The sequence below is a fragment of the Dunckerocampus dactyliophorus genome, chromosome 15 (assembly GCF_027744805.1).
Source record: "Dunckerocampus dactyliophorus isolate RoL2022-P2 chromosome 15, RoL_Ddac_1.1, whole genome shotgun sequence".
NCBI classification, from domain to species: Eukaryota; Metazoa; Chordata; class Actinopteri; order Syngnathiformes; family Syngnathidae; genus Dunckerocampus; species Dunckerocampus dactyliophorus.
Window position 1 is genome coordinate 18,053,857 of NC_072833.1, and position 144,179 is coordinate 18,198,035.

At 42.8% G+C, this 144,179-nt stretch overlaps 1 protein-coding gene across 7 annotated transcripts; it reads left to right on the forward strand.

The window, feature by feature from the left end:
• The first annotated feature begins 5,087 nt into the window (after positions 1-5,087).
• Positions 5,088-105,962, forward strand: pcdh7b (protocadherin 7b). Of its 7 annotated transcripts, none has more exons than XM_054799773.1 (4): positions 5,229-8,987; positions 57,202-57,421; positions 101,336-101,354; positions 102,282-102,428. In XM_054799773.1, exons 1-3 carry the CDS (start codon positions 5,919-5,921, stop codon positions 101,350-101,352), a joined length of 3,306 nt encoding a protein of 1,101 aa, XP_054655748.1. In that variant the 5' UTR covers positions 5,229-5,918; the 3' UTR covers positions 101,353-101,354; positions 102,282-102,428. The 7 variants fall into 7 exon arrangements, with proteins under 7 accessions (XP_054655747.1, XP_054655746.1, XP_054655750.1 ...); XM_054799774.1 differs by having other exon boundaries at positions 57,202-57,397; XM_054799772.1 differs by lacking the exon at positions 57,202-57,421 and having other exon boundaries at positions 5,088-8,987; positions 102,282-105,962.
• Positions 105,963-144,179: the final 38,217 nt, after the last annotated feature.

The window sequence follows — 144,179 nt, forward strand, 5'->3', positions numbered from 1 at the left end:
TTGCACCCTAAACCTAATAACCTAACAATAATAAACCTCACAACTGCAATCAAGCGTTGCAATATGTCTCTTAGAGCCTTGTGGAGGAATTTTGGCCCACTCATCAAAATTGTTATGCAAACAGAACTTATTTTAAATTGATAAAAGCGAACCATTTGGGTTATATTTCAAATAAATTAGACTGTGCTTTTTAAATAGAAAAATAATAACAAAATAAACAGTTGTATTTTAAAAATTGTTACATTGTAACATTGTGGCGAAATGTAATGGACAGTTACAGTTCAGCAGCTCTCTGCTGTGTGTGAAGTCCAACCATCTGTTGTAAGTGAAATAGCGGACACATGTGATAGCTCCTTGATGATATCACTTTTAGCTTTTTCATAAAGTGCTGTTATAACTTTCTGGCTAAAGTGAGGATGGTATTTCGTAGCTAGGTTCAAGAACTTGAATCATATACAGTCATGGAAAAAATGATGAGACCATCCTTGTTTTTTCAGTTTATTGATCCATTTTAATGCCTGGTACAACTAAAGGTACATTTGTTTGGACAAATATAATGATGATAACAAATATAGCTCATAAGAGTTGAATTTAAGAGCTGATATCTAGCAACTTCCATGGTTTTCTTGATAATAACCAAAATCACTTAAGTTCTTACATGAATAGCTATAGCATTGTACTACTGCTCAAAACATGTAACGCCGTACCTTTAGTTGTATCAGGCATTAAAATGAACAAGACTGTACATAAAGCCAGCGCTCTCAACAACTGAATATGGACGTAATCTCGTGGCTATAAAAACTCCAATACCATGTGTTACTGCTTTGGCCCGGGTTTACAGGGTTCACAAGAAGTTAGGGTTATTTCAGATACATTTCAGGATGAGCCCAAAATGTACTACTGTGAAGATTTTACAGGAGAACTTAATCTGAACTTCTCTAATTTTGAATGCACACGTCTGACATGTTTAATACTTAATGCTCACAACTTGCTGTTCTCTAAGACAACAGTTGTGCATTTCCCTAACTTTTTGTGAGTAGCGCATATGCTGAACTTATCCGTGTTTGCACTAAGCTGGTTTTCTTTCTTGTAGATGTAACATTCATGTAACATTCATGATGCCGCTTTAAGTGCGCTAACATGTTAGACGTGTTTCCTGCAGCATCCCCGATATCTGTCGAACAATGTCGACACACAACTTTGGATTTATCCACTTGCCTTTGTCCAGCCAAAATTTTAACAGGGAAGCCAAAGTGTTCCTAAACAGGAGATCGTATTGAGATTGGAGGGTCTTCCAGCTCAGGCTTCTCGTTTGCATTTGCCATGATGCTATTTGTCACGCCTGTGAGCTACTAGCGTTCCTCCCCCTAAGTTAGTAGTGTCCGACACTCAGATGCGTCTGTGTGGAAAAACTGAACTTTAGTTCCGCGTGAAGCGCTTAGATCACTCTAGTAATAAATTTAAATGTAATGAGAAAAATGCATAAAATATAACCGAAACGGTACGCAAGTGGACCGAACCGAACATGCAGAATCGAAACGGTTCAATACATCCAAGTGAACCGTTACACCCCTAATAGAAGATGGATGGATGGATGGATGGATGGAGGGTTTTCCAGCATGAAGCGCCTTTTTAAGGTCATGCCACAGCATCTCAATAGGATTCAGGTCAGGACTTAGACTCGGCCACTCCAAAGTCTTCATTTTGTTTTTCTTCAGCCATTCAGAGGTGGACTTGCTGGTGTGTTTTGGATCATTGTCCTGCTGCAGAACGTTTGTTTCAGCTTGAGGTCACAAACAGATGGCCGGACATTCTCCTTCAGGAATTTTTGGTAGACAGCAGATTGCATGGTTCCATTTATCACAACAAGTCTTCCAGGTCCTGAAGCAGCAAAACAGCCCCAGACATCATACTACCACCGCCATATTTTACTGCTTGTATGATGTTCTTTTTCTGAAATGCAGCGTTACTTTTACGCCAGATGTCATGGGACACACACCTTCCAAAAAGTTCAACTTTTGTCTCCTCAGACCACAGAGTATTTTGCCAAAGGTCTTGGGGATCATCAAGATGTTTTCTGGCAAAATTGAGACAATGACTTGTCTCATTTGTTTTCTGGCAAAATTGAGACAATGACTTGTCTCAATTGTTTTCTGGTAAAATTGAGACAATGACTTGTCTCAATTGTTTTCTGGCAAAATTGAGACAATGACTTGTCTCAATTGTTGTCTCAATTGTTTGGCAAAATACTCTGTGGTCTTGGAACTCTGCCATGCAAGCTGTTTTTGCCCAGTGTCTTTCTTATGGTGGAGTAATGAACACTGACCTTAACTGAGGCAAGTGAGGCCTGCAGTTCTTTTGATGTTGCTGTGGGTTTTTTTGTGACCTCATGGATGAGTTGTCCCTGCGCTTTTGGGGTAATTTTGGTTGGCCGGCCACTCCTGTGTAGGTTCACCACTGTTCCATGTTTTCGCCATTTGGGGATAATGGCTCTCACTGTGGTTAACTGGAGTCCCAAAGTTTTTAGAAATGACTTTATAACCTTTTCGACAGGGATAGATCTCAATTAATGAATCACTTTTTCACACACGGCCATTTAGGTTTGGATTTTTTTTCAATTATGTCAGGACAGGATTCCAGTTACAAACTGTGTAGCTCTGTTCAATTCCATGCCCAAGCAGTGCTAAATTACAATGATGCTCAATAATAATAATAGACAATAATGATTGTTTGATTTTCAGTGGATAGTAAATGTATACTGCTATGCAATGTAAATGTATACTGCTATACAATCTGCACACTGACTACTCTAAAGTAAATCCAAGTTTACTTTCTATTATGAGAAGATACAATAAAATGCTTACTCACCTATGAGACATTGTACGGCATATGTTTTATATAATTTTGTAAAAATGCTAAAAAAAACATAAGACAGAGCTTTGTCTTACTAGTTATTAGTTTCAACATTTGACCCTTTTCTTGTTACATTGTGCTTTTTTGTTCTTTTTCCCCATTTTTGTTTAATTTCATTTCTACAGTGTGCCGCCGGCCAATAAAAAAGCAAGCCGTGAGCCGCAAATGGACCCCATGGCCACATTATGGATGCTGCTGCTGTGCTGTATGCATCAGTCGAGAATCAGTGCGCACACACACACACACACACACACACATGGACATGAACTACCCTAAATACCATAAGTACCATTAATAAATGACCGGCTGACTATATTAAAACCTGTAATGTACCTTTTTGGTTGAGAGAAAGGTACACCCAGTTACTCAGGAGTCTAGTAATTATTCCTATAGGACATATTAGTGTAGGAAGGGCGCCTACACACTTAGAAAAACTACTTAATTGTACCTTAAGGAGTTGCACGCTTTTCAGAATCTACCCATATACCCTTTATAAAAAGTATAAAGAGTGATATTAGAGTCAAGTAATTAGATGACAGACTGCTAATGCGCTATTTATAGCATTACATTTCACGTTCCCATGGATGATGTACACAAGCTTTGGCGATTCAATGGCACCATTTAACAGCTTTTTGATGCCTCACAGTCTTGCAGTCATGTAAATAGTGGTACTGTAACTCATTGCTCGTGTCATTCAACAGCAGTCAACATAAAAGCAATGATAGCATTGCATGTGAATGCCATCCCTCAAAAGCAAATTACAGCTAACCAGTCAGAAAAAAGAAACTTTTTTTAGGCAAACATAAAGGGAGGATGTCTCATGCTTCATTTATACTTGTTTTAATTTGGTGCTTTCAGTCATTGTGGGGGAGAATGAGTCACACGCTTTAAAAACACAACATTATGCTTATGAGAACTTTGCATACGCGCGCACACACACACACTGGGGGGCTTTCCACATGCATCATTTTGGGCCACTCAGCCACTGGAGGGGAAAGCTTGATAATGATTTTCTTGGGTGATAGGGAGTCTTGATCATCACAATTCTAGTTGTAAACACCGTCTCAGAATCGCCTACATGCTCTGTTCCACTCTCTATCTGCTTATTCAAAGGCCATGGGACATGAGCAATCGCTGTTATTTCTTGTTTGATCCAGCCTCTGGTCTTTGCATCGCTTGGTAAGACTGTCTGGAAGGAAACATGGGCTGAATCTTTGGAGGCTTTTTTTTAAGGATTGATTAGACTGATTGATTTCCTACAGGAGCCGACTCATGCCGGTGCGACTGTGTTTCATTTATTTTTGTGCCATGCTATCGCTCATAAATCACAGTCTTTCTATTTCTGAACATAACACAATCACATTGATCATGGTTAGGCGAGATGCTTCACCAGAGTGCACCTGCACAGTGTAAAAAGTCTGCCTTTTCAAAGATAGTTAACTGGAAGTAAGTGTATTATTATAGCATGCAGTGGCGTATCATTATCTACTGTACATTGCTTCCAACCAAAAATAAACAGTAAGAGTAGGTCTAGTAGTTTTAAGATGACAGGTGGTCTTGTATATTTCCAAGACAGAGAGTAACAAAAACAAGTTGATAGTGACAGATTTAACACCTCAAGTAACGCTATTCTTCATGCAAGACAAAGTGTGGCTGTAATTGGTCGATAGAGGGCGCTAGTAAGCAAGAATACAAAGCACCGCTGGAATCCAGACAGCGTGGTGCAGAAGCTGAGACAGTCCCCCTTCTCTTATCCCCCCGCCCCCCATCTCTCTGCACCTCTGTCCCCTCTTCCCTCATTCTCATTAGCATCATGCACTGTTTCATTTCTTTGCAGATGCGACAATTCTCACTTGCTGATGTAAGAGCTGTTTCACGTGCAGTACACTGACACAGGTGGAGCATTATGCGTGCAATTTGTTTTCATGGGATCGCATCCATCACATCAGGTGCATGCAGACGAGTCGAAGCGCGGTCACAAGCGCGACCACACGCATAGTAGTAACCACAGGGAGACCGCAGCGATGCGCGTACTCTCAGCACGTCCCGTCGGCACCGTCCTGCAGGGTAGGGATTTTCATGCCGTCTGTTCATCGTAAAGACACATTTGCACTGCATCGTTAGTGAATATGACAATAGGCCACCTGTATGAGATTGAGAGGAGTCCCATCATAGCCGTCCTACACAAGGTCGGATAGCCCCCGGACCAAGACGCCTGACCCAAGTACACATTTACCGGGGAGGGGATGTTGATGGAGGAGCCAGGGAGAGAAACAGAGAGTGAGCGAGAGAGAGAGAGAGCGAGAGAGAGAGTAGAATATCATTTGTGCGTCCCTCTGTCTGTGCTGCAGAGAGAGGCTGCCAACACACGCCTGCAGGTGAGGGGACAGGTTGCTGCATCCACTGAAGGATCCAACCAACCCTTTCTAAAAACTCCCCCCACATAAAGGATTTACTATTTTTAATGTTTGCTGCTTTTATTTTTTCGCACAAAGATCGTTTAGTGGAGCTGCGTTGCACCAGGAAAGAGAACTAATGTGCGCGTTGCTCTCCAAAGTGATTTGCAGGACGAGAGCAGAAGAGACTCTCTTTCTTCCACATTGGAGTGTGTAACTTGCGTGGGCACATCACGGCAAAGAGGATATACTGGCAAAAACGGGGAAAGGAGGGCTTCTGCGGAGAGAGAAAACGTGAGTGACAAGAGACGATGTGGACTTCTTGTACTTTCTGCTGGCGCTTTTTACGCGCATGAAAATTATATTGTGGTGCACTTTGAGAGATTTTTTTTTTTTACAAGCAACACTGAGGCGTCATTTAAATTCATAAGAGGAGAGAGAGAGTGGGGGGGACTTGCTGCCATCCACTGCAGCAAGAGCGATGTAGAAGTCTCACACTTGACGCTCCTCTCCTCCTGAAAGCAGCATTTTATTCCAGCATTTTTTAAATTTATTGTTATTATTTTCAAATTATTGTTAGATTTTTGTGGACACTTTCAGAAGGGAACAATGAGGACTACTGGTGCAGTGGACTATTTGTACTATTGCATGCTCATTCTACAGTTCGTGCATCAGCCCGCTGCCAAGCAAGTGCTCCGGTACCGTTTAGCAGAGGAGGGACCCCCGGACGTGAGGGTGGGCAACGTGGCCGCAGACCTGGGCATCGTTGCCGGGTCCGGCGAGGTGACTTTCACGCTTGAGTCAGGCTCTGATTTTTTCAAAATAGACAACATCACAGGTGAGCTCACCACCAACGAGAGACGGATAGATCGTGAAAAACTACAACAGTGCCAAATGATATTTGATGAGAACGAGTGCTTTATAGATTTTGAGGTATCAGTGATCGGCCCAGCCCAGAGCTGGGTTGATCTCTTTGAGGGAAAAGTCATCATTCTAGATATAAATGATAACACTCCGTCTTTCCCTTCACCTGTCCTGACTCTATCTGTGGAGGAAAACAGACCCATTGGAACCCTTTATTTGCTGCCCACAGCCACAGACAGAGATTTTGGCAGGAATGGAATAGAGAGGTATGAGCTCATTCAGGACAACGGGGAGAACTCAAGGCGCTCCTCCGGGGATTCATACTCTGGGAAGAGGAGGTTTGAGGAGGGCGCAAGCAGGAGTAGTGTCTTTGAGCTGCAAGTTGCAGACACCACTGATGGAGAGAAGCAGCCACAGCTCATCATCAAGGGGGCGCTTGATCGGGAACAGAGAGACTCCTATGAGCTCACATTACGCGTGAGGGACGGAGGCGATCCTCCACGGTCCTCGCAGGCCATCCTGCGGGTGATGATCACTGATGTGAATGACAACAGTCCCCGGTTTGAGAAGAGCGTGTATGAGGCAGACCTACTGGAGAACAGTTCCCCTGGCACCCCCATCCTGCAGCTCAAGGCAGCCGACGCAGACGTGGGGGTAAATGGTCAAATAGAGTATGTGTTCGGGGCAGCCACAGAGTCTGTGAGGAGGCTGCTGCGGTTGGACGAGAGCACGGGGTGGCTAAGTGTATTGCACCGCATAGACAGGGAAGAAGTGAGCCAACTGAGGTTCACAGTAATGGCACGTGACCGAGGCCAACCTCCAAAAATGGACAAGGCCACAGTGGTGCTCAACATCAAGGATGAGAACGACAACGTCCCCGCAATTGAGATACGTAAAATTGGACGTATTTTTCTGAAAGATGGAGTTGCAAACGTGGCTGAGGATGTAGTGGTGGACACGCCCATCGCCCTGGTTCAGGTGTCAGATCGCGACCAGGGCGAGAACGGCATTGTGACCTGCACAGTGGTGGGCGACGTTCCCTTCCAGCTCAAGCCAGCGAGCGAGATGGAGGGCGAGCAGAACAAAAAGAAATATTTCCTTCATACATCAGCACCGTTGGACTATGAGGCCATGCAGGAATACAACGTGGTCATCGTGGCTGTGGACTCAGGAAGCCCTAGTCTGGCCAGTAATAACTCTCTGATGGTCAAAGTGGGGGACACAAATGACAACGCTCCCATCTTTAACCTCAATGTAGTAGAGGTGTCATTCCCAGAGAACAATGCTCCTGGTGAGAGGGTGACAACAGTGGCAGCCATTGATGCAGACAGTGCGAAGAACGCTGAAATATCCTATTCCCTCGACTCCTCTGTAAATGGGATTTTCTCTATTGATGCAGACAGTGGAGACATCCGAGTAAACACCATCCTGGATCGAGAGCAAACTGAGCGCTACGAATTTAAAGTGATAGCCAAAGATAAGGGCATAAACACCTTACAGGGTTCCGCAACAGTGGTCGTCCTTGTGGCAGACAAAAATGACAACGAGCCAAAGTTCATGCAAGATGTGTTTACCTTCTATGTCAAAGAGAACCTCGAGCCAAACAGCCCAGTAGGCATGGTTACAGTCATTGATGTAGATAAAGGCCAAAATGCACAAATGAGTCTTTTTATTGAGGAGGAGGAAGACATCTTTTCCATTGAAAATGACACTGGGACTATTTTCTCAACATTGTCCTTTGACAGGGAGCAGAAAACCACATACACCTTCCGTGTGAAAGCAGTAGATGGAGGTGACCCGCCCAGGTCAGCTACTGCCACCGTGTCACTGTTTGTTATGGATGATAATGACAATGCACCGACTGTCACCTTCCCAATAAACAGCTCCTACACTCTTCTCCCGCCCTCCAGCAACATCAGAACAGTAGTGAGGACGGTTATAGCCACCGACACAGACACTGGCATCAACGCGGACCTCAACTACAGCATTATTGGTGGGAACCCCTTCAAGCTGTTTGAGATTGATGGGGGCACTGGTGTCATTTCACTGGTGGGGAAGCTGGAGCAGAAGCACTATGGACTGCACCGGCTAGTGGTCCAGGTGAATGACAGTGGGCAGCCTTCCCAGAGCACTACAACGCTTGTTCATGTCTATGTTAATGAGACTCTTTCCAATTCCACTGTGGTCGAGGCGCAGGTGGCAAAGAGCCTGAGCACGTCTCTCAATACAAACATCGCCGGTGACCCCAATTACGACCTCAGCAAACAGCGTCTGAGCATTGTCATTGGAGTCGTTTCAGGAATCATGACAGTCATCCTCATTATCCTGGTGGTTGTCATGGCCCGCTACTGTCGGCCCAAGAACAAGAATGGCTATGAGGCCGGCAAGAAGGACCACGAAGATTTCTTCACGCCGCAGCAGCACGACAAGTCCAAGAAGCCCAAGAAAGACAAGAAGAAGCAGAAGTCCAAGCAGCCGCTCTACAGCAGCATCGTTACAGTGGAGGCCTCTAAGCCCAATGGTCAGCGCTACGATGGCGTCAACGAGAAGCTGTCAGACAGCCCCGGCATGGGCCGCTACCGCTCGGTCAATGGAGGGCCTGGCAGCCCTGATCTGGCTCGACACTACAAGTCCAGCTCACCGCTCCCCACCGTGCAGCTTCACCCGCAGTCCCCAACGGCTGGCAAAAAGCACCAGGCGGTTCAGGACCTGCCCCCAGCCAATACATTTGTTGGCACCGGAGATAACATTTCGCTGGGATCGGACCACTGCTCCGACTACAGCAGTCAGACCATCAACAAGTACAACAAACAGGTAAGAAAAAGTGTCTCCATGTTCTTTTTATTTTCCCACCACCACTCTTAAATGTATTCTGTTTCCTTCTCTTAGTGTTTTGTCTAGCCTAATGCGTTCTGACAGGGCTAGTCTCAGTAGTCGTGTTGCCTTTATGGTGCTAATGTGTGTCAAGTTAGCAGTATTGATCTGTTTTGGTTTGGAGTGCCATTCACATGTAATATTGAAAGGGAGTGTAATGGTTTAGATTAGTTCATTGAGGAGGTTTTTTTACCACTCGCCCCAACACCAAACTTTTTTTAGCCACTGCTAATGTGTGTCAGAGTGTTGTAGACAGTTCGCATAAGGCTTTGGTTTGCGGTTAATTTATCCCAGAGGCGGAGGATGGTGGGGGCCATGCCCTCCACTCGGAAAAGGCTGCCTTTTCGTCTTGGGAGAAGGGAGAAAACAAAAGGGGAGACAGGTAGATGAACAGTCATGCTTTGTTAGGATTGTACCATCTTAAGTGGGAACATGTGGCCACCGGGTCATGCTAGCATTCCTTTCCACTCCATGGTCTGTTTCAATTCACGGACCTGGCACTGAGATTAGATTTTTCATATTTTCTTTGACGTCACCTCCCATATCGTGTCTTACTTTCTGCCATTCGCTTATCTTTCTTTCTTCTCTCTGCCCTCCAGCAAGTCTTAGCTCCCTTCTGTATTGGCGAGGCAGAAGAACATAGAGGCTTGAAGAGCGATGGTGCAGCATCCTTAAAAGAATGCTTCGTTCATGTTTGATTGAACTGAGAAGAATTACAAACACAGCTGTAATTTTTTTGCTGTTATGTGACATACCTTCTCTCCCCACCATGCACCATGCACCTACCCGGCTCATCCACCCTTTTCATTATGCTTTCTCTAAAAACATAAAAAAACATATACAGTTATATATAAATATAAAACTATAAGAATATATATATATATATACTGTATATATACAGTATATATATGCATGTAACCAGCTTTCCCTCGCTCCTGCCGCTGCCTCTCATCCCAATACTTCAGTGTCTCACACGCGGCTTCTAATATGGTCTATTTGCCGTGCTACTCCCCAGAGGATGAGGAGCGCTGTTGCTTTTGGATGTCTCCTGCATAATTAAAAGGGTACTCCATTCGCCACATGTATTGTGTGTCACTGTGCTCACCACTTATATAGTTATTTATTTAACCTGCGCATTAACGCTGTTGTATGTTTTATGCACACACCAATACTGAGCTTCATCAGCCCTGGCCATATTGTGCATGCAGTGTTTACCTGCCTGTTATCTTGATACAGTCATGATTTTAAAGTTGAAAGAGAGCGTTTAGTCACTCTTGACGTCACGTTATCACGATTAGAATAGAGAGTTGCAGGTGTGCTGTTAATTGTGGCTGAAGTTGGTCCTTGTATGGGTTCAGGTTCTCTGTGGGAAGAGCGAGAGACGAGCACAAGAAAGACGGCCCTGTTAGCGCCACAGAGAAAGACCACTACTGTTCCCACAAGGGCACCACATCAGGGGGGGAGATGTGGAATAATACTGACCATTCAGTGTAACCTCTGAGGTATTGGGTTGCCTTTTTTCTGCCTCCTCGTCCTCCTAATATTACAGTAATCACTAAGGCAACCTGTCTTAGCAGGTAACCAGGCAACTGAAGGACTTTATTGCGCTTTCATTTTTGAAGAGCTGACATTTAAACAGTCATTAAGATGAGCCAGCTGTGAGGGGAGAAAAAACATTCAGGACATTTCCCCACCACGCCAGCCGATGAAATAACACATTTTCTTTTACATACCTGCACGCTGACTAGTGTGTGTATTCCACAGAACACTTAACTTTATTATTCTTGGCAGTAGTAGTTTCCATTCTTCCCCGTGCCAGAAAATAATTCAGCGCGGCCTTAATGTGGCGAGGATTTAAATCACTTAGCCATCAAATTAGCAAAGGCCATCAGCTTTTGTTTTATCATTGCTCTTCAAAGAGCCTCGTGCCCATGTGGATCACTTTTAATCAGCGGTGATCCTCAGCAGCTTGTATTCTCTGCTCACATAGCCAAGCCCCTGAGGGAGAGCAAAGCCTCGGTCCAGGCGATTATAACTGTATTTTTGCCTCGGGGTCCAGCAGCAGAGCTGGACATTGCCTTTTAACCCAGTGTTCACCTTCCCGAATCTTGCCTTCATGCCTGTAATGTAAGGCCGAGCCGGGCTGGACCGTGTTTCATTTGCATGGGTGGACACCTCATCCTGCATGCAAATGAGGCTCACCTGAATGGTGTTTGTAGCCATGTAAACATAGACACAGGCTTTCAGAAAACCAATATGGAAATGTGGTATTTTGCCTGCGGTGTCATTTGTCGAAACAGCCAACAGGAAACACACTACAACAATGCACATTTCAGAAATGTAAATTGTCAACGCTAACGACATCTTGTCTCAAAGTCATTGCCAAGAGCGGAACAAAGAAAACACTGAATTTCCACAGTTCTAACATCAAAACAACGAGTTTCCAATATCCGGCAATTTTTCTTCAATTTCCCTGCGACCCTCAGATGATTTTATCTACAAGACTGCCAGTCACTGGTCGAGTCCAATAAGGTAATTACTAGTAAACAAGCTTTAGAGCCCCCCCCCTCCATGCAATTGAAGACAGAAGTCACCTATCATTGGCCAGAAACCAACCAACAAAATGTCAGCTTCCTAGAGTCGAAAAAAGAGGTGTGTTAGAAAAGAGGAGACAATAATCTGTTTTTCGACGGGCACATTATTATCACTGTTTATCCTCGACGGTGCAGCGTACCACCAGCTGAGGCGAAGTTGATAGAACTACTTTTGGATCTATTATAGATAAATTCAATCAATGCTTTCCCGGGCTTTTGTTTATGTGCTGAGAGGAAAATGGAAGCGGTAACAGAGCCCAGTGGTGCTCATGAAAGTGCAGCAGGCAGTGATTTTGACAATAATTTGGTTTGGTGATTGAAATAGATTTACTCGGAGGCAATTACTAAGCTGAGGCTGAGACTCACCTGATACAACGGCAGCAATGTTAAGGGATTTCTATAGATGCTCCTATCAGTTTGTGGTAAATGTTGCTTGCATAATGGGTTAATATCACCCATTGTCCCCCATATTAATAAGTCCTTTTTTAACTGATGGAAAACAAAGCTTCATCTTTCCTTACAGCCCTCTTCTCTGCCTATGATAAATGTGCGCAAGTTCCTCTTATAAGAAAAACACTTGTGATTTAAGGAGGCGAAGAAGCTGCGACTCTCGACATCTGTCACGATAAGAAAGATGCTGAGAGACACAGAGAGGAGGGTGGAGACAGATAGGAAATTCAAGCCCTGCGCCACCTTGATTGCCCCGCACGCTGCTGATTGCGAGTGTCGGTGTCGAGGATGCCACCTTTCCGCCGACACTTCTTTCAATTTGCTGTCATCAAATACGGAATTTCATTTCATACTCGGCAGTGATCACGTTAGACGGAGCTTGGCAAGATGAAGCAGATTCATATCTGCAGCTTTCCTGTGCCACTCTCAGCTATTGTGAGGCGGCCATATTGCAGACTTGTTTATCCTCAGCAATTGTTAGCGGGAGTTTGTACAGCAAATTGACTTTTACAAGGCTCCCAGGGTCTATGATGTGCTACGCTAGCCCCGCTGTTTCCTCTCACCCATCCTCTTGTATCGACTGCAGGAGCTCAGACCAGCTAGATAGGAACATCACTTAAGCTCCGCTGCGGTCCAACTCAGGGGAATAGTTGTCTGTCGACGCGCCGCATCGCAACACAGATCCTACGTGAGGCTTGTTTGTGTGACTAATGGGCTAAAACAGTGGTGCTCTGTTTACTGCCACACTGTACCTCATCAAAATTGCAAAAATGTCTGGCAGAGTCAAGCCCATTGTAGTGTGGCTATTCTGTTGTGTGGGACAAAAGGCCTCAGGCGTTGTGTTCTCTTGATGCTGATTCAAACAGGTTGGATTTTGTTTTTTTTGCCGAGTGTATTTATTTGTTCCGGATTCTCTGAGGATTCTGTTTACTTATATTTGTGTTTCTGCCTCTCTGTCTTTATTCCCCACTGTGGAGAAATCCATGTGATGAATCAAATGAATCACCCTCTGTCAGCTGTGCTTACATGGGTCCAGGATGTCAAGGCAACAGTCAGAAGGGTCCCTGGCCCCTTGTCAGCAGGCTGCGATTTAAAGCCTTTCCAGCACCAGCCGTCTTGTCAAAGTCGGCCTTCGTGGAAATGAAAAACAGAGACGTGAAAGGTGGACATGTTGATCCATAATTTACCCTAAGTGCCACCCTTTGCTCTGGCAGCCAACTGAAGAGCTTGTCATCGCTAAGTGAACTTGTTTATGAAGAGGAGTGGACAGGTGAAGAAGACACTTTTATTTACTCTGCAAACAGTTTGATAAAATATGGACTACTTTCTAATGAATATATCAGGGTATTTAAAAAACTTGTGTCTAATGAAATTACATGCTAATCAAACTTTCGGTCAGTCATGGGCAAACTACGGCCTGCGGGCCACATACGGTCCGTTAAACTTTTTAATCCGGCCCACCGGATGTTTTCAAACTATGTTTTTTAAAACCTGTAACATCAAAGCTGTAGCCAGCTAATAGGATTTGATTTATTTTGATTTGATTTGATTTATTTATTTATTTGAACTTTTTTTTTTCTCACATTCCTTCCCATCAGTATGCCTCTCATACCACAATTCCAAATGTCCAAAAGGAGCAGGACGAAGCAGAGCTTATTCAATCCTACCCCTCTCTTTGTTTCACATCCAAGTGCTGATGCATTTGTTCATTTCCCATTCAACATGGTGCCTTTACTAGTTCTGAGTAACATGAGAACTTGGTAAAGCAATATAACGATGTGTTACAATGAAGGTGAGGTTTGTAAACCTGCCTGGACAAACCGCTGCAAGTCTCACAAGGTGCAGGTGTCATATGGCTTAGCATAATATCTCTCTGTGGTTTATGACTCTTCTTCCTTATATCTTCTAAACATCAACTGCTTGTAGTGTCTTTTGAATTGGGTGATTTTAGTGCATTGTTTGAATTCTTCACTCAATCTGTTCCATACTTTGATTCCACGTACAGATATGCTGAAGGTTTTTAGCTTAGTGCGGGTGTTTCAAGTCCAAATTTTTTTCCGAAGATCATATTTCCTCTCTCGATGAGATGAATGGTATAACGTTTCTGGGTAGCTCGTTATTTTTTGCTTTATGCAGAATTTTAGCAGTTTGAAAGTTTACCAGAGCAACAAATTTTAGTAGTTGTGATTTTAGGAATAGGATATGGATGACCCTAATTGATCTTTTTAGTAGTACAGTTTGTGAGTCTGCTCTTGTAATTTCCCCATATCTTCGCACAAAAAGTTAGATATGGTAATACTAGAGAACAATACAGAGTATTGAGTGATTTTTGGTCCAGAACTAATTTTGCCTTATTGAGTATAGAAATGTTTCTTGCCACTTTATGTTGTATATTTTTAATGTGGGATTTCCAACTCATTTTGCCATCTATTATAACATCGAGAAACTTTGTTTCATTCACTTTGTCCATGTCCACACCGTCTATTTGTATTTGCACACAAGTATCGTTCCTGCTATTACCAAATAGCATTATTTTAGTTTTACGTAGGTTCTATTTTTATCATATCATGTTTTTAGTGCAGTCATTTCATCTGTGATAATTTTTATTAGCCTTTGTGTGCTATCTTCAGAACAGAATGCCGTTGTGTTGTCTGCAAATATTACTAGCTTTAGGTCTTTTGTGACATTACAGATGTCATTTATGTATAAGTTAAACAGTTTTGGCCCCAGTATTGACCCTTGGGGTACGCCACATGAAATATTTAAGCATGCAGATGTATATTCTCCTAGCTTCACATCCTGTATTGCTTTCTGTTTGCTAGGTAGCTTTTTAACCAGTTCAAGACTACTCCTCTGATCCCATACCTCTCTAGTTTGTTAATTAGGATATTGTGATTAATTGTATTAAATGCTTTAGTTAAATCCATAAATATTGCAGCTGCACACTCTCTACGGTCTATAGCGTTGGTAATTTCCTCAGTTATTTCGATTTTTGATTATTTCGATATTTACTCTTAATATTCTTTCTTACATATTCTTAAAATATTTGTTGATTTGTTTTTGTACTTCTTATACTTATTTTCTGCTTCTTTAGTTTTTTGTATAATAAATCTCTCTATATAATGTGTTTTTCTTTTTACAAGCATTTTGCAATCCCTTTGTCACCCAAGGTTGATTTCTCCTCATTTTCTTGTTAGACAATTCCATCAATGGGCAGTGTTTATCGTAAAGCTCCATATACATATTCAGAAAGTGTTTGTATGCTTTATCCACATCATTTTCACAACAGACGCACTCCCAGCTTTGTTCCTTCAGATCTTTCTTAAAAGCGTTAATTCTTTCTTCTGTTCGTAGTCTTTGAAATTTGTCTTTTGGTTTTCCACCTTTCTCTTGCTGTCGTTCTCATCGTAAATGATAAACACTGGAAGATGGTCACTGATGTCATTAACTAGCAGACCACCAGTCGTGTTGTTATCAAAATCATTAGTAAATATATTATCAATTAGCGTGGCATAGTGTTCTTTCATTCTATTGTCAAGTCTTGAACTATTGAAATTATTTCAATGCATTTTGAATCGAGAGATTCCGTATTTTCTTGTGATATAAGGGTCATTGCGGTAATCATAGGGACTATGTCACAGCACCTCCAGGAAGACGATGTGTGATAGAAAGCAGAGTGGGTGGGTTTTGTGTACAGAGCAGCTTGAGTCCGTGTGACGGACAAGGTCAGAGAAGCAAGCGTTCTGTGACACAGTTTAGCAGAAAAGTGATATTTTATTTTATGGGTGTTTTTCTACCACTCGTTTCGCTGTGTTTTTACTTGATATTAAAACATGTGAAACAGCGGAACAAGCACATACAGCAGATTGTATACACTTGTACAGCTAAAACAAAAGGATTTTCTTAGTCAAATCTGATTCGATAGATTTTGTCCATAGGCAACTCAATAATGTTGTAATCATGTCATTTTTTAGAGCACAGCTAAATGCAAATAAACAGATCTCATTTGACACTTTTTCCACCTCAAGGAAAAAGGCTAAAACACCCAGATAAATAAATAAACATGGTAGGTGAGCAATAACAGCACCTTTATTTATTTAGTGACACAGAAAACAAGATGAACAAAACTGAAACACGGTCGCTGTCGGCAAGCGGGCATATCACACATCAGAAAACTCCACAGAAAATAGGAGCAACATGGCTTGAAAAACAACAGCTTGCCAAAACTCTCAGTTGGCAACCTCATTTTTTGGATTAAAATCCACAGTCACAATATAAAATGAAGCTGGCCTAACAGCCTCACCCGTTTGAAATGATACACCATGTCGGTTTTTGTCATGCACTTTACTTTCTTTGGGTCATCGTTAACCTTTTCAAAATACTTCCACACTTTGGATGATTTTTTAGCAGCCATTATGAGCCGTAAGTCCGCCGTCACCTCAGTTCCTTAATTGTGGGTGATTATATTAATGCATGGTAAGAAGAGGTCTTTTGTTTAAAGTTAAACACACATGGCGTGGAGTCAGAATGGATGGTACAGTCTTGATCACATGACATTTTCATACAATTCCACTGCGAGATTGACAGTCGAATCAGACTCCTCCGAATCGAATTGGTTTATTTAAAAAAAAAATCTTTAAAAAAGTTGAATTCACACTTTGAGTGTAGATGTATTTTCTGGGATTTCCGAGCAAACTTAAATGCAGCAAATTGTACTTTTGCATTTAGAGTTACAAAGTGAGTGATAGGAATATCCACTTCTTGTTTTTCGTTCTATTTCTGTTTATTTAGACCACATGTATACGCATGATACAGACATCGTTGTGACGTTCCGTGTCCGCGAATGCATCTCGCGGTCGTTTAGTGACAATGAGGAAGTGTCGTTCCGATGATGAAGGGACGTTTGTGAGTTGGAGATTCATGTATGGTATTGGAATTGCACTGCTGTTGATGTGTGCAGGTCAGAATAAAGTTACGTAATTAACGTGTAATGTAATTAATGAAATACATTTGTGACAGCTGTAAACATGCAATTATATACATATCTATATATATGTGTGTATATGTATATGTATGTATGTGTATATATGTAACCTGCCCTGTTTCGCACCTGCCCGCACCGGGGCTCGAACACATGACCTTTGTAATGGGAGGCGAGGGCGCTGACCACACGACTAAAAGCCCAGACTGTCGGCCGTGTGTTTAGCGCAGCTCTTGAGGCAGAGGGAGTGGGGTTTACCAACGTACACTCGCGCAGTCTCACAGGCTGGCATTCGTTACATATACAGTATATATTTACAGTCATGGAAAAAATTACAATATATATAATATTAAAATTGATCAATAAACTGAACAAACAAGGGTGGTCTAATATATATCATTAACGATATTAATGAGATATATATATATATATATATATATATATATATATATATATATATATATATATATATATATATATATATATATATATATATATATATATATATATATATATATATATATATATATATATATATATATAGTTTGTCCCACCCCTGCTTTAGGTGGTCTATCCATTCTGGGAGGGCAACATTTCTGGTGAAAGTGACTTTGAAGAGGGAATAAAAGGTATCCCCCTCCACAATATACTGTACCAAGGTTGCTGGAGCATCCTGTATATAAGAAAAAAAGGTTTCAACGTTCACCCTGAGTTCAGGTTCACATTGATTTACCTACGGCTATAACAGACATGCACCTGTTCCTGTGTAATACGTCTCCTTGTGACTTTGACCTGCCTCCTTTGCTATGCAAAATATAAAAAATATTAACACGTACGGGATCTGTCTCGGATAAATAATGCATCCTAAAGCTTTTAGTAACCCTCTGCAGCCATATTGTAAATATTAACTAAGCAGCAGAGCATAATGGCTATGACTTGATGCAGGAAGGCGAGGAACAGGACAGTCTGACTACTTCTATTAGCCCTCTTTTGGTTGTGGCCCCCAAATGAGATTATGTGCGTATGAAACAGGAGGTACCACACTCAGCAACCATCCATCAAATCTGCACGAATAATCGTCGCTTGTGTGTGTTAGAGTGTGATACAGTGTGTGTGGGTTGTACAGTATCACAGTGTATCCTGTGCAGAGCCGCCACGGCAAAGCCTCTCCATCATCCTGCACACCAGGCGACATGCCTGAGAGGGTTTCAATATCCTGCATGAGAATGTGAATGTGTGTGTGTGTGTGTGTTTGTGTGTGTTTACCCTGGAAATGCGGTTCATCATATTAGTATGTGTGTCTGGTCATTACATATAGTCTGCACACGTGCACACAGGCAGAGGGAGCATGAAGGCATGAGCAATATCTCAATTGAAAGGAAGAAAAAATCACTATACACAGTCAGGGAGGAAGGAGGCCATGACGTCACCCTTGAACTCCCTGATCCACCTGATCTATTTATTAGGCAGTGCTGCCATGATTGTAAACGTAAAGCCTCAACTCTGGAGACGCAACGTTAATTAGCAAAGCAAGCACTTGAGAGAGTATGAGGCTATTCCTGAAGAATTGAGGTCTCAAGGCTGCCTTGCAAGGTGATACAATCAAGTGTCATTAGCCATTTATTTTTATTTTTGAATGCCAATCTCTCTTCAGTTTTGTACTGCACACTCCTGCACTGTGTTTACAAATTGCCCGACAAGCATGCTGGCTAGCCCAGTGGCAGCTCACTCCGCCGACCGAGCATGCCTTGCAATCACATTGTAAAGTGTTGTTCAGAATTGCGTGTTTGTCAATCAAGTTAGTTACTGTTCGTTACTCCACGTGACAATAGTAGTTGGTTATGTGTTATACGTACTTGTTACATGTTGTTGCACTATTTACTTGTATTGTGAGTTAAGTTGGCCTCCCTGTCTGTTGTATTGTGCTGAGTCGCATTTGAAACAATCGGAATTTTACTGTTCACACTGACATGAAGATATCAGATAAAAAAAATGATTGAATTGACCTGCAGTGTGAACGTAGCCTCAGACTGAGCAATCTTGTTGTTACTTATGTTACTAAGCCGCTTCTCCTCATTAGGGTCGTGGGGGAATGCTGGAGCCTGTGCCAGCTGGCTTCGGGCGACAAGCGGGGTACACCCTGGACTTGTCACCAGCCAATCGCAGTAAACCTAACTTGAAACTTGTTTTAAGTTGTTATTATGTTATTAGATACAGTATTACTTAGGGGTGTCACAAGATCTGTGTGACAAGATTTCTGGTTTGGAAAAAAAAATGCCTCGAGGGCACTTTGTCTGGGACAATAATAAATGAATGAAAATTAACTTGATAATTTAATTAACACTGCCATGTGAATGCGCTTCCAAACAGGCAGGAAGAGGTTTCACTCTGTGCATTGCTAGATAATACCGTATAATATACTTGTAGATAATAGATAATATAGATAATAAGAGATATTATCTAAGCTTGTTTTATTAACTCAAGTTGACAATTAGGTGACTGTGTGCAGAATTCTGGTGCCAGAATCTCAGTCAGTGGTTTGTACAGATAAATGAATGAATGAATATTTTCAGGTTGTCAGTAGTAGTTTGGTGGGATGAAAATATTTCTGTTCCCCGGGGGTGAGTTACTGAAAGTGATTGAGAATCACTGCTGTAATATCAAAAACAGTTTCAAAGATATTTTCGTACATGTAAGACAATATCAACTAACATCTCTTTAAAAAATATTGTGGGTGCAAAGCAAAGCGTCAAACTTGATGTAAGTTGCCAAAAGAGCCCTTTTGCGGCCTGAAATGGAGCTATGCTGTGCTCTACAAACTGTAGGCAACAGGGTCAGACTGATGCTGTGTATTATCAGTAGCTTGTCTGTTGGAAACTGCACTATGAAGCAGAGCTTCTCTAATTCCGGTTCTTGACAGACAAATTTTCTGATGGATTGAATAACTCCAGACATTTAATTTAGCTGCAGGCGCTGGATTTGCAGCATCTTGCCCACTAGTTTGGGATTTAGCTTTGATATCACCTTTTACTCTTTGCACCATCTCAGGAGAGGGAGTTCTGTTTTTTTTTTTTTCCATCTCCCCAGCAACAAAGTCCTTAGCAACAAGCAGTAAATCAACCTGGCCACCGGGAAAGAGCACACCAGCCCTTTTGGATTGAGAATGAGTGGGTAAACCCTGGCACTGGAACAATACCACTTTGCTGTGTTTGCTGCAATCATAGACGGAGAGAAAGGAGTTGTCGGTGGGCTGCTGTAATCAAGGCTGAAATACTGGTCTTTGACACGCTTCATTTGCCCGCAGTTGGTTCCATGCAACACTTGGGACACGATTGTAAATTAGAGAGTGGATTCAGTGGTGAGAAATGCCTTGAGGGAGGTTAGAAGGGAAGGGAATGTTGTTATATTTGTTGTTGTTTCGTTGAAGTTGATGAGATCTGGGATTGAGAGAAAGGAAATGACATCAATCAAATTGACATGTCCGGGGGCAGTAAAATGATTAGAATAATAGTAAACCAAGCTTCTTAAGCACATTTTGCTACCACTAGATTTCCCTTTACATCCGATTCATCATGTTTAATCTGCCTCGAAGACTCCCCTAAAACTTAAGCGAATAAAGAAGCCTATCAGAGCTATGATGTGATGATGGCAAGGTGGGCTGGTGGCGGCTGCGACAAGCAGCTAAGCGTCTACTCGGGTGACATTTAAGTGTGTGTCGTGGAGATCCCCAGCCGGACGCGCTTCAGACGACTCGCTGTTTAACCGCCATTGGAATTCTAAGGGCGCTGCGGCAAATGTTTGAACAGCGGCGATTACTTTGCCCTGTGAAGCCAATTGCGGGTGATTGTTTGATGTCAACGCAAATGTGCTTAGCACGCAACAACCTCCCACCCCTCCCCTTTGCTTCCTGTGTGCGTTTCTATAAGCTTTTTGTCAGGGTGTGTGCATGTGTGTGCCTACTCTTTTGAATCTCTTTGAATACGCTATTCTTTACCCAGGCAGCCTCCTCTCGCAGAGAATTGGGGACATGACACGACAATCAGAGACCTTGTAATTTATGTTTAAAGCGCCAGCATTCTCCGTGCCAGCATGGTTTTGTTTGAACAAGCGGGGATTCTGGCGAAGGTCCTCAGTCGCTGTTTAAAGCGTATGCCTGTGTTTGCCCAGAAATCCTTGGTGGGCAATCCATTGTTACTATGGCAATATACCTCTACCTCGCCCCCACTCACTGTAACTTCTCTCATAGCCATATGCCTCCATTTTGAAAAAAAAAAACAGCAAAAAAACTAGGCAATTACTGCTCTTCCATCAATGCCAAAAGCTTCGCTCAGAGACAGCAGCCCCCTCAAAAATGTCACCATACTCTAACAAGTTGGCCTTCCGTTGGCTGAGGCGCAGGAACGCCGTGTTCCACTAAAATCTTGTGATAAAGCCACCTGGGAAGCAGGGAACATTTGAAAGATGAAGGTCCCTGAACACTAAATTGGCAGCAGTTGCTTCACCACAATGGGCTGATCGCTTCCTGGTGTCAAAGCTCCATTGGGAGCCGTAATTTACTGCCCTCGCCTCTCTGAGTTCTTGCATCCTGAGATCAAATTAGACAATGAGCGAACATCAGCGACTGCACAACACGTTAACACTCCCACTCAAGGCCTCGGAATCCAGTCTGGCTTAGCTACGAGTCCCAAGTATCCTCCTCCGTTGGGAAAGAAAATATGTGAGCTTTGTCACCATATTGGAGGCAGAAGAATGAGCTTGATATGACCAAACAGAAGGCTTTCACAAGATTTATTGAGAAGGCTAAATAAAGATGAGTTAATTCAGGCAGAGTAAAGGAGTTGATGTCAAGGATGGAAAACAAAGACATGTGAATGAGTACAGGAAGAGCAGCGGTTGAAGGAATAGAATACTATCAATGCATCAAACGGCCTCAACTGCTGTTAAGTGACAACACCAAGTGCCTGAAGGGCTGCAGCATGTTAACTTTTCCATCTGTATTTTTACGCACTCCAATGCATGTCTCCATCTTAAGCCTAGGGCACAACTGGACGCACAATTTTTTGGCCATGAAATTTTTTGCGTTCCCCATATCACTGCGTTTTTTTTGTTTGTGGAGAACACAGTTGTGGAGAACGCAGTTGTGGTGATCAAGAAGGAGTAAGATCTTGACACGCATGGAAGACGTACGAAATATTTGAACGCACGCTGTCCGCACTAATGATGTATGTGGGGTGCGCGTGTGGCACACCACACCCATAGGAGTGGTACGAAAAGATTGACATTTTGTCCAAACCTGACACCAGTAAAACGTATGAAAGACACACGTTGGGCGTATGGATGACTCCCAACGTACAAAGTACAAAGTGTCTTGCAACCAGAAGAGAACTTAAGAGCCCATAGAGTTTGTTTGACATGCCGAAGAACCTCTGCGGCCTGTCTGCAGCTCGAAAATCAGCATGTGGTGCGTTTCTTGCGTTTTTTTTGTAGACCGTATGACCGGTTGTGATCTAGGCTGTAGGCAATGAGCTTGGACAAATATTTTCAGGTGACAAAATGTAAATAAAATCAGAACTTCGGCTGACCATGCATTATTAAAGTACTGTATATGCTTCAAAGTGACACTTTAGGTCTGAAACTGCCTGTAGGGAATCACTCTCGCTGCAGTCCTTTGTCGTAGCTTAAAAGGAACCCGCCGACAGGAACAGGGAAAGGAAATAAGGTGTCGCTGCATGTGGGAGACGTGGCGTCTAGCTGGATTGTACGAGCTCTCCTACAGTGGCCAGCTCTCTTCTGTTGTCTCAGTGTGGGCGCGCCGGTGTCTGAGGCGTTTTATTACCCACCCAGAAGGTGCGGTGAGGTTGAGACTGTGAGCGGCAGAGGAAAATGTGATTACCAGGCGGCGGGGACACTTCAAATTGAATCTGATGAACTGTCAAGGCTCCTCGTCCTCTGCTTTTGTAAGCCATTGCCACTTATTCACACAAGTCAAATTTTCAACGCTGCAATGAAAATAATACTGTCCCTCTCTGTATGTCTGTTATATAAGGCTGGAAGTGATGCATTGTGGTGGCAGAGGGGTGGGGGGGTGGACGACACGGTGTTTACCTTGCATCAGCACAATGACAACAACAATAGCGACAGCAGCTGGAGGAGGGCCTTTGTGAGGCACACGACGATACACGGAAGGGGAGTGACAAGTTTGAAAAATTGGCAAACAGTGTTTGCTGGAAGGCTTCCTTGGGGCTCGCGTACCTTTGGAATCATGTGTGAACGCGGGGGCGTGTGAATGAAAAATAGCTGTGTGATTCTGCCATATCGCCTCTGTAAAGATATGTGTCCCGGCACCAGCCCACCCTCCTCCCTCTCTCAGCTTGCTCACAACCTCATCATATCACCCCCTCCTCTCCATCCCTCTCTTTCCTGCAGCTTAGTGGACCAAAGTTATTTAAAGCTTAGGGATCGTAAAACCCACCGTAGGTGTGTTTGCTTTTGTTACTTTCCCAAAATGGTGCATTGTCTGACGCATCACAAAGCAGTCAGCGCCGGAGCAGCTGCTGGCCGAGTGACGTGCGTTTAAATGCAGTTCAGCTGAGGTAGAGCCCTCATCAGCAGGTTTTAAGTGGCAAAGCTGCCAATTAGACAAGAAGGAAGTAGACATTCCGAGGATGCCATCCCTCCAAAGAAAACTATCAAGGACACACCCTGTAGGGGTATTAACTTAAGGGCTACAATGCAGACTTAAACAAACACTTCGGCAGCTCCTTTGCAGTAAACTGACACTTTAGCAAACGCCCTCTACTATATTTTCCCATTTTTCGCCACATAAGCTCATTAAAGGCAATACATGCCAGGTGGGTCTTGTTTTTGCATGCACAGATGAGAAAGGAAATTATGTTTTCATTGTGTTTTTACAGTTGGGATTACACTCTGTGGAGGGGTGGAGTTTAGACCAAGAAAGAGCCCATTGCAGTTTGACAATGGTCTGGATAAAGGCTTACAACCAGGGATTCTGTTTTGTTTTGGTTTATATTTACAGTACATTCCACTTATTTTTCTCATCAATGACACATTAATCCTAATTAGAAAGTGCAAGAATAGGACCGAAATGGCAATCTATAAAGGTGGAGAAACGGGTCCAAATTGGGAACATTTGGCCTCAGTGAAGATCTTCCTTTTGTAATTGTTGTTTATTGCTGTTATATTGTGTGATCTCTACCACACATCAGACGTCACAAACTGCTCTGCCCTTCCCAATTAAACTCTATGCACCACAAAGCTCTTAAAACAGGCTCTTGACTAATTATTAGTCACAGGCGCCACAAAGCCATGTTTGAACTCTCGCACACTGTTGACAGGACGCCAAGACCAGACAGGAGAACAACGCAACTCGAGTCTTTCCCCTCGAGCATCCCCTCAGTGGGTCCACGTCTTTGGCCTTGTTGATTCTGCGTATTGGTCCATCACACTGCTAAAGCTCTAATTAACGCGTCTAAATGGTGCCAAAACATTCTTCTGCAATACAAAGTGTGGAGAGATAAATGGAAGGAGTAAAAATAGAGCAACATGCTCTCGTCGGTGGTAAAACTACTGTTTCCTGAATGTTAGACACACGCATCACAGTATTTTTTAAGACTTATTTTTACGTCATGTCATGAAAAGGCCTGTTCACGTTGTCACATGCGGTGGTGCTCTGAGGCCCGACTGTAAAGTCAATGTAGCCAATCCCAAGCCTGAAGAAAGTTGTTTCCAGAAAAGACGACTTTGGAAAATTGTGGCAAAGCTTGAATCGCAAACGTCACACCCGACATAATCTTCTAACACCTCCTAAACTCCCATAGAAAAATACTCAAGTAAAATTTGATGCTAATTTAATTTGACAGTCGGCTCAGAGAAACTGTCGACTTCTTGCACATACTCACACACAAATTGTCTCTCTCACACACACACATGGAATTATCCCATGCAGCAGCCTGATTCAATTAGTCCGAGGTGAGTAACGGAGAGATGAGGGTCACACTTGCCATTCCAGCCCAAATGGAGATGTTTCCTGGGAGACCTGGCTTGTCGCTAAATTAGTGCAGCTCCTGGGTCATTGTCTCATCATGGCCTAGAATGGCCTTTTTTGGACATTTTACAAGTCTCCCAGATGTGCCGTCTTGTTTGAAATTGGGACCCCCTGCAAACTAGCAGCCACAGTGGATGCGCATGCATCACTGTTGCCAACTGCTCAGTAAGAAAAGTGACTATTGGCTGTCCTAGAAGGCGCTAGATGATATCATTGGCTAATTTGCATATTATTTGCATGTGATGTAACCGATGTTGTAGGAAAAAACATATCCTTGTAGAAGAGACAAAACGGTCAGCAAAAACACCTTAATTACATCTAGAACTACAAATAAACTTGATTCTTGGTTTATTAATTTAAAATTGGCCATCACTTCATCAAAATGAAATAAATCTAGTATTTTATCTCGGCCAGCGCCTCTCTAAGTCTAGACAGCGTAATAATTACGTCCGGACTCACCTGTAAAACATTGCGAGATCGACCCCGGCGGCATCGTGCCTTGCGCATGCATGATTCATGGATGCTAAGAGCTCCACACGAGACCCGCTGCTGCTCAATGAGAACACAAACTGCAGATCAATACGTACTTTGACTTTTAAGTCCCCAAATACCACAAACCTGTCGAACAACACCAGAAAAGGTAGTTAGATTTGTCGATAGTCGCTTTTGAGAAAATATGTCGCCAAGAGGGTTTGGAAAGTCACCAGATTTAGCGACAATGTCACCAAGTTGGCAACACTGGTGTGCATATCAATGAGGCTTCAATTTAGTAAAGCACAGCACAGCAGATTCAAGGAAAGGACACCCTCACTTCACGTGAAAATGAAAATGTGCTCCTCCTCCTATTGAAGTTTCAGAATGAGCCTTCATAACCAGAAGGTATCAGGTATGGATTACCAGTAAAGGCAGTTACTGACAACGCTCGCTGCTCCCATTAAGCCATAATGGATGTAGAGAATCAATGTTGGATAAACAGAAGGCCTTCGTGTTTGAATGTTATTCAAACATGCGCCAGGTCCCATCTCTAATGGAAGTGTTTATACAGAGCACCTGGCTCTCCAGTACGGCCTCGCTCTACCCTGTCTAGACAGCCGTTCCCGGCATCTCTATCTTTTTGTCTCACATATACACTCCTGATCAAAATCTTAAAACCAGTTGAAAAAGTGCAACGATTTACATTTTCCACTGTTGGATCTTAAGGAGGTTCTAAGTAGAGGTTAAAAATGCAAAAAGAAGAAATGGGTGTAATCCCAAAAAAATTTGAATTTGCAATTTATTGCAAATAAGCATTAAAGTGAAATATGCTGTTCAAAAGTTGAAGACCACAAAAAAGACAAAATCTTGTTAAAAAATTGGGTTCATTGTCATTTTCTGTCAGGTATTCACACTGTCATGATCTGTTGATGGCAAAGACAAAAAAGCCTTTACTCGGTCTGCATAAGCTAGGCCTCTCGCAGGAAACCATTGCTGCTGAGGTTCGACACAGTAAGACAGTCATTTTAAACTTCTTAAAAGATCCTGAGGATTATGGAACAAAAAAGTCAAGTGGTAGTACCCAAAAGAATGTCACCGGCCCTGAGCTGGAGGATCTGACTGGCTGTCCGTCAAGATACGCGTCAATCCTCGGCTGAAGTAAAGATTGTTACTGGTGCCGAGTGCAGTCCAATAACCATCAGATGGCATCTGCGAGAGAAGGGTTTTAAGAACCAAAAAGATCTTCAAAGGCCTCGTCTCCTTCAGTGCCACAAAACTGCCTTTTTGGAATGTTTCATGAGAGCACTAAACATGGGACATTGAAAGGTGGAAAAAAGTTTTATTCTCTGATGAGAAAAAAATGTGACCTTGACGGTCCTGATGGCTTCCAACGTTAAAGGCATGACAAGGAGATCTCACCTGAGATGTTTTCTACCCGGCACAGTGGAGGGGGCGTGACCATGATGTGGGCTACTTTTTCCTTCAATGGAACAGTGGAGCTTCAGGTTGTGCAGGGGCGTCAAGCTGGCTATGTGGCTCTGTGGAGATGTTGCAGGGGACATCATGTCTGGTAATGACTGGCTTTTTAAACAGGACAACCCTGCAGTTCACAATGCCCGCCTGGACTTCTTCCATCACTCTATTTGACCATCCTGTGTGCTACGCTGATCTATATCCAATTGAGGACATTTGGGGATGGATAGCAAGGGAAGTTACCAAAAATGGACATCAGTTCATGACAATGGATGCCCTCCGTGAACCATCTTCACCACCTGGAGCAACATTCCCACTAGCCTCCTGGAAACACTTACATCAAGCACGGCCAAACCGATTTTTGAGGTGACTACTGAGTCCTTTTTTGAAAATGTTATTTCTATTTTAGGTGTTTCGGGTTTTTTTGAGCTGTGGTCTTAAACTTTTGATCAGTTGATAAACAGCCTATTTCAGTTTAATGGTTGTTTAGTTGTTTTTTGGTCTCACTCACATTTCTTCTTTTTGCATTTTGAAGCTCTGCTTAGAATGTTTTTAACCCTTTAGGCACTAGAGTGTTCAGTTTTGACATTACTATTTCAAAAGGTTGTAGCTGGACAATGGTTAGTGATAAAGGCATACTGTAAATGAGAAAATCATCAGTATGACCCAAAGCTTGTGATAGGATCATCTAATCATCACATTTGCATTTTATGATGTCACCAGGCTCCGAATTGATCAGATCCCTGTCTCCAGGACACCCACTCATCAACAGGCTCATCAAAATGTCTGATCCACTCATGATACTCTTCCTCATCTCTCAAGCAAACCCATCCATCATCATCATCATTTACAGCAAGATCTTGAACACCACTGCTGCCTCAACTGCTGTTATTACATAGATATAAAGTATCTATCTACCAATCTCTCTATTACGCCTGTGAATATTCTCATTTATCCAGGTCATTGTATTCTCAGGTCATATCTACGTATCTATTAGCAGTGTATTTTTTGCAGAGGAGTCTATTTCTAGGCTGTTTACGTGTTGTTTTTACATTCCCGCTACCCCCCTCACCATTAGTGGTGTTTTGACAAACCACCACGTCCCCTCAAGTATGCTGTGTGTGGACTGTCATGGTCTAGAACCTTATAAACTTTGCCTAGAAACAGGCCCACAAATGTTGAAGTTACAGACGTCTGCCATCTCCTGGTGTAAAATATTAACTACATGAGGCACCATATTTGCAGAAATGGCTAGTTAAATTCAGCAACGTTGCTTGTTGCAATTTTGCAACTTTGGCGCTTAAAGGGCTATGATTCAACAGTGCAAAATGTAAATTCTTCCCATTTTTCAACTGGTCTTAAAAGTTGAATCGGAAATTTGGTTGCACTGCTCCCAACGGGAGCCTCCTGAATGCTGATTCTCATAAACCAACATGATGTGCCTGCAGGATGTAATCATCAGCAATCATTTTATCAGCCTTTGAATCCACACAAACACTGTTTCTGTAGTAATGTTTACGAGAGAATAGACAATAACGTGCAGCAGAAGCACCTCTGTGAGTGCCATCTGCCTGAGCTAGCGCAATTTAAACTTGTGTTTTATATGCCAGGAAAGTGGGCTTGAACTCAGAAGGCATGCATTGTGACACACCAACATAGTTTCCATTACTGGCGCGAGAAAAAGTGCGATGCTACTTGTTAATAAAGTCACAAAATGTGTCACGCATCGCAGCACAAGACCTGTGAGCACTTTTTGAAGACGCCCAGGTCTGTTAAAGATGAAAAAAGTGGTGCTTAAAAATCAACGACGCCCGCAGGAAAAGCATCTCATCCTTCCCACGCTCACGTCTACTTTTACTACCAGCCAGTGGTGCACTCAGGTATAAGTTATGCGATTTCGTTCTGGTTTGGACGCGTTTGAGGAGGAGGTGTCTTCCCTGAGGGTGCCAGTGAAGGCGGGGACTCAAGACGTGCTAGAAAAGACAAAAAAACACGTTTTTCTTGCTTTTTGATTCCTTTCAGTAGTCGCTAATTACAGTCTGACAAGGCTCTGTGTTAAAAAGAAGTACAAAAGGAAAGAAAATGTGTTAGTAATTACATCTTTTGTGATAAGCTGGAACCAGCACACTCTGTCTTCCCCCAGGAGACGATAGTTGTTGTGCATGCGAGTTATTTCACTCGATAGAATGTGATCCAACAGCTTTTTGGATGGAATGAATCCCGTGCAAGTAATGTGCTGCTACACACGATTCAGCAAGGAGGCCGTGCTGAATATCAAACAGTAGTCAACTGCATGTGAGGTTTCATGTGCTCCTGACAGGGTGATGTCTCAACAAGTCCAAGCCAGGTGCCAAAATTGCAGCGCAACACTTACAAATAATTACGCAGTAATTGTAGCGGGAGCTTCCTTACTGACCTTAAAAGCGAGAGGAAGTGTTTCCTCTGAGGCTGAAGGCAGATTAGCTTTATAACCGCTGTGGTGCAATTTGGATTATTGACGTAATGATCGACTGCATTCTGCGGCGAGACGGACGACAGGCGGGACATGTTTGGTGTCTGGTTTTACTTTGCGATGACAAGTAGTCTGTCTGAGAGGGCGTGTCCGTCTTCTGTCAGCGGCCACTGTTTGTTGTCACACTGCCAGTGTTGTAGCAACTGCTGTTATGCAAAGCGTGAGCTCATACGTGTCCTCTTTTTGCACATTCAACCTCACTGTGCGCGTCCCTTTGGTGCATCTTGCAGGTGGCACGTGAGTGTGCCATTCATGAGCGCAACAAGGTCAAAGCACTTGGCAAAGTGACGCCACTTCAGAGCCGAGGAATCTCTAGGAGCAGAAATCAGCAGGAAGTTGAATGGCGACGAAACGGAATGCATAAGGAGGCTGCTCATATCACAGCACTTCATCTCCAAATGTTTAGCCCATTAAGTGAAGGATGCTTTGGATGAAAAAGTAAGAAGACCACGCACATTTCAGCAAGTAATTTATTATTTCTATAGAAATTAAATTTGGATATAACTTAGAGTAGTCAGTGTACAGCATATATATAGCCTATATCACTATCTACTGAAAGTGAGTCAATACGCAGCCATCCTTGTCTAAATAGCAGCTATACAAGTGAATAGCAAGATAATTGTGTCTACACTGCGGTCAAGCATGGTGGTGTTGCGTCATGGTTTGGGCTGCACGAGTGCTGCCAACACTAATAGACAACTAACAATAAACAAGTAATTTTCAGTGGAAAGTAGATATATAGGCCTACTGCAAACACAAGCTGTACGCTGACTACTCTGAAGTATATCTAAGTTTACTTTCTATAGCTTTGTCCACAGAGGCGCAATGTGAAGGGTATACTCACTTTTGTGTGTTAAACAAGGGAAATGAACAAATGAAATTATGCACCAAAAGTGTGGCCTTAGACTACTGCAATGTATCCCCCTCGACATCCTCTGGCGTACACAAGCATGATTAACAGTGTTGTTCTGGACTAAATGTAATTATGCCACTGCAGCTTTGTTTTCAATCTGATACAGAAGAAGATGCTTTGCTGCTCACATCTGCAAGGTGTGTGATGCTGCAAGGGGACGTTAGCTCGTGCACTCACCAATATATCAGTTTATGTCTGCGGCTCAGACGAGCACCGTCTGTTGCTCCTGTTTATTTCTTTTTTTTTCTGAACCTGTGGATCATTAAAATGTCTCTGGCAAATCTCATGTAAGCTATTAGTTAGCCCCCACCGACATCTTTCTGGCAGGGTAATGTTGCTTCACCTCAGAAAAGTCCAAATAAGGTTTTGCTTAGACATCTACTTTTTTAGCTTGCTTCCTCTCTTTAACTAAAAAAAAAATAGCAGGAGCTGTTAAAGCTGTGCCAAACAAAGAGCCGTAAGTGGGAGAAATACATTTGCTTTATAATTTAAGCATACATTTCTCTCTTTGTCATGCTTCTTTTTGTAGTGCTTTCATTAGTCTGGTATAACGAGAAAACGCGTGTCCAAACCAGAGCGAGGTTGGATCATCTGATATCACACTGCAGGGTTTGCAGGCAGCAAAAATGAAAGAAAAGTTGTTTCAAAAATGAAATAAAAAAAAAATCTGGATGAACAGAAATATCTAGTAATTGCTGAGCGCTTATCTGTGGTTGGAAATGTCAATGTATTCATGGGAGTTTGTACTTTATTCATTTAAGTTCATGAACATTCTATTGAGCATTTTTTTAACTGGGATTGAATATGTGATGGTTGTTTTTTGAAGTTTCAATAATTACAAAGAAGTAATCGTTATGTCTCAAGGTTGGCGTGCATTCACACGAGAGACTCTCAGGAAAGCTCACAAGGACACCGAAAAGCACAGCATCCGACTTGGACACTTTAAACAGCATTACAGTGTCAGTGCCACATTCTACTCCACTAATTCCTGTCCTAAAAACCTGCTCATGTAGCCATTACAAGCGCCGGAAAACACATAAATTGGAGCCCATTGGCCAAATCACATTTTCAACTTCATTACTGGAGGTACACGGATACATTAAGTTACGCTCGCATGCAAAAAATGTCTGCATCAGCATTTTCATCCACAGAGGGTCCTTTTAATGAGGGGGATTTTATACTACGATGCATTATTCAATTAAACGGAAGAGTAAAAGTAGAGTCTGCATCTGGTGGCTGCAGAAACACAGCGATGGAAATACATTAACGAAGAGGACAAGGGAGTGGGCTGGACACATAGGGTGAGGATGAGGAAGGCTATTGTGATGAACAATACAACCAAATGACGCTACTTGCACAAGCACGTGTACATTCAGCCGCAGCCAGCTTAATAATGATTTGCCGCCTACACTCACAGAGGCAGCAGCAGCAGCATCAACCTGCATATGAAAGCAGAATTGAAAGCAGAATGATAATATAAGATTTCTGCTGGACTGGCACAGCACGCATTAGAGCTGATGACAGTTGTTGAATTGCAAATGTCCTTGACAGCATGTTCCTGCTTCAGTGGATTATTAGAGCGGCTACTTAGCTTTTCTCACAATGAAAAAAGGCTGGACTCAAAAAGCAAAGACTACTTTTTCATCAGTTTAAAAAAAAACAACAAATGCAGTGGCATTTTACTGTATAAAATTAGTAAGGCGGATAACTAATGTTTTTTCCTTAACATTTCTCTATTAATGGAATTAAATTGTGATTAACTCTGACAAAAATCAGAGCAGATTAATCACAAAGAGCAATGTTCCATCCATCCATCCATTTTCTATGCCGCTTCTCCTCATTAGGGTCACGGGGGTATGCTGGAGCCTATCCCAGCTGACTTCGGGCGACAGGCGGGGTACACAGGCGGGGTGGCCAGCCAATCGCAGGGCACATATAGACAAACAACCATTCACACTCACATTCCCACTACTCTTTACTTGCGTATCTTGCTTGCTGCTGTAACAAGTGAATTTCCCCGCTGTGGGATAAATAAAGTACAAATACAAAATACAAATTCATACCTATGGACAATTTAGAGTCGCCAATTAACCTAACATGCATGTTTTTGGATGTGGGAGGAAACCCACGCACGCACAGGGAGAACATGCAAACTCCACACAGAAATGCCCAAGGGAGACTCGAACCCAGGTCTTCCCGATGTCCGGACTGTTACTTTGTTGGCCAACATGCTAACCACTAGACCACCATGCGGCCCTATCAAATCCAAATCAGGAGAAACAATTTGGAAATAGCTACGCATAATAATCATTACTCTGTACTAAATATAACATTTGTATTAAAATACAGCACCAACTGGGTATGCATCAAACATCTGCTACATGAGAGAATGAGCTTGGTCTCTCAGCACAGCCAGATGTTTTTTCAGTGCGTTTTCATGCAAACACATGTAGGCACCCAAATCACTCCAAGAACACCAAACTGACCCGGTTTGCTGGCAAAGAGCAGTTGCCAGTTGGTGTTTGTTCATCATAATATTCAATGCAATTTGCTGTCCAAACAGTAACCTGGAATGAAAAAGGCAAGAGATGGGTCCACAGTCTTGCTTTGCTCTGTGCCCAAAGCTGCAAAGCAAAGCATACAAATAGGCGTTTTGTATGTGGGAGAGAGAAAGGCAGGCAAGCAGGCTGCGATTGCACACAAAGTCCTTCAAATCCTCGGAGGCGCTGGGGGCCATCATGTGCCAAGTGGCAAATTGATCATGACATCGCAGCGTGGAAAAAGGAGAAACCGGAGCGTACGAGCATGTCAAAGGCACAAAGGAGGAAGCGGTGGATGCAGGGCCAGAGAGACACACACATATGCAAAGATGCAGCTGTACCCTACATACAGTACCTTCAAGTCAGACCTTCCTTTGACAGTCAAAGCACTTTTTGCCCACCTTGCGTCCTTCTGCGGTTCACTTTGGGTTCGTAGCCTGAGCTGTGCACTCTTAATCACACTTTGAAATCCTCCATTTCCCTGAATCGCTATTTTCTAGGTTAAACACACCCTTCTTTAGAAGTGTGTCACAAGTATTATGCCTCCAAACCTTGAAATATTAAAGTCTGGGTGAATCCTCTTTTTGCCTTTTATTGCATTTTTTGGACGTACTGGATAGTGACCATCTGGATAAAGCCTGCAGGATTTAGTCATATATCCAAATGGCAAAAGAAAGTAAATCTGCCACTGAAGTATTAGGTGGGAGGTCAGACGAGCGGCTGGCTTAAGCCAAACAATCTGGCGTTGCGAAGACACACTCGCCGAATGTGGCTTTCAACCTGCCGGCGTTCGCCACTAAAATATTCATCGTAAAATGTTTTATATGACAGGCTGTTTTGTTTTGCTTGAGTGAGAGCTAAAGCCTGGGCAAGATGACAGTGTGTTTTATGTCAACAGTTTTTTTGCGTGTGCGTGTACATTTTAATAGTTAATCACAGAGCCTACTGCTGAGAGAGGGGACAGAGTTGACATAGAATGAAAACAAATGGAACGAAATGAGCTCCACAGTAATTACCTGGGTTATACTGCTTGCAGTGAGTGACCATTGAAGGGATGCCCCCCTCCGTTCCCTTATAGCCACAGCCTCTCTTGAACCCGTGACCCCGGTGCACACCTGCATGGTGCACCTCACGTAAGACGGAAAAGAAAGCGGTGCTATTCTCAAAGATGTTTGAGGAGGTCTGTGGTTCTTCTTCAATCTGGCGACCTTGAAAATGATAAATTGACAGCTCAGATTTGGACTCCGGAATCATGGTGGCTTTAATCCCAAGCAGTGGGCAGCTGGAGGCGATTGTTTATGGTGTGGCAGTTAGCACTTTATAGGAGGCAACAGTCAGTTTGATTCCGCTTTTGGAGATCATTGCTGTTTTAGAGCAGTGTTGGCAGCCAGACGCCTGGGGCAGAAGATGATGCCCGACTCCTTCTTGTCTTGTCTTCTCCTCTCTCTGTTTTCTTGACCAATTAGCAATTCCCTTTTGAGCTACAATGACATCAGCTTTTGACAGCTGAGCGACATTGCACCCCCCTGTTTCTTTCGCCTCCCCCATTTTTGATGGTCTTTAATCTGGCCTCAAAGACAGGTGGGCTGTTTGAGCTGAGCTTTGAATGAAAGCCTGTGGAATTGCAGTTGTGTCTTTGACCTCAGGTTCTCTTTCCTCAAGAGCGGGCCTCGTTACTGGCAGCAGGATGTCACCGTGGTGCCAGGCAGATGAAACGCTGTGTGAAGCTTGTGCGCATGGAGCATCCCGAATCCTATTAGAACACCTGATAATGTCGAAAAAAGGGATGAAAGGAAAGAGACACTCAATGTGGACACATTTTCAGCTAACATTAAGCTCACATTTCCAACTTCCTTTTGTAAACGGAAGTTTTGCCCTCAGCTGTTTGCACTCCCAATAACCATTTACAGCCTAAAGGTCGCCGTCTGTCTGCAGAGGGAACACTGAAGCTAATCCATTCTCTAAGGATAGCTCTTTTTTAGACAACACTTTTGTCACGATGGTGGCGACATCCCGAGTTTGGAGATCTAATACTTGTAGCCTGCTGTGTTGCTGAAAATGAGATTTTCCAATGTGGCTCGGAAAAGAAGCCACTCTTTGAAAACAGCATAATATTCTACCCCAGTTGTTTCTTAGAAGACTTTCTCCCCCTGATTCTCATTTTTTATTTGCTTCCTCACATTTCCATTTGTTCAATCTTTATTCTGTCTTCGAGATGCATCTCCCGGAGCTGGTCAAGGGCAAAAGAAAACGATCTTGTTTGCTCATTTTCTGGAGATTTGTTGGCAACACACAGAAACATTGCAGTAGAGATGAGAGGTCCCCTGCCAAAATGTGTACATTTCTTTAGCTCTTTTGAATGAAGTCAGCCTACGCAACCCCCCCACCACCACCACACCCCCCCCACCGCCCCCAACCCCCCCAGACACACTGTGTTTTAGAAACATGCTCTTGTGTCAACACATTTCTCCATAATGGCGCAAAGATTCCACCTCTGGCATTTGACTCGCAACAAAACCAACGATGCCGTTTGAATGTCAACGAGAAGAAAGACGGAGCAGGCCTTCGACACACTGCCTCCAGTCAGTCGCGGCAGGTGGAAGCAGGTTCAAAGATGCGTATTTGCACCAAGACGCGCCGGCACAGAACGCCTCTGATTATTGTAGTCGCATTTATGCATGCCACCGCACACAAGTGACGTGACGAGGCAACTGTTGATGAACGCGCTTTTCTTCCATATCTTGAAGAGGCACGTATGCGCTAGTCTTTACAGGGTTGCAAAGAGGACTGAAAAAAGAAAGAGCAGCAGACTGGAGAAGTGTGGGTTGATATAAAGAACGCAAAAGGACGGGGAAAGGAAGAAAGAATAACGAGGACACATTTTGTGGCTGCTTGTTGCAGGGGCCTGTTAAATTTAGATGTAGTTTGTCGGCGTGTACTCTGATTATACGGGAGACTATAATCATGTCGTCTGCTCTATAGTCATTTAGCAATTGGCACAATAATACCACCTATAGAACTGGAGAGGGACAGTATTGACCGTACCTCTTAAATCCTGGGCTTAAAGGTGCTGTCTATCAAGGGTATTGCAATGGGGGTGCTAGCGTTTGAAAGTAGGCTACTATATCCCGCCTTCTTCCCTCCATGTAACACTCACACACAGTAAAAGGCGACGTGAGCTTTTCCGAGACTGCGTGTATGTGCATGTGTGTGCATTCTACAGCCATGTGCCTGTGCAGGGGCCGTGAGTGATCGAGTGACAGCCGTGCACACCGGGACGAACAACAAATCTCATTCTGTTTATCTCGCAATTGTGAAGAATATAGACACTTTTTTGTACAAACTGTTGTCTGAAACCACTGTTGGTAACATATTCTAGCCGGTGGTGGTGTTCTTATGTTTTTGGGGTGAAAAAAGTGTAATTGAACCAAGGCATTTAGTGGAAAAAGACCAAAGTGAATACATTTTTTGTCTTCATCTACAAAGCCTTCACTTTGTATCAAAGTAAACTTTGGGGGATTTTGATGGTTATATCGATACTACTGAGTAAGTGTGACTATTCATTTATTTCTGCCCATTTAAGTGCCTGTAGTTTGCATTGCCTCCGGTTTTTCTTAAATTGGTTTTGTTGACATTTTCTGGTTACGTGGATGTATAGTAGGAATATCCCGACTCGATATTGATGTCAGCTATTGGGCCGATATCAGCAAAACAAAACAAAACAAAACAATATTGATTAATATTAAATTGGCCAGCATCTCAACTCTCCGATATTGGCACTCCAATACAAGCAGTCCATTCCAGACCCCGCCCCAGCTTGCCTATCCAGTCGGATAGAGCCCATGTGATCACAACAACATTGTTTGCTAGCGTGCTAACAAAGTCGGAAGGAACAGAGGTAATGTCAGCTGTTTCGCAGTAAAAAGACGTGAAGCTGAGTGTAAAACTTGTCATGGGCAAGTTTCCCGTGGTGTCACAGAACTGGGAAGTTTAATACGACCAACCTCATCACTACGAAGTGGCATCACACGGGATAACTCGCACGGGATTGGCAAAAAGTTCTGAGCATTAGCCCCTTTCTGGTGAGTAATGTCGGGTTTAAACGTTTCATTGAGCACCTCTAAACCCGCTATAGTATGGCTAGCCACCACTACATTGTGGATAGAACTTGACACCGCATACATAAAGAAGTAAATGGGTTTATCTCAACTCACTGTTGCTGTCAAGCCTTTTCTATCATTCCACACTACAAAAGAAATAATAAAAGTACGTAGGATTCCTTTTGATGACAGATCAATATCTGTATCGGCTGATATTCAAGGGTGCAGCATCTGTATTGGATCAGAAGTGAAAAAGTTGTATCAGGACACCCCTAATGTAAAGCATATGTACAACTGCTACAAGCGTTGCGTAGCAGTTACCATAGCAACACAGGTGAAACCTAGCTTCCCCCATACCGGGGTCTGGCGGTTTAAAATAGTTAAATTTGACATTCGTGTTTAACCTTGGAAGTGTTCTGCGCTCTAATAAGTACTACACCTTTTTATTTGTCGGCGGCATTATGCAAAAATGTCTAATGACTAATGTTCCTGACATAAAATTTATGTGGGTTATTTAGAGTATGAAAAATGTCCTTTTTTGCAACATTTTGCTTAATTTAACAGTGCAACTAAATCCAAATGCAGGCAGTGGATACTGTATTTATGCTCCAAACTGTAGATTGGTTAAAAGATTTACATCAATCATCATTCATAGTTAATCAAAGTGGTTGGAGAGTCCAAGCAGCCCACACGGCTAAAAAGTAGAACGTAAGATCACTCTCACTGGACACACACACACTCCATAAGCTCCTTTGTGATCCCCTTCGATGTCTTTTACTTCATCTTTTATATCTCATTCTTTTCATCGACTTTCATCTACTTTGGTGGACCATTTTTAAGTCGCCCCCCCCCCTCCTTCCCTCCCGCTTTCTCTCTCCCATTCTGTTCAGTGGATGGATTTTTATTCGCACAGCAAAGAAGACGCCTGCTTTGTCCCCATGCTGGATGCTAAAATCTGACCTATTTTGGCTGAAAGACTGGGAGGCATCTTTTCTCCCGCCCTTCCTCCCCTATTTCAATGAGTCAGTCAAGCAAAGCAAGTCATAAGAAAATCCTCGTCTTCGACCAAGTTGGATGAAAGTTGCGTCGCCAACAAATGAAAGCGCCTGTGATTGTCCAAACAAACTCAACGCACTTTTCATCATTTGTCAGCAGCGAGCTCCGCTGCTTCGTTCTCCTAATTACTGTCATCTATGACCACGGGTAGGGGGGTTCATGACTCTTCCACTGGGTGCTTGCCAACGGATTTGATCCCTCGCTCTGACCCGGGCCATCTGCGTCCGTTGGCATTGGGATGAGACAAAAAGTGCTCGACTTTTCCAATGTCGGCCTTAGTTCTCTTGTGAGCTAAGGGCCATAGTGATTTACTGATGGCCTTTTGACCTCAAAAACCTTTGCTTATTGCTTGTATAACCTAGCGGATAATGAGAACCGGATCAAAGGATAAACATATAGTTGGAAAATGAGCACAAAGGAATGTTATTCTGTGTTTATACAAGGTCGCAGGTGGTCTTATTATACACAATGTATGTTTAAGCACTGATGTCACTTTTTTAACATAATAATCAGTTTGTCTACTAAGACTGCTGATTATCCAGTCTTTATATTGACTTGTGCATGTTGTGTGAATGCAGATTCCATAGTGGGCGACCCCTTAATAATGACGCTATTACAGCCTGCACTTAAGCTGACTTTGCGTTCCCTCCTCCCCTCCTCATATAGTTCCTTCCCCGGCTGCATTATTAGCACGTATTGCTCTCTCCTGCCTCTGCAGAGGCCATTAGCTGAGATTAGCAGAGGAAGAGTTTCAGCTTCTCTGTCACTCTCGTGGACTCACTTTATTTCTGCCTTTTTTTCCCCTGCCATGCTCGCTGAATGATTACCATCCATTATGGGGCCTTATTGTGCTGACAGAGGCAACTTCAGATCCTGGCGCTGGCCATAAAGAAAAAAAATAAAAGCGAGACACTCATAATCTTAGACTTACGCCCCGTAAGAGCACCATCAGAGATTGGGTGATATGCATAAAGGATTAGGAAGAAAAAAAAAAGCTCGGAATGCCAAAATAAGGGAGAACTCTGGCATCGATTGATTTGGAGGTTTGATAGGATTCTAATTCTGCAAAGCTTGGTGGATTTCCTCACCCAGATCAGGGTTTAACCAACCATATCTGAACTGTACCGCTCAGTAGAAACATAGCTTATAATGGTTGCAAATGCTCCCAAATTGAGACCCATCGTATGTGTCCCATGGGAACCTATGCGGATAATGGGGCTGGGATTCACAGAGTAACTCATATGACTTTTTGGCATAAATACTAATAGTTCCAACTAGGGGTGTCACAAAAACGCCTGCTTGACAAGATTTCCTGTTTAGAAAAAAAAAACAAAATACTGTCTCCTGGGCACTAGACCTGGGACAATAATAAATTAATTAATTAATCACCCAACAAATGAAAATTAACTCAATGAATTTGCCGGGCCTCCATATACTGCCATGTGCATGTGTCTATTTTCCTCGTCTCCCCCTCCAAACAGGCAGGAAGAGAGTTCACTCTGTGCATTGGGTTGAGCACTGTGAGTCTTTTTGTCAGTTATATAGTCTTTTTATCTCGGTGTGTGTAGGCGGGGCCGCTGGCATACACAAAGTTCAGAAGAGTGTAGCCTCGTGAGGAGCAATGCATGCTAACCTAGTAGAAATGAAATGAGTAAATTGCGATGTATTGTCATATATATCACAAAATATTTTTTCACTGTACATTTTTTAAAGGTAATGTTAAAATCTTGTCTCTTCTCGTTCTCGTAGACCCAATCGCGTGTATCGTCTGGTCTTATGGGCTGAGTGACAACCCTAGTTACAACCCTAGGTTTAAAATTGTAATGTATCAATGCTGTACTGTAAAAGAACATATGATCTGTCATGTGATATTTTCCACCACTAACTACACTGACTTGCATTTCTTCATTCTCCCTTCTGATTTCCAAGTGAAGCCTCCACCGCTTGCATCCTGGCTAATTAAACACAGCCACAGCGGAGTCTCATCACTTGACTACTGTCAGTCATTATTTCCTTTTTTTTTCTCTTTTTGAACTTTTTCAACTGCAACGCTGCAGGCGTGGAGGGATCATTAAAACATATTTTCCTAAATGTTTTTTAGTATGGCAAAAAAAGGTTACATGCAGTCAGTAGGAGGTTAAACAGCACAAATCGGTGTGATTTTATATAACTGGTGGAGGGATTTCTTTCAAGCATTAACAACTCTCACCGCCCCAAACCATCCTCCCTCTCTATTTATCTGTCTGCGCCTTGCTCAGCTTCTTCTTCCGCGCTTTACTGAGCTGCATTTCAATGAGCCTGTCCCAAAATGCCCTGTCAATATTCCTGACAAATCTCCAACATCGTGATACTGTATGGCGTGAGGGAAATGACAAGTAAAGTTTCATCGCTGTACACGCCTACAGTTTTGTTTGTCGAAATTAGGCCTGAATTAGCATGATCACTCTTACCTCACTCAAATGCCTGCTGTTTGAATTGCGCTCGTCCTTATTTTGTTTATAGTCTGCTATAGGGGTGTCCAAACGTTTTCCACCGACGAAGCCATTTGGATACATTTTGTACATTCCTGATCCTAATACGAATCAAGTGAAGGTCAATATATGCTAAGCTATCGGAAGAAAATACCAACATCTGAGTTTTTGTTTTTCACAAAGAAAATTATGTGTATGTAGGTACTATCTAATAAAAAAAATGTAATTAATAATTAAATAAACAAGACTTTCCAGAATATGCCGAGCTGCAGGTCCAAAATGGCCGCACTGTCGGACTTTGGAAACCCCAGTCTACTGCTTGAAACATTGGAGACTAATGGATGTCACAACTTGGCTGCAACCAGGTGGGGGCGCAATGTAATTCAGCCTCATGAAACGAGTCGCAGAAGAAAATACAGTGAGTAGGTAATCCCGTGCAACAAGGTGACCATCATTATAAACTAGAAAATAAGACAGAAAATTACTATAGCATATATCCTGATGAAACAAACAGGTGGGAAGTTGGAGTCAGTTTTCTTCTTTACATTTCTTCTTACAATTGTGAGGGGGGGGAAATGTGAAAACATTTTTTCAAAAATTAAGTAATCATTAATGATGTTTTGTGTCCAAAAACATGCATGTTAGGTTAATTGGCGACTCTAAATTGTCCATAGGTATGAATGTGAGTGTGAATGGTTGTTTGTCTATATGTGCCCTGCGATTGGCTGGCAACCAGTCCAGAGTGTACCCCGCCTGTCGCCCGAAGTCAGCTGGGATAGGCTCCAGCATACCCCCATGACCCTAAAGAGGAGAAGCGGCATAGAAAATGGATGGATGGATGGTTGTTATAAGCTATTATTAGTCAAAAATATTGACAGTTATATGTAGTATGATGGTCGCTAGGTGTCAGTAATGTTACATTGATGAGTCGCTCTGAATGGAGTCAGCCATGGCATGTCTGACATGACAGAGTGAAAAAAAGTTCTGATTCCGTGTAAAAGTTGTACGTTTTTTGGCTTCTTACTTTGACCTTCTTCCCCACCCCCTTTGAAACGCTTTCTTAAGTTCCGAATAATTAAATTGGAGAGGGTAACTTGTTAGCTCGATAGCTTGCTACGGTAGAGGCGCCGGCTCTTATGTCCCTGCAGTGATCCTGTAGCCTGCACATCGTGGTGTGAACAAAGAATAAGAGGAGTTTAAAGGTGGCCGTAGGGGTGGAACCAATTAACCGTGATAAACCATGGACGACTGTAATTTTATTTGACTGACTTGTTGACAAAGGAACTGTAGTAAAACGTAGGGCTCTGTTTCTCTCTGGCTTTAATAACCTATATTTGTAGCCATACGTTACATTAGCACCCCTATGACTGAATGCATCCACCTCCCTTCCCACAATCACATCTGTCTTTTTGGATCTCTCCCTCCACCCTCCTTGTGCTCTTTATTTCTAATCTATTTTTTCTCCTTTACTCAACCTTCCTTCTTGCCAATAGCCTGCTATCTCCTCTACTTCTGCCCTCTCCACTATTTTCAATCTCCCTCCACTCAGCCATGCTACTCTCTTTTTGTTTTCCATCTCGTCTCTCTCTCTGCTTGTGTTTCTCACCAGTCAATAATGAAAATTGCTTGCTACCTTGAATGGATTATGGGTGTGCGTGGGGGCCCGAGGTAGTTTGTTTGAAGGCGCAACGGTGTCAAATGAAAAGGCTCGGGCCATTTTCTACCTGCCACAGGCCCTCTGCCTCCATCCTACACACACAGCTCAGGAATGTTCACATGATGAAAACAGCCTGGAATACACACACTTGCTCGCACTGGTGATCAATGACAGCGGCTCAAGCAGCACCACCCGTGGCTTCGCACTCAAACGTCTCTCACCGTCTCCCCCCGGTCATGTATTATGAATGTTGCCTAATTACACAGCCCGGAATTCTTTATATGGGCTGGCACACGCATTTGTTTGCTTTGTATCTCTTTGCCTCTCTCTTGTACGCAAAATCCTACCGTGATTTAGTTGTTTATTCTTTGGCGCCGCCTCACTGAGATCAAACAAAGAGCAGATTGAGCGGGGACGAGGTGCCATTGGTGGTCAATCCTCCAGTTGATACACACCAGTAAGCGGAAGGGAGGGATAGACGTATTTCGGTAAAGAATCAAATCTATAAAGCACCTCAGCGCTTTGACTGGGAATCTAAAAATATGTCGCCACAATCCCGCCGCTCATTATGCAACAAAAACTTGGTCTGTGTGCATCACAGCTTGGTCCCATGTATGATTAATATATGCTGGCATTTGTTTTCCAATTTGTTCCTCTTCTATCACTCCAGGAATGGCTTCAAGCAGTGAGTCATGAAAACTATGGAGTGGACCTATGAGTGGGAGGATGTTTTGAAATGCGGTCAAACTCTGACTGACAGCTGCGTCGCCAATGTAGAATACAAATAAGGGAAAAACAGCTCTTCAAATGGCATCTTCCCGCAGCAAGTGCCAAGTGGCCACATCTGCTTGATAAATGTGTTAAGACATGCTTATTTCAACATTGATGCGGACAGATTCAGAACCAGCTGCAATGCAAACGCGGGCCGCTCGCATCTGTGTCACACCCGTTTAAACACGCCGTTCTTCGGCTCAGAACGAGCTTGCGTCATTTTTTTTTGTATCCTCCGTGCGTGGGAGAGTGTGTGGTTGTGCGGTGAAATTGAATGTATGCGTGTGCGAATGTGAATTACCCTTTAAAATAAAAAAAAAAATACAAGTTAGTGATGCTTTAGCATTGATTTTAGGCCTCAGTTTGGTGATATTTCAACTGTTTTCCTGCAGTGAGTCATTTCCAGTAACAACAAATATCCCTTTTTTCATTTTCAACAGTACATTTGGAAAACAGAAATGCTGCACACAAAACAACCCTCCTCATAAAAAGCATCTCTGACTGAAGCCTGAGAAAGGAGCTTTGGGCCTCTGATTTCACAGTCGCTAATGAGCATCCAGCATTTGTCTCCTCCTCCTTGCCAGCTAATGTGTGACTGACAAACCGCGGCTTTTTCTGCAGATCCCATCATCAAACTTTCATCTTTTGACACCTGCGTTTGGTAAGGACGCAGCCCGTCTTTAGGTTTAATACAGCGAGACAATTTAGAGGGAGAATTTTGGCATTTCTATGCAAGACGTGGTAGGGTGGGTGGCTGGAGCGGGGAGTTTTTATTTTGCCAGATTACTGGGCTGCCTCTGTTAGTTGCCTGCTTAAATTAGCCCAGCAGGGACCTGTGGGTGCCAATTGTTTTTCATAGTCACATTTTTTAAGCATTATTTCTATCTATTTCTCGTACCATGTCATTCCTCTAACAACCAAGTGATCAATATGTATTGGCGGTCAAGCATGCTGGCAATCAGGGAGGTCACTGGGTCTTTCATTGTGGTGAACTGTGGGTCGTCATGGCTAATGATTGGTCCCAAACTAGTAACTCAGATTTATGACCTATATTGGTGCCCGTCGAAAGCACTTAACAGGGCTTGGATGGGAGCACTGTGTATTGGTCAATGAGCTATGATGAGCCAAATCTGTGTTTACGTGTTAGCTTGTCTAAGCAGGTCTGTGTTTACATCGTGGGACCATCTCCATCTCTCATCCAAACAACCATACGACCACCCAGGTTGTCCATGATGAAAGTAAATGTGGTGACATTTTATGCAATGCCCCTCAGGCTTTAACTAAGTGAAGCATGCCAACGTCATCTACTGTTATTCCATTGCCTTCACTGGTCAATTAGCAAAGCCTCCTTGCACCATGAGGAACAGGCAAGGTCATACAAAGATCTTGCAATGAACGCAGTATTGTTAATCCAGTTCAGGATTCTGTATCTAGGGTAAACCCTCGGAATCCAGCGTGCACTTAAGACCCACGCAGCACATGTGATGAGCCTGCACAGATGTCCCTTAAATAGTGCAAACAAAAAGGGGGCGACAACTCTTAGCACAAATACTCATTTCTCTCGGTCACAGGAAACAATCTCCATGCTATTTTAATCAGCAGCAGTGTCAGTTTCGTAAATGAGGAATTTGTCCGAGACCAAAGAGAAGCTCTTCCCAGCCAATCTTCATTTTGCACTGCAATACTTTCAAACAGAAATCCTATTTTATTCATGTGGATTCCGGCACTCTCTTGTTATCGCCATCGCTCACCCACCCTTCCTCTTGGACCTCCTCCGCCTGCTGCTCTCTGCAGCAATCGCTCAAATTAATTTTCAACTTGTTAATTCCCTTTGAAAAAAAAAAAGAAAAAGGAGTAGGAGAAGAAGGAGAATTAAAGAAGCGAGCCCAGGTCACCGCTTGATTTTCTAATTGCTACAGCCCAGAATGTGGCGTACAGATGTGAAAATTCCAACCTGATAAAATTTTAACTAGACTGTGACACTCGGGTCGAGATCAGCTGTAATGGAATGGAGTGGAAAAAGGGAGACGCCATGGTTGCAACCCAACACGCCTCGGGTTGAAAGGGTCATGTAGAGGAATGTGGGAATTAAATAGAACTCGTTAGCAGAGTGAGGAAAGAGCGACAGGGGCATTTACTCATGAGTGTGCACGATAGATACCCGCTCCTCCAAGGTCTTATATGGCATAAAACCGTAATGTGAAACGTAGCGTCAACCTTATCTGTGGATTTACGACCCAACAAGCCATTCATCTCCTTTCCTACCTTGTTAGTATTACGCCTCAGCTCCAAAGTATTGAGATAAGCAGAGCGGGAGACATGAGAATTAGGGAGTGGATTGAGTGTGATGGATGACTCGCGGGGGTAATATTCCTGACAGACGGACGAGAAATGAAAAGTTGTCGGAGCTGAAAAAACAAAGTCGCTAATGGTGACGATGGCATCTGGAGGGGTTGCCGTTTACGGGCACAGTTTGGTTAAGGAGGAACACAAGGGCTCCTTCTGCAAAAAAAAAGACCATCACAACTGTGATACACCTTCAGGATATGACAGAAAGAGGCCATTTGCTGTTTGGGAGTGTTTGTCATTTGGAAGAAGACAACATGCATCTCGGAAAAAGGGAGGACCACCTCTACAAACCTGCTTCCCATTGGAGTGCATGACAGCATGCATATTCTGAAACCCTGAAATATTCTTTCAATATAGCTTTGCATGTTACCAACAATGTTGGCCACTCAGTTTATTACACATAGCTTATTGATTTGTGACTGGGGGCTGTCCACACAGAAACGTTTTCAGGTCAAAACGGCAAAGTATTTTATCATGTCAGTCTTTCACCCGCACAGCAACGGTGTTGTGGGTGCCCGTGTAGACAAGCAAACTGCTTTCTGAAAACAATGACATCACCACCCCGTCGCCATAACGTGACTGTAGTTGTGTGGTTGTGAGCTGTGGTTGTGCAATTGGTGCTATTAGCACTGATGCAAGAAAACCATCTTGCCGCCCTCTATGAACTACACTTGGAGCAGAGACGCAGACACACTTACACGCGTCTGATTCTCGTCATTGACGACGACGGGCTTATACGCATGTGGTCTTTCTTCATATATAGTTTGTGCGCCACGTGGTTCTGTCTGTGTTGCTGTTTATAGCTCCACACGTAGGTGTCCCTTATGTGTGACATCGTTTTCACCCAGTGATCTGACCTGAAAACGTTCCCGTGTGGAGGTGACTATTTACTGATCCGACACTGTGTGGACTCGATTTTTTTTTAAACTGCCAACAAAAAAAACAGGAGCGTTCCCGTGTGGACAGCGTTTAAATATGGGGCTAAAAGCAAAGCGCAACAGCAAGAAATGTAGCCTTACAGATTCATTTTAATGTGGCCTGCAATACTTCAGCGTGCCTTCCCGGCATGACCTCGACTACCTCTCAACACATCTCTCAATACACTGGGGGGTTCATTTAGCCAGGCTGATGGGGACCGTTATTAGTGTAGAGGCATGCTGCGCCGTGTCGCTTGGCTTCGTCCAGCAACGAGTGGGCAGGAAAAACCTGCTCGGCGGAAACTGGGATAGAGACGAATCCAGGCCATTGTTCCTGGATCAATGAAAGAAAACAAGTTCAGACTGAATGAATGTGTGGCCTTTCTTTATTTTGCCTCCTCGAGTCTGGATTGCAGTTATTTTCTTGCAACAAGAGAAAGTGGATGTTCTCCGCGAGGGCACTGCAAAGTTTATTCGCGCACGTGGCCAACCCGATGTCGTTCCTCCATACTGATTCACCACAAAAGTTACTCGGTCGTCTGTACGCGTCACTATTATCTGTCACGCTGATGTCACTTAAAATCAATAACCATCTCGTAGCCACTGAAGCCTAGCACACTCACTATATTCAGCACCACGAGCCAGCATCAAGAAGCATTATGCTTACAGTGAGGCGTATTCACCTGCACCGCTCACAGCAGGGAGGAGGGCGTTCCATCTGGTGGCCCGCTCACCTCCACTGATGAATCCTACACTGCTTGGGTAGCAGCTGTTGGTAAGGTGATAGGCGCACATGCACACGAGGAAAAAGGGCTCCCGGTGCGCTGGTACAGAGCAAGCACAGGTGTACAGTCATTATGAGGGGTTGACCTCCTCTCACCTTTGATTATCTATTCTTTATCCTGTCCATGAGTAAATTGTTTTTCCCCTCTGTGCTATTAATTGTTGCCTGGAAAAAAAAAATTGCACGCATTTATTTTGTGTCTTATTCTGCATTATTTTGACTTATCGTGCAGAATTACCCATGGGAATAAACTAGTGTCACCGTTAATTGTGTTTTGTGGCCCCGCAAAGTGCTGCCGGTGACAGCGAGGGATCAAAACAACCCGACTGCTCCCTGCTCGAATTTCCCATTAAGCTGCCCCCAAAATCGCTGCCCAGTCAACAAGTAAGTAATGAGATCTAATAAGGCCAACGTTGAAAATGAGAGCTTAAGAGCACTTTTTTTTTTCCTTTTGACAAGTCAGTGGGAATGAGCTGAGTGGAACTGTTAGCTAAGTGCCTCTAAGGGGAGGACTATTTTACATGCGGATTAGTGTGCATATCGCCATCATCAGACAGCGATGTGACGCCTTGATAGACTCTCTGTCTTTGATGCCTTGCGAGGCACGGGACCCTTTATCCGCCTTTTTTTGCCTATCTTCTGGAACACGCTTCCACAAACCCACATACACTGATGCAGCTGCGATTCGATTGGAAGATATGTGTGCCTGCATCTCGTTTGTTGCAAAGTCTATCTTGAAAGTGAAAGCAATGACAGACACAACATTAATTCTGCAAAATAAAGACACCCCTTCCCCCCTCCAGCTATATGTTATGTTTCGCCCCCCAAGCCAAACACAAATACTGTACATTTCAATATTAATTTGGTCGGCACCTCAGCAGCTCCCCCCCCACCACCACCCGCCGCTGTGCTTCTTAATCTCCCGTTGCATATCTTCATTATCTAAAAGTGTGCTTTCATCTTAATTCCATTTTCATCCATCAAACGTCGGGGAGGTTTGACCTTGTCTGATCTCTACAAAGATAACGGTGTGGGGGGGGAGGGAGTGACGGAGACAGGGGAGGAAAGTTAAGAGATAAGGAGCTGAGTTGCAATGATGAACGAGGATGGAGGGACGGCGGGACATGACAGTGGAAAAGAAATATCACTGAAACAAACTTTGGCGGCCTGTCTAATGTGTATGCAAGTTACTGTGTTTTGCATAAACTAGCAAAGCAATCATCTTTCTTCGTTCCCTTCATTTTGCCTCAAGCTTTTCCCATACCCCCTGTTTCCCCCTCGATTTATTTTACCTACAAATAGCATTTAATTATGCACTTGTAGTAATTGTTTCAGAATAGCAGGCATCGTAACCATAACGTCTGTTGTCAGGAACAGGTGGCGGATGGAAGATGTAATGCAAGTATGCGTAAGCGATATGATAAGGACACTTGGCAAAGCAAATGATGCGCCGCCTGGTGGTGCTCCCACTGATGAAGTGAGGGGAATAATGGGTGTACTTGAAGATGACACCCACTCTACTGAGCCTGCATGAATGATACATGTCTTCGGACTGAATGTGTGCTCCATCCTCCACCAATCCATCTTTTCCTCTCGCTTTTTCCAACTGGATGGCGGCCCTGCTTCCCTAAATGCAGGTCATCTGTCATCAGTGACTCAGGATGGTAAATAGTCGTTTATCAGCCTTATTAAGCTTCAATGCTGCTCTCTCTCAACTGTTATCTTACATTTGTGGTGCCCCCAATGGGCTGTGGTCAAAATGCTTTCCAAGACATGCCGGCATACGTGTAATCGAGTAATCCTCAAAATTGCATAATTATCAGACAAATGGTCAATGACTTATGGGCAATTAGTTACCACCTGTGCCTCTTCAGATATATTTTACAATGTTTTTCTCCCAACATGTACTTGTCAGTATTCTAAAGGTGTGTACCGGATTTTGTGATAATTGGTCAAAACACCTACAGTGGGTGTATTATAGAGTGCTTTGACTTGTGTGAGAAATTTCAAGTCAGTCCCACTTATGGGGGTTAAACTTTGGGGTTTAATAACAGCGCTACCATGTGGTGGGTATGTCAGAAAAGTAAGTGTTTATATGTTGCCAAATTTACATCCATTTTTTTGCAAAGGTTTAGTAGTAGAACGAAGACACAACCATACCGTCATCCCTCGCTACACCACGGTTCGAACATCGCTCCCTCACTTTATCTCGGTTAAAAAAAAAAAAAATAATAAATGATTATTGTTTTCTGGTTGACTATGGCCTATTATTAGCCCCAAAAATATAGAAAGACAAGTCATACGTAGTATTCTGGTCACTAGGCGTCAGTAATGTTACAGTGATGAGACACTACCTTACATTACCTTAACTTGCAGCCATGGATGCAAACTCCGACATGAGATAGTGAAAAACAGTTCTCCTCCCATTCTGTGTGGAAGTGGTACATTATGACTTCTTACTTTGCCCTTCTTCCCCACTCAGTTTCAAACCCTTTCTTAAATTTATAATACATACATCGGAGGTTAACAAGTTACACTTGCTATGCTAAACGCTTGTGTCACTTCATAGATCCCGTTAACCGCACATAAGAGCAATGTGGTGAAAGCAAAGCTAGCAGTAGTGTCTGAGTGTACGTCTCTGTATGGCAGATTCATGTCAGACTGGCTGTCCTGTATCTCAATCAAGTGACAAATGTCATATTGAGGATGGATGATGTCGACCTTTTTTATTTAATGCCAGGCGATCGACCCACATTACATTCGAGATACTACAACAGCAAAGAACTTTCCCAATGCTAACGTATGAGTTATTATGTCTTATGATGCTTGTCATGTCTACTATACCTGTATTAGGTAGTATGAGTGTGAGTATGAGTATAAAGGTGACTATAGGGGTGTTATTTCATATTCACACGGCTCTAATAATGTTAAAAATCGTTTTTAGAAGGTCATAAACAGGTTTTGTATGCGCTAACTACGGAAATATTTCATTTATTATTGAAATATTTCAATGAAATTCACTTGGGGTCTGGAACTAATTAACCGCGATAAACGTGGGACGACTGTACAATGTGCATATATAAATATAAATAAATACATATATTTATATATATGTAAATATATATAAATGTATATATATATATATATAAATGTATATGTATATAAATGCTAAAGTTCATTTATCACCAACATGCTCAAGTAGCAACCTCTCCTTCTCACATCAGGCACGAGTTTGGCATAGGGCCGCTTTGCGCCGACTCCAGGCACCGTCGCCGCCATGCTTCCTGATGACACCCAGAGCCATGTCACAACAAGCTAACGTTAGCGCCAGCCTCGGGCTCGTTGCAACCTGACAGTAGCGGGCCACTGGTCAGATGTGATGCTGCCAGAGCGGTGACTGATCCCCCAACGTGACACCTGTATACCTGCCCTCATGCCAAGAGTGTGGAATCGGAGTTGATGGCTGGCTGACATGTAAGATGACATGACAATGGCAAAGGCATGACACACATACTCGCAGACGACAGACGAGTGGCACTTGCACGCCTGGCTGCGTAAAGTGTGCGCTCGCCACGCCGGACGGGAGAAGAAACAGACAGAAAGAATGTATTCTGTGCTTATATTCAAAATTCACCAGACCGTGAGTGGAAACACAACACAAAGAGTGTCAAACTTGAGGGCCTCGCCCAGACCCATTTAGGCCATCCACCCCCTCCCTCCACTAGCATGCCTTACCAAACTAATAAACACTTTGGTCTAAGCCTGTGGTGATGTTCAAACGCATCCCCTAAGAATTGTATCTTTGTTACACCAGTGACCCAATCCGCCTCTTGAAGATCAATTAAAAGTTTAGCCCAGACTTTAAGAAAGTAACCGTGTGATCTTTTTTTCCCTGTTTTTTCCCTTCCTCCTTGTCTCTCCGGCTGTGCGCATGGGGTGCATGCTAATAGGAAAGTGGTAGCCATGGCACTTTTCCAAAGACATTCCAAACACAGTGGGAAAAGAAAAGACTTGAAGGGTGATGAAGGAATGAAAAAAAAAATCCCGTCATGTATTTCCTTTTCATTCAGAACTTTGGAATCCTTCCTTCTTCTTCAATACCCACTTCCCCTTTTGCCATCCAATGAGAGGACTAAAAGCAGCTCCCAATAGAGAGCTTTTGTGCCTTGAGATGCCATTGTGGGTCATATTCTTCAACATAAAGCCGAGGCACACAAGAGTCCATGTTTTGGCTTTCCTGTGGGTCCTCTGCCAAACTAATGCAATAACGGTCCTGTAAAGATTTAAGAGAGCCAAGCGGAACGTGTTCAACTGTTTATTGCACTGGCAAATCATAAAATAGCCACTTGATAAAACAGAAGAGTGAAATGACTCTCAGAGAATAAAAAAGGGAAGGCTTACAATATGACTAACACGGGTGTTGCCCATAAAGCTTTGTACCCATGGCATGAATGAGCTCACAGTTCCTGGTCATAACTTTAACAGGCTCCAGCATTTGATCCATCACTCTAATCTCGCTTTCTTTAATCTTTGAGCACACTGAAATGTGCTGTACAAATAAAATGTATTATTAATCTAAGAAGATTAGACTATTTTATGTATGTTTTAGGCTGTGGGTGTCCTTGTTTGCCTGGTTGTGTAAAAATACTTGATATAATTTACTTTTCCAGGCTAAGAAGAGTCAGAAGTTTTTTTTTTTTTTTCTTTTCTTTGTTGATTCTGAAGATAACGTTGGGAAATTCAGGCACTGAACTTGCAAAAGTTGTTTTTCTTTCTTTTCTCTTTTGGGGAGTCTTGGGTGTTCTTTGGAAACGTTAGCCTGGTTTCATCTCTTCATCCTGCCTTTCCTTATGGGAGGAATGTGTGTGCGGAGGAGGAGTAGAGCACGGAGAAGACAGGCAAGGAAGTGAGGACGAGCGCTGGAGCTTGACGGGGGCCAAAGCTATCAGTCAGGCAAGAAGACGATACCTTTGACTCTGTGGGTGTTTGTTTTGAGGAAGCTGCCCAATTCATTGCCAACATTCCAGTTCCTTATTGAAATTCCCCCTGGTCACTCGCAAAGGCTGGACTCAGACCATCCACAATAGAGCACTTGTTTTTTTGACAGTATCACTATTGTCATGCTTTGAAGTGCCGTGTAATCAACAGAGATGAACCGAATAAGAACCAGAATCCACCCTGATCAGGTTGCCATTGATTACTCCCTCGGATATTCACCTTGAGGGCATTTGTCTCATCTATCACTCCAGTGTGTCTGATTGTTTGAATTCATACGAGTGGAATTACAGCAGGCTTTATCTGAGCTGTGCTAAGCAAGCAGTCACCATTGGGATAAATGTTGATACTTGACACTCTCTGCATGTCTCAGGTAGCCTTTGCCTTGTTGGCCATTAAAAATGAAACAAGGCTTCTTAATGTCAGACTTGCTTGCTGACTAGCACTTTTATTAGTCAAGCCCGACTCGCTCCTCCAATTCTTTGGCCTCCCCGACTGTTGAAATGGCCTATTAATCACTCCTTCCATGTTGTATACCTTCCGTCTTTCTTGCTCGGCTGCAAAAGGATATTGCAGTTTTTTTTTGCTCCCCGAGCTCAGGGTCTGGGCCCGCAATGTTTGCCCCCGTGGCTCCCGGAGCATCTAGAGCATAAAAACATTATATTCCACATCTTCACATGATATATCAATGTGTTTTGACCGAAGTGTCACACTAATGCCAAAAAACGCTTGAACCCTTTGTCGGCATTGAAGAGCAAAAACAAAGATATCCCCAACCTGCTGACAGCAACCAAATATATAGCTCAGTGGCGAAGGAAATGAAAGTCCAATCCAAGAGGTCACACATTATAAGACATGAGAGGTATGTTATGTTTTTGTTGGCTCAACCTGCACTCGAGTCACAAAAGCCATGTGTTTTTTCTTTCCCAGACAGGAAATAGGCCAGGTTAAGCCACGCTGGAGTGCTTCGAAGAAAAACCTGTGGCTGTTTGCGTTGTTCGTCTTTTAGGATGACGGCTTTGTTCAATCACCCGTGGCTGTCACAGCTGGCTTTCAATCACAGGCACACCCCCAAAAGAGTCTGCTGCTTTGCCCCCTAAGAGGGGTCCCAGCATCTGGTAAAGATAAAGCAAACTAGTGCTAACCTGTAATGAAAGTCGTGCACTAAAAGCCTCCTCACTACCCTCGTGCAGAGCACAGCATGGGGTTAAGCCATGCAATATGTGTGGCTTTGTGATGGTTTCGGCGTACAAACGGAGCAATTTGATGAGGTTTTGATCTTTTTTTCAGCTTTAAATTCATTCTTGACAAATCTTCCATCAGAAATTGTAATCTCTTTGCGTTAGGGGCTAACACAATTTAGGGGATACCTCTTAATAGAGGTCAACAATATTCTACTACAAACTAGAGCAGTGGTTAAGCATAAAACACTTCTAAAACACCTTTACCAACTGGATTTGTGTATGTCGCGTTGATTGGCAGGAGTGTGAACTTTAAGGGCAGGAAGTAGAAGGAGCACGGTGGGAGGGCATGTGCTCGGTCAGCCTTTACAAATGCACAGGGCCCGAAAAGAGCTTGTATCTCTGCCATTGCCATTTTCACTGTAACACTGATAGGCAGCTTATTTTTATATTTATCGGATAGAATTCCATGCTTTGGTATTGATACTGTACACTGTCGATGCCCCATAAAAAATAAAAAAATAAAAAAAACATGTCCATTGTTGATTTTGACTTGAAAATAGAAAAGAAAAAGTTTGAGAATGAAAGGAGCAAAGGTCGCTTTGCAGATGGTGAATGCTGCAAATCTTGATCCAAAGCCTGCGGGCAATGAGCTCCATATCTGGCCTGCAAACAAATTAGCTTTCCTCCCTCCATATTTCTTCTATCATATTCCTCTGCTTACCCATTGAAAGTGGAACGGGAAGTCAGATGAATAAAATCTGCTTGTTGATTCAAATTTAAAACTTCCTTCCCATCGACTAACTAAGGTTTCCCTTGACACACATTTTCTGGGGTGCTTTTTTTTTTCTTTGCCAGGAATTCATAAGGCAACATTTATTACATTTGCATCATTGGATAACTATTTCCTAGGCAGTGCAACACCTCACACCAGTAAGTGTTTGGGTGCAGAAACACACAACCAGCAAACAAACAAAAAACAATATTTAACATTTCAACATGGCCTCAAGTGTTATTACACTCACAGAGCCGTTTTCCTTCTGGGTCCATGATTTTAATTATACAACAAATGTTTGGCTATTGGAGTGAAATTTGCATGAATATTTATACCGATTCATTTGTTGAGTGTTGATTGTAATTACACGGAAACATGATTTATTGCCAGGATTGCAGTGTTAGCCAGCCAACCAGAGAACCGAGTGGAAGTAAATAAATAAATGCAAATTTCCACTCAAACAGAAGAAGAAATACTTTTTTTTTTCCACTTTTCTCGGTGGTTTGGGTAAATGTCATTATCGGCAAACAAACAATCTTTTACGGTGCAAAGATTCAGACTTGTTTGAGTGTTTCTTGGAGCAAAAACAAACAACTTTCCATAGGCGGCCTGTCTTTCCAAATCAACGTGTTGTCACTTTGCTTCCTCTTCACAACACTTCATCCTGTCCACACCGAAACGTTTTCAAGTTGAAACGGTAAAGTGTTACATAGTTTCAGCCCTCCATCCACACAGCATGCCCTGAAGCGGTATTTTTTTAAAAACGGCTTCCAGAATGGGACAGTCATATAACGGCGGCTTGTCGTTGCCATGTAAACGAGCGAATCACTGTGTTCTTAAAACGATGACGTCACCACCCCGTCGCCAGAAGTGAGCAGTTGCGCACTGCTGCCGAAAAGCCATCGTAATATTATAATTCTGATATTTTGTTTGTCTTATACTCTAATGTGACTCGCAGAAGTAATTCCACTTCATTGTGAATCCAGACTAGCCGGAAAAGTGTAACATGTGGGTGTGCTTTATGTATTACATCACGGCAGGAAATACATGACTAAACCAAGCGAGACAGCAGGAGAACAACTAGACAGACACTGAGGGAGAAATGAGTGAGTAATGAGCTTTTAACATAGTTCATGGAGCATAATCAAAAGAAGAGAATGTCAGGAAGAGGATGAGGTCCGGCGAGGACCTAGCAACAGGAGCAAGCCCGCACTATGTTTGTATCTAATTAATGAATTGCATTAGCCACTTGTAAAGCCATTTATTATGATAATGGCAACAGCCTTCTCCTTCGTTCTGTAGCTCACGTGTAAATCTGTCTTTCACCGCCCTCCACCTTGCTGCCTGACGTTACTTTTGTGCAGCACTTTGACAGGGATTGAGAGCTGCAGCGCATGGAAGGGAAAAGAGAGTGATACAGTGGAAAAAAGAGGCTTCTACTTTAATGAAATGCTCTTACTGCTTAACTCACTGACACTGCTCAATAACGCCTTCGATCAAGCTCCACGTATTGACAGCGCGAGCCCGCAGCTCCTTTTGGCAAAGCCTCAGCTGGATTGGAACGCTCTTACCGTTACCGCTGCACAACGTGCATCGCCCGCTCACGCTCTCCGTCTTTCCCTCCTGACTAGTATCTGTTCATGCATCTCCGAGAGTTAAAAGTTATTAAACTTGTTTGCTACTGTGGGAGACAGCCTCAGTAATTATGCCCTTAAAGATGCCATATTATAATATTTTCCCCGAATTTAAATTTAATTTAGGGCTGTATTTTAAGTGTGTTGTCCAAATCTAGACAGTTTAAAGGTGTTTTTATTAAGCCATAGTGGGAACATGCTGTGCCGTGTGTCTGTAGCTTTAATGCTAATCAGCTGTTTTTGTCCACACCTGTCTCCAACAGAGCGTGTGTCTCCAAAAAGCACTATTGTACACTTTAATCACATTTTACACTTGTCAAACATAATAGATGCCAAATATCACATGCAACAATGTAACATTTAAGGAAACGGCACATTTTTGGGGAATTTTGGCCATCAACCACAATCCTTATGTATGGCATGAACACACATGCCTTTCTCTCTTTTGTGTGTTTTTCTCTTGTGTGTGACATAAAAACAGATATAAAGAGCCATGAATGCACGTAATGGGACACACCTATTCCGCCTACTGTATAAAGCCTTCTGAAAAAATTCCAAACGCTCCATTTACTTGTAAAGTAAAGTACTTGTACTTGTACTCCATTTAATGTAACCTGCATATTAACCAAGCTACAGCGTCATCATCATTATTATTATTAATATTGTTAAGGACTACATTACTGGCATATGTGGTACCTTGCCGCACCAAACTGGCTAGCTACTATCCGGCTAACGACGAGCTGTGTTTTTGTTTTTGGGTTTGGAAAAGTTAACGCTAGGTGTAGCGTTTGTTTCGATGTTGCCATGTGAAATAAACATAAAACAGAAACACGTGTGTTCATGTCTCACATAAGGATTGTGAGAAGGATGGGCAAAATTGCAAACAAAGTGCAGTTTGTCTTTAAGGAGTGGGACAGGAGGACACAGCACTAGCATAACTATGTGAGCTACGAAGCCAACATTACAGTCACATTTTGACAGCAACCTCATGCTCGGTTAGCCTATTTGCTGGAGAAAAGCACAGTGATCTAACATACAGCTCCCATGTCTGTCGCTGACTGAAGGATAGTTGCCAAAGGTCCAGGCTTTATTTTAGGATGTGTAGCAAAGCCTATCTGGAACTGGAAAAGCAACCGTTTGAGCGCCTCTTTGTTCAAAAATGGAGCAAACAAGTGAGGGATATGATACATGTTTCAGAAACATGCTCTAGGGACACATTACTGCAAGAACATGATTAAAAAGTCACTTTTGCATAAAAGGGGACTTTTCAACACGATCTAGCTCTTCCAACTACTTTGGAATCCACGCAAAAAGCCACCCCCACCTGTCTGCTTTTCCTGACCTAAATCCCTTCGCCTAAAATTCTAAGGATGGAGCTCCCTTCTAAACAAACAATTAAGTAAGTTTCAAACTAAAATCGTCCCTTTTATAGTGACCCCCGGCCATTTGGTTTCTCTTGTAGCCGTTTCGCCGAGTGACCTTCTCGGTGGTGAGCCAGCCCCAGGACCCTCACCAGCAGGGATCGCTGCAGAGCTGCTACGACAGCGGCCTGGACGAGTCTGAGACACCCAGCAGCAAGAGTTCATCGGGGCCCCGGCTAGGCGCCCTGCCCCTGCCCGAGGACAGCTACGAGAGGACAACGCCGGATGGCAGTGTCGGTGAGGCAGAGCACATGGAAAATGGTAGGGGCAAACACTGAAAGGAGATTTAGAAAAAAACAAACGCTAAGATAAAGGCCACACATGCACGCACATACTGCCTAGAGCATTCAAGCAGGATGTCAGACAGGTAGACAGTCACAAACTTGCGAGGCTCTCAGTTTTTTTTTTTCTTAGACAGTATTTGACTTGAGGATTCTTGCCGCCACAACGCTCCTTCTTGACGCACTTTTGCGATAGACCTTCATGCTGAAGCATACTCCACAGACTTTTTTTTTTTTCTTTCAAAATCTTTCAAACTAACTTTCCTCTTTTTGCTCATTGCTGCTTCGGGTGATTCCCCCTGAATTTCATCTGGTAGCGAGGATAGATTTTCCACATGATCTCTCCCTTGGTTGAAATAAAGTCAAGGGGGGGGCGTATCCACAGGGGGCTAATACCCTAGTTGAATTGGTAAGAGGCTGTGTTGCTACAGTTGCTGTGTATTTGCCTTGAGGCCGTATGAAAGCACTAATATTTCTCTAAACTTACTGTGAAGCCTGTGAGTGAGTGAGTGAGTGAGTGAGTGAGTGAGTGAGTGAGTGAGTGAGTGAGTGAGTGGGCGCTATGAACAGTCTGGATTGTAGTTTTACAGTTTTTTTCAGGTAGTTTCTTCATACCAGAGCCGCGTGTATGTGGATGCATTTTGGACAAATATGAGTAATCAAGCTAACTGGATTAACTGTCTCGTTGCGGTTTGTGACGCATGTAGACTTGGGCAAAGCAAACAGATGTCCACGTCAGATGAGCAGCTGGCCTTAATGCAGAGTGATAGGGGATTTGGCATGGGGCCGATCGGGCTACCTTAAAAAGCTTCTTTAGACAATAGGCATCCTTCAACTGCACGGCCAGAATCCGTTTAAAGTTATCTGAATTCTGATAGCGTGTCAGATCTAAAGGGAGATCAGCTTGTGAAAATACAAACAGTCAATCAAGCCGCTTAAAAAAAAAGCACCATTGTACAATTACCGCAGTCTTTAACTTGCATGGCTACATTTGGGAGAAGGGAAAAGACTCAGGGTCAAGTCATTTTCTCCAAGATGGAGAACAAACTTGACAGCTGCATGCTTATCTTAATCAAGATCTGCTGACTTGGCTTGTGTGTGTGTCGATACAAAAGCATTTATACAACCACGATCGCAGCAAAGCAATTTGTATAGGTTGTGCATAAGTTCCGCATCCATAAATTAGGTGGTTTGTGAAAAATAATTATACCCACGCCTGTGTTCCAGCCACTTTAAAACTAGCAATATGTCTCCTCTTAAAGCGTCCTTGAGGAAGACCTTGTTTGCTCACTTATGCGCGGCCACTCTTTAAGAGGGCATCAGTTAAACACCTAAGTGCAAAGCAAATGAAATCATCAAAGGTTAAGGGCAAATATTGTCTAACTGCTCCAGTGGGAGGTGTGTGTATGTTGGGGGGGGGGGGGGGGGGGGGGGGTTGTAAAAAAATTCACGGTCACACTGACGTGATTTTGCATCCAGATGGGGAGTGGATCGCTGAGTGAAAACGATGTAATACACACGGCACACAGACGGAACCACGTGACACACCAAACCATAGAAGAAGAAAGAACGCATGCGCATAAGTTCCACTCATCTAGACTTACGAGAAGTGGAATTACTTCTGCATAAGACAACAAAATGTCAGGAGAATGTCGACTGGGATGAGTCATGTCCGTGGAAATATTCAGCTTTTCATCAAAACTCACTTCTGGTCATGTGACTGCGACAGGGTGGCCGTGGGTTTTCAAAAAATACCGCTTCAGGGCACCCAGAACGCAGTTTCCGTGTGAATGAGAGGCTGAAACAATAAAATACTTTGCCGTTTTGACCTAAAAACGTTTCCGCGTGTGGATAGCCCCTAAAACAGGAGTCACCAACGTTTTCCCTTGTGAGAGCTACTTTTACAAAATGAAAATGGCCAAGAGCTACTCATTTTTGTAACATTTATTTTCAGAGCTTATTTTAAACCCAAACAAAGCGGATATGCTTGTTTTACCAGAACATTAACAAAATGCTGGTGTCCACAACTCACATTTTGTATTTCAGAATGCATTTCTTTCTACTGTTCTTTCATTATTAACTGAAAACCTGAATGAAAAGCAGGCTTGTGGGCACCTCATGTGGTCATGGGGGGCTACCTGGTGACCCCTGCCCTAAAGATACTTATTAGCTACCTACCCCCACCCGCTTGTTTCTACGACAGCTTCAGACTTGCATTTTTGTTATTTTTTCCTGCAACATTGGCTTCACTTTTCTTCTCGCTTCCCTGCTGGTTGTCAAGTAGACACAAAGTACAGGAACAATAGTTCTCCATCTCAGCTGTTATTGTCTCACTCTGCCTTCCAGCCATGTCTTCAAACCCCACACATCTGCAGTATGTACCAAGAAACAGCATATCATCAGCACATTCATTGGGGTTGGGCTTGATCTTTGACTCTGTATCACAAGGAGTGCTGGAAAATTCCATGGTTGAGTCCAGAACAGGATATGACTATGTTACGGCAGGAGCAGCTGAAGCATTGCACCCTGACAAGATAGTGATGCACAGCTGGGCCTCTTCACTTATTCATAAGCTCACCCCCATCCTCATCTGATATTCGTCAACATTTCTACAGGTTTGGATCAAAACAACCGATTAAACTCTTCCAGATGTAATCGTTTTCTATTGCTCACTATAGAAGGTGGGCAGTGACATTTTCAACCGCTGGGAGTTAATTTTTCCAAATAAACCAAAACTCAGCGCCATTTCATCCAGTGTGAGGTGTGCGATGTCAGAACAGCCGCTAGCGCTTCAGTGGAACGCTACCACAGTAAATATTTACTGTATGTTATTTCATCAAGAGTGTGACTTACCCTTTCACTTAGCGTCTTCTTTTTTTGTCGTTTTGAAACTACTTTTCTGCCCAAGGCAAATTTGTAAGCAATGCGAGTTGTCAGGAACTAGACAATCCTTCAACTCTCCTGCAAACAGAGGCGGCACCTTAAGATGATCACTTGCAGATAGAAGAACCGTTTACTGGCCTGAACATCACTGAGAGTTCATTTACGCCGACTGCCGAGGCGGATGAAGAGTGCAAATTTATTGCAGCCCTTCTAAAAGAGTAATAGTTGGTCCTGCTTGTGTTAGCATGCCTCCCACACTCTGGCTGCTAGACAAACCACCCTGCAGGAAAACTCACACCCAGACTACTTCAACGTCTTCCCTGCTGGGGTACCACAGTCGGATTACAAACATCCCTCAGCGGCACACGCCACATCCGCTTTTGACACGCATCAACTGGATCGCACAACAGACGTAGGGAATTTGTTTAACAAGTGCTGGTTGCAGGAAAATGGCAGTTTTTCATGAAAACACATTTGGCGTAGCACCAGCAATGTGACAACCATGCGGTGCTTTCAATTGCTTCCTGTTTCTCTTCTAAACACAAGACAGCAAATACTTGTCTGTCACTTTGTCACTTTACAACCAAAATTGCGGAATCACTATTTTATCTTAAGGCTTTTTTTGCCGTGGCGCCATCTGTTGGATCTGATGAGTCCCTGCCACACATTCCAATGATGCCAAAATGCCACTGCCGGTGCAGGACGAGAATCTGCATCATTTTGCAGCTCTGTGAGGTGTGAGTTGCCTCGCTACATCCCTCCATTCATTGTTGTTGTTTTTTACAATTTCCAAAGCCTAGTTAATAATGTGTATGTCTCGTGTGTGTGCGTGTGTATGTGTTTCCGTTAATGAGGCAGGCCCGTTAGTGGGGCCAGATGGCAAAGCAAGTGTTTAATTAAAACCATTCATATTTCAAGAGCGGGGGAAGCAATAGCGCTGGTCTTAGGTTTGATTTCCCCAAACATGGTGCAGGGATGGTTGTGTATATGTGTGTGAGTTGGGGCAGTTTGGTGAAAAAAATACAAATAAAAAAATAAAGACTTAAGCAGAAGGCATGTGCATTATCCACTCCCCTCCCCAAGGTCATGGCACATGTGTGCATAGAAATTAAAACACCAGAATGAGAAAATCAGGACAAAAATGGAGGAAATCATAACTCCGGTATGGCATCATTCACAGTTTTCTGTAGATTTATAACATGCGTCTCTCCTCCATCCCCTATACTCCTCACCCCTTATTTCTTCTTGTGATATCCCCAGGCAAGGCGACAGCCGGGGAGATAGGGGGAACAAGGGGACCTGGTGAGATAATGTGAGTGAAAGCACCGTGAGGGAAGGTAAAGAGATGGAAGTCGAGTGAATGAATAACACGGTGAACAGAAGCTCAGAAGCAGATGGAACAGCGGGAGGAGGGAGAGGCCGAGCGATGTAGAGAAGAGATGCCGGGAGAAAATTAATTAAAGAATGTTTAAAAAAAAAAAAAAGAAAACAAGAAAGAGGTAAAGGGAGTGAGGTGAAAAAGGAAGAAGCGAGGTGAAGGAGGAGGAGAAAAGAGGGATAAGACGCCAGCGGGGAGTGGCGGCTGACAGAGAAGTGATTGATCACGGCTCGGCTGGAGCAGGCAGGTATTCAAATCATACCCCTGCGTCACATCCACAGGCCTGGCTTCTTTCTCTCTGATTCTGTGCCTGTGCACACCAAGTAGACACGGGCCGTAAAGCTGCCGGTCTAAGTCCCTTAACGTGGAGGAAAATATGGGATCTACAGGGAGTAAAAGAGAATTTGGACAGAAAAGATGCTATCTATATTATCCACACAGATAAGCATATTTACCTTGCCTTACTTACCCAAGTTGGTGTCTGAAGTCAAGTGAAGAAGGGAAGTTGCAGGTTTATATGCCAAATATTAGGATAAGCAGGATTTAATGGGTATGAAGGGCCCATGCATTGAAGCACTGGCTGAATTCAATAGCAACTTAATACTGCATTTGTTATTTATTTGTTAATTATTATAGGTTTACAGCTTGAAGTGGGCCACAAACCACAATTGTTTGTGTCTTGTGTTAGCCTTAGTGGAGGTCTGATTGTTGTTGACTGTGCGTAATGCAACTGTTGCTTTGGTCTTTTGTGCAGCTGAATCTCGGTCGGACTACCCAGAAACACCAAAAACAATACCATTTATCTGCCTTTCAAACTCGGCAGAAGCCCACCCCCCACCGCCCTGATGCATGTCTTCTTTGAGCAGGAGAATAGTTGAGCAACTTTATGGACCCTTGGAGACAGCCTTTGTTCTGAATATGTCCTGTCTTTTTGCATGAACACATGCAAGAAATGTGTTTTAAAGCTGTTATTCCCATAAGTGCTTGCAGTGAAAGCCTCATCCAAGAGAGAATACTTGTTTTTTTGCTGGAAAGATGAGTTGCAACATAGTGTTCTGCACTTTGGAGCGACCGGCGAGACAAAAAAGTGAAGAACAGTTTGTCATGGCTGTGCAGAGACATGACTGTATTTTCAATGAGGGCCCGCAGTCATACAATGTGCATTCGGCGCCTGTTTAGGTGCAGTGAAACAACGCCAGGAGATTTGGCTCATATTCAAATGGCATTTGTTGCAGTCGGAATGAAATCACTTTCCCAGACAGCGGTTCATTCTGAATGCATCTCCTCTACATTCCCAAGCTAGCATTGCTAACATGCCAGGTATAGTGTATGGGCGGGGGCCTCAACAAAGACAATAAAACATCTGAGCCAGAGCCTCCCATCCTCTCCTCCCTCCTATGTCTGTTTTTGTTTACAATCTTTTCTGAGGATTGTAAGCGTGATCACAATGTGAATGCCCATCGTACAAAAGAAGGAAGGTGCAACAGTGGAGGAGGAGACAGTGGGTGCCACTTCTTTGAATATGTAATTGTACGTGTGTGCATGTGCATATGTTGACGACTTCCAGCAGAGCGGATGCCGCCAAAAGAGAACATTCATGCTTCTTTTCACACTTTGGAGAATGTGCTGGAATAGTTTAACAAGAAACACATTCAGGTGTTCACACATTCCGTAGGCAAACTGCAGCGCCTCATGCATTCATTCATGCACCCGCTAAACATATCTCACAGTGGAGGCGCCGTGCACATACAGCCAATGCATAATAAGTCACAATACGTATTCTTTTCACGCGTCAGCTCCATGCAATTTAATTCTTGTTTTCTTTCTTTTTATTATAAAACACATCACATTTGTGTGATTACAGAACCTTCCTGTAAACTCTGAACATGTGTTTGCACCCTAAACAGCTCCAACCAGATGTAGTGAGCCTGCAGCCAATATTAATCCCTGGGTCTTTATTTTAGGGAATTATTGCCAAAATTGGTCAGAGATATCTTTGTGTTTCTGGGCGCGTGCTGTGCACACTGTTGCCTGAATATACACACCTCCTCGCCGTTTTGACCTTCTGAGGTAGGAATGGCAAAATGTGTACACATTTTTTCCCGCCGATGTTTGTGCATGAGCTGACAAGCGCTTGTTCTAGTCCTGTCTCTGTTTACATTAGGTATGTGCGGCGTCGGCACCGCCAGCAGCTTAACCTCTGACATTTGGGATACTTGTCGAAATAAATAAGAAGTTCTGGCTTGCTGCTGAGAGAAAAGCTCGCTGTGCTTCATCTGTAACAGGCATGGATGGGAAACTGGTGTTGGATTCTCCAGAAAACTCCTTATTCTGGCTGCTGAGGCCGCTAATTGATGCCAATTATACTATGTGTTAATATTGAGGAATTTGTCAAACTGCCAAAATATACAGTCTCTGACAACAATGGGGGCAGCATTTTCATTTAATCCATCATTTATCCGGTCTTTTTAAAGGACAAGACTATAGAATCGAAAGTGATATGATATTATTTAGAGTAGTCAGTGTGCAGCTTGTATAGCAGTGTAGCTTTGAGCTCGTTTTCATGTTGGAAAACTGCCATGCGGCCCAGTTTCCTAAAGGAGGGGATGATCCACTATAAGACGTGTTCCTCGAACTCGCAGAGATCTTTGCAAGGATTTTCTATTCTATGTATATTTTGACATTGGTAGTAAGAGGTGAAATGGAAATTCCATGGTTGTAATCGTGACATTATTGTGGACTAGTGATGATAAAACAAATCTTGGATAACATTTGGTGTTTTCTTGTTATATATTATATAAAAACTTGACACGGAAATCCTGGTTTTATTGAGTGGGCTCTGATATGAACTGGAATGGCATCCTATAAAATGATTTGCAATGGGAGTCATTATTGATGTATTGTTTGCAAACTAAGCACACAATTTCTGCGACACAGATAATATTGACAAAGTATAGGAACTTTTGCAAATACAGTAAAAATTGTTACATTTTGTGTCCACCGCCATCACGCTCATTAATTAGGGCCTTCCCTTTTAATCCTAACACCCTTCAGCTGCAAAACAAAATGCTGGTTATGGTTATGAGCCCAAATTACTCCACATGAATTAACTTTTAAGTTAATATGTGTTGATATCTAAAAATCACATGGCGTCTAAATCACCACGATTGTTATCTCTGACATATATTTCTGTGAGTGCAAGGTTTTATTCGCCACTATTTTTCATGGGGCTGATTGAAAATTGCAAAAACTGAGCAAGTTTCGAATGCACGTCAGCTTTAAATTGGGACTCCCTTGTCAGGTTTTTAATCAGGATGTTCGGAGAACGTGTCATATATAGAATCTCACAAAAGTGAGCACAGCCCTCACATTTCAGCAAGCATTTTATGCCGGTATTCCTTGTCCAGGGACAATACAGACAGTAATCTTGGCTATACCGTAGAGTAGTCAGTGTACAGCTTGTCTAACTTTATATATCTACTATCCACTGAAAATGAGAGAATACACTAGAAGCATTGATATTGATATATATATATAGCAGGAGTTTTTACAGTATACTGTATATCTTCATAAATACTGTATGTATAATACTGTATATTGTGAGAGTGCCTTAGCTTTGGGTTGTGTAGATGCATCAAATGCAATGTTTACACCACATAACAGTAAAGATCAAAATGGGGCATGTTTCAGGTTTCTGCTTGGCAGTAATGATTTTGGATCGATACATGTGTTTATTTAAGTGAGCGTGGGCTTTATATATATGAGGCTGACTGCTCTGAGAAGCTACTTTTCCTTCCCTCCTCTCACCATCTCCAGACACTCCCCTCCTTCGCCTTATAAAAATAGATGAAAGCATGCAACAATAGAAGAAGGGGGATTATCCTCCTGCTTGCTCCAGCAGGCCCCCTCCCCTTTGAGGGCACAGTTGATGTGTCTCATATGGAGGCAGGGCTTGCAAAGCTAAATTTGCTTGTGGACGAGCGTTAGCTGCGTAATGGCACACTGTGACTTTTGACGCAGAACTTGCTGGACGGCTTCATAATACGATGCACAAAAACGCACGTGTGCACTCGCCTGCTCCATCTACCTGCAGGGATAATGTTCCTGTGAGTTGCTCTAGCTGAGGAATTTAATTATTTCCTCCTTTTTATTTCCTCCATGGACTCATGCTCGTGGAGACAATTACTCTGCTGAAGAAATTCTCTGCAAGAAGATGGCTGATTAAAGAAATATCTAAACATTGCAGAATGCTCGTTATCTCCTAACCCTGAGCAATCCTCCCGTGCGTCGCTGAAATGTCCAAAGAGGGTCGGATGAAGGTTTTGTCCACACAGACTTGGGATGGTGACTTTTTTTTCCCGGACAGACTTCGTCACAAAGGCTGGCCCGTTTAGTCGGCTGAAGCAGTTCCCTAGCGACCGCGGCCCAAGAAATGCACATAAGAGCGCGCATTAACGGCATGCATGTTTTATGAAGCCGAGCACTTCTTAAAGCAGCTATTCACTGAATGGTGCACGCAAGTGTGTGTCCATTAGGGAAAGGAGATTGTGCACGCCAATTTTTGTGCTCCCCCATGAGTGTTTTGTTGACCCATTTAAAAGTGTTCAGTGTGTAGCTATTGATCTTGTATAGTTCACATGCTAAAAGATGCATTTCCATCATCGTTTTGAGCAAATCCTTCATTGTTCTCACTCTGTTGCCCTCCTTTCTTGTTACAACAGGATTTAATGCCGCAATGAAATCGTCAGCAGTATGCAAAGACCCTCGCATAAAACAACCTGCTGACAGCTCAAGAATTATTGCGAGGTGCCATTTGGTATGAATATTCACTTCAAGGCTGGAAGTGGTTTGGAAGTATCACCTTTTCTTTTCTTTCCACCTTGAGGTCAACCAAACAAGAAACCAAAATGAATGCCATTCAGGCAGCTGTCTTTTTCAGCTTGCACCACACTGGCCCTTCCCTTCACAAAGCTACAGCTCGCCGACTGGGAGGTCCAGGCGTGACTTCCTGTGAGGCGTGAGCAAAGCCAAAGTGGCTGTCAAAAGCCTCCATTTAAAGCACAAAGGAGAGAGCCAAAACACATCAGCAGACACAATCAGAGCAAAGTAACGTGACTCCAAAAGCAAACAACTCGCCGGTAAAGAGACACAAAGATTAACCCCTTGGAACTGGATGCAATAGGGCACACCTGTTTCTGTGCATGGGGGGGCTAGAATGTTTGACTGTCTGCTTCCTGCTTCTTTGTTTGTGGCCCAGACCGGAGACTAATGGCTACCTGCAAGGCTAAACCAATAGCATTTATCTTGTCTGCTGCTTAATCTGACCCTCAGGCAGTCACTTTGGAAAGGTTTGCCGGACAGGTCGCGTAAGCCTCTCAATGGGGCACAGGGGATTTGACTTAAGCAGGTGGGGTCGGGGGTGGGGAGCAGATTCTGTGAAATATCAATGTAAGCATGAAAACCGTTGGGGTTTTTTTCTTACTTTTCGTTGCGCTATAGGCCAGCTGTATTCTGGCTGGCATGTCAGAGTTGTTTAGCCTCCCTCTCAAGTGAAAGTCTTCGACTTGGGTTTGAAAATCTCACCGAAGTGACAGATTGGGTTCACACACACACACTGTGCACAGAAACAAGTTGCAGTCATTATCCAGTTCGAGCTGCCGTGATCAGCTGCCTCCCCAAGTACAAACACTCACTCTAATATCATGCGATGATTTTGTTTGTAAGGCTACGATGTGCAAAACACAACACTCCAGTCAATGAATTACGACTCCATCACCTCACATTTGAATCCGAGGTCAGCAAGGCGACATAAATCATCTTAATCCCTGAGTGATTGCTCAGATGCACTCACATTTATTTGTAAATACACACATCATAAAAAAATAAGGCAGCTTTAACTGACTTCAGCTCACAGGGGGTTCCGGTTTAATCTTAGTCAAAAGCAACCACAGATTATGAAAAGAACAGATGGTTTCTGAGTGAAAATGACATTTTCCAGACATTTCTTGATTATTTTCTTGATTACACCCGCCGCACCCTCACTTTTTAGTATTACTTTTATTACTGCCCTTACTTGGCGTCACTTTTTGGGGGCATTATCCAGGTTTAAACACAATTCCAAAAATGCTTCTCTCCTGTCCTTATTTCAGCATCAAAGTCCTAATCCATGTCAGTACATACAGTACATGCAGACAGTAATCCTCCCTCTCCTCGCCTCGTGTTCTTTGGCTGAACTCTTTAGGAGGACAAAGCGCTGTGTTTTTGAATCCTTAGAGGTGGAGGCCTTAAGGCGCCAAATGGAAGCGTTGGCTGAAGAGGACTGAAGGTGCATAAACTGCTGGCTCCTTTTTGTGCTTTTTGGCTTGATAGGAAACATGCAAGAGTTTATCCACTAGCAAAGGTAACACTGGGAGAATAGGCATATTACATTTTGCAACCTGGGCTTCCTTTTTTCTTGATTAATTGTGCACCGGTGGACTGCTTGTTCTATCTAAAGTGCGTTGGAGGCGAAGATAGGAGGGTAGAACTAATAAGAAACAAAGAAGGCACGCTTGAGATCCTGAGAGCACTTCACCTAATGAAATGCAACGTCCGACACATTTTTTTGTTCCCCCGGCTCGGCATATAGAATAGTGAAATGGAGTCGTAGAGCAACACCTGGAGTGTATGCCCGAGGAAGCTTGATACAATCGATACTGTAGATGTGGCTCTTTGTTTTAGAACACCACTTGTAATGCCTAGTGCTGCAATAGGGCGAAAGTATGCCCTACAATTTCAGCGATAAATATTTGTGTTGAAGCGGAAACGAGGCCACGGTGTAATTTCAGAAAAGCAGGCTGAGATAATAATCTGGTGTTTCAAATAAGGCACAGGTGAAAATTCAGTCCAGTCCACAGCATCTTTTCATGTCGACTGTGACGGTCCAGTGGTAAAAAGTGTCACCTCTGCTTATTCCGATATTGTGAAGATAATTCTTCTCCGTCCCCCCTCCTACGTCTTGATATATCATGTGTGTGTCCGTGCATATTTCTTTTCCTTGCATTGGGGGAAAAAAACAAAACAAGGAGATGCCAAGTATTTGAGGCGCAGAGAGACGGCGAAGCAAAGGCTCCTCTTTGTTCTACAAACTTTTCTCTCTGTCCAATACCCCCGCCCAAAACGCACACCCCCGCCCTCTTGCCTGCCTCTGGCAGCTCGCTGTAATCACACGCTTTTCATGGAGAATCCCCCCCCTCAATGATTTCACAGAGTAATATTTTTGGGGGGGGACTTGTTTAACATCAAAGTGTTGATTGGCATCACTTGATGATGGTGCGAGAAACATGAAAGCGTCACTCCCCGTACCCAATTAGAAGGTAGTCATCTGTGGTGACAGCACTGCGTCGAAAGGGAGAGAGGAAAGGTGCGGCCACCACTGTGACTAATAATAGACTGATAACTCTGAAGCTGTCGGCAAGGGTTTTGTGTTGCCAGGATGATGTACAAGACATGTAGGAAGATTACGAGATGAGGACTTTCTTCCATTGGAACATGCGACAAATTCAAGTGCATTGCTGGATAGTGTTATTTACTGATTCCTGTACTACAGTAGCTGACAAAAGTGAGAACTCCCCTCACATTTCATCATCATCATCATTTTATGATGCCTTTCAAGGGTTACACTACTACAAAACAAACTTGGATAAAACATGTGTTTGCCAACGGAGGATCTCATACTCTGCTTCACAATTGTCATTCATGTTTCCCCTCAATGAACCGTAGATTCAAGATTCAAGAGTTTCCCAGTGTCGGCAGCACTCATGCAGCACCAGACCATGAAGCTATGCCGACCATGCTTGACACTAGGTAGGGGTGTCCCAATACAGTAATTCCTCGTTTGTCAGGGTTAATTGGTTCCAGACTTGACCGTGATAAGTAAATTTCCGCTAAGTAGAATTCTTTATTGATAAATCATTATAAATATAATTATAATATGTTCGAAAAGCAACCCTGTTTATGGCCTTCTAAATATGGTTTCTAACATTATTAGAGTCCTCTAAACATGAAATAACACCCCTTTAATCACCTTTACACTAATATTACCCAATATAGTGGACATAATCAGAGAAAATAATCCATTTAAGAAATAAGTAAGACTCGTGCGCATGTGTGTTCCGGACGTGTAGAGGAAGTAATGGCGAGGGTTCAGAGTTGAGTTTTAGCTGCAAATGTAGCCCGTGTTATGTATATATTATGTTAATAGTATAATAATGAGAATCATTATTATAATAAAGATAATTATTATGTTATTATTATAGTGTTGTGAGATGATTCAAACCTGCAATAAAAGCACGTTGTTCCGACAATCAAGTTTGAAGCTTGTGTGCGTCACTGAACATGACAGTAACACTACTGACCCCTACAGTAATGACCCGTGTAGAAGACTACAGAACATCTTCTGAATGTCGTATGTCCGAATTCAAGTTATTTTAGCCCTTTTTATGCTTACAATGATTCATTTAGGCAAATAAAAATGTAAAATTAAGATTTACTTGAATATGCAGATTTTGAACTAATAAGAGGCTGTATTCAACCATGAAACAGCATGATTTATTAATTCTTATATTTTTGAAAAAAACGTGATAGAGTGAAGCCACGAAATTCAAACCGCCATGTGGCGACGGCCAACTGTACAACTTTTTCACTTCTGATACGATACAGGTACTGCAGCCTTAAGTATCGATCTGATATCAGCACAAAACATACATCTTTGTAGTGTGGAGTGTTAGAAAAGGCTAGATCAAGTGATATTGCAATGTACTGGCGGCTTGACGTAATGTAGGTTGAGGTGCTCAATTAAGCGTTTAAACCCAACATTACCAGCAATGGCTGGTCATCGAGCACAATTCTTTTTGCCATCCCATGGGAGTTTATCACGCTTTGCAAATATTTTGAACGGTTTTGGTTGTTTTTGGGAGCCAGAGGTTTGCCTCTTTACCTCAGTGGTCTTGCAAAAATCCTCATGCCGTTATTTGTGATGCTGCTTTCAAATGTGTGATGAGGTTGGCCGTATTAAATTTCCCTGGTTCTGTGCTACCACGGGAAACTTGTGCATGACAGGTTTTGCCCTCAGCTGCAATGTCTGTTTTGGTCTTTAACAAAAAATACTATCACTCCTATTTTTTGCTATTGTTTACACGTTAGCTCACGCTGGTGTTGTGTGCTGACGTGGGATCTATCTGAGCGCTGCTGGATAGAAGTGCACTGCTTGTATTGTACTGTTTTTTTGCTGATATCGGACGGATGTCCATTATGAATATCGGATCGGGACACCCCTAACTGTAGGCAAGACACAATTGTCTTTCACTTGTGTTGCCAGCTATTTCGACAATAATGGCTGTGTGTTGACTCATTTTACATAATAAAAGCTGACTTCTCTAAAGTATATAAAAGTGTCATTTCTTGAGTATTGTCCTAATTACTGTACAGCTGTAATACTTAAGTCAGCCAGCAGTATCTCTCACAAGTAGTAGCGAAGGCAAGTGCTATCTGACAGTAAATGTCTCCCACCCGCCTCCATGTTTTCAGTCTTAAATGGATTATGGTCGACGGTCAGCTGTGTGTTAACCTGCACTTGTCTGCTCCTGGCTTCCCTTGCACTCAATGGTGGGAAAGAGGGCCTTTTACTAGCAGCCGCCTCAGCCTAAATGTCTGCGCGTCACTAATCACGTTAGCATTGATCACGGGACTATCCTGGCTTTGACCTTGGTGTACTGCATTTAGCTGCGATGGGAGGCACTGTGTAGCATTAGCCACCTCTTTGCAGTTTAGTAATACATTATGGAAGTGCAAAGATAAAAGAGCGTGCCGCATTTTACCCTCCTGTGTGTGTGACGTGCATGGTTTGCTGCCATGATTACCCTAATATGCATTTGAGTTAAGCTCAGCTCCTGCTCCATAAAAACACCAGAATTTACTGTCAAATAGAGGCATGGTACAGAGAAAGCGTTGTCAATTTTATGAGAATAATGTTCCTTTTCAAGCATGAGGTCGCCACTAAAGAATCCCCTCGACGTAAGCCTGGGAAATGAAGCTATAGCACTTTTCAACTGGGATAATTAGTCCGGCTGACAGTCCATCCCCATTTCTGACACAATTTTTATTCTGCAGTATAGAGCTGTAATCCCCCCTTTGAGGATGTGCGAGTGTCTGAGAGTCTGAAAGTTGTTTTTTTTTTTTGTTCTTGTGGAATATATTCAAGCAATTAGAAGCGACTCAATAACACCCATAAGCGCCTTGTAATTAGATGACATGAGAACTCCTCTATGACCTCCGTGCGGGTTGACTAGTCACAGCTTTTGTCTCTTTCTGTGCATTTGAGTGTTCGCACAAAGATTCAGGTTAGGATGAAAGTGTAATGTGTTGTAAATGCTTTGAGGAAATGCGGTGTTTAGTGTTGTTAGTTTAATTGCTTTTCTGTGCATTTTTTATGAAAAGTAAATGTATTTATTGAAAGCAGGATCTAGATAAACGTGAAAAGTTGTCAACAGTCTGTTCAGAGTTTCCCAGCCCAATGGCCTTCTCTGGAAGGCTATGACCCCTCCTTTTCAGCAAATGATCATCCGTCAGTCAAACAGTCAAGCGACACAGGGCAGATTTGGCTGAGTGCCTCTGAGGTGTTTGTCTGCACTGATGACTGCCCCACCTGTTCGCCTGCCACACATTTCCAAGCCAAGACATGTCATGCATAACGAAATAACTCAATATAACTCTGACGGCCGGACAGAACAGCACCTTAATATTTATCAAACATCAGGATGTCAGCATCTTCTTCAGGTATATAAGTTTTGAATGATTCTTTTAGAACAAGCAATGGCAAATTTGGCCACCGACAGTGGTTTGTAAAGGTCGCTGCTGTCTGTTGGCTATCTTGGATCGCTAAGAAATCTCTAATTTAAGACTTACTTCAACTTTGAAAATGCTGACCCAGACGGGGCCGCTGATCAGCTTGTGCCCAAGGTGGCATGCTGTGATTTCCCTTTGCACTCTGCAGCCGTCCTTTTGCATTAGTCTCTCGTCCTGCTTCATTTATTCAGATGACTCTCTCAGCGCCGCTTTTTAAAAAGCTTAAGCAGTCCAAATTGCATGTACTGTATATATTTCTTAAAAGAATATGTGGGTGTGTACTTTGGAAGTAATGCAGTGCTTTAGAAGTAAGGGTACCTTGTGTGAGCATGCACGTTACATTTGGATTCCAAGAGCATGACAACTTTAAAAAAAAAAATTTGAGCGCAAGTAAATGGTGAGATTACTGTGTTCTCAGATAGGAGCTATTACACCGAAGTGAAAAAGGACACCTCCCCCAAGTTTTAAGCTCATAGCAAGGTATGACGCTAATCGCTTCAGACTGGTGTGGCAGCACTGAGGAAAGAAAAAGAGACACGAGTGCGGTTGGGGCGTAAGGGAAGGCAAAGAGTCGACGTGCGCGAGTCAGCAAATGGCCAGAGGGGATGCTGTTGGCAAAAGTGGGCCATTTGTTTGCGTGGCTTCAGTAAATATGTGTCAGGCCCTATCATCTTTGCTGGCTTAACGAGCCGTGGCTCTCTTACTAGGTGAGGCCATGAGGGCGCATAGGTTAGTTACAGCGACACTCACACGCACACACACATGCACACGCACGATCGCGCGCACACACATATTTGGCCATGGCTTGTAATAATACCTGGACTAAAAATCATGCACAGCAAGTGTGATGGTTGTTATTGCATTAAATAGGTCACCATCACCTCAGACATCAAGCCTTTTTAATGGACATATATTGTGGGTGTCTAAAGCTGCAAATATGACAAATATTGACAAATATTGCCGATTTGTCATTGTTAAAACAACCCAATAGAAGACCATATTAAATGGTTAAAATGGTCAACGTTCAGGTTACTGGTTATTGTACAGTGGAACCTTGGGTAGCATCATTAATTTGTTCCAGAAGGTCAAACGGACGTTAGGCAAATCGATTTGCGGGGGCAGCAGTCTCAGTAGGGAAGTCCAGACTTCCCGGTCCTCGGCCACCTCTTCCAGTTCCACTACGAGGACACCAAGGCGTTCCCAGGCAAGCTGTGAGACATAATCCCTCCAGTGTGTCCTCGGTCTTCCCCGAGACCTTCTCCCAGCTGGGCATGCCCGGAACACCTCACCAGGGAGGCGTCCGGGAGACATCCGGACTACATTCCCAAAGCACCTCAACTGGGTCCTCTCGATGTCTACGAGCAGCGGCTCTACTCTGAGCCCCTCCCGGACAACCACTATCTCTTAGGGCAAGTCCAGCCACCATATGGAGGAAGCTCATTTCAGCCCCTTGTATCCGTAATCTCATTCTTTCGGCCACAACCCAAAGCTCATGACCATAGGTGAGGACAGGAACATAGATCGACTGGTAAATTGAGAGATTTGCCTTCCGGCTCTTCTTTCTCTTCACCACGATGGTCCGTTACAGCAGTGCTGCGCTGACCCGCCTGTCCACCTCACGCTCCAACCTTCCCTCGCTCGTGAACATGACCTCGAGATACTTGAACTCCTTCCCAAACCAGAAGGTGCAATCCATCCTTTTCCGACCAAGAACCATGGCCTCGGATTTGGAGGCGCTGAGTATCATCCCAGAAGCTTCACACTCAGCTGCAAACTGCCCCATTAAACGCTGAAGGTCACAGCCCGATGAGGCCATCAGGACCACATCATGCAAAGGGCAGAGACGAGATCCTAAGGCCCCCGAACTGGACTCCCTCGATGCCATGGCTGTGCCTAGAAATTTATGAAAGTTATGAACAGAATCTGTGACAAAGGGCAGCCTTGGCAGAGGCCAATGTTGACCAGAAACAGGCTACACTTACTGCTGGCAATGCAAACCAGGCTCCTTCTCTGGTTGTACAAGGACCGAATGGCACGTAGTAGCACACCACCAATCCCGTACTCCCGGAGCACCCCCCACAGGACACCACGAGGGACACTGTGGAATGTCATTTCCAAGTCCACAAAGCACATGTAGAAGGGTTGGGCAAACTCCCAAGTACCGTCCAGTACCCTTACGAGGGTGTAGAGCTGATCCAGTGTTCCGCAACCGGGACGAAAACCACATTGCACCTTCTGTAGCCGAGGTTCGACGGTCGTACCAGTCTCTCCAGCACCCTGGAATAGACTTTCCTAGGGAGGCTGAGGAGTGTGATCCACCTATAGTTGGAACATACTGTACCCTCCAGTCACCCTTCTTGACAAGGGGGACCACCACCCCGGTCCGACTTTCATGCAATGTTGAAGAGACGTGTCAGCCAAGACAGTCCCTCAAGATCCAGAGCCTTGAGGAATTCTCGGAAGCGTTTTGACTACCCCAGATACCTCAACCATGGTGATGGAACAGCGTTTGTAACCTCAGACTCTGCTTCCTATGAGAAGGGCCTCAAAATATTCCTTCCACTGTCCGACTATATTCTCAGTCGAGGTCAGCAGGCTTCCGTCCACACTGTAAACAGCGTGGCCCGGGCACTGTTTCCAGAACCTCTTTGAGGCCGACCAAAAGTCATGCTCCACAGCCTCACCGAACTCCTCCAACACCCGAGTTTTTGCCTCGACCACCGCCAAAGCCAAGTGCCGCTTGGCCTGCCTGTCAGCTGCTTCAGGAGTCCCACAAGCCATCCATGCTCCATAGGATGATTGATGATACGATTACAAATTGATTATAGACCTACAGCCTAGGGTGTCCTGGTGCCAAGTGCACTTGTGGACATGTTCGAACATGGTGTTTGTTATGGACAAACTGTGGTTCGCAAAGAAGTCCAATAACATCACCCCGCACGGGTTCAGATCGGGGAAGCCGTTCCTCCCAATCACGCCCCTCCAGGTGACACTGTCATTGCCCAAATGGGCATTGAAGTCCCCCAGGAGAACTACGAAGTCACCAGCTGGGGTGCAGTCCAGCACCCCTCTAATGGACTCCAAGAAGGCTGCTGTTTGGCACGTACGCACAAACGTTATCAGGGCCCTTTCCCCAACCCGAATGTGTAGGGTTCACTGGGGATGACTCCAATGTGGAGGTACTGAGCCAAGGGGCTATTAATAAGCCCACACCAGCTCGCCGCCTCTCCCCTGCAACAACTCCGTGGTAGAACAAGGTCCCTCTCAAAAAGTTTGGTTCCAGAACCCAAACTGTAGGTCGAGGTGAGACCGACTATGTCTAGTCGGAATGTCTCAACCTCTACCACAAGTTCGGGCTCCTTCCCCGTCAGAGAAGTGACATTCCATGTCCCAAGAACTAGATTTGGCCGCTGAAGACCAGGTCGCCCAGGCGCCCGCCGTCGACCGCCACCCAAACACATTGCATCGGACCCTTATGCTTGCCCCCGCAGGTGGTGGGACTATACAGGGGAGATCCTGTGTGGCTTCTTCAGGCTGGGCTGAAGAAGGGGTGGGCCTTAAGATATAAGAAATAATGTAAATCCAATTAATCCATTCCAGAAAGCCACAAATATTAATATTGTTATAGTTACAATTATAGTTTTACATGCAGAAAACTATTTTAAATGTGTATAAATACATACAGATGATGAATGAAAGGGATAAATGAACATTTAAGGTTACTTTTACCTTAATTTAAAACCTGATTTTGATGTGACTGAAAACAGGAAGGCAGTAGTGGTTGATCTCGCTGCCACATTGTGTCTTTGAACAGTCACGTCTTCAGTGAATGTAAAAGTCTCCCTTTCATTTACCATTTATTTGCATTTAGAATTGTGTTGTGCATGTAAACCTATAATTGTAAAACTATTAGAATTTGTTTTGTTTTAGCATTTTTGAGACAACCGCTGATGTCATCATAGACGGGCGAAGTAACTTCCAGTTCCGGTTGCCATTTTGTTTAGCTAGCTAATAGGATGCAAACAAGGAATGATCATTTCTGATAATAAAATACATTAAGAACACAGTTTAACTCACGCAGTATATTAACAACACAACAAGATGTGCGCCACATTCTGCACTAACCGGAGAATGCACGCAAACCGAGGCAAAATTGTGGATTAATTTTCAACGTTGACCGAAAAACATGCGAACCAAGGCGGACGCTAACCAAGGTTCACTGTACTTGGTGGGAATTTTGTTGTTATAATTGCAATAAAAGGCATTGTTACTGGTAGGGGTGCACCGATTACAATTTCTGGCCAATCACCAATCTTTAAAAAGACGATTCTGATTTTTGCAGATACTGATTTTTTTTTTTTGAACTGGCAGCATTCACCTTCAATCTTATTTTCCTGAAAAACATTTAACAATACCCATTGAAAACTAAACATGTTGTTTTAAGTGCACACGAGGCAGTTCTCTCAAATATAAAGTTTAGAAAGTTGCTGTCCAATCTGCGAAATGGTATCAGTTCCTTTTAGTCTTTCATTTTTCACATTTTACAAACAAACAAAACTTGAACATCAGGTTACACTGCAGACTTGATGTTTAACCTGATGTTTAACCAAAAGTAAAGAGCACAGCGACCGAAAATGGCTTGTCATCCAATGCCATGAACTCCATAATTTTCCTCGCAGAGGCTTTGCACTTTTCACTGCTCATAAGGGCTAACATCAGGCCGCTGCTCCTTCTAGCTTTAGCATTAGCCTTAGCCTGATTGGCAGCCATCGGTCTGCCAGAGCAAAAGGGGACAGTAGCTGACTTTCAGACCTTTGTCGAGGTAGATAAGATCAGTGGATAAGATCGGTTTCAGATGTAAAATTAAAGGAAATCCAAAATTGAGGAAATCGGCACCAGTTACTAGTACTGGTAACACTCATGTTTATTAGCTTGACAAACATATTTGCTTCATGATCCAATGTCCAATGCTATTTGCAGGATGTCCTTTTCAAAGTGTAAGTTAGGGCATGTTTGCAATGAATATACAGTAGGTGCATGTTTGCATGGAGGACACCGCAAATGTCCTGCCCCACTTCTCTCTCCTACATTTCTTGGTGAAGAGATGTCCGTTCCTTGCTTTAAATAGACACCCCCCTGGGGGGCACTGCTGGACACGTACAAAGTCAACACCGCTACCCCGCCCATGTGGGGACATAACCTTGGCAGATACTTTCTTTTCACACATCAGCAGTGTGCTGCAGACATTCAAAATTTTGATCCTTGGGATTCTTTTCCATGAATATTTTCTTTCTTTTTTACTCCCCCACCTTCTCAATGGTCAGTTTGGCTCTCTGGTTAGAGCACATTCAAAATGAGAGGTTAGAGATGGAGGATATGAATCTTATCTCACCGCTGCTTTAATTATTCTGTCGTCGAAGTGTGTTCCTTTTTGAGGGGGCTGAGGTTATTAAAGAGTGTCCATTTTAATCAAGGAACGCCATAGCCCCAAAATAAGCGAGTAATTAAAGTTGGAATAATGAAATAGAATGGAAGGGTTGACTACTTTTGCTTTTAATTCATTTTCTGGTCACAATGGGTTCTCCCTGTCAGCCAGGAATTCCCATGAAACACTGTACATGTGTGGGACCTTCTCTTCCTTCTCTATGTTTACAGATAAATAACCAGGTAATGGTACCCCTTCATCACTTAGTTTCCTGGTCTTTTCCTCCTCTGTGTCCTCAGTCTTTGCTGTACTTTGCAATAAAGCATTACTTCCTCTTCTTCCAGGCAGACAGCGATAATTACCAGCTAAAGTGAAGTGGACCACAGTGCTACAGCTTCATATACCACAAAGACACCTTTTATAGGATTAGAGTGGCCCTTTTATTGTGTGCTTGTCTCGTGGAGCAAGTGGGCGTTTGTGTGTTTGTGTTTCCTTTGCACAAAGAAACATAAAATCGTGCATCGCGCAGGCCGTAACTTAACTTAGGGGTCAATTATTTCTAATGTCCAGCAGAGAGCGGCCCGATTTCCCCCAAGATGTAGGCTAAAGTCTGTTAGAATTTGATTGTCTTATAACAAACATGCTTTTTATTAAAGAGAAGATTGATACTAGTTGATGACAAAGTGACTTTCTCATCCAGATGCAAAAAAAATATGTTTTTGAAGTTGCACACCTTAACTAGAGATCAGAGTAGCTCTATTTAGTCTAGTAACCTGTTTCTAAACAACATAGCCCAGCCTGTGGGAACATCTCTGACATCTTTCCATCTTATTTGAATGCCTCGAGTTTCGCCCCTGGTCTCTCCTGTGCCCCAAGGTACCCTCGTGGCCCCTATCAGCGCAATGCAAACAAACAGCCGCTGGTGCGGTTGCGCTTACAGGAGCATGTCCCACCAGGGAGCAGGATAAATAGGGAAGTGGCGAGGAGAAGATTGGCGAGGAGGTGCACAGTGAGGAATAGCAAAATGTCATAAAGTAGCAATGAAGTAAAGATGCGACTGAGGGAGGGATGTGTGTGTGCATGTACTCGTGTGTGATACGCTTGAGGGACTGGGCTACGGAGACTATGTGCTCATTATTGCTTACTTGACTATACATTCTCCCTCTGAACATGGGGGCATCTCATGAAGCAGGGTAGTACATGTGAGTCTGCACCAATCTAGCCCTTTTTTATTCTGCGGCACACATTTGCATATTCAAATGAATGGCTGCATGCGTGTAAAGATGATTGTTGGCACCGCCGTCTATGTATGAGGAGGGAAGCCCCAACATTAGGCCTAACTGTGAGCTGTGAGAAAGAGGTCATTATTGGGAATGAACTCTCCAGCTAAATATGGAAACGGCGACTTGGAGCGTAAAGAAAGAAACAGCGGCAGCCTCACTTGACGGCATGCATGTGAAATCAAAATGGCTTCCATGGAAAAGGCATTTATCCTCACTGAATGTGCTGTTTCCTGAGTCACAAGCTTAGCTCTTTATCAACGCTTGATTAGGAAGTTTTCCATCCGTCAAAGCCATCAAAGAAAAGGACTCAGGTTTGGGGGAGGAAAGCGAAGAGTGACAATGATTGACGTGCGACAGCGATGAGCAATCTTTGGCTTTCTAAGTCAAAGCCTGTGGCAGCACAAGCCAACCCCAAGCGCAAACACTGCAGCGAGGTGAGCCATGTCACCAGGAGGACATGCCATTTACTCTTAATGATGCTATTGTGCATTGAGTCCAAGTTGGAAGAAGCACAATTCACTTCTATCCACACACTGGCATCATTAGCCGGCTTGTGTCCACTCCCTGAGTCAAGGGTTGCGATGACAATTTGCCACCACCGTATTTAGGAACATTACCGCCATCACTCACAGCAGTAATGAGGGAGCAGCAGATGGATGCCATTCTAGAAACCGCTTTTAATGACCAAACAGGGGATTGGGCTCCCGAATGGAGCTTGCAGACTCTCACTCTTAAAGGGCAACCGCCAGATAGCCACACTAAAATAAGGGCAGGGGGGCTCATTTTCTTTTCACCTTTTTTGAGGTCCTGCGTGGGCTACAACGATGCTGTGCTTGTGGGTAGTGGAAATCTCGGATGAGAAGAATTTCGTTTTTGCTCCGTGTGACTTCTTGCTCCTGCACAGGCTCAGAGAAACTGCTTTATCCTGTGTAGTCCATTTGGGAGCGTCTTGTCCTTTCACCTTAAATCCCTGATTCTTCCCTCAGCCCTGCAGTTTTATAAATGGATGCTTATGGTGGCCAATCAATACCAGCAGATTAGTAATGGGATTTAGCATTACAAAGGTGATATTGTAATCCCCTCCCTCCCTCACACTCTTGTTGAGAGACACAAAATACAGTATATAAATAGACTTTCTCAACACAGAAAAGCTTAAGAGCTCTTTTCTGTCTGTTTCTGCACTCAGTAGCCGTGCACAATTCAGTTTTTAGTCACAGCAAGCATAAAAAGCATATTTATTTCTTGCCTAGTCTCTTCATGATTTGGGGCCAGAAAAATAGCTGTTTGGGAACCAAAGTTGTAAATGTTGTCGCATGACCCCCATTCCCTGCACCCTCCGCCCCTTGGGCTGAGGGCTTGTCTCAAAGAGAGAACAGTTAGGATGTTTCACCAAGCCCCTTGAGGGACTCTGGCAGTTACCTCATTCCCCTGTCTTTAATTAGCGATGTGTATTAGCCGTTCGCCAGTGCAGATGAGAGCCTGCGAGGACATTCAGGAGACCACCTGGGGATCACTGTGACAGGATATCAGGGTCTCTTATCTGTGGTCCCGGAGGGTGAGCCAGAAAAACAGCTAAAGCAAACAGCCTCCCAGGTAGTGTCCTCATTAGCGCTATCGTCACTATTAACAGCATTAGTGCCAATGTTTTGATTGCCGTCATTAGCGTTAGCAGCTTAAGCAGCATAGTTACCAATGAGGTAGGGGCTAGGCCAAGAGGAAGGGGCTATGAGCGTGTACGGCAGGTGTTTTAATGACATCAACAAGTTGTTGGAGAGCCATAAAAGTGTTCTGGTCTATGTGCTGATACTTTGCTTGACCTCACTGGGTGTTTCTCAGCAGACCACCGCGACCTGATGACAACAAGCTTGCACAAAAGGACACTGAATCCAGTTAGAATGACTGCAGAGGCGTTGTTGGCGCAGGCGTGTGGCAGTCAGCAAGTGTCAGGGAAATCTCCAGGCGGCTCGCATGGTTCTCTTAACTGCTATAGCATTGTACATATTGGCTTGATTCATGAGGCCATTGAGCCTCTCCGCACCAAATTGCTTTCCCTCCCATAATACCCTGCTGGTAACTGCACGGCATTATGGTCAGCAGAATCTCATCCCTGATGTTCAAACATATTCAATGAGATTCAGGCTGCAGCTGTCGCAAGCTTGCCTGTCGTCTTTCAAATAAAACAGCAAGGTGTCTTTTTAAACAATTTGCTGCTAATATCAAAGGAGCAGCTAGAAGCGATACAAGAGGAAAAATAAGCACAGCATAATGAAGCTAGTAGAAAGAGTGTAGGGGGAAGAATGGGTGTTGGACATGTATATTGAAGCACATTATACACATGCAATCACAGGGCATAGCTTTGCAGGAAGAGAATAAATAGGGGTTGGCTTGCATACACTTGGAAGAGAGTATTCATGCACCTTGTGATGCCCTATGCTTTGTTGTTCATCCTGGTGTGCAGTTCTCGTCCACAAATCAAAGAGGAGCGGAGTAGAAAGCAGAGTGGACGTAAGATTATGGTGGAGAACTAGGAGAACGAAGAAATAAATCATCCATCTCGCATGATCTGATAGCAACAGAGCTATGTTGATGTAGAAGCAGAATGAGGTGGTTTTTTTTTTTTTTGTTTTTTTTTTTACAACATCCTGAAGAATCATTTTATGGAAAATACAGGCAGGAAGAAAGATAACAGAAGGCAGCAAAGATAGCAGCCTCTCTTCAGCTCATCCCTGTCTTCATTTCAAATGCTCCTTTTATATGCACAATGTGGCTTCTCCCACTCCGGGCCTATGATCAGGTGGTACCAATGACAAGAATTAGACAGGGAGAGATTAAACACGCTACTGTCAGACGCCACACATGGCGCATTAAATTACAGCTGCTTAGATGTGACATAAAGCAACCTGTCGGTTTTGGACAGAGCAACAAAAGCGAGGGAGAGAGAGCAAATGATTGGGGAGGGAGATGTACGCTGAAGAAATTAAAGCCTTTCAACTAATTATTGCCTATTGTTCCAGACTCTGAGACACAGCAGGAAGAGAAGGGGAGGAGTAAAAAGCATGAACTTTTATAGCCTTTGCCAAACAGCTATTCAGAGCAAATTAGGGTCTATTTTTGAATGTATAACTGTCAAAAAAAAAATCATGGAAAAGAATTGTTTGCTCATTCCTACCTGAATCTCATTAAAGCCACCTCTTCACAAGAGTACATGGTGACATTTGCTCATGGTACACTCAGGGGGCAGCCCTGAAATTAATTATTATCAGGCCAGGATGAGGACATTTTCAACGCCACAGGGCTCATATATTGATCAAGATGGCAAAAAAAAGAAAGATAAAAAAGAAATCTATTTTTTTTTCCCCCCAAAACTCAATGTGTTCCCTGATGCCTCATGCCGGCGATGAATCACACCCCCCTTAAGGCCCATTATTCAGCCATTATTGGCAAGTGCTTGTGCTCACTTAATTGGACAACTTGTCTGTGACTGCCAACCCCCTGGGCTGGCCAAGACAGAGCCCAAGCCAATCAGCTTAATTGATCCGAGCAAATGGTATTAGTCACCGCTCATGATTGGTGATAGTGGGATCAATTGGGGGGAGTTTATGAAGACTTGAGATTTTAGCTCCAGCAACTGGTAAAAGTGTATTGTACAACTAGAAATGCACCCGACCACAGTTCAACTCAAACTGTTTGATCTGGTTCTGACAAAAACGTCTTAAATTCACCACAATTGTATTTGAGATGGCCGCACGGTCACAGTATGGAGATCGGGAAGACCTGGGTTCCATCTGAGTGAAGTTTGCATGTTCTCCCCGTGCGTGCGTGGGTTTTCTCCAGGTACACCGGTTCCCTCCCACATTCCAAAAACATGCAAGTGAGGTTAATTGGCGACTCTAAATTGTCCATAGGTATGAATGTGAGTGTGAATGGTTGTTTGTCTATATGTGCCCTGCGACTGGCTGGCGACCAGTCCAGGGTGTACCCCGCCTGTCGCCTGAAGGGATAAGCTCCAGAATACCCCCCGCGACCCTAATGAGGAGAAGCGGCATAGAAATTGGATGAATGGATGTATTTGAGATCTCAGACACTATGGTAAACGCACAAAATGTGAACATGGTCCAAATAAAACTGTCATATCTATTTGATCTTGTTGGGATAGTATTCATTCTCCTTTTTATGCCAGGTCTTGTTAATTTAACAGGTTTATCTTGGACTGGACTAATGAGAACACAGCGGCCAGACAGCTGGGAATGTAAATTTTTATCTAAAAAGCCGACATAGGCCACCCAAAGAGATGTGCCCTTCTCTTGGCAAGATTTACAACAAAAGAATGACTACTCCTGTGTGATTCAGTGGGATTGATTGTCTTTCCACATCACTTGCATCCAAAGCTAATACGCCTCAGTTGTTTGGAGATTGTGAGGTTCCTGCCAAAGACTAGGCTGTTATTTCCAAATTGTTTAAAGATGAGTTCGGCTTAACTTTGTGGAAGGTCACACCAAGTAAGGAGACTTACTGTCAAACTTTATTTTTTGGCTCCTCCTCGTGTAAGCAGAGAATGATGCAGTACACAGGGGTCCTGAGAGCAAAGAGAGGCGTCTTCCCAAATAAGGACAATTCCAAGTACAAGGCTCATCGTCTGTATAAGATGTTGCAGGATAAGTGTCGGGTGGAAACACTGAGAAAAGAGTTCACAACCAATGTCAGACAATTTTCCATACATATGTGTATTCTAGACATATAGAGGGGGTACTTAGCTGGCCTTTCAAGTGTCATGCTGATTCTAGTATATTTTTACACACGCACACACGCTCTTCCAAGCAGGCCACGCTTTCAAATTTGCTCCGCAGTAGACAAATACCCTTGAATGTGCTCCTGTCTAGGGATGTGTAGCAATGGAAAAGAAAGATATATTAATGAATAAAGGGGAGAGAAGAGCTCATGTGTGAACGCCTGCTGTCAAGTCCTTCTGTCAGTGTGAAATATTGCTGATCCCACCACACTTCCAGTGGGGGGAGGTGCTTGTAATGATTCAGTCCTTGCGGGGGTTCAAAATGTCATCACCAGCCTCCGAGCGTACTCGTGTCCTCCAGGAAAACTTCTAAAACACTGGGATAGTATTTGGGTTTCAGGGGAAATGAGGGGTTTCATTGCAAAGCTACTACTTTTACAAAATAAACTGCCTCCTACAAGTCGTCTAAGTTCCCATAAGCAGCATTAGTGCACATTAACGACTATTGTCGTTTTACATTCCTTTTGACAAGAAATTGACTAAATTCTGGATGTTAAGAGGTGTTGGAGGTCACGGCGAGCGCATCCCAACTCTGTCAACTGTCATGCTTGATCATCGTATGCTGCCCACAATAAATCAATAACTTGGTCAGATGATCTCTAAGGTCAGTGGAAATCGATAAAAAAAACAATGCCCATCTGCATCCATGAGCTTGCAGCCCATTTGTTTTCATTTCTGTTTACTATTAGTGGGTGTTGGTCAATGAAAATGCCTTCAAACATAGCTCCTCCTACTACTCATTAAAATCAGCCTTTAGTATGAAAAAGTCACCTCTATATTTGATCAGAACATATACAGGACAAAATGGTGCAATTTAACGTAATCAAATTAAAATATAGAAGGTCTTCAGGCAGTGCTCACATGTACAATCGATTTGTGGGGACTGTTGTGTCGGAGTCACCAAATCTGTGTGAAAGATTGCTTGGCAAGTTTGTCATTGCACACCAACACGCAAGAGCTTTGTTTCAGGCAATTTGCACATCATGCACATGGCACCGTATGCTCTGTAGTACAGTTTATGTAAATGATGTGAGAAATAAGAACTGTACTGTACAGCCGAATGGAGCTAAAAAGAATTTAAAAAAATATATTTTCAAAACACGGCTTTCATTTGACACGAGCCCATTTTTTTTTATTTATGCAAGGCAGTAGCACAGTGACTCTCAAAATATAGGACAGACACACTCCAAGAATAGAAGTCTCCTAGCCAAAGCTTATCCCTTTCATTCTGCTCACAACTCTAAACCCAATGATTTATTCTGCTGTTTCCCCCCCCTAATATATTACACAAGCCAACATTAAGGAATGTATGGGAAACGATTGATGCTGCGTGGAGCATTTAATGATGAGGTGGTTTTAATAGTTTGGACTCATCAATGACAACACCTCCCTACCTTGGGATCAATTCAGAGTGGACTTTTCTCTCCTTTTGATGGTGTTGGATTCACATCATGCCGCAGTTGGCATTCAAAGACTAATCTCATCTCATCTCAACAATTAGATAGTATTGATCGCACGCCGGTTTCAAAAAGCAGTTTCAGCAGCTGTCTCATAATGAGACCAAACAAGAGATCCAATTGTATTTGGTCGTGTAAGGCTGAGTTAAAGGGTTATGGTATTGTTATGGATCTATACACTTTAAATGGGTCAGAGAATTGACAATTGCGTCTTATTGCTTTCATGTTATAGCATTTTTCAGGGTTTTAGTCATTCAAATAGAGCTTACCATAAGTGTGAGAAAGTCCAATGGATGTCCACAGACCAAGAGACGATTTTTAGTACCCCATCATTTAGTTTGCAATGTATGTGGCATAATTGGATAGTTAAAAGCAACCTTGATAGTCTGTGGTTGTTTTCCCCACTCAAACTTAGCTTGAGAGCACCTGCCACACAAGCAGTGCAAAGATGTCAGAAGTCCATCTGCTAATGTACAGTGGAATCTTTTTTTTTTTTTTTTTTTTTTCGCATTTACGCAGCTTCCAATATTCATGAATGCCAGCTGAATGGGCAAAAATAGAACCATGTTCCTTCCAGTATGCTGACATCAAAACAGGCAGAACGTCTTCCTTATGTTGGAAAAAACGACTAGCAAAAGACAACTACTGGTAAGAAACATTTTTGAAAAGTGAGACAAGATTGACTACTCAACATGCAGGTCAGTCTCTCAATGGAAGAAAAATAGATTTAATCATTTGCACCCTGCGTGAGAGAAATAAAGCAGGTTTAGGGCTTTTGAAAGTTATTTTTAGTGTCCTCCTTCCCTTGCAGCTCAGCAGTTGTAGCATTGAAAGCGGCTCTGCATTCTGCATTCTCCCCCTCCCCAAAGAAAGTGTGATAACAAGGCTCCACCAGCGACCATGCGGCCATTAATATTTGATGCATCCATACACATATGCACACTCCAAAGCAAATTCCCGCAATACTACAAACAATACGACAAGCGATCTAGGAAACTTGGCAAATTGTTCCATTTCATAAGGTGTCTCTTTAAGACTAATCGTCAGGGGATGTGATATACTTGGCCTATATCCTGTTGTGATAGTCACATGGCTTTTGTGAGACTGCAGTCATTTGTTACTGTCCTTTTAATCATGCTAATGGAGCCGCTCGCTTGCTCTCTGCTCTCACTATCCTGAACACACACTCCCGTCGCTGAGACATTAAAAGAAAATGGAACCAAAGAATTGAACGCCTGCAAAGGAAAATGAATATATTAAGTTGATTTTTTTCTGCGTATGCCTGTGACTAGTGCACTTTCCAAACAGCTGTATCCATATCAACATGTTATGACGTGCCGACATAGGAACAATAGGAAAGCGAAAGTGCTGAAGCAAATGAAGCGTTAATGCTGGAGCCGGTTTCCTGGAATGCCACACTTTATTAGTATTCTGCTTAGACTCCACTTTCTTTTCCTTTTAGCCGCTCTCCCACCACCTCTCCCAACCTTGAACCCAGTGCATATCGAACCTCCGGCTCGTCGGCTGGGGTTTTCGGAGAGAAGCGGAGAGGACGGACTCTTTTAGTATAGCCACCCACCCGTATAGAAATGATCAATCTCATGAATTTGCCAATAGGGAGTCGTTGGCCGATCAGCGGAGACAGAAGCAGATAATGAGAGAAATGCAGGGAGGCTGGCGTGAGGCAAAAAGCGAGAGGAGGAAATTTTCAAAGGTATTGAAGGAAAAGGGAGATTGCGCGGGTATGAGAGAATGGATTAGGGAAGACAAAAGAGCAGGTGAGCTTTGATAGCCAGAACGAGGGAATGTGAACATCAGTGCGGGCTTCGATAGGAAACAGAGGAGTGAGGGACAGCGGGGAGAAGCAAGAAATGGACCATGTTTTTTTCTCTCTTTTTTTGCCTTTCACGCTTTGCATCCCACATCTGAAAGCAGACGGCCCATTGTTGCAGCAGTGGAGCAAAGTACATGTTTGGGGTTTTTTGTCAAGCGTGAGCAAGTCCCGGTGAGGTAGCGACAAGGGAGATTGGGGTTGAGGCAAGTGAAAAAGAGCTTGTCCTAAATTTGAGGTCTGGTACAGCCTGAGGGTGATTTCTACACTAGCAGGCAGTGCAGTATGTAAATTTCATAGAAGTCAACGGTGCGAGAGGCTGTCTGTCTGTCTTTGTTTGACAGGACATTGCAGGCAAGGCCAGGTGCATCTCTGACTTGCTTCTGATGTGTGGGAATTGAAAGAGACAACGCATCACACACACACACACACACAGTAACATAACTCAGTTGTTTGCTTTAGTTCAGCAAGTATTTGGTGCAATTGGGACAATATAATAATATATTGTCAATATATTGACAATATAATAATATAGAATATTATTCAGAAGATGCTTGCTGAAATGTGAGGGTTAGACTCACTTTAGTGTGATACTCTATGTAGCCCAATGCGGCAACCATATTGCAGCATGTTTGGTGCAGAATGCACTGCTTGACCTCAAAAGCATACAAGAATGACCAGGAACAAAAAAAAACATCTGACAAAACTTACATGTGCCAGAATCTATGGTTTGGAAATGTATGGGGTGTCTTGGAGCCACTTCTATTTCGCTTGTAAGCTTTTCGTACCTTTCGCCCTGGTTTTTGTGTGATTCAGTTTTCGACCAAAAAATAGTGCTAAAAATAGGTATGTCTCAGTTTTTGTACACTGTCTTGGTTATCGTACGGCCAACAGTGCGCCTAACAAACTAGTCAAGTGCCCAAACAAAGCATTCACACATTGGTGGCTCAGCGTGAAGAATGGATAGTGGTTCTTTGCTATAGTGACACTTTGGGACACAATAGACAGATTTCGTCCAGAATACTTTAATCATCTTTATTATGTGTGTGTGGGTGGTTTATTTAGTCATTGAACACACACAGAACAATGTTTCTGTCTCCTTCCTTCCTCTTCCAAGCGCACTGTGAATTTCTGAGTGTTCTGTGTGCTTTTTTTTTTTATTACGGCTGCAAAATAACCCACCATGACGGCAGAACTTTGATTAAGAAGGTGAGAAACACTTTTGAATTCCAGAAAGGACTATGCAACGTTGACAACAAAATAGCTCATAAGAGTTACATTTTTTGGCAGTACAATGCTGTAGGTATTCATGTAAGAACTTAAGTGATTTGGGTTATTATCAAGAAAACTATGGAAGTTGCTACATATCAGCTCTTAAATTAAACACTTCTGAGTTACATCTGTTATCATAGTTATATTTGTCCAAACAAATGTACCTTTAGTTGTACCAGGCATTAAAATGGATCAATAAACTGAAGAAACCAGGGTGGTCTAACCATTTTTCCATGAATGTAGTAGAATGAAACAGCGTACGCTTGGCTCTTCTTTCCCCTCCCCTCCTCCGTCCACTCATCACGGTTCGCAAGTCTTCTCTAAAGGTAATTGTGATGTTAAATGTTCATTTATCAATTTATTTATATTCCGTGGTTTTAGAAGTTTAATCCAAACCCCTTCCATAATGTGTCGGTTGGTGGCAAGCTACAACCCTCGTTATATATTGAGAGGCTATTCGGGTAAAATGCTTTTGCACACACAAAGCTGACCTTGTTTAGGGGTCTGAATAAGCAGTGTTTGCAACCTTAAAGTGGGAAGGTTTGACGAATCACAGGAGAAGAAATTGTCACCTGGAGCACATTAGCATGAACGCTAGCAATGAAGGCAAAACGTGGCTATTTTTTTTTTTTTCATTTTCCAGTAGTGCTTTTAGCAGTTTGCAGTTTGTCAGAGGGCGGCATCATCCTTTATCGACACATTTCATGTTTCCCAGAGGACTCCGCAAAGCGGGTGATATTATTGAGGAGCACTGAGCCTTATTAAATTCCCAAACATATTACCAACTCTCTCAGTTGTATCTCTCACTCTCTGAAGCGCTCACTGATTGTTTCTCCCGCTTGCTCTCTCTTAATTTGGTGGCATATTCTGCTGTAGCTCAGCACGCCTTTTTGAGAGAACAATGGTTTCATCAGGTATTAGTCAGATCCTTATGTGCCACAGTCACTCAGTTTCATTGTTTCTGTTTTTTTTGTTGTTGTTGTGAAAAACTCAACACTAAAAATCGAAAAAAAAGTTGTTTAACAAATGAGAAGGTACTCACTGCATCAGCTTGGGGAACATAATGTGTTCCCATCTGAAAAATCATCACCCATGCAAGATTTATCCAATGGGAGGCTCTTACCTATTTGATTAGATAAATCCTGGGTTGTTTTCAGCCAGGTAGTGTATTTGTGCAATGATGGTGATGGGTGTGCACACATCATCGTTGTACATTTTAGGAATGTTTCCAACAGCAGCAAACTAGGGTTGTGAACAATAAACCGATGTGACCGGATATCCGGTTTGGGAAGCGAGAGATGCGGCTGCATTGGTAGCAGCCTCCTGGATCGATAAGAATCAGCCATAAGTCCTTAGATTAATCGATTGTAAAGACATGCACCGGTAATTGCAAGACTAACAACCAGTTTGACAGTAAGTCTCTTAAAGCGACAGCCTGTGTTAAACGATTGTCGTGCATGGTCCATAGCTTACCATGACTGAAGACGAGAATGCATGTACTGTAAATAATAGTAGTGTGCCAGCTAGTCATCGGGATAGGTTTTCAACACTTATTTATTATGTATTGTGTAAAACTAAGGCAGGAACAACATCTAATTAAAAGCACTAAATGAATGCAGACCAACCATCCACCAGTACAAGCCTGGAGTTTGTTTTTCAGAGAGGTCTTGCATCACAAATATGCACATTAGCACTCAATAATGTCATCAAATCTTACCTCTATGCTTTTCCACATGTTATCTGTGCAACGTGGGAGAAAGTTAGATTGTGCATTCAAGGACTGTTGAAAAAAGCGGGACAGGTCGCCGCTCGCAACAAACACCAACAAACATGCAAAAACTGGGATTTCTGTATTTCTGTAACATAACTGTATGTTATTTTTTAAATAAAATAATGGCCCATATTTCCAAATTAATATCCATTTATATAAAAATTGATATCATTATTTACAAATTATTAGTAGTAGTATTTTTTTACTTTTTAAAAAAAATTGTATCATTGCGCCTGAAAGTTTCCCGCTGCCTTGTGGTTTCTGGACCATTGACTTACAGAATGATTGGGGATATTATGGGCTCTTTTACACATTTGAAAAATTCTGTCTACATCAACAAATGTAATCTTAGAATCGTATCGAATCGTCTGAATCTTCTGGTAAAGTTTGTACGCTGTATCAAATTGTATTGAATCGTTGTGTTTTTAAAATATATATTTTTTGAATCGTATCATAACCCGTGTATCTAGTCTGATCGTTTATAACTAAGAGATTTACACCCCTACAACAAACATGGATGGTCTTCAATGCCTCCTTCTTTCCTGCTTACAGCCAAGCTTATTTACATGTGACCTTCTATTCACGAATCAATGGGACACTTGGGTTTCATGTAGTTTTGTTTTGCTGCAAGTGTCAGCCAAATATGAAGACGAAAATGCAAAAGGAAGTCGTGGGGTCAGTTATAGCCCTGCATGGGGATGATATTCATCAGGATTAGACATACAGTTTAATCTCAGTTTTCGTCAATAATTTTTTCCAAAAGGTCAGACGAAATCCAGGGAATTTTCCCCCTAGGAAATAATGTAAATCCAAAACACCCAATATAATACATTTTATAGAGAATAAATATAGTTTACACCCTAGCAAAATCAAATTCAGTAGTGTCTCAGACCTTTTTTGTCAAGTTCAGACACTCTTTCTTTGGTCCCATGGCGGGTTATTTTGCAGTCACATACAATAAAACATGCTGGGATAGTGAGTCAGCAACATGTAGGATACTTTGTTTGGGCACTTGATTTTACGGAATTTTACAGTACAGGGCAAACAGATTCGTTTGTTAAGTGCAATGATGTACGAAAACCAAGGCAAAATTTAAGTAACATTTTTCAACGAAAATTGGGGCATACGAAAACCGAGGTTTGACTGTAATGTGGTTACTGTTTGTTGTACTCGTTGTCAATAGATTATACAGTCCAGTATGGGCTGTCTGTATGTGTCAGAAACTGTCAATACTGAGAAAATATTTATTATGCCTCATAAGGGCAGCCTTCATGTCAATGATTCTGTTTTTGTGCACTCCGGAAATGAATGAGTGTACACTCGTGCACTGGAATGCACTCTTGAGGATTACCACTGTCTATGAACTGCAAGACCCTTGCGCTTATTTTTTATACATGAGTCATGCTGCAGCCATTCATTGACAGTACAGGCTAAGATTTAAGAAACAGAACGAGACTGTGTGTGCATTACTTGCCAAGGCAGCTGGACGCAATGAAAATTTGATGCACCCTGTTTTTTAAACGAGAATGCAAAAAGCCTACAGTGCCACGCAATGTGTGGAGGACTCCAGTGAACTAGCTCATGTTGACAGGTGGAAAGAAACAAGCTGAAAGCTGGTGGCTGATATTTTGCTGGGCCGAGAACAGTGTGAGTTCTGCCGCTCATGAAAGACCCATCAGCTCAGCCGTCGATCAATGTGAATAAATATTTCCCACAACCCAGAAGCATTAGAATCAAAGACGGGAAAAAAGGCAGACACAGGAAAGTGGAAAAATCAATTGGTCAAGAGCTTTGCTAAAAAGGGGGGTGGGGAAGTGGTCGTGGGTATTGGGAGGGGTGAATAATGGAGAATGCTGGCTGTGTTTCAAAGGCACCGTGTAGTTACGTTACATGCTTCATGTCTAATTGCACATTCATCTGAGGTACAAGTCAGTTGTGAATGGAAACATCAGCATGGACTCTATGAACTTTCAATAATACACGGTATGAAAGTCATGCTAACAACATTCCTATATTCCTAACATCTGTGAATACCTCTCAGCTGCTGTCTACCTATTCAAAGCTCACCCAGCCGACCACCACATCAATCTCTTTTCCCATGCCCCTTCTCGTTGTTTCAATAGGGGATCCACTCCATTTAAATTGACTTGTTTTGTCAGTAGGAATCAGCTTGGGGGAAACACAAGATGGGAGAAACCACCAGGCGGCAGGCACTTTGATCTTACCAACAGGCGGTGTGAACCGTGCATTTCAGAAATGGTATTCGCCTGTGATGGGCCCACCAGAGTGACAAATTGGGCCCCCAGTGCTTAAAATAATACACTGTCTCTGCTCTGATGGTGGTTCTTGTTTTGGTATTGTCTATCTGGCTAACAAAGGGCTATTGATTGAATGGGGGGGGGGGGCATATTTAGGCATCAATAATTGAGAACAGAAGGTACAGTACAAAGAAAACTCAGGGACACTTTGGCTGAAGGAATGGTGAAGTGTAGTGAAGGACCCTCGACACCTCTTCTCTGCAAGGGATTGAAAAATGGAAAGGATTGAAAGTTGAGTCTCAAGTCAAAGACAGCAGGTGGACAGGGAAGGTGACAGCTCTGCAGGAAATCTAATACAGCGTTCCTGCAGGGAACAAGCCGTGGCCTATCTATCCATAATCCAGGACACCTTGGCGTTATCAGGCTGTATCACTCTGAGCTTTTTTTGAGCTAGAAAGCCTGGATGGATAATGTTTTAAGGCTCCTGAGGAATCAAAGATCCTGATTTTCACCAAGTGCAATCTTCTCCTAGTGAGGAAGTACACTGACATGTTTTCACAGAGGCTGCAAATTAAACTGATGATCAGATGACTTTGGAAGTAGCACAGGAAGCCTTCATGCTGTTACTGAGGCCTTCATTTGTGAACCAACAAGGGCACCCTGGTCCGACACAAGGATACATTAAAGATGAACCTATTTGCTGACTGACACAACCTTTTAGCGTTTTCATCCACATGCCGCTGTGTTCTGCAAAGCAGACTGATGCGGTTTATTTTCAACGATCTCAGTAGGTGTTCGGTGTGTCTTTAAGGGAACACTCTCAAAGCCTGTGTGATCATCTTTTAGGTAACCTCAGGGCAAGTGTCATCTCATTACAACGTCTCAACAGACGAGCCTTAGAGTACAAATAACTGCTGTACAATTGACTAAGTAACCTGCTACAGACAATTTCATCATCAGATTGCAATCCCAAAAACTATGTTGAGTTGGAGTGAAAAGGTTTCTAAGGAGTTTCGAACCAGTTCACAACCTTTTTGGGTTCAGATTATTTTTTTCAGAGTTTTCATCATGCTGCTTAATCTTAGTTATACCTGTAGTTTAAAATTCCATACACTGCTAAGGGCAGGGGTCTTTTTCTTGCGAGAGCTACTCTTATAAAATAAAAATTGCGGGGAGCTTCTCAATTTTGTTACATTTATTTTCGAAGCTTATTTTAAAAAGCAAACAAAGTGAATACAAACAAAATGTTGGTATCCACAACTCATATTTTATATAAAACACCCACAAAAAATCAGCATTTTCTATTTCAGAATACATTTCTACTGTATTTGTATTTTTAATTTCTAATGTATTATAAACATTAACATATTATTAATACATTATTAGCTGAAAACCTGAATGAAAACCAGGCTCGTGGGCGCCTCATGCGGTCATGGGGGGCTACCTGCTTGGTTAGAGGGACCTGTTGAACATGGGGGGATACCTGCTTGGTTAGAGGGACCTGTTGAACATGCATTATGCTTGTATGCACACCATTTATTTGATCTTTTTTTATCACCCAAGTCATAGTAAAACTGTAGCTCTAAGCATTAAGAATGTATCTTAAAGGAAAACTGCACTTTTTTAAAATTTTGCCCATCATCCACATGCTTTTTGTGAGACATGAACACATATGTCTTTCTCTTTTTGTGTGTTATATATAATATATACGATATAAAAACAGATGAAAAGACACAGCTAAGAAGGCACATATTGGGAAACACTTATTCCTTTTCTTATTTGCTGTTTTTTACATTATATTTTGATTCTGCAGTGATGCTATGACAAATGAGCCACAAGACGCGGATGGCCCCCGAGCCACACCTACTTTTGTGGATTTTGTCGGTTGGGATTGTGGCGTGGGATTCTATGAGCAAACTACACCTCGGCTTGTTGGCTCAGTGTCGTGGGCGAGCGATGGTGAGGAGAGAGAGACAGGAGAGTCAATGCAGCTCAAAGGTTTTTTTTGGAGGTGCACGTCTATGGAGTTATATTTGTGCCTTCTGAGGTAACAAAGGCATATTTGGAGCCATATTAACGTGCAATAATCACTATTGTGTGCTCAGGCACATTGCTGCGTGCTCTGTCATTCACTCTCTCTCCCTCATTTTTAACCTTGTGGCGAGGCGATCCGCTGTACATGCGCTGATACATCCGGTTGGGTTTGGGGGACTGGGCTCCTGGCTCGAGCTTGAGGGTTGTGTGCCTGGTGGGCGGCGAGGCATACGGGCGTGTTCAGTGGTCAAAATGCGTGCCTGTTGGTTGCTCTCCGGAGGGGAGGGCACTGATGTAATAATACATGTTTTTTCTAATATTCTCGCTGGTGTTGTAATAGTGGTCTTTGTAGGCGGCATAGGTGTGTCCCATTACGTGCAGGAATGAGCTGTCTCTTTTTATCTGTTTTTATACCTTTAGAATGCACAAAAAAGAGAAAGACGTGTGTTCATGTCTCATATAAGGATTGCGGATGATGGGCAATGTTTTTTTTTTAAAGTGCAGTTTTCCTTTAAGTCTTGATATAGATGTTTTAGTACAGTTTATAGTACAGTTTCTTAAAAGCAACAATTCTTGTCTCTAGTTTATTTTTAAGGCACTATTTAAAAAAAATCGAAATTATATTTTGACAAATAACCATTTAATGGTGTAAAAAGTGGCTATTGTGTGAGAGAACCTGGGCAGGGGTGATAAGACCAACAGTGGAGGAGAATGCAATGACACTTTCTTTTCTGAAGAGAGAAAGCGAGAGAGAATTAGGGGTATAATAAGCGCACACAACAGTAGCTCAGAAAGCCCTACCATTTTCTAAACACCCGCCGCCTCTTCATACATATTGTGTTTGTCTTATCTATTGTCTGTGGCTAGCAAACATCAACACACACACACATACACACACTGTATGGTTCATTTGACTCACTCTCAAACCAAGCCATATTCTTTTATTAGTTGCTTTTGCAGCTGTTTGGTAGCTAATACTAATCCTTATGCACAAATGTGTTACACAGTCACTCGATTCTAGTTATAGACACATAAAGAGGACCATTCCTGAGCGAATGATTCACTCACTGTGCTGCGGACAACCACCTGCTGTCTAAAGAAGCTTCACTCACTGCTTCATGTGCTCAAGCATATGTGGACAAGAGGAACGAGGAAGCACGTAGGGACACTTTATTTATGGGCTCTTTGGCTTGGCTGTTGACCTCTCTAACAGGCAGGGAGGAGGTAAAGGGGAGAGATGATGTGGGTAGAGGGGAGGGAGCGCTCGAGGCATATTTGATAATTGGCTACAAGACTGTCACCTGGATGAAATTATGCGAGCTAATCTCTCCACAATTAATTACCTCAGGAGCAGGGCAAAGGATTCCAGAAAGGGTGCTGACCTCGCTAAAAAGAGGAAGGTACATAATCAGAACTGGCCTCATCTTCCAAACAATGCACCAGATGATCTGATTATATGAGTGTTTAAGCTCAAGAAAGCACATTTTCAACAAGTGGAACAGCTGGAGTGTTAACATAATATCAGCACAAGAATAATGAATGGCACTTTATATTTTACTATACGCTTTGTGTGCATTTTGCATGCTTAGCCTTTGTTCCATTTTTTTTTTCTCTGAAAGCACGGCATTGGAATCCAAACGATTGTCTTCAGTTGTACTCGCCAGGCAGTAAATACTGATCATCTACAAAAATGTGTGTGGAATTCTGACTAAAGTCTGCGTACGCCAGAAACCCAAAATCTGCGTACAGGCAAAAATGTTCAGAGTTATAAACAATGGCGTACAGACACACATTTGTGGACTTTGTGGTTCATAGATTCCACCTTAAGTAGAAGTGTGGGAACTCATGTGTGCTCGTACATAGCACAACAAAACAAAACCGCCTCATTTTTGGAAAAGGAAACGAATTAGAGTAAGCTAACTCACACGGCCCTGACACTATCCACACAAATAAAGGCCGTGGTAAGACAAATCCATAAATGTAGCTATTGATGACATACTTGACATACGCAACAAAGAACTGTCTTGTTTTTTGATAAACTGTACAAAGAAAAGGAAGAAACGGCGCCCTGAAGGCATACTATCTCTGTGTCTTGTAAACGTAAACCTGATAGAATTATTTAATTGACAAATTCATGTTTGCTTTAATGTTAATCGAACACAATATTCTCATGATAAAATAAAATGATGAAAGGTTCAAGCGCCGCTATGTGTTTTCCTTGTATCTTTTAGTCCGGATACTACACAGGTGCGTAATGGTGTTTATGACAAATGGCAAATGATATCCGTCAGCGTCATGTAAAATAGCAACACTTTCCACTTTATGTCTAACATATGATTGCACTTCACCACTTAAAATGCGTGTGGCCTTTTTGCCATGTCTCTAAAACCTGCGTACGTCAGATACAAAAGGTGTCGTGCTGGTGAGCGCATTATCACGCCAGGTTTACACTATACGTGGAAAACGGCGTATGCAACTTTTCGTCTCTGTTTTGTGTATACACAAGCTTTATAGATGCAGCCTGCAACATGCACTCCTCCAGCTGGCTTAACTAGGGGGCACTGCTACAGTAATATGGCATCCACCATCAATCTCAGCTATTTAGTTGAACTTTTGTCAACAGTTTGACCTTGGCATTGGCACAATGGGAAAAAAAAATCCTCTGCTGACGTTAATGCCCTCAATTAAAGCCATTGCTTGAGGTGCACACCATGAGTTGCGCTTTCAAAAAGGTCACTGGTCCCCAGGACTCGCTTTTGTTCTAATCCCACCCCCCAGCATCATAAGCGTTCTCTCTGCCCATCTTTCATCACGCCTTAATAGTCTGGCAAGACAGAGAGACAGAAAAAAATACAAATATTGCTCTTTTTCTGTGGATATTGTTCTGTCTGAACTCACTGTCACACCATTAATAATTTAGCGCCCAATATTTTGTCTTTCCGCTCCTTTCTCTCAGGAACGTTTCCTTCCTTAACTTATCCCTCTGACCATTGTATTGCTTTCTTCTTTTTTTTTTGCCTGCCTCATTTCCCGTGCTTCCTTTTGATCCCCGTGTCCATCTCTTGTTGCGTATTCAGCCGTCGCCGCGTCTGTGTGCCTGTCTGTCTGTCTTTGATGCCGCAGCCTCTCTCAGCTGCGAGGCGATGCCACGGGGGCTCTGGAACGCTAGACCTCCACACACAGGGAGACTCGCACTTTGGCCATAATTAGTCGCCAAGATTCACATAATTAAAAGGGACCCCATTAGAGGCGAGAATGTGTAGTGAGGGATGAAGTGAACGGCATGTTGTTTCTGCATTCTTCCAGTCATCCTTCCCCTCGTATCACTCGTGACGCTTGCCGACTCCTCTTACCATTTTCCCATGTAGCATTTGCAGCAGTTGGTTTTGCAGGATAAATATTTCATTCCGCTCTCCTCAGCAGCTTGGAGTAATCTGTATGACACGCGGCAATGTACACTGTCATCTTTGCACTGATTGCTGCGCTGTGCAAAATAGATCTGTCTCAACAAGACGGCCTTTGATGAGGGGCTTGGAGGCAATCGTCAGTCCATTTCCGAGCTTTGTTCTCACCGAGGCGCTCTCTTGTGCGTTTTTCCACTCAGCCCTTTTTAGTCTTTGCCCTGCAATCGGAATCATATGGACGGGTGTAAATTACATTTGGAGGTTGAAGTATTTTTGAGCTTTCTTGGGAATGCGGTGGAGGTGTATTCAAATGTCTGCTGAGGTTCGCAGCACAAACACAGGACCTTGTTGCTGTATTTAAATCATGTGACTGTCTACTGGACTGATAAGATGTGTGCAGTCTCTGCAATTTGTCGTCTATGCTAGACCTCCTCTGTCCTCGATTCATCCTCCTCTAATTCTGTCCTCTCCGCTGTTCTCTTTGGCAGTGTGTTTGGCCTATGACGGCCCAGAGGCAGCCATGCTGTCTTCTCTGCTCAATCTGCCGCTTCGCCTCTCCCAGGCTCTGACCCTGCTACACTCAAAGCATTGTCACTCTCCTTTAATTCTCCTTCCATCCCTTGCATACGTCGTGCCTTCAACTGTCGTCCTCTGTTTCTTGCATGAGGCCCTTGAGTGACTGCCAGACAACTGTGGTGTCTTTTAAAAACACAAACAACAAAAAATCAGATTAAAGGCTTCTTGTGCTTCATCATTCTCCTAACTGCATAAATGTCTGGCTTTTAGTACACGAAGAGAAGGCCAAACCTGAGAAGCAAAGCAAATGCAAATAAAGAGAGCCAGAGGTCATAGTCCGCGGACTGACAGATGAAATGCAAGTGTATGTATCACCACATGGCACTATGCTTGTCCACCAGCAAGTATTCAATTGAATATTTTGAATAGCCCTTGCAAAAGACGAAGCTTGATGCATGTCAATCCTTGATTGTTTTGTCCTCTGCTAAAGTGGATGTTCTTTGAAATGTCCCACAGTGTCAACAAGATAAGGTGGATAACTGAAGCAGAATCTTAAAAAGTGACTAATGATTACTTCTTGTCATCATGTTTCACTCCTTCATCCTCCACGCTCCTCCTGAATTTAAAGCAAAACTGAAGGAGGGCAAATGGACTGTGTTGTCGGCCATTATGAATTTACCGTGTCCTCTTGGCTGAAAGCTCCTTTCCCCAAGCAATGGAGATGGAGAGCCTGGCTGGTCTCAGGCCAGCACATAACAAGGTCTCCGCCCCAGGGATAAAACCTGGAATGGCTGCTTTGTAACGTTGTAAAGGAGGGCTCTTTAACACACCAGAATGACCCTGCTTGTATTGTGTTGTACAGCGCTTGATTGTGCGGCGTTTGTATGTGACGAAAGAGGGCTGTGAGTCCTCTCGGGGCTGATCTTTGACACGCTTTTCCACGGCCTGATTTTTTTGTTTGGTCTTTATGGACGCAATGTCGCAGAAAAAAAGGAGATATAGAGCAGAATGGTCAATACACTAGGTTCTCAACTTACGAACACAACTGGTTCCAGACGACCGTTCACAAGTTGATTTGTTCGTAAGTCGAACAAAAGGTAATATTACCAATGATATAGGTACTACATGTACGTGTATACATATACAGTATATGCGTATGTATGTAAATATGAGTTTGGATGCAGTAGTAATATTACACGAGGATAATTAATGAAAAAAACAATAATAATAAAAATGATATAATAATACGTAATGATAAATGTTATTTACCTGTGAAGAGGAGTGGTCGTGGTCGTCGTTGGTGGTGGTGGTGGTGGAGGAGGAGTTATTGAAAAAAGGCCAAATCGTCGTCGTCGTTAGACTCTTCTAAAAGAGGTAGTGTTCTGTGGGTGGTGTAGAATCAAGCAGGCCTATTAACTCTTCATAAACTTTATTTACCAGCTCTGCTGGGTTGTATCATACAACTACAATTTAGCCTTTACACTCTCTCTCATCTTCCTCTCCTCTTGGTCCCATTAGCAGTGTCACAGTGCCCTCTACTGGTCAAGCATGTAGCAGTATAAATATGGAGTCACTACAAGGCAAAATACATGAAAATATAGACCAGTCAGGTTGCGTTCGTATCTCCGAATGTTCGCAAATCGGAAGTTCGTAAGTTGAGAACCTAGTGTACATTGTCGGAGGTGGATTGAATTATGGTAACAATACTACTTTTGCCAACATGTAATGGTTATGCTCGATTTGGAAATGGCAGGCTTGCTGCAGTCTTTGAATTCTTAATCTAGACACCAGCAAAGTTAGTGGAGTAAACTAATGAATACAAAATAGCAGTCATTTTGATGGGACCATCTCAGGGGGTGCTGACACTTAACATTTTCACTTTAGTGCAGCTGTTCAAATCATTAACTGGGGGAAATATCATTCTTGGCAAGTCTATAGAACCAGTGGACTGTATCTTGAAATAATCTCCTCTCCTCCTTGGTGTACCTCGCCAGTTTGTCATTTATGGTGACAAAAGATAGGACGGTGAAAGTTGATTGCTAATGACAAGCAGAGCATGATGTTTTTTTTTTTTTACATCATCTGAATCGGAACAGACAGAGCAGGCAAATGCATGAGGAATCAGGTGCAGGACACCATGGTCTCTAGAGCTTATTTCGCAATTGTATGTTTTAAATGAGCAGGACAATCGGCGTCCACTGTCGCTGTGAAGCTGCGGGAGGAGGGGAGGCACGCCAAGATGTCATGCCATGATTCATCGCTACGCTTCATTATTTTGATCGCATTAGCTAGCATGTCATTACATTGCATCTCTCAATTGTGCTTGCCTTTACTTTCCTTCAATTGGCTATTTAGATTTCATTAGCAGCTGAGTCACATTCACTAATGACAAAAGTTATTTGATTTTGGCGTCAGTTGCTCCCTGAGGGTTTGGCTACGCATCGACTGGTGATGCTTGGTCTTTTTTTTTTTTTTTACACGGGTTACTTGAGAATCCATTCCTTGGAATTGGGAGGGTGACGACGTAGGAATGGCACTCGTAGCGTAACACACGACTACTGATCATTGTCTGTGCGTGTTGTCTGTGCGTGTTCCAAGTCATGTGTCACATATCACTTCTGCTTTCTTGACCTCTAGTTTTATGAATGCCGTACGTTCTATATGACCAACAGATCAAGTGATTTCTGTTCTATATTCTTTCTTTTACAGGAGAAAAAGAGCATTAAAAGTAAGCCCAACTCTTTTACTTTGGGCAAAGGCATGCTTGGCTTGCACACTCCCTCGCTGCTTGATTTTGTTTGCCCATGCATCTTCTCATCAAACATCTCTAAAACACTCGTCCACTTATTACTTGGCACTGTGCAATGACCACTTGGACAAAGATGCGTAGTGGATGACTACCTTTTTCCATTTGGGACTATTACCAGTAATGAATTTTAGTTTGTCTGACCATGTCAGTGACACTGCAATGTCTGTTAAAGCGTCTCGCAATACAAGAGTTCTCTGAGGCCATTGTCAGGCTAGGTAATTGGTTAAACCATAATTAGTGGATTAACGAGGATACCAGGAGGCTTAAACCACACAAATCTATAAAGCTACTTAGATCAGGATGTGATTGCCAGCTGTCCATCACCAGATAAGAAAGCAGGGTGTTACCCTCACACACAATCATTTCTAACTGAGGTCTCGGCCAAAATAAAAGTCAAATTAATGTCGAGTTGTCCATTGTCCCTCTGCCTCCACCCGTCTCAGCACAAATATATTTTGAAGCATGACATAATTTCAGCTCTTATTCTTCCTGAGTTGGAGGCTGCTGTCCAAGCCAGTGGAGTTCTCTCTTTTTCATTGTCTTCTGTTACCGTTGCTGTCGTGGTATGCATGAAAACAAATTTTATTCATACAAGCTTAGTGTTACAGTCACGAGCAGAACCAACATTTTTTGACATTTTTTTTTCCAATCAGTCCTCACTGCCAACATTTATAGCAGATGCGATGATACCATCCGCAGCAAGCAGAATCTTGCATCTGCATTCACACGTAGTCAACACTTAACACAGCAAAGTGTTAGAATTGTACACTATTCATTCATCATAATATACAATTTTTGTGAGAAAAACATAATCCCTTACACGTCGCTATTCTCTTCCTCTCCTAGACTCACGGCCGTTGCCTGACGTAGCCATGACTGGAAAGTGTACCCGGGAATGCGACGAGTATGGCCACTCAGACTCCTGCTGGATGCCTGTACGTACGTCGCCAGAGCGGCGGCCATCCAAGTCCACCACCACCCCACAACAACCAAAGCTTTCCACTTTCATGAGCGGCAACAGCAGCAGCAGCAGCAGCGCCGAGCAGCCCAGCAGCCAAGAGACCCTCGCCATGGCAAACGGAGACCCCACCGCCGCCCACATGATGGGCGACCGCAATCGCAACCTGCTCAGTAAGAAGATGGCTTCTTCCTCCTCCTCCTACGAGGCCTTCGGCTCGCCCTCTTACGGCTCAGCTTCGTATGGTTCGCCTGGAGGTGGAGAGGAAACGCTGGGCCATCCCACTGAGGAGATCCCAATGGCGCCCACTGGAGAGTACAAGCCCACGTCCTGTGGTACTCTGACACGACGGGAGGTGTACCTGTGAGTGTCTGATATGCCTTCAGCGCCCCACGTGGAGTTACTGTATAAACAACGCTTACCCGAGTTAATACAGCGCCAGCAGTTTAGCCAGCCTTGCACTGAATGAGGTAGGACTAAAATTACTCCAAAGACTTTTCAAAAAATTAGAGTAAAAAGTAGAGACAGTGCCCTTTTTAAAGTGCTATTCCTCCAAAAGTGAGGAGTAAAACTGGGATGTCAAACTGGTGAGTCGGGCTCTTGTGACACGGTCTGCTGCCTGATAGTCAACCTGTACAATAACCATTTTACAAAAACACCACACGCATGCATCGACAGCCCCGCCCCATTAATAATGACAATGTAAAAACGACATACTGTGTTTTATAGAAAACAGTGTGTGTCTGGATGTCACTGTTGTATTATTTTGGAATAGTGCAACAATATACTGTATGGTCCCTGCCATTAGGACCATCCATGGATTTTGTGATTAACAGTGATTAAGACCAAAAGAAAGAAAATGTTGGCAATGCGTAAGATTTAAAAACATTCTGCCCTCTTCCTTCTTCCACCAACTTCTTGAAGCGAAGACGCAGATGACAGATGTCGATGCAACAACACACCGTATGGACCATGACGTGCACTCTGTAGGGATGAAAAATTGTACATAAACATTGGACTGCGCTCTAATTTCCTTTTCTCTCCTTGCAATGTTTCTTGGTTATGATTGGTGAGGATGAGCCCCCTTATGAGGTAGAACATCTGGGCTGCAGGACGCCCACATTTTGATCACTTGTGATGGAACTGTTACCACTGCAACACAGAGATTCACTAATCAGGCCAGTAATCCAGATACAATCCGGGTACGGCATGCTGAGATTAAAATGATGAAGATCTCATTGAAATTGTGTGCTGTGTATGGGCCAGATAAGCAGATATCACATGTGTATAGGCTATACTGTAGGTAGTACTTGTAGAGGTGATGGCCAAACAACGGTGTCTTTTATACAGCTATTACTTCATGTTGGGATAGACTGAGCAATAAATATCATAATGTACACATCAACCATCAGGTTTTTTTTCTTTTTATTTATTTTTCTCAAGCCTTTAAGGTAACCCATATGCAACGGTCCTGACAAAGCACGCGATGTTGCTTTCTACAGTCCATGGCATCTTTGAGCACGAATGTAAGAATCAGCTCAACCAACAGCAAACAATCAAAAAGCAACATATTGAACAAGCAGATATGTGACTTTATTTTTTTGGCAGGCTGAGTGTGTGAACCTAAAACAAAACATTCCATATGATGCTTTTGGAAGAGCTTTATTTGTGGAAGGGGGTCTTTAAGTCATAGGAATGTGATGTCTTGACACTATGCCCCCTCCCTTTTGTCAGCCACACTGTAGTAAAAGAAAATACTATAAGATGCAATGGATTTGTTTTGTATGTTAGTTAGTGAAACCCTTTTGGATTGAATGGAGTTGCAATTCCTACATTCTGGCTCTCTATAGTCTGTAAGTACTACTTGTTGGAAAGACGGTACTCCTATACTTATCAATTGTATACATGAATATTTACTTTTTACTGCACGCTTTATGGAACTTACTTCACTTAATGAGAAGGAAGAGGACAAAAAAAAATCTATAAAACAACATGTACAAAAAAATATCCCTGTAACATTGGAATCCACCTTGTTGCTTGCTTACTTTATTACTAATGAGACTCTAGCCATGTAGGACAGCTTAGTTCATTGGTTCTTTTGGGGGGAGTTTGATATTATCTTCATAATTACCACACAAACCACACATTTTTCCTATGTTTTAACATTGAATGCCATAGCAACTGTTACATTTTATTTTCATCACTTTGTTATACGACAGCCGAAATTGTAGAGATTGATCATGAAATTGTACTTTGTATTTGAACTTTTTTTAATTTTTTTTTTTTTTCTGGTGCCACTTGTATATCTTCAGTGCTTCTGAACAAAGACAAAAAAAAAAAAAGAACAAGCAAACAAAAACACAGAGAAAATGTAGAGTGAATGCAAAATTGCACTTGTGCCTTTTATACCAATTGGTATGTTTAAAGTTGGCTTGGAAAAGACTGGGACACACTTCCACGCATTAGATGGAGTCCTGTGTTGTCGAGGGGCTTCTTTGAGGTCAAATGCGAGCGAGCCAGCAAGCACTTGTTGAACTCTCCATTCCTAGTGTAGTGCATTACTGTAATGGATGATTGTGGTTACATTCAAAAGTTGCTTGTCGGTAGTGATCATAACGATATAATGGATTATTTGTCGTGCTCCACTGATGTACAGGCGCTTGCTCTGCAATTTATCGGGCACAATAAATCTTAAAATACAGCAACATTGCAATAAATTAGGACGTCTCATTTATATATTTCTACAAAACATTTGGAAAAGATCAGCTCACTGAAATCAACCAAGAAAATCAGATGTCATAAAAACGGCACATATAAATCCTGTAATGAATTGCAGGGCTGTTGTATTTATTTTTGCTGTGTTACAGTTGAGATAAATTGTCAAGTGAGTGGGTGAGACATCAGAGGTCAAGTTCTTTGTGCATGAAACAAGCTCTAGGACTGAATATAGAGGCATAGAGAGATAACAGACAGACAAAAAAAAAAAAGAAAAAATGCTTGGAGTCATTTGACTGCTCATAGTTGATGGGGGCCTGTAGATAAAAATGGTAATGTGATGGTTTTACTCCACCGAGTGGAAGGAGAGCGGCTGACAGAGCGCACACCTCAGGGTGTGGCAAGCATTGCACGCCGTTTTACGATGGGTGATGAAATGCAGTCCTCCTCCGATGTTGACGGGGATGTTGCAAGGGGGAAAAAAAACCTCTCAGATTCTGTAATTATTACTTTATTCACTGACTCAAAACACATAACCTGCCATGGACAGTCCCACTGCTGCCTGAGGTGTGTGCTCAGCCCGAGCTCTCGACTCACGTGCAAGCAGATTTGTAATATTAACCATTACCACGTGGATGTTGATATAGAAATCAAGGAACCGACCTATCATCGTTTAATATGAGTCACTATGCACGCAGCTTAGCTGAACATGGCAACGTGTATTGAACGCAAGTCCACTTCTATTTATGAGATATTTTATGTAAGTTAATTTGCTTTTGTACAGGTTTGTGTAAATAAATTGCTTGTCATTTTTGTCTCTGCAAAAATTAAAACTATAACATGGTAAATCTTAACGGTGTCCATTTTGCTTCATTGTGCTATGGATGCTTGAATCCCAGCTTTGTTTACTGATGTGTTTGTGGATGTCAACTGGATGAAGCTTTCCACGATCATGATCGTTAAATGGTCGTTTTTAACCCCGTGCCTTCAGAAGACACCACTTCTAGGAAATGAGAGGTTGTTCATATGAGAAATGTCGCTCATTTTCACATCTTCTGTGAAGCGTTATGGATTGCCCAGCATGGAATAATCAGCTAAGTCAAATTAGAATTAATTAGAATGTTATTAATGTTCAGGCAATGAATACAAATGCTTTTTATGAATAAAACAGTGAGTGAATGTGATAAATATGATTAAAGTGTAAAAATAGCTAGTAGGAGGCATCTGTAAAACAACATCATTTATATCATGGACTGCAACGGCATTGTTGACAAGTTTAAAGTTCAAAGTGTCTGTATACCTTTTCAGAGAGGGCTACTTCCTGGTTCATGGAGTAATTACTGTAATTACAGTTCATAGTTTTGTGCAGCAGCCTTCATGTAAAGTTGCTAATTACACACAGTACCAAGTAAAAGTACACTCGTTAAATACAAAGCCCAACAGAGGTCAGTGTTAATCGTCACCCATTTCCAGCCAGCAGCTCGGTTTTTTTTTCTCTCCTAAAAATACAATAATTACAGTGGAACCTCGGTTAGTGTTCGCTTTGGTTAGCGTGTTTTTTTGGTTAATGTCGAAAATTTACGCCACGATTTTGCCTCGGTTTTTGTGCATTCTTTTTTCTTAGTATATTTTATGAAAGGATAGATAGATATTTTATAGATCTCGAAAAGAAATTCACAAACTGGTGGAAAAAAATGGCAATCGGAACCCAAATGATGTCATCAGCGGTTGACTCTCAAAAACGTCAATACAAAACATGTTTTTATGGTTTTAGAATTATAGTTTTACATGCATAAAACAATTCTAAATGACTGAATGGGATAAATGTAAATGCAAGGTTACTTTTACCTCCACTGAAGTCCTTTTTGTCATGAGCTGTTTCTTGAATTCAATAGTGTTCCTCACCTTCTTCGTCCAAATGACGCTATTGAGGTGAGAAAAACTAATGAATTCAAGAAACGACTCATGTCAAAACAGGAAGGTGGTGGTGGTGGTTGATCGCACTGCCACATCGTGTCTTTGGGGACAGCACGTCAAGAATCACGTCTTCAATGAAAGTGAACATCACATTTAATGTTCATTTAGCCCTTTCAGTCATCATTTATATGTAGTTAGACACATTTCTGTAGGTCAAACGTGTTTCGTGGTAACATTTTTGGCTTTCTAGAACGGATTAATGTTATTTACATTATTTCTTATGGGAAAATTGATTTGGTGAGCAAATTCATGATGCTAACGAAGATTCCACTGTATATCAATAGTATATCATCTAGTAATGTTGCTTCCTGTGGAAGCAACATTACTAGATGATATACTATTTGCTTTTTTCAATACAACACAAGGCTAGAATGTTTTGTTCAAATATTTTAGCATACGTTGAGCTACTCTGGACTGGTTTTAACGTAGCGCGCAAATCAAAGTTCTTCCGTGAATGTTTCTGTATGCGGCCCTCAGTGGGAAAAAGACACCCCTGACATAAACCGAAGGTCACACTGCCACTGTGTCATGTTCAACTACCCCCTCAGGTGAGATAGTGTGAGCCCAGGTAGGGAAAGAAAGCTTCTGTTGAAAAAACAGCTTATTCCTGCAGCTCAAATAAAGGTAATGAATGAAATCATTCACTCATTTCCACCAAATCAAACTTGAGCCATCATATCCTATAATAGAATTCTGCTGCCATTTGTGCTCACTGGTGCAATTCAATGACCACAATTCCTCTTAAAATTAGAGAGCCCGCTTCATATTGTGAATTTATGACTTTTTAAAATATTTTTTTATTAAATATTATTTTTCTTGTGCAGCCGCGGCAAACCACTGCAGATTAATAGCAGTTAAGGTCTCAAAGTGATTCCATCTCCATTTCAAGAGGATTGTGTAATTTGAGAGCTTGGTTCAAGGACAAATAAGTTAATGGGTGATCACATACCATCAGAACCTCAGGAGACTATTACACCTATTGTTTTCTGAGTCATGCTGGATACACCTAAGGCACTGCAAACACTGACCAAACACGATTTCTCATATTCATGCATTCCTAGCACACAGACTTCATTCTAGATGGACGATCACCGGGTTAGTGATATTGTTTCTCCCCAGGGCTTGCAGCTAGGTCACATGCTATTACCCATAAGTCTCAGTGCCACCCCTGCCAGCACATGATAGATTTCCAGCGGTTATCCTGCGTCGCTTTGCATGATCGGCTGGATGCTGCGCCGCATCAGAGGCCACCAAAAAAATACTGCATTGCGATGGCACACGGCAAACGTCATGAAGGCACAGTCATTTATATGTGCTTTATTTGTGTGGCAGGAGTAATTTGACCAAAATCCATACAGGCTTGGGGCCACATGATTAATGAGCAAAAGAGAAAGCAGTGACCGAGCGGAAGGAGGCAGATAAATTAGAAGTAGATGTTGTCAGATTGGCCTTTTAGCTCCTGACCACATCTTTGTTGGTTAGCACGTCTACCTTTGTCACTGTGCACCCGCATTCATCAGCAGTGTAGGAAAGGAAACTGTAGGGGAGCACTGAAGAACAGTTAGCTGAAGCCTACGTCACAACCGGTCATACGGGCTCCTACGGCTGTTCCACGTGCAAAAAAACGAAAGAAACACTGGGAGGACGCCTGTGACGTGCTGATTTTCGAGCCGTAGACTGGCGGCAGACCAGTCGCAGAGGTTCTTAGTCAAGTCGAACAAACTCTACGGGCGCTTAGGTTTTTTTCAGGTTGCAAGACAAACGTACGCACTTCGTACGTCTTTGTGCGTCGTCTGTACGGACAGCGTGGGCCAAAATGCACATTTTTTCGTACCACGCGGACTCCTATGTGTGTCATGCGCCGCACGTGCACTCCACATACATAAGTAGTGCAGCCAGTCAGATATTTCGTACATCCTCCACGCGTGTCGAGATCTTACTCCTTCATTGTCACCACAACTACATTCTCTACGAACAAAAGAAAAAAAAAAACGCAGCTATTTGGGCCAAAAATCGCAAGGCCAAAAAATCGCGCATCCCTTTGTGAACTAAGTTTAAGTACTACTCCGGAACGCTTTGAAGATCTTTAGCAAAATGACCCTACCGATGGCAAACATAATAATATGATCTTTGGCCAACCTTACCTTGAGCGTATTTCCTCAGATATCATTCTTAATGTACTGTTTTGATCTGCAGCAGTTCTTACGTATTGACATTTTCACTCCCTTCCGAGTCATGAATTTTATATAAATCTACTTTTTGTGTTCAGGCAAGCTAAAAGGATACCACAGAAGAATACGAATAGCGCTAAGAGAAACATTGTATCATTTACCTGTAATTCTGCTGCACACTTTATCACGCCCACATGTACAATATGTGGCATGAACATGTGTTCATACATAAACAAATGGACTCACTCCACACTATTCAACGACTGATCCCTCGGTGATCTCTTAAACCGACCACCGCTCCAACATACGGCCGCCGATTTACATATCGAATTTGCATACCAAAGTTATACTGCTGGTGACACTTGCCTCATGAATAATTCATCCTAGGTATTTACATGAGGTATATGGAGCCAAGTCTTAACCTGAAACCTCTGTTTATGCGAGTGACTCCAGGATTTGTTCCGTGGATGACTCGTGCACCAAGCTCATCCAATGCACTAATTAATTGCCTAATTTCAGGCTCTGTAGAGATCAATACATTCAGCTATCCATGCAAGCTAAAGCAAATCACCAAATATAGCTCTTGAGATCTGCGGGGCTATTCTCCAGGGAGAGGAGCCCCTTCCATGCTGCTGTTATATCGGTGGCATCAGCAAACAAAATACCCTTGTGATGGATGCAGTTTATTTGTTTATGCAAGCATTGTTCTAATAACGGTGCTTGGTGTGTTTGATGTTATGCACTAAAACTCTTTGTATGCATATTTTAAACAGCAAGCATGTATGCAAGGTGTATTTGCATGTGCTTCATCCAAGTATGTAAGCGTGATTACAGATTACAACTCAGTTTTGATACATTTGTGTCACACAACTGTAATTCTAATATGATGGAACAACAAATTCATGAGGATGAAAATGTATAATCTCCTAGATCTGGCTTTCCATCAGCTCCATGCCTGTCTCTGTCCTCGTCAAATGAACGCACACTTGAGGAGTGAACAGTGTGAGTGGTCTCCATGGCTGACTTGTTTACTTCCTGCTTCCCACGAGAGGCAGCGTTTCCTGACCCTTCGCTAAACCTCTGCAGGCTGCCTTCCTCCCTCAGTGAGGAAATGTGTTTGTGAGTATTATGCAGGAGCGGCAGTTAATTAGCCCTGTGCACACACACACACACACACACGACACACACACATCCTCATTTGGCGAAAGCGCATACAATTTCATTGTTGCATCTGTGGCAATGCAGCACATCCAAGTGGATGAACCCACGTGGATTTGATGGTGCTGAACAGCGGAAACCCCAGGGAGCAGCCTGTCTTGACACAACAAAACAGATGTTTATGGGCATAATGCCACACAGTTTTAATACACAAGCTTTCATTTTCATTTCTAGGTTTGCCACTGACCCATATTCAGTATTTGTGGCATTATTTCATGGGTAATGTTAACAAATGCTGGCTAACTGCAAGCACAGAGAAACTTGTTTATCCATGCAAGCAATGGCAGGCCCATGCAATGCCTCCAAACTGGCACATGAGATTAGCGTCTGCTCTCGCCGCTGCCATGCCAATCAGCTCGACACAGGCAGAGGCATGGCAGCCCACCCGCAAACTTGCATGCAAACACGGCCACTCGCGACCGTTCCCTGCTGAGGAGCCGCACTGATGGCTCGAGACTGGAGCGCTAGTGACAGCTCCTTTCGAGTCAACATGGGGAGAAAACAGACAGACGCAGCCAGAAGGGGGTTGAGAGAAAGTTCTGGACACACTGGACACACAATACATGCAGCAAATGAGTACACCGCTCACATTTTAGTCAACATTTTATTATATTTTCTCAAGGGATAATAGTATAGAAATAAAACATGACAAGCCTTAGAGTCCTTAGTGTACAGTTTGTAGACCAGTATAGATTTGGAGTCGTTATGTTGGAAAACTGCCATGCAGCCCTGGAGGGGGTTACTTTCCGAGACCATCCATGAATGGTGAAAACTACGAGTAATTGATACGCCCATAAATATTATTGGGCTTGCATGGCTTGCTCGTCCCTCTCCAAACCCTCCTGCGAGCTTGACTCAATTTCGGAACAACATTACAGCTGTGTTATAAATGTATTTTCTATCCGAGTCCAATCATTTTTAACATTTTCTCAGTAAAAATCACTGAATTTGTCTTTCCTCTCTGCTTAAGTGTGCCAGACGTGGGTTTGTTCCATGGGGGCAGGGGCTGGGTGTTCCATCTCAGCTGTCCAGGCGTCCTTTGGAGGGGGGGGCGTGATGAATCCCCTAGCCCAGGGTTGGGCGGTCCCGTGTCAGGTGCTGTGTGTAGGGCGGTTTGGTTCGTCCGCACATAAATTACTAATTTATCTATGGTTTTGTCCGGTTATTTTTATTATATTGATGGTGGTAATAATATTAATAGTTATTGTTATTGTGTACTATTTTTATGCCTTGCTGAGTAGATGAATGAATCACAGTTTAACAGCAAAGCACCAGAACCTTTCCTGGAGAAGGATCGGGTGCATGTACTTTATATGCACATAAAAGGTAAGACCACAAATACTTTTCAGTTCATAAAAACATAAATAAATGGGACAAAGAAGTATTTGAAAACACTCTTTTCACAAAACGTAATTATTCTCGTCATTTTCTTGTTATCCTCTTAATGTATTAACGTAAAAAAAAAAAAAAACTCCACGGGAGTCAGGGCCTCACTAGCCATGAACCTTACCGCACGTCACTGGGCTGGCGTCGGTACGTGGATCCACTGCTCCGCAGGGTCGTCCCAGTTATCTGTCGGAGAAGGCGTTTCTTCAAACCGCGTCTACATAATCCACACTGCTTGCCTGTTGTAATTCCTGTGACGACTTACGATAATATGTTAACTTGTGTTCACCTCACTGCAAGTTTTCAGGCTGGATTTTAAGAATGTTTACGGTAAGTTTACTGTACAAACTAATCCTGCTGAAGCCACACACATAGCGCGCTGCCATCTTGCACTTGTATATACCATAAGGCATTACAATCACCATGCAAACTGTGAATGTAGTATTATACATTGGTCACTAGATGTCAGTAATACTTTGGTGAGACAAGCACCAGACTTGATCGCCGGAACAACAGGCTTTTATTGCAGGTTTGCATTATCTCACAACATGCACAATAATGAAATAATAATAATCATCATAATAACACAGGTTACAGCTGCAGAACTCGAGTGGCGTGCATAGACTGGTCGCCTGTGTAAATTACAGCTGCAGGTTGGAATATGACTCTGCTCCTCGTGGGGGAGTTATGCACGCTGTTGGGCTGTTTCGTGCTTCCTGTATTGTGCTCGCTTGGCACTCATGCAATTTCTACTCGCTTTTCCAGCGTCACCGCGGCTCATACATGCCGCCGTCAGTTGTCTGCTTGGGCCATCAGCATTTGACGCTCGGGTAGGCAGCAGGCCTCCCTCTTTGACTCATTTGACTGTGCTTGACTGTCCCAACGCTGTCTTTCTTGTTTAGCATGGTGTGTCTGTGTGCGCTTTAATGCGCATTCTGTCGGAAGGCAGGAGCTCGCCTTTGTTGGGGTCTTGAGACCGGTAATTTGCTGATTCTGCTTTTAGCTATCAAATTGTAATCATACTGGTCTCTTACTCGTGGTGTGTTTTCGACACAGCGGGACCAAGCTGGGACTCAAGGCCCACACCTAACAAGCGCTGGCCATGGCTGGTGCAGCTCCACCCACAACTGTCGGTTCTGGATGCCCTGCCACTGTAAATATGCGTTTTTAACTGTAAATATTGGTGTTTGACTTATTTCGAATTTTTGTATTTTTGGTTATCTTGCATGATGGGTTTGGTTTGGTTTGAATTGTATTATTTTGTGCTCATTCATCCGTATTTTAATAAGGAAATATTAATTAATAATTTGTAAAGAATAGAAATAAAGGGTAAACTTTAGATATTTCAAAAGTATTGTCGCTGCCCCGTATTTAAATGTGGTAAAACAAACCTGTGTCTGCCTTGTGCAGGGTGCTAGGCCTACGCTAGGTGGCTACTACCTGCAGCTCCCTCACCATGCTACATTTTATGTATTTTATCAACATTCTTTGCTTTATTATCATTTATAAATTATTATTGACTTACAGTGAAGGAGATGTGTCTTCGGTGAGGAAAAAAAAAAGAATCATTTTATGACCAAAAATCCACAAATTTGTGGGGTTGTGAATGCTGAATTTATGAGATCCACTGTATAGTGTAATAAAAAGCTTGCTGAAATGTGAGGGCTTTGGGATACTGAATATGTGAATACAATATCCAGACTGGAATGGGATGATACAACAGGTGCAAAATAATATAACCACACTTGGTTAGGTGCATGTCCGCTTTCAAAGCCCTGTAATCCTTAATATACCAGCTACAACTGTTGTCAAATGAGCTCAAGAACAGAAGAAGGAAAAATGCATTAATATCAACACCAAATTATTCAATATCTTGAGGGGAAAAAAAAAAAAAAATTGGCAGTAGCTACTTTGCTCAAAGAACAGCGTGGACTTGAAATGGCACATCATCAGGCAAAATTACACTGACATTAATACCGAGTAAACAAAGGCTCTACGCAAAACCAAATTAATTACTGTTCTATTCTTTTTGAAATTCATCTCAGACTTCATTGCGTCTCTTGTGACGTGACGTGACACTGTGTGCGGTGGGCAAAGTGTAAATGTTTGTCTTGGGGCATGGCGGTGGTGGTCAATCCTCTTCCTGCTGACAGTTTTGAGGGCTCTGGAAATATTTCCTCAGGAGCTCTGTAATCTACTCCTAGTCTTGCTGAGCATGAGACAGACTCGCCTAACACCATCTTCACTTACTTATCCGGCCTGTATGTGTGCTTTCCCTAGCATTCCACATGTGGTGTGCCTTCCCTCCGCCTCCTCCCACAGCAGAGGTGAAGTGATGATAGCAGCGAGAAGCCGGAGAAAGGCCTGGCTGACTATCTGGCTTTCAGGTCTTGTCCCCCTTGTCTTCATGCATACGAGGGGAGTGTCGGGTTGAGCCGGCAATTAAGATTCTGCTCAGCCAGCCCGCTCCAATGGCTCAATGGGCCGAGAATAAGCAAACCCAGTGGTGATAAATGGCCCATATTGCTGTCAATGTCCTTCCTGTATAACCTGGGCATTAATTATACTCAATTGGTATTGCACTGTCATCACTATCCATCTGTGCTCGGACCCTATATGCATGAGGTTGAGTGTGCACTCATTTTGTTGACTGCATCACATGGAATACTGCTTTCACAATATGCCTATAATGCACAGAAACCCAGTGCAAAGATGTCATGTTTTCAGTGCATAACAAAAGACTGATCACCTGGTTGGTATCTGTGTGCTTTTTTTAAAGTTATTGTGTTATTATCTCAAACTCACAGAAGTACAGTCGCCCCTCGCTACACCGAACACTGTATGGCGTTTTTTGGGGAAATTAATTAATTAATTAATACATACCTGCTGTTCCATGGTTGACTATAGGCTATTATTAGTATGAGTATTAGTAGTATTCTGGTCACTAGGTGTCAGTAATGTTACACTGATGATACATGACATTAGATGAGAATGTCACCTTCACACTGCATGGTGTCAACCATGGCATGACCGACATGACAAAAAAAGTTCTCCTCCCATTCCATGTGGAAGTGGTGATTTTTCCATCCATCCATCCATCCATTTTCTATACCGCTTCTTCCTCATTAGGGTTGCGGAGCCTACTGGAGCCTATCCCAGCTGACTTCGGGCGACAGGCGGGGTACACCCTGGATTGGTCGCCAGCCAATCACAGGGCACATATAGACAAACAACCATTCACACTCACATTCATACCTATGGGCAATTTAGAGTCGCCAATTAACCTCACCTGCATGTTTTTGGGAATGTGGGAGGAAGCCGGAGTGGCCGGAGAAAACCCACGCGCACACGGGGAGAACATGCCAACTCCACACAGAAATGCCAAGGGGAGAATCGAACCCAGGTGGTGATTTTTTGGCTTCTTAATTTGTCCTTCTTCCCCAATCAGTTTGAAACCCTTTTAGAATAAATAAGAAGGCTAACTAGTTAGTTCGATGTTATGTTATATTTATAACGTTATGTTATATTTAAAGCGGCAGCGACCCCGTAGCCTGCGCATTACTGTTGAGCAATGTGTTGTACAAAGAATAATAGGAGTGTAAAAATGACTATGGGGTGTTATTTCACGTCTACAGGGCTCTAATAATGGTGAAAATTTTATTTAGAGAGGCATAAACAGCTTTTTATGCTCTAACTACGAAAATATTCCATTTACTAACATTGAATCCTACTTCGGGAAATTCACTTATTGCTATTGAGTCTGTAACAAATTAACCACGATAAAAGAGGGACAACTGTATCATCAAATTTAGTATAAACACACTATCATTGCAAAGCTTAGAAATCAGCCTCCCAATCTATCAATCTGTCTATCAAAACACGCTGGAGAGAAATGTCAGTATGAAGAAAATGACAAACAGTATATTCCCGGCAAGGTGTTGCTATGATGCTTGAAGACAACATGGGTCCTCATCAGGGGATAGGGGCACAACCTGCAGGGGGCTTGACTATCTTAATGAACCTGAGTTAAAGTTAGTACGTCAAATAAATGTCAAGCCAAGAAAGGAAAGACTTTAGTGCAATGAGAATAGGCACTGTGATTACAGACACATATGACAGTATGCAGCTTCTTCTTTACTAGCATATGAATAATGTCAATATGTTGTATATTGTCGTTGAACCATGCGTCAATAGACAAGAGTAGCTCTTGATTTAAAATTTATTGGAGTGCTATATTGGAAAAATAAATCTGGTGGAAGCTGACCTTCAGACAACAATGTGCTTATTTAGCATAGGATATACAGTAACAGGAAGAAGGCGACAAGAGTCCAACACATGAAAGTGACTTTGGCGTCACACCATCTGGCCTGTCACTTAACCTGCACCTTTAGTTTCGCTCCTGTTGCTCCAATCCAAACGTTCCTGGAGCAACTCTTGCTTCCCATCATTGATCAGCAGACGTACGCTTCAAGATTTGAGTTATTGTTGATGTCATCGGGTCCGCAGGTCAGAATGACTGGAAACATATGGCAAACTGGCCGTTTGAAAGTGGTAGTTGACTTTTGGAGGGTAAAGAGTTACTTGGTGTCCAATTCATGTGACAACTAATGTTGTCTTCTTGAAATCTGACGAAGATTGCTGCAATTGCAATGCCCAAAAGATTCACAACTCACACATTTTCTTATCTGCGCTCAGATACACTCGGGCGAGCAAGGATGCCCACTCATACCTTCTCAAACAGAAAATGAAATTACAGTGTTAGTGTCTTCCGCCATGGAACCGTGAGTGCAAAACACAGCGGGCTAATTCACGCATGAAGGCATTGTTGGTACTGTTGAAAAATTTCACTGATTCCAGATGCCAGAATCCACCACGGTATTATTCATTAAGACAAGTGAAACGTTGGGAGTCTACAAGTATATCTCCAAACGGGGCCGACCATATGTTTAGTGTCAATATGACTTCACGGTTGCCCATGTGGAAAATAGCTGCGGGCCACAGAGCGCACACTCACGCCGCTGTGTTTAGATAAATCATCTTGAACTGTGAAATACAAAATTAGGGGGGAAAAAAAGAGGTGCCTCGAAAAATAATTTCCATCAGGCACTTTTTAATTGTGACAGACAAGAAAAATAAATGGTTGATTGTGAAGACTTTTTTTTGGAGGAGAAAGGGACATTCGTTTTTTTTCCAGCAGCCATGGTGATTCTCCGAGGACTGGCCTGGCATGAAATTGGCAGAAGAAGGAGGCGGGGGTTGAGTTGGGGAGGTATGGAATGGAGACAGAAGAAAGTAAGGAAATTATATGCAAGGCAGAACAAATATAACTGTGGATAAACTGTGACCAAGAGTAAAGGAAAAGTGTGCAAGGGAGCCAAAATGATGAAGAAGACCGTGAAAGTGGAGGGAGATAATTTGGTTTCTGATGGGTTTTCTTCCAGCCGCGTACACTTTGTGGTTCCGACATATAGTGTGTCGTAAAAACCCAGCAGACTTTAGACAGACTAAAATGCAGTTACGCTTGTCATTAGTGGTACCAAACAATCAATAACATGACAATAAATGACTCTTTGGCAGCTTATAAAAGAAAGACTCTTGTGAGGGCTCCCTGAGGTACAATTCGGAGCACATCTTCAACCTCAGAAGAAATATTTCTCCTTGTCTTGGCTGTCTGTAAGAGCTCCAGAACCCAAGGATTGATGATTGAGGTTTGCTTTAATGCAGAGTTTGACAAGTCACTACACTTTTTCCACTTCTCGTGAGCCACACGGCACGGCACACTGCCTACTGGCTTCCAGTAGTTTTAATGGCTGTGTATATTAGCTGGCTCGCTCCAACAAATCCCAAAGGCGGTACCATTTCCTAAATGTGCCTTTTAGTGTGCATCATCCTTGTAGAAGATGCAAAAGCCTCAATTTGGGATGAGGACGCGCAATGAAAATGTGCTAATTGGCTTGGCATTTCACAAAAGGCAGATTTGACTTCACACTAATGTGATTGTGCGCTTTCTCTTGCTGTGCTTGCTCACCACATGATGAGGTGGGCGAGATTTGAAGGGAGGTAAGACAAGTGGTTTGTTCTGTATCTGTTTTCTTCCTCTTCTCAGAGTGCACTTCAACTTACCTCCCAAGAGTTCCCGTTTCCCAAGAATATTTTTCAAATAGTGCACAAAGTGAGTGAATGGCTGTTCATAGTAAGGGATCACTGCGTATAATCATGATGTCAATTAAATTTTGCCACCTGAGGCTTGACCTCTACCCTATTAGACCTTGGTGGATCTCAAGATGCTGACAAGTGTAAGGTTATTACTGTCCAATCAAACACTTGCCACTGAGAAACCGCATCGGCCTCATCAAACCCGACTCTTAATCCATCTTCAAGCATAATTCTGACATGCCAACGGCTTGATTCCAAGTGTTTTTATGCTGATGGTCAGACTCAGTACCGCACTTCCCTTTCTGCTGATTAAGATCCTAATCACCTTAAAGCTACAGTAAATTAATTAAAAGTATTGAGCTGGACAGAAGCTGTTGATGTAACCTATACCATTCCTGAAACACAAACAAGCCCCTAAAGGAGATTATAGAGCTCTGTCCAGTCTGCACTCACTGAAAAAGCTAATTAGAAAGTGAGAGCAGATGAGGGGAAAGCAGTATCACACCACTTGGATACCATCAAATCCACTCAAAACCCAGAGGAAAATAAACCAAAAATTTGTGAAGAGAATGTTGAAAAGCTTGGTGAACATTTACACTTAACTGGAGCAATGCAGCAAAGCTGCCATGAAGCAGTATGCACAACCCAGGCATGTATGGTGAGGTTCATGGCTGGTGAGGCACTGACTCCTTTGGAGTTTGTTTTTGTATATTAATAATGGTTGGTCTTTAAGAGGAACACAAGAAAAAGAAGAAAATAATTCACTTTTATTAAAAATTATGTTTTCATATATTTCTATCCCATTCATCCATTCATCCATTCATCCATCCATCCATCCATCCATCCATCGTGGGTATGCTGGAGCCTGTGCTGAGCTTTAAGACCACAGCCGTTAAAAGCCAAAATCTTGGCAATAAGTATTCACACTGTCATGATCTCTTGATGGCAAAGGCAGAAAAGTTTTCTCTCTTTAAACGTGGTTGGACTGTTGCGATGCACAAACAAGGCCTCTTGCAACTCGCCTTTGCTGCTGCTAAGACAGCCATTTGAAACCTCTTAAAAGATCCTGAGCCAGGATACCCCTGGCTGTCCGTCAAGACATGGGATGATCCTCAAAAAATTGCCCGTTTGGAATTAGCACAAGAGCACCACACATGGGACATTGAAAGGCAGAAGTAAGTCCTGGTCCTGATGGCTTTCAGCGTTAATGACATGACAAGGAAATTCCACCTGAGATGTTTTCCACATGTCACAGTGGAGAGGGTGCCATCATGATCTGGGGCAGTGGTTCCCGAAATTTCCACAGTCGCAAACATTTGCTTTAGACATTTGACTTGAAGCCCCTACTCCTGCACACTTAAAAAACATAAATCTTTTTGTTAACTTGAAATACTGAACATGTTTCATTGGTTAATTAATCTTAAAGTAAGTACGGTAATTGTGGTTCAAAAATGTGTATTTTGCATGGTAACATTTTTTTTGCAATTTTGCTTTTTTTTTAAAGTTTTACATGACCTGATAAATCCTGATAAGTAGATGAATATTCATCCTACACATCTTTTATTTCAGCCTGAGATCCTAGCGTTTGACCGGGTTGACCTTGAGCTTCACATTTGTCTACTCGAAATCGCTATGATTTAAGTCTGTATATTAATTTGATACCAAATTAAAAGGGAAGGTTTAACAAACATGATGAAGCAGTATCCAGAGTATAAAAATACATACAACCACTGATAAAGACTCATTTTCGGGGGAATCCCCACTCTCTCATCCTGACACGCACATACATTGACAGGTTTTCACAATGGATTGGAACACCAATCAATTAAATCTTCAAGATTAAACATCTTCATACATAACTTAATCATCAAATTTACTTATTTGTTCATGTAGCATCAGATCTCCTTCCTTTCTGCTTTGTGCGCTCTGGGCTGTGAGTGGTTAAAGCACACAATTGTGAGTGTTAGGCGCTGATTGTTTTTAATTTTTATTCACGTACTCCCTATGACAATTGGTGTCTCCCTGCCTACACCTTCAAAGGAACAATGGAGCTTCAGGTTGTGCAGGGGCGTCAAACAGCAGATGGCTGTGTGGCAATGTTGCAGGGGGCATCCATTACGACTGAAGGCCCTAATCTGTGTGGTAATGACTGGGTTTTTCTACAGTTTCCGTCTGAGAAAAGACTTCTTCCAGAGGAATAACCTCACTCTTTTGAACCATCCTGCATGCTCCCCTGCTCTAAATCCAATTGAGAACATTTGGGGATGGATGGCAGGGGAAGTTTACTGTTGCAGACAGTAGATGCCCTCCGTGAAACCATCGTCCCCACCTGGAGCAACATTCTCACTAGCCTCCTGGAAACACTGGCATCAAGCATGCACTAACCAATTTTTGAGGTGATTAACAAGAATGGTGCAGCTACTCATTACTGAATCCTTTTAAAAAAAAACGCCTGGTTTTTAGTGGACAGTGGATTTGTCCACATTTCAGTGGACAAATGGAGGCTCTGCGTGTAAATGGTACAACCTACACAGACAGACTCACTTGAGTAACAATCAAGTAAATACATAAAATTGTAAACAATGCAATCTGCTTTTTTTTCCCCCTTAAACATCCCGGTAAAACCTACTGTACTGTAATCTTGTGTTGGTTTGATGCTTGGATTAATCCTGGGGCCCTAACCTTCCCTCTCGCAGCAGAGAGAGCAATTTGCCTAATTCTGTTGCCACCATGGGTGGCTCTCCTCCCAATGACACCTCCCGTTGCGTGCCCGGAATAAGAGGCCGGCGCATTCCCCCGAGGGGGTGATCAAGATGCGTTTGCTACCACCTTCCACAGAGAACAGTCTGAGCAGTCATGTGCTGATTAAGGGAGAACTTTGACTCTCAGTCGACAACCACAGGGGGAGTAGGGTTAGCGAGGAGGGTTAGCGATGTGGGATGCAAGTCTTTGGAAGTCAGTTTGGGCTAGTCTTGTTATGCTGACAGGATCAGAAATGTCATGACACTGCACTACTTACTTTACAATTGCACCATTTAAATATTCTTTGCCTTCTAGAGTTGTTCTGAAATTTTTTTCTTTTGAAAAATGATGATTTGGGGTGGGGGTCGAGTATTTGAGGCCTTGCACACAAGTTTGCTCTTGTTCACGCTCAGCAAATTGGCTCATAATCCTGGTGAGAACAAGCTCTGGCTGCTTGTACATGCAGACAGTGTCTTTTATGTGCTTTTAAGGGAATCTCCTCCAGATGAAATCCCTAATGAGTCTCGGAGTAAGTCATCATTAGAAGGCCCCAGGGAAAAAAGGTTCAGACTGACTGGGCCACACCTTTCTTCTTGCTTGACCCATCAGAGGAAGAGCAGTGGTTTTCAGGTAGGGGTCAAAAGATTTTAATATTGCATTCACAGATGATCTAAAGTGAACAGATGAAGTATCTCAAGGTGTAGCAAGCATTTTATTACAAGTGACAATACTATAGAAATGAAACTTTGATATACAGTCATTGTTTATAGCTGTTAATTGCTTCCAGACCTGACAGTGATAAATGAATTTCCACGATATAGGATTCCGTCTTAATAAATTGATTATTTTCATAGTTAGAGCATAGAAAGCATTGACTTTCTAATTACGGTTTGTAACATTATTAGTGCCCTGTAGGCATGAAATAACATGACTATAGTCACCTTACCACTCCTATTATTCATTGTTTACAAAACATTGAGCAACTCTTATGATGCACGGACTCGTGACAGCCCCTAGCTAGCAAGCTAGCGAGCTAACCGGTTAGCCTCAAAATAATTTCTTCTAAACTTAAGAAGCCAAAAACTTACCACTTCCACACAGAACGAGAGAACTTCTTTCACTTATGTTGGACATGCCATGGCTGACTTCATGATTTCATGCAGTTTGAAGGTAATGTAATGTAAGGTAATGTCTTATCAATGTTTTGTGTCATTACTGCCGCCTAGTGACCAGCTGGTATTTCAATATGTTTTGTCCACCACGCCTACCACAAAACAGAGATAATTTATTAATTCATTAATTTCTGAAAATCAGCCATATAGCGAGGGAGCGATAATCAACATTGTGAGGGACAACGGTAAGTGGATATATATAACAAGCAGTGAAGTTTCTCGAGGGAGGGGATCATGCTCGGCCTCACAATGTCACAGTACATGTTGGAATTCATCTTTCCCCTTAATGAACCGCAGCTACCCACTGCCAGCAGCACTCATGCAGTCTCGGACCATGACGCCACCGCCACCATGTATGGCTGTAGAGGAAGAGGCAATTATAATAACGGCTGATCTGTTGAGTCATCAGTATATAGCAAATCTATAGTGCTATACAAACTGTACGCTAATTAATTAATTTGTACAATATTGTCTTTTGAGAAAATATACTGTAATAAAAAAGCTGAAATGTAAGAATTTTACTCAAAAAAACAAGAAAAAGATATAAACTATGCATATATGTTTTGCCTTTGCATTTGATCATTTATAATATGTTGTTGCCATTGTCAAAAGAAGAAGAATGCAATTGGTTTTGTGAAAAACCAACATTCAACAACAACAACAAAAATCAACATTCATAACAAGTAACATGCTGAGCTCCGATGATCTTAGTTTAAATCTTCTTCTCTTGCTCTGACAACAACAGATATTGTCTTCCCTTTAGAGAGTTACAAATACACACTAATGACTATTTACAGTATGTCCTTTGCTGTGTTTGTGTGAGCTTCTAATCACTGTGTTCTGCTTTCTGTGGAGGGGGCCCATGCTGGGATTCATTAGGGAACACCAACCCCCCCAACCTCCAACCGCTAAAACAAATGGGCCCTTGAATGCTACCGATAGACTGCTAGAAAGATCTGTTGATTGTGCCTTATTATTAAGATAGAGTTAATTGGGGGCCATGAGATATGTTCAGCAGGATTTGCTCCAACACGATATATAACATTACTGTTTTAAATAGCAGAGTGAGCCCTCCTGCGTGTTTGAAATCAGTAAGTTACAGTGGTAACTTACTTTAACTTAAGCGGTGCAAAGATCCGGATTGAAAAGGTCTCTGTTGTGCAATGAAATTTGTTTTTTATTACCATAATCATAATGAGAAAACATTTGCACTTAGCTAAATGGCCTGTGCCTAAAACAAAGCCTTGTTATAATTATTCCACAAAGTGGAAGGCATTCTATACTTCAGTTATTTAAAATTCTGAATTTTTTTGGCCACACACCATGAGGCGAGGTTTCAGGGAAAGCATAATTACAAAAGCTAGTCAAGCCTAACAAAACAGTGCTTAGAGCCTGTATGACTTGCTGCAGAGCGACCCTTTTTTTGTCACTTGCATTATTCACTGCCTGAGCAGAATATTCAGGAGTGACTTTGTGGTAATTGTGGGACAGAATAATGATGGGGAAGTGCAATAGGAGGACAAAACAGAGCCTGAGATGAAGGATTTGTGTGCACAGCTCCAGAGGATCGACTTGGTAATCATGCCTCAACTCATTTTGTTTCAATTAGCCAAGAGTCTAGCTGTCAAGCATTTCAAAATCATTAGAACCTAGATATACCTTGAATATGGAGTGGTCATCTATCACCCTGGGGTGTTTTCTCACAGTAGAGCCGTACAGTCTTCAAACAATAGACCATTTCCTTTTTTCTTGTAGGGTGACCCCTGCAGAGGTGACATTCAACCTAAATATCTCAGAGGCATTCATCTTAAATCATTCATTTAATCCATAGTGTGTAATTGTGATTGGCAAATGTAATTTAGAAAGAATGCAATTTAGATCTCTATTACTCATAATATTCTAATTTCCAAGATTAGTACGCGTTAACAGCTCCATATGGTATAAACATTCCATCTGGATAACATAAAATGAACACACACACACACACACACATACTGTACCTAGGAATTTGTGGTATGGCATGTGCAGGTTTGTCCTTTGAGAGCCCACACTATTTGACCTTATAAACATATTTCCCCAGAACATGCCAGGAACACCTCGGAAAAAATACAACTTTCTACAGTAAATATTAGGGATGCTACGTTCGATCGGACACCGATCAGTATCGTGAAAAAGTATGTGATAGGCATATGCCGATCAGAAAAGCTGATCACTTGTGGCTCGTATCATTGCGGCCTGCAGCCTGTAACGATCCGTGCGTGCAGTGTAGTGTCTTGCCCTAACAGAAGGGGGTAGTGTGTAGTGTAGTGTAGCGTCCTCCTCCCACTCTCCTTCACACCGTGCCAAAACAAAAACAAACATGTCTGTCATGTGGAACTAACCTGCCAACATTTGCCACGAAAAATATCTAGCGGGGTTAGCATGTTAAAAAGATTTAATTTAATGCAGAATTAGAAGAACAAACACTTGAGTTTTTGAGGCTCACGGTGTGACCATCAGTCGAACGCTGGACAACACTCGCCCGTATGTGCGTGCCAGTCAGATGGCTAAGCAAATAACCCGAAAAATAATTGAATTAATCGGACGAGATGACCAGCCTTTGTCAGCAGTGGAAGACACCAGATTGGCCGAGTGCTCTCTCACTTGGAGCCCACCTACGTGCTACCTGGAAGTCCAGCTAGAGCGCCACCAATATACTCAATTTTACATCCAAAGTCTCCTTAAAGAAGTTGTGTCATCCTTTATAAGTTTCACGAGTGATATATGCTCTCTTGAAAAAGCAAGTAAAATATATTAAACATGTTGCCCGTCCTTCACCCCCCCTTTTTTTTATTCATTAATTACTAAACTTTTTAGTGGTTACCTATTTTTGGGCCACCTGGCATCAGGTGAACTTGCTATTGTTCTTACTGTTCCCCCTTATACGGCACACCTGGCCAACGCCACTCATCATAAATGAATTGAAAAATGTATAATTAATCCATGTGATCGGTATCGGCCAATTTCACTCATGAATGATCAATATCGGAATCGGCAGAATAAAACACTGATCGGAGCATCCCTAGTAAACACAAATGTAATCCACACCGTCGTAATATGTTCTTAAAACTGATTGGACATGAATAGATGCATTCAGTGAGGCAGATTCTGTGGGAAAATGTGTTGTCTTGCTGGAAACGACATAATAACAGTCACGCTAGTTGAATACTTTGAACACATTTTACTCATCACACTCACTCAAAATCTCAGGTTTTTCAAGTCATCACGAATCATGTCCTGAGTCACTCGAGTCTGACTCGAGTCCACACCTCCGCAAAGGAGTAGCTTGGTGCTGATCCATTAGGACTGTTCGGCCTTTTGAGAAATATTGGCAACCGCACAACTACACATGTTAAGCATAGAATTTTAGTGCTAAATATGAGTATCTCCTCACAAATAAAACACAATTTAACCCAGAGGGTGCACTGACATTGAGTAAATTGAAGAAGAGTTAGCCTCAAGCTTCCGATCAACACAAATTGCCATTATCAACTGTCGTTTTCACATTTTAACACAGTTAAGAAATGTTCATTGTGGTGATTGCAATCCAAAAAGTGTTTTCAAGTCAGAAATTACAGTACTTCAGCATGCCATATGGTGACCTTATTAGGCAACAAACAAAAACAGCCACTTCCTTAGACTTTGTCAAGACCTTGATAATATATATAATACTATTTGGCAGACAACTTAATTATAAACTGGCCCCTGACACGTGGCGTCAGAGTGTGTGTTGTGATGCGAGTGGGCAGCGAGGAAGCAGGTTATAACTGTAATCCAAACTGCCAGCTTCACTTCCGAATGAGCATAAGCGGTGCTGAACACAGCTCTTGCACACTGCACACAATGCTGCAGATGCGAATGCAAATATAGCTTTAAAGCTTATTTTGTCTTTGGTTAAAACCACTATACATGGAACATGCAGTTGCAGTGGTATTGTGTGTTTTAGCAAGCCAAACAGATTTACAGGGGGTACATGTTCTATGCACGAGTTTCGTTCCTACTATGGCAATGTAAGTTGTGTTTTAATGTTAGGAAATTATACCTAAACTATACCTAAGTAACAACCAGGAGGACATATAAAATACAGTAGTAATGAAAAAAGACAAGAAACTCTTGACTTTTATCCATATGGCTGTCTTGCACACTGGAGGGGCCGTTGCAAGAAGGGAGAGACAGAGGAGGAAACATAACACACAACTATGTATTTTTTCGCTGTGCGCAGATGGCTAGTTATTTTCCTTCTGGTACGTTCATTGCGGTTGCGGGGGTATGCTGGAGCCTAACCCAGCTAATTTCGGGCAAGAGGAGGGGTACACTCTGGACTGGTCTCCAGGAAATCGCAGGGCACATACTATATAGACAACCACTCACACTCACATTCATACCTAACATGCATGGTTTTGGAATGTAGGAGGAAGTCCCCAGAGAAAACCCACACAGGCAGAACATACAAACTCCACACAGAGATGCCCAAATGGAGATACCAACCATACCGTGTGGCCAACTTGCTAACCACTACACCACCGTGCGACCGCTTCTTGTAAGTATTAATAATTTATGGGAGTGCGTACGTAACCAAGTAACATCAAAACACGAAACACTGGAACACTAAGACCGCCTGTAGCCGGTAGTCACTTGTGTTGAGATATTAGCGTTGACCATATCTCAGTGCATGTTTTCCCTTCCCAGCTCACACCATTTTAAGTCTTAAAACTGCAGCTAATCTTCCCATCAAGCAGGCAGGGAATCTAGTTTAGCTTCCCCTGCAACATCTTTTCCCTTCTTGTCTCCCATCAATCTGACAGTCGACATTGCTTCAATAAACCTGGTCGTGTCTGGACTCACTCTTGCAGATTTAATTCTAACAGCTGTTCACTCCCGACTCCGGACGCCCTGAGCACTTCCACTAAGAAAATGGTAGTAGTAGAAGAGAATGGATACTGGGGCTGTGTTAGTTAGACAAGGTTTTTGTACTCTTTAGGGTCAAAGTCAATACATTTGCTTTCACAGCACCATGGAACCTGCCAAAACGGATTGCTCCATCTACCATTTTGCACTACCTCTGACCATGTGATATTGTGGCGACATTGTCAGGCAATTGTGTGCCCCCCTCAGCGGTCCACTAGGAAGAACAGAGTTCGCTGATCAGATTGCCTGGCCACTCAAGAGGTGCTGAGGTGCCTTCCGCCGCAGGCGCTCAGGTGCTGTAAGCAGTCCCAAGCCCCTTTTCCAGATGAACTGTTGGGAAGAAGAGTAACAAGCACGGCCCCACGCTGGTGTCCAAGCTGTGCAGTTGATCTGCTCCCTCTGTCTCTCTCTTGCTTTATCTTCTGCACTACTTTGATTTGCCCCTCAAATGGCTTAAAGAGAACTGTGAAAAAGTAAGGAAACATGGGGATGTGAGGTCACAAGAGGGATAGAAGAAAGACCACCTTCTGACCAACTGTTAGTCTGAATCAAATAGTACCTATTTCACATAGAGCATGGGCATATTGCTTTTTTTTCAAGACAAAAAAGCAATTAGTATGATAATTCAAATAAGATTCATAATATGTCAATAATTCAGTGTGGCCGCGCTAATGCGTAGATTTGAAATATTTGTCATGCATTAGCTATTGTAGATAATTTTCTCATAAATGACACAGTGCTTCTGCCGAATGCAATTGTGATTAGAAAAGAAAGCATTGTTTCAAACATTATCTTAGAGAAAAGAAGTGTTGAATACATGGACATATTTTCACCGAAAGCAGAGAGAAGTTGTGCTAAATGGGAATTAATTCAGTGTGAGACTGACAGAAGGACAAAAAGAAGGAGCAAAATATGCAAGGTGAAAGTGGCACAAAGCATTGAATGAGTGCGCACACACACACACACACACACACACACACACACATATGGGTGTAAACCACCACTTTGTAGAGTTGATAACTGTGACATCACTCTTGAAACAGCTCCTATGGACTCGTACACAATATTAACTTGTAAAGGGGATACTATCGGTATGGCGGAGGTGATAATGTCACACCTATTCATAACGATGCAACGCGTGCAGTCTGGTCTCCATAATTGTGTTTGCAGACTGCTTTAGGACGCTTGCTTTTAAATTTTCATGACAACATCTCCAGAATTTTAGTTTGTTAATTTTTTGGAGAAGACGTGTGCATGCAGCAGCATAACCTAATTAAATATAATCCCTTTGTTGTAGAGATTTTTAAATATTCAGTTAGAGGATTTTAGAATTAAAAACTTCATAAATGTTTAAAAATCTAATTAATGGTTTCACCTCATTTAACCTGTGTGGAGTTTCATCACGTATTACTTACTCACCAGCACCAGTACAATGGTTGTTTATACTAGTAAGTTGGACACAGCTCATAATAATAGGGGCCCTTAATAGACAACAGCACAAAAAGGGCAGTGAAGGCCATGTGATGACTGTCCACTCTACATCCATTTGGCCAGGCAAAGAGTGTTCAAAGTGGAGAGTGAAAATAGTAATGGAGCGTTTCATAATTTCAACAGCATAATTGAGACTCCACCTGAAAAGTGTTATCCAGAGCGACCTTTTGCTGCGATGACGGCTGGTGGTCAAGAGCGAGGACCAGACACGCAGTGGGAGGTGAGTACATGCAGGTACATATACGTCAGGCACTGTTCGCTACATGTGCCATCCATCCATGAATAATGGCTGTGCAGAAGTGGGTATACAGATGGAGCCTGTGACACCCCACAGACTTTGCATCCCCTCCAGAGGGCACTGAACAGGCTGGACCATCTTCCTTTCCCCTCTCTCTATTTGCTTTGGCCTCGGTCCAGACAACCAATCACATTGATAGCTTTGTTTTCAACCCTCTTTCTCACAACACTTCCTCCCAAGTGAGGGTAGCATCCAGGAATCTTGAGCTGATGAGCCCGAAGAGATGCTTTGGTCGAGGGCCAACGATAGACAGGTAGAAAAACTCTGAGTGGATGTTTTCTTTATGCTTCATTATAGTCAAGAACTACACTGTACTGGAGTTGAAGACAAATATTTTAAAAAGGTTCTGAAACATCAAGCAACATGACATTTAAATATTTCAGCTTAATTAAAAATCAACTGAGAATTAAGGCAGCAATATAGTCACTCAAGCCCGTAAAACTGTTTTTATTTGCGGGAATCTGAAAAGCCCTTTCTGTGACTGAAACAAGCACTCTTGTTTAGGATGAACTCTGCCTTTATGCAGGCAATATGCAAATGGGGCACTAATGAACTTAAAGTATTCTCTTTGTAGGGAACTGATTAACCAAGTAGCTCCTTTGCGGCACATTTACATTTTTCTCAAGTCAAGTCAGGGTTCTCCAGTCACAAATTACAGTGCTTTTCCAGGCGAATTACATGGAACAAGTGCACCATTAACCAGTTTTCAACATCACACGCATGTGTCTCTTTCATTTTCCCAAGAATGCTTCAGGCCAAGGGCTTCTTCAGACAGAAAAGAAGCAGAAGGACTTGGGATCAAAAGTTAAGGGAAACACGGTTCAGCGGGACAATGTATATCTATTTAGAGCAATTAAATAAGAATTGAAGACATGAATGTAAAAAAACCCAAAAACAATCAGATGTGTTCATCAATTGGTCCAGCCTGTGCCACCCTCAAAAGAACAAATACTTCAGTCTCGTGGGCTGCAGCATCACATTCTCCACTCATGCAAGATGCAAGCAAAAAGCAAGAATGCCATGTTTCCAATCGAATCCTGGGGGGTGCAGTGGGAGGTGAGAACACATCAAAAAGCACTGCACCAAACCCCTTAAAGCCAAATTCTGTGCGGGTACGCAGTGACGCCCCCACCCTTTTTTTGTTTTTTTTTTGCAAAACAAAACAAAACAAAACAAAAATTCAAATCCCATAACAGAGAAGATGCCTATTGAGGTGACAAATGTTTGGAGGCCGTCTCCAGCCAGCTTCCAACTGTTACTATTCATTAACTTTCAGCCTCTCACTTATTCTCCTCAGCTGCCTCCATCGCCGCCTTCCCTCTCGTCTCACTGTGGAGCAGAAACTCCGGGAGCTACATTTTGTGCAAAGTTTCATCCCATTGCTACACCTGATTTCACAAATGATAGGAAAACGAGCCAGCAGAGGCTGAATAGTAAAGGGGCAGAAAAAGATGGCTGTCGCACACTCCTAAGCTCCTTTGTCATAGATAACAGAGCATGATTAATACATTGCAATAGGCAACAGGGTGCAAGACTAACAATGACTAGAGCCAGAGTGAATTTAGTCTGCATGCATTCACAAGGGAGGTCTAACACACAAACAAACACTGATATTCCAAATACATGGCTTACCGTGTCCCTGCTCGGGGGCAATAAACCGAGTAGAGCTGGTGGATTCTGTGTTTGTGTCAGGACATTTGTCATGTGCTGATAAAATCTGGGCTCAGGAGCATTTATGTGCACCGCTGACAATAAAGCTGACTTGTAAAAAGTTTAAAAGTTCGAGTCAATGACTTTATTGACGTTAACACATTATTTATTAGCACTTAAATCAGGGAGACGTCTATGCTAAATGCCATGAATATTGCTCCATAAACATAATACCCGGTGGTAATAAACAGCAACACAGTAATAATTGACTGGAACATGGGCAGCCACGCACACACCGCACTGTAAGGCTAGTCATGCTAAAACAGGGAAGGTGATAATGAAGAGACATCTGAAAGTGATGCACGTAATGTAATATACTGTATTGTTAAAATTATGGTTTCAAACAATGATGGAAAACTTGTAAACACTTGTAAAAAAAACAAAAAAAAACATGTACAAATATGACTTAGACTCTAGAATGAATAGGGTATGTTTCAATAGTGACTTTCCGAGGAAGGGAAAAAGTGCCCACAGTTGACATTGGCAGCAATTAAAGGACATCGATGCATGATATTAGTCGCACATTATTCTAAATAATGGGGACAGCCTAAGGCTTTAGAACCATGAAGTTAGTTCAAGCACATTTAATATTAACTTGGGGACTTCAAACTAACCGGGGGGAAATACAAAGTATGTCTCTAAATCAAACTAGCTCTTCTTGAGTTATTAAATCAGTTCAATAAATTATTGTTTTACCGCTTTCGCAATGTTTAGAAATTACCTTTTGCATCATTGAAAAGACTCAAAATCTTCTTCCAATTTCCCAAATTTGTCCTGACACCGAGTGAGGCCTGCAGTAAGTACTGGAAAGAGTCAGAGTAAACCAGTTCCACATGTATTAAACCCTGATGTGGGAGTGACAGGTATCAGAATCAGGCTCCGGTCAACCTAATTCCTTTTGGAATATCCTTTGCACTGCCTTCATGTACAATATTCCCACCAGTGATGTGCAGTCAGGGCCAGCAAATCTTTCTCTGCTGGCCTCTTGGCATACTGTTTCCAGTTGTGTATGGGTATGTTTGATTTGTTTTTGTCCAATCAGGTTTGAGCGTCTATGTGTTGCCATATCAATGTAATCTGCCCAGGACCTTCAGAATCAAATGTATGTGCATGTGACCCATGTCACATACACACTGTTAGCAATGGGCTGTTCTTTTTACAGATTTCAGATTTGCCTCCAGCTGGCCCACAGTGACATCAACATAAACCTTGGATTCGTTAATCATAGCAAAACTGTTCAACAAACCAAGTTAAATCCACAATGACTGACTGAAATTGACATCTTTGGTGAGCAGATGTATTTTACCTGTATTTTCCCGAAAAGGATTTTATTTAATAGGGGTGTCACAAAATTAAAACTTGATGAAATTTCTCGTTCAGAAAAAAACTGTCTCGGAAACAGGGCAGCCAGAAGCCGACTGTGAGCTATGGCATCACTACTGTGAATGCTAATACACATAATGTGGAAATGGCTGTGTGCATTAAGTGCTTTACGCACACTATAAATCTTGGAATCCTTGTCTTTCTTTTGTCTGTGCGTTCTGAGGATGTAAAGGCAGCTAAAAAGAGGCAGCTAAGTTCATATTAAACTTATTCAACAATATTCAAGAGTCCATGTTAACAAAGTACATTTCTTAGCATTATCATTTGTTTGTGACGTGTGGCTGTTTTTTTCATTGGAGTTCAACCGCTATTACAGTGTTAATGCCCAAGCAGAAGCTGTAGTAATTCTACATCTGATCAAAGATACTTAAGATTTGTCAGATCAAAACACAACCACAGCATACGACTTCTATCAAAATGGGATAATAGTGTCTATTTTGGAAATGCACTACTTCCTGGTACTGCACTGTAAGCAGCATGGGACATAAAGTTCTTTTGGCTTAAAAAAAAAACTACGGCAATCTGTTTTACGTGTCTTTTTCATAACTACACGTCAACATAAATTATTAGTGGGAGCAGGTGCAACTGCTGTCATTATTTAAACGTTTAGAATTTAGTTTATGTAGTTTAGTTTTAGTTTATTTTTTTCTTCAGTTTTTCAATTTGTGGAAAACAAGTTCAACAGTTAAAACCATAATGCGTATGTCACACATTAAAAGTTACAAAACATTTCAAAATGGGCCTGCATTGTTTTGTGACGCAGTTAAAATAAAAAAAAAAGTCTTGGTCCAGTCCTATATTTTGTCATTGTACTTTCGTAAAAGTAATGTCGAAATATCTTCTTCCTCATCTTATGAGCTGAGTGTATCGGGACACCTGTTACATTGAGCACTTTTGTGGTCTTATTTTGCATTGCCCTTGGATACGTCCTGTTTTCTCTGCTTGCAGACGACCGGGGGCTGCCATGAGCAGCAGATGGTTCCCATTTGGAATTAGTTTGGCTGCATTTTGTTTCTCCTCACCTCTGCTCGTATTCTCCTGCCACACCTCTGCTTACCTGCTTTCTAGCTCGTATTTGTTTTGGTCTGCCTGTCTGCATATATCTGCTACAAGTAATCTCGGTCAGTCTTATCTGTCCTTTTGTTTTATACTTACAGACGATACACACTACTTTGCTCGTTTTCCCTTCCTGCTCGTGGTCTTGTCCCAGCAATTATTTGGTGAATTTTTGATAATTTTGGATTTTGGTATGTTTCCCTGTTACCTTTTGTCACAGCACACTTTTGTTTTTTCCCCTTCACAGCTGTTTTTTGGTTGTTCACTTATTTTAATAAAAGACTGTGTTTTGAACTTTGACCTTTACCTCAGCTTCTGTTTCCGGGTTTCAACCATACATGAATGTAACAACGCCTCAATTATTTAGATAAATATTGATTATAAACTGGTCCAGATGATGTTGTAGTGTACTGTAGATGTTTGGAGTTGTCTGAACCCTTAATCACTGAGCTGTTCTGTTTACACTTATGGCTGAGGGCCAAGTTTAGCACCAGCCCCACTGATCACCGGTGCAAATTAGCTACTAATGCTAGAAAATGCTAGCCTACCCCTACTCGCTAAATATAGATACTGTGTCAATAAATTGGCAACACGGAATCTCTTCTCAGCAGGAGGTATGTTTTGAAGTTATGGTATGTTTTGAGTCGGTCGCCACATTACCATTATTAATGAAGCAAGACATCCACTTAACCCTTTACCTTCCAATAAATTGTCACCTATATGCTTGACTTACATTCATGCTAGCAACTTTGAGCATTAAGAACTAATTTCCACCAATGATCGCTGATGCTTGTAAAGTTGTAAAGACAATGCCAAAACTCTACACTACATATGCCACAGTTCAGAATCAATATTTATCTAATAACACAACAAAAACCTAAAACTTTGAAATAACATACACCTACTCACTAGAGATGTCAATCCCTCCTCTTCAGTCAGCCATTGTCGGAGTGACTGAGCTTGTTGAATACTGTAGTTCTGCTCTGATCAACCAATCAGAAGTAGAAGCCTGCAAGCTGGCCCTGAGAGGCCTCACATGGGTGACAGTGCTTCGAAACTATCATCATCACCTATCATTTTTTTTTATGATGCTGGCCCTCACAGTGCCTGTCAACAAATTCTGGCTGGTTAAGTCCCAACTGAAAGACCAAGTACCAAATGCTCGCCCGCAACTGATTAACACAAAAGATACAATGGGATTCCATATTGCTTATCATCTTTGCAATACAAACTGATCAATACTACACCAAATCGATAAGAGGGATGACTCGGACCCAAAATGATGTCCTTATCTCTCCATTCATTTTCTTTACTAAGGAAATATATTGTTCTCTTCACTGCACAAAAGGCTGATTGTTTTTTCCCTACCCCCTTTCTCCAAGTCTCGAGCTTGGAATAATCTCTCATTTTTCCATATGCATACAACAGGAGGAAATTATTTGTCAGAGTGAATGTCATCTCATTTAGTAGAGCCATAATCCTGCATGCTGATAGCATCTTCCTGACTGGTCGGAGCTCGTGCACAGACATATTGTTCCAGCAGCTCCCTTTTTAAGATCTCAATCTGCAGAAAGCACCATGCTTTGCCTCCTTTTTTTGCACTCCTTTCCTTGTGCTGCCTTTTATTACACCGAGGGCATCAGACTAATGCAATATACTGCTGGCCTGCTGCCACATGCCAATTTATAACATGATAGCTTTGACCGCACTATGCATACCAAGTATGTCTGATTTGTTGTATCAGCTGACTTTCAAGACCTAATTTTTTTCTTCCCCTTCCCTCTCTTCCCCCCACTCCAAAATGCTAATAAGCATGTTAAAACACAACACTTGAAAATGGCAGAGCTGATGAAGTAGATGATTGCAAGGAAGTACTGTAAACATGGAGCACTTGAGCCCAAGAGGGAGAATCAGGAGATGCCAAATGCAATGGAAGACGTTCAAGTACAAGCATACTATGTGGCACATATGCTCACCAGTGTGAGCCTCTTCCTCCAGTGACTAGAAACATGCACAACTATCGGATGCAAGATGTAAAGACAAACTTTCAAATCATGCAATTGTCTTTACAACATATGAATTAAAAAACAATATTGCTAAAGCCTTTCAATAGTTTATCTCCTGCTACAAGATCAGCATGAAACATGTGGCTTTCAAATGTCACCCTCTCAATTTACATCTGCCTAAAGTAGTGGTGCAAAGAGCGTCAAACACCTATTTTTATATAGTCAGTTTTCTGTTCCTGTGAAAATGTCAGCGGGTCTCAATGAGCTTGTTGGAAGCAACTGTTTCCCTCTGAGCAGCTGCATTGAAACACTGGCCTATTAGGTACATTGATCATCTGCAAATGCAGCTGTCGGCCAGAGAAAATGCATCTGGACGTGCTGCAAATCAGGGGAAAACTGCTGTATAGTCATTTTAGAGCAGGAAGGTTCACCTGGCGGCTTTGCAAAAAGATTGCTAACACAAAGAGGCACTTTATGAATTCTACATCTTTAAAAGTACACGAGAGCTTTTTCAAGTGTGACTTATAATGGGTCTTGCATCCCATTTCAAATAATGACAATTCATAGTGATTTTTTCTGTGTGACTGAATCACGGCGCAATCAAAAGTTCTTCACTGCCATATTCACTGAAATAATAGTGAGGCTAGCAGTGGGTGGATGTGATGGGAATGTCTTAGTTGACATGTCTCTTCAACACTGATGAAAGTTTGGAAAAGTACCACTGGATTGGCAGGCAGATCGGGGTGGTGGTCCCCATTTTCAGGAAGATTGACCAGAGGGTGTGTTCCAATTACAGGGGGATCACACTCATCAGCCTCCCTGGGAAAGTCTATTCCAGAGTGCTGGGGAGATGGGTAAGACTGTTGGAGTCGAATCGCGGCTACAGGAGATGCAATGTGGTTTGTGGTGCTCAGGGAGTACAGGGTTCGTGGCATGCTATTACATGCCATTCTCTCCTTGTACAACCGGAACAGGAGCCTGGTTTGCATTGCTATTAGTAATTTGAGCCTTTTTTTGATTAACCTCTACCAAGACTGCCTTTGTCACCAGTTCTGTTCATTATTTGCTATGGACAGAATTTCTAGGCACTGCCAATACATTGAGGGTGCCCAGTTTGGATCTTCTATCTACTATTTACGGATAATGTGGTCCTGATCGCCTCATCAAGCTCTGACCTTCAGCGTTAATTGGGGCAGTTCCCAGCTGACTGTGAAGCTTCTGTGATGAGACTTAACACCTCTGAGGCCATGGTTCTCAACCGGAAAAAGGTAAATTGCACCTTTGGATTGGGAGTGTGGTCTTGCCCCAAGTTGGAGGAGTTCAAGTATCTTGGGATCTTATTCATGAGTGGGGAAAGGATAGAGGATGACATAGCTATGCCGGCAAATCGACACAGCGTACGCAGTAATGTGGTGTGCTGAGCCAGAACACAAAGCTCACCTATTCTCACCTATTGGCATGAGCTTATGTTACTGACTGAAAGAGCAAGACTGCAGATACAAGCATGTGAAATAATTTTCCTCTGTATCTCTTCGGGTGAGTCCCCAGAGTGCTGGGGAGATGATTAAGACAGTTGGATCACGCTAAGAGATAGGGTGAGGAGCTCAGTCATCCAGGACTTGCTTAGGGTAGAGCTGCTCCTCCTTCACATCAGTTGAGCCATTTGAGGTGGCTTGGGCATCTAGTCCGGATGTCTCTGGTGAGATGTTCTGGGAAAGCCCAGCTGGGAGGAGGCCCTGGGGTAGACTTAGGACACACTGCAGGGATTGTGTCTTGCAGTTGAGCTGGGAACGCCTCAGTGCCCATCCTGTGGAACTGGACAAGGTGGCTGGAGACCAGGAAGTCTGTGCTTCCCTACTGAGACTACTTGTCCCGGACCTGGATAGGTGGAATATAATAGAAGGCCAGCAGTGGAGTTGGTGAAGTGAAAAGTGGGTATAATCATTTGAAATTCCTGACTGGAAGGGATATGGCCACCATAGCATGTTAGTGCTTTGGATCAGAGCCCAGTAAGAAAAGGTTAGCCCACTATAAATAGAAGCGACGTAGTTGACAGTGTGAGTGTCTGAATGATGACTGTGCTGGTTTGCAAGGGAGGGCACTCACTTGTGACTGTTTGGACTCTAGATTGCTTGTCGCCTTTTGCTTGTGACCATATATGTCAGCATCTTACCTATTGATATTGCCATTTGGTTCAAGTGGCCATTTTCATTGCGGAAGAGGATGACTAAACAATACAACAATGACAAACGTTGCAACCTTGATGTATTCTTTTGCAGCTTGCAATAAATATCTCAGATAAATGTTTCTGAAAGTCACAGCAGAAAATGAAATGCAGATAAAAAGAGACAGCATTTCTTTACTGCAGAGCTTTTGTACTGACAGCTGTGTTTTCAAGCATCACATGAATTTTCCCTTTGAACAAGTAGAAAACAAAGGACAGCACATCACCGTTGCAGTTTTGCCTGCTTCATATATTAATGTCTTTTTTTTTTAACCCTCACTACAAAAGATGAAAATTTCATTCAGCTGAGCCTCATTTGTAACATTTGTATCCAGACCACACACCCTTACTACCATTGTGGTTAAATACCTCTTTCGTAAAATATGTAACTATACCTGACCGACATTCCTGGGCCTCTTACCTTCATGTGATTTGAACTGAAATAATGTACTTCAGATTAGCATGACTCATTAGGCATTCTACCCCTGATTACACCTCTATCAGAACTGTTTACTGCATCAGATTGCTAAACATCACTGCCACACACGCATAAAAAAATGGGACAGGATGTGCAATTATCAGGGATTCCTCGCTACTCTGACTTACATAAGAATCTAGGAAGTAATTGAAACTGCATTCAATTCATGTGGCTAGTATCAATATCTGTCTCAGTGTCAACAAATAAGATGTCTCTGAAAGACCCAAGAATATTAAATACAGTTTAAATACTTAATACACAATTTGTTGTAAGCATCCTTGTGTCATTGGTAACCATTACCATTATGGCCCCACCACACCACCACTCAATGCATTTCAAGTAATTCCAATCCCTTGCTTAGTGGCATGAATATTCCACCTCAGTGTTCTCACCAAGCTGTCTCCAGAGAGACAGTGCTCATCAGCCCTGATGTGCTCAACCGCTGTGGCTAATGCACATGGCAGTAGAACGTGCATATGCCACTGTTTGCTTGTAAGTATACAGTATCAACTTGGAGACGTAGCATAAAGAGGCTGGGTGTAAGAACTGAAATGGGTATAGAGGTTTCATAGAGTGGTCACTTAAGTGTAGTCACATTTGCTTGACTGTATTCCTACCAGGGGTGTAACATCACACCATAATCACAGTATGTTACAGTCGTCAGTGGCGGAGTCAGACATTTTTCATTGGGGTGGCCAAGGTGAGACCATTACTCACAAAGGGGTGGCAATAAATTGATACCTGAATTGTCTAGATGGCCAGTGGTGTAGCCAGAGAGTGACCAGGGGTGGCCGCGGCCACCCTGTAGCTCCGCCAGTGCTTTTGGACCATCCTTTAGAACAATTAATAGCTGAGCAGTGTCGAGGACATGTTTTCAATGCATAGTTTCTGGATGCTGCTTCCCATCATGGTGCCCAAACCCGCGCAGGGAATAATACTGAAGTGGATCGGCACTCCTGTTTCAACTCTAGACTCCTTGGTTTACATGCCCACTTGGTTTACATGCCCATGCTTAATCACGCTTCAGAATTTAAGTCAAAGACAATGGAACAGACCAAAGTAATCATGGAAAACGTACCTATCACTTGCAGTTCATGCAAGATGGGGTTTTATTGACATCTCCTGTACACGGAAAGTTGTGTGCTGCAGTGAAATGTGTCCAAGAGCTAGAGCTAGCTAGAGCTGACACTTAGCTAACTAAGTGCTCACAGAAGGTTAGCAGTGTAGAGAGGTGCCGACAGCACCTCCTGTGTGAAAGTTCACTGCATACGTGTTGTCTGCTTGTTAATAAAGTAATTGAAGTGCATCGTGAATATCTCCTTAACTACAAACAGTGGCAGTAGAGTGGGTATTCTACACTGGTTTCTAGGTGTCAGTAGCGTTACACTGATGAGACAATAGCCACCAGGAAGTATGCTGCCCATGCTAACATGTGAGTCTACCTTATCTTATTTATGTCTAAGATGGCTTATTTTCTATGATTATGTTTACTATATTGTAATTGTAATACAAGTGTAAAGGTGACTATAGGTGTGTTATTTCATGTCTACAGTGTCACGGGTGGCCAGTGCCAAAGTACAGGATCCCTAAATGCAGAGAGTTCTCAGTTCGTGTACAAAAAGGTTTATTCAGAAAGGGTGGCCCACGAGGAGCAAAAATACAAAAACACTAAGTACAACAGTAGGTGAAGCGAGTGGAAGTTGCGGATGAGTGATGGATGCAGGAGCGGAGACCCATGATCGCTCCTCCGGTCTGTACCCCTCCCAGTTGACCAAATATTGCACCCCCCTACCCCTTGTAAGCTGGTAGACCATCGATCATACATGGCTGGGGTGGAGCCTCAGCCGGAGGGCACAGCGGGCTGGATGACACAGGTTTAAGGCGTGAGACGAGGAATACTGTGCCTATAAAGGTGGTGGCAACTTGAGCTTGACAGCTGAGGAATTGATGATGGAGTCGATGATGTATGGTCCCACAAATCTTGGTGCCAGTTTATTATTGGTGCCTGCAATAGGTAATTCTCGTGAGGATAGCCAAACCTCCTAACTCGGCTGATAGGCCGGAGCAGGAATCTGGTGACGGTCTGCTAGCCGGCGGTTCTGTGCAGCTGTTCTGGACAGGGCAGCTCTCATCTCTCGCCATACCCTACGAGCTCGCTGAAGTTGGTGGTGGACCGCCGGCACAGCTACCTCGGACTCCTGGGATGGGAAAAGCGGTGGTTGATAACCAAAAGCGACCTTGAATGGTGACATACCTGTAGCCGAGGATACAAGAGAGTTGTGGGCGTACTCCACCCAGGGGACGTAGGATGACCACGATGAGGTGTGCCGGTGACAGACACATCTTAAAGCTGCCTCCAAGTCTTGGCCCGGTCTGTCTGGCCGTTGGATTGGGGATGGCAGCCTGATGACAAACTGACAGATGCTGCTAGTGCTCTGCAGAACGCCCTCCATACCCGAGATGCAAATTGGGGTCACCTGTCAGACACAATGTCCACTGGAAGACCATAGAGGCAAAAAACATGCTTTACCAACAGCTGGGTGGTTTCAAAAGCAGAAGGTAACTTGGACAGGGCGATGAAATACTGTATGTCATCTTGGAGAATCTATCGACAGCATTGAGAATGACAGTTTTACCCCGAACAGGAGGAAGTCCAGTGATGAAATCCAGAGCAATGTGAGACCATGGGCGGGACGGGATGGGTAATGGTTGAAGTAATCCAATGGGGAGGGGGCGGTGAGAGGGTTTGCTCCGGGCACAGACAGAGCAGGCCGACACAAATTCCTTGATGTCGGCTGATAACGAGGGCCACCAGAAGTTTTGAGCCACCAAGGCCTGAGTTTTTTGGATTTCCAGGTGACAAGCCACCTTGGAGTTGTGACCCCATTGCAGTACCTCAGTCCGGAGTTCTTGTGGCACGAACAGCCTGCCACCCGGGTACCCCTCAGGAACTTCTGTCCTGCTGTACCACCTTCTTTTCTACCTCCCACTGGAGAGCCCCCATCACTCTGGCTACAGGTAACATGGTGTCTGAAGATTTCTCCGCCTCCGCTGGGCCGAACACTCGGGAGAGTGCGTTGGGTTTAATGTTCCTGGATCCAGGTCTGTAGGCTATAGAGAAGTTAAATCTAGGGAGGAACAGTGACCAACAAGCTTGATGGGAGTTGAGACGTTAGGCCTACTTAATGTATGCCAGGTTCTTATGGTCAGTCACAACGACGAAGGGCAAGGACACGCCCTCCAGCTAGTGTCTCCACTCCTGCAGCGCCAGAACGATGTCCACCAATTCCCGATTGCCCACGTCATAGTTGCATTCCGATGTGGGAAGGCATCGTGAGAAGAATGCACATTGGTGAAGTTTCTGGTCGACCGGAGCCCGCTGGGATAGGACCGCTCCCACTCCTGTATCCGATGCGTCCACCTCGACAAGGAATTGGAGAGATGGATCAGGATGTGTGAGAACAGGTGCGGAAGTAAATAAGGACATGAGTTTAACAAATGCGGCCTCAGCCTCTGGGGTCCACACAAACGGTACCTTGGTAGATGTAAGCCTTGTCAGAGGCGCAGCCTTGTTGCTGAAATCGTGAATGAAACTGCGGTAGAAATTCTCAAATCCTAAAAACCTCTACAAACGCTTCCTTGATGTAGGAGAGGGCCACTCGACCAACGCCTGGACAATGGCAGGATCAGCTCTCAGCTTACCCCTCTCAATGATGTACCACAGAAACAAGACGGATGATGCGTGAAATTCGCACTTCTCAGCTTTAACATAAAGGTGATTTTCAAGTAGCTGCTATAGTACAAGTCTGACATGCTGCACGTGATCCTGCAAGGAATTAGAGAAGATCAATATATCATCCAATTAGATGAAACAAAATTGATTCAGTATGTCTTTAAGAACGTTGTTTCTGAGATTCTGGAAAACAGCAGATGCATTGATGACGGGACCTCTCGGCCGATGTCAGGCGGTGACCCCCTAGCTGCATCGGTGTCTCCGAAGTCGGCTCCCTTGAAGAGACATCCATGGTGACTCCTCCCAGACCAGAGGTGTGCTGCAACTAAGCACAGATAGGCAGCAGCAGAGCAGCACTACAGAACATGACATACAGGGCTGTAACAATGGTAAAGACATACAGCCATAAACAGGTTTTCTATGTTGTAACTATACATGTAACTATATTATACAAAATGTTCCATTTATTAATATTGAATCCTACTTTGAAGAAATTTACTTATCGCGTTCGGGTCTGGAACCAATTAACCGCAATAAACAAGGGAAACTGTACCTTAGCTTTGTTGCATTCAAATGCTAAAACCAATCCGATGTAGGTCACGATACTGTATTATAAACTATATAAGCTTTGTGTTATAGGTGACAAGTGAAATTAGTGTAATATCTAATAATAACAAATTATTAATACGCATTAATAACAAATTGCATTTTTTAGAATAAACCGCAGGCCAAAAAAACAAACAAATTGTGGGTCAAAAATGGCCCCTGAACCACACTTTGGACAACCCTATTTCATAGCGCTTTTTTAGCAGCATAAGTGAATTTATATATTTTATTATTTTATGGCTTATTCCCTGACCAGGAATCAAACCCATACTGTCAGCCGTAAAAGGCAGAAGCATGTACTATTACACCACCCAAGATGTTCTTAAATTTGCAAATTCATAAAGGAAAATTTCACCTCGTAGATGATTCTTGGGCTACATTACTTCTTCCTCGAGCTCGTGTATCCGCTAATGGTCCATCCATCCATTTGCTGATGTGTGAGGGGGCACAAGGATCACCATTTCCCCTGTTCTCTTTACTTGTATCAAGAGTTCCCTTTCCTCTTTGCCCCGTGAATAATAGCACCCCAGTGGCATTGTGGGTGATAAATAAATCCTGCTGGAAACAGGAACTGGATCTTGAAGGAGGGTGGGGGTCTATGCAAGAGGAAGCGAGATCAATGCGTCTTTTAATTATAAGTGCGGCTGAAGCTCGCTGCTGGGTTGAGTGTCAGCCGCTGCCGGCACTAGATCTATTACTCTGACTTTACTACCAGATATTACAGCGTACATTAAATTGGATTAGTAGCTGGCTAGCAATGTGTTTTAGAACGTTGGAGCCATTCATATTACCAGTCAATAATATTTGACTGGAATTTGAGAAAAGTAAGTTTAAATATAAGAAGAAAAATAGATTGAGCATCAGAGTGAGGGCATTTAGGCCATGATGAGAACTCGAAAAAGGGTATTTTTGCAGTATTTCACCCGTGACCATTAATCCAGACTGTAATGAGGGAAGCAGATGGTGACTAGCAAAATCTGACAGACGTGCACGGACGTCTGGCTAATGGTGCAATGTAAACCCACAAATCAACACAAACAAAGAAGAAAATGGCAAAGTTGCACGGACCATAAGAGGACACAATCTGGTTCAACAATCAGAAAAACGATTAAGATGAGACGTTCAAGCACAAACACAACAAAACAGCATATCAAGTACATAAATGAGTGGCATCCGTAAGCAATCTTTAATTGGTCTACGAACAATGCATCATCACTGGATGATGAAGCAAGTTCAACAATCAACCTGGTGTGATCCCATTGCAATATAGAATTAGTCGATTAATTGCCTTTGCCTTTCTGGAACGGCTGATTAGTGAGGTTGTTAAATATTTAACACCTAATTAACATGTTTATTTTCATTGGCTTTGCACTCCTGGCTGCAAATGGTGTAACGCATGTAAAAAAGCATGCGCTCCTTCCTGTAATAATTGTAGAAATGCAGAGCCAACAACTAACTTTTTGAGTTTCATTTTCAGTTGGTATTACTGTAATTTCAGCCACCACTTTTATTAGTTAATCGTCTCAAGGGACTATACAGTGAAATTTGGCCATATTTAGTAATAGTACATCTTGTTGGAATTACTGAACTGCAGCACTCATGCAGGCCCAGACCATGACACTACCACCACCATACTTGACTGTAAGCAAAACACAAGTACTGTAACTTGCTAGTCACTTGTGTTGCTGACTATTTAAACAGCAATGTTGTGCTTAGTCATTTACAGTGGATAAATGTATAGACGCTGTAAACTGACTACATTGAAGCAGTGATTCTCAAGTGGTGGGTGGGGACCCAAAAAGTGTGTCACGGATCCATTCTGGGTGGTCAGAAATTACATTAAAATATGTAATCATATGCAACCCATGATTGACTTGTTTTTTATTTTGAAGTAAAACTGAGCAATATTTGACTCATCTTCCTCCAAGGTATACTCCTGGTACAGTTATATGTGAGATACCTGATTTTGTGGTCTTATCTAGCACAATGTTGATCTGTAGTGTTAATGAATGCATTGTATGTATGCATGCAGTTATCATGTTCCTTCTCACCTCCTGAATAAAATGCTTTGAAGTTGCTTTTGCTCCAAACTACACTTTTTTTCTATCAAAAACTATAAGAACACCACCACTGGCTAGCAGATGTTACCAATAGTGGTTTAAAAGCACAGATTGATCAAATAAATGTCTATATATGTCATATTTGGAGTCATTGTATAGCCTTGCTATGATATACAATATTACCAAAAGTATTTGCTCACCTGCCTTGACTCACATATGAACTCACATATGATCCCATTCATTCCTAACCTATAGGG

Excerpts from the sequence above, each read along its gene's own strand:
- pcdh7b (XM_054799770.1), top strand. The coding sequence starts at position 5,919 with ATGAGGACTACTGGTGCAGTGGACTATTTGTACTATTGCATGCTCATT. Across the intron at positions 8,988-57,201 it reads TCAACAAGTACAACAAACAG|CCGTTTCGCCGAGTGACCTT; the intron begins GTAAGAAAAAGT and ends TTTCTCTTGTAG. Across the intron at positions 57,422-102,281 it reads GGCAGAGCACATGGAAAATG|ACTCACGGCCGTTGCCTGAC; the intron begins GTAGGGGCAAAC and ends TTCCTCTCCTAG.